Genomic DNA, 104,953 nt, shown 5'->3' with positions numbered 1-104,953 from the left:
AATTATCTCATTCACACTCAGGGGTTTGAGCTAAAATTTCTGGGTGTGGGGACAAGTGTGTTGATTGGAGCATGGCTCAGCAAAGCACTAAAGTACATAGAGCCACACAAATTACAGACAGGCTCTCCAAATCATCCAGTTATTCTCCCTGGCAGCTGCTAAGACTGTCCTCTAACAGAGTAGTGCTCCCTTCATGTTTTGACTGGTAAAACATGCAGGTGTAGGGTTTCCACCATTTTCCCCAAGGACACTATTTTGGGAGACGAAACCTCCACGTCACATAGGTTTTCCTGCTGCTTTGCCAACACTTCCCATTCCTTAACAGGGCCAGTTCTTGTTCTCTTTGGTGCTCCCCCTCTGTGCCTCTACACCAGACACAGGCATTTGGGCCCTGTCCCCTGAGCCAGGCTTCCCAGATGCCTCCTGCGACATCAGCCCTGGGAACACTGTCTGGTTTTCATCATCCTCCTGGGCTTGTACCGGCTGTGGCCTCCCCGCCCAGTGCCATGCCCGGAGCAGGCAGGTCAGTCCTGAGCACGGAACCCCATCCAGCAGGGCCTCTTCCCCCTCCTCCAGCTGCCCTGGACACGGGGGATGTCCACACCACAGAATCACAGGCTGGGTCAGGTTGGAAGGGACCACAGTGGGTCATCTGGACCCACCTCCCTGCTAGAGCAGGAACATCCCAGAGCACATGGCACAGGATTGCATCCAGACGGTTCTGGAGTGTCTCCATAAAGGGACATTCCACAACCTCTCTGGACATTCTGTCCCATTGCACAGTCAGTTGAAAAGTAAAGAAGTTCTTCCTCATATTCAGGTGAAATTTCCTGTGCATCAGTGTCTGCCTGTTGCCTCTTGTCCTATTGCTTGGCATCACCGAGAGGAGTCTGGCTCCGTCATCTTGGCACCCCGCTTTGATACTTACAGACATGGATGAGGGCCCCTCCCAATCATCTCTTCTAATGCAAAAAAAATAGATTTCAACTGTCATTTAAACAGAGCTAAGAAACAACACATCATAGTAACAGCTTCAGGTCCTGCAGGAGAAGCCTGATGGATGGAGGGCATGAGCATGACATGATCATTGTATTATAATGGGGGTTTTATTATAATTATTTGGGGATTCACAGCTGCTGATCATGAGTCTTCTTGTCCTTTCTGGCATGTTCTGTTGGGCACCTTCCCCGCAGTGAGCTGTGCTGTGCCTGGGTGGCTCTGGGCCGTTCCCACAGGTGGCCTGTCTGTCATGGAAGTGCTGGGTGCCATGGGGCTTCCCGTGACACTGATTCGGATAGGACAGGGTGACACTGCTGCCTGCTCAGGGCACACAGGAAGCCGTGAAAAGGGGAACCCCCCTCCAGCCCGGAGGCCATCGCTGGGGGCTGGAAGCTCCCTTCTTTGCCAACCCCTGCCGTTCTTTGGCCACAACAATCCCATGTAGTGCTACGGGCTGGGGACAGAGTGGTTGGAAAGCCCGTTGGCAAAGGACCTGGGAGTGTTGGCTGACCATGAGCCAGTGTGCCCAGGTGGGCAAGCAGGCCACTGGCATTCTGGCTTGTATCAGGAACGAGAGCACAGTCTTAAACTGCGCCAGCTAAAGGCTTAGCTTGCACATTAGGAAGAAGTTGTTCACAGAAAGGGTGATTAGACACAGGAATGGGCTGCCCAGGGAGCCGGTGGAGTCACCGTCCCTGGGGTGTTTAGGAAGGAGTGGACACGGCCCTGCCCTGTCTAGCTAACATGGTGGTGTCTGGTCACGGGTTGGACCTGAGGATCCCAGAGCCCTTTCCCCACCGGTTCCATGAACCCGTTCCCGGCAGGGCAGGGGATGACCCCGGCTCCGGCCCCCGCTCCACCCTCGGTGCGGCTGCGCGGCCGCGGCGCCGCCTCCCTCCCTCCCTCCCTCCCTCCCTGCGCGGGCCGGGCCGGGCCGGGTCCGCTCCGCGTCCTTCCGGCCCGGGCGCGCAGCCGCGGCGGCGCGTCCCGCATTGGCGGCGGCGGCCTCGTGCGATGGTGACGCCGTAGGGCCGGAGGAGGCGGCGGCCGGGCCGGGCGGGCGGCGGCGGCGGCAGCGGCGGCCGCGGGACGGGGGCGGCGGCAGCACCTCCGCCGGCCGTTGCCAGGTGAGCGAGCGCCGGGGAGCCGCGGCCCCGCTCCGCTCCGCGGGGGCTGCGCGGCCCGGCCGCCCCCCCGCGGGGCCGGGGGTTCCCCGCCCGGGCGTGCGGCCGCTCGTCGGGGCGGCGGGAGGGACCCCGCGGCGGCGGGGCGCGGCCCGGGCTGGCGGCGCTCCCCGCGGGGCGGAGGGGCCGGGGGAGGCGGGCGGCGGGCGCTGCCCGCGCCGGGCCGGGCTTAGGCCCTGCGGGCGGGTGTCCGGGGCGGCGGCGAGCGGAGCCTGCGGTCAGGGAGTTCGCTCTGGGGCACGGCGGAGCGCCGGGGAATTGCCGGCTGCTGCAGGAGGCTTTAGGCCGGTGGAGCGCTCTAAGTGGGTCAAGAGCACCGTAAGTGGGTCTTGTTTATAGCCGTCCGTGCACTTGTTGCTTGTCAGGGCAGGGAAATCTGCTGCTGCGCCTGAAATCTTCTTACAGAGGCAATATAAATAATAATTCCTCCGCTTGCACAATATGGGAACCTTTTTTTACACGCAGAGTGTTTTTTAAGTGCATATATCTATAAACACTGGAATTACCAGCAGCAGATAACGTAATATAAATATTTGATATTAGAGTAGCCGCATTTTGGATATTCTCAAGTGGCATCGGAAGAAACTTTTTTAAAAGTTGGTTTGATTTTTTTTTTTTTCCTGAGAGAATCAGGTATTCATCTCTTGTTTGCTTGGGATGAACAACAAAGACGTTTAAACATATGGTAATCGCCTGGAAGACAAAGAAGAGATGACAGCTGTTGTTCTTTACTGGGGTTTTCAAGCAGTGTTAGTTTGTTTCTGTGTGTGTTGTAGCCTTACAAGTCAGTTGATTTTGTGGCTTCGGTAGATGTGTGGGCATTTGTTTTGAGAAAACCATTAATATTAAATTATAACTTTTTTTTTGTCTTACGGGCTTTGTCACTCTGTGTCTGTAAACCATCATGCAGTTGTCACATAGCAGAAAAGCTTTTAGATCTTACCCCTTGTTTAAAGAAACTTTGTGTTCTTCATGCAGCATTGAAGTTCTTCAGGCAGTTGAATTGTCTTGTGTATCACAACCGTGTTGTGTATTTTTAAAAATGGATTGACTTTCACGAAACTGGCCAGGCCCAGTGGGCAAACCCTTCTCGGCATAATCTGGTTTCAAGAGCTGATGTCTTAGAGTGCAATTTAAACTCTTGTTTTCACTCCCTTGCTGTAGTCAGTGTTGCAGAGTATTGAATTTCTGGCCCCATCCTGGCTCTGGTCTCCACAGATCTGTTCTGGAAGTCGGTGAAGAGCTGTGTGCTGCACTTCACTCTCAGTATCGTTGTAAAAATCCTCAGCTTTCAGAGGCGTTTCTGTAGTATTTCAGTGTGGAGGTGCTTGTTTGCTGCAGAACCTTAGTGAGACTACTTCAAATTGGTGGTGGCTGCTGTAACAGAGAAAAATATGTTTGTGATCGACTGAAGTAGGTGTTGTGTTATGGAATTATGGGTGCAGCACAATCATAAAACATGGCCTTGTTGTCTTTGGCTATGACCTAGTCTTGTTTATAGGAGAGAAGAAGTTTGTGTTTTGAGTTTGCTTTTTTCTTTTCCTGTAGGGTTGCAAGCCAGTTGCAGTTAAGAAGATTTCATGCTATGGTTCTTGCATTATAGGGATAACTTATAAATAATGTGTAAACTTCATCTGTTCTGTGACACTTAAACCTATATGAAGACTGTAAGTGTGTGTTAGTAGGCAACTTAAAAAGAAGGTCATTGTTGTGTTGGAAGTGTAAGATTAGTTGATAAAATACAGAAATGATTCCCTTGTCTGAGCTGACAACTAAATATGGTTGTGAATAAGGTTGTTGGCAGCTTTGCTGTGAAAGCCATGGAGGATAGTTGCTAATGTGGAAAACTGAATCAGAATAAGTGATGGAGGAGCTAAAAGCTGCATCCCAACTCAGCCCAGGTTTTCAAAATGATGCTTTCTGAGTGTAAATCAGATATGAAAACATAACGTAGTGTGAAGGACAAGAGTGTATTTTTGGCTTCTTCAAGCAAAATCTTTCATGGTGAAAATTTCTTCAACAGATTCTTATATATTATATGTATATTCTCAAGTATAGATCGAAAATGCGATGGGTATAGGAGCTGAAATTGAAAGAGACAAGAGAGCCAGAGCCATGGGGCTTTCCATCACCCCATTACCCCAGTCTTTGCCCTGATGGAGTTGGATCAGTGCTGTTGAACTGGTGACGCTGCTACGAGTTTGTCCAAGTGGCTAGTGACCAGTGGTTTTGGCAATGTGGGTGAGATTCAGACTGGAAAGCTGACTCCTGGACACACAGGATTAAAAGGCTGGGCTTTGGAAAGCCTGTGCTTGCTCTAGACAAGTGTTTCTGTAGATCTGTGGTGAAGGAAAATTAATGGGAATTGGCAGGGCATGTAATGCCAGTGATTTTAATGCTTGGATCTCTGCTCTTATGTCTTCAGTTGCATGTTCAAGGAGCTGTGTCGAGCATTCATGTACGAAAGATGCTCAATATTAGGCACTAAAAATTTTGCAGGTTTTACAGGTTTTGGATTGCATAACCATATTGTCCAAGACACTGTGCAAAGCAACAAGGCTAGCTTTCGTCAGTGGAGATGCTGTTTGTGCATGAGGAAAATCTTGATAAGGAAACGTCAGGAGGTCGTCGGATTATTATGCCATCAGCAATTCAAATCCTTGAACAGAAGTAGTTCTGAAATGGAAATAGCAATTTTGAGTATTTATGATTTGGAAGTGTCTGTCTGAGTCATTCAGTGAATTTTCTGACAGACGGTGTTGGTAGATTTGAAAAGACGTTACACAAGATAATGGTGGTGATTATGAAAAAGTACTTGGGACAGTGTTTAAGGGGAGGGCTGTTATTTTAGACTGTATTGTTTTCTGATAGAACTTGTTTTAAATGCCTTGTCTTTTTACAAGACATTATATTTCAGCCAGTTGTGCTTAACATGGTGGCTGTCTGCCTCTGCTTTTTAAAGCACTCTGTTTGTCAAGACAAGTATAACAAAGAAACCGGTTTTAGAAAATTAAGAATATGGAAACAAATAAGATGCTAGTTCTGATTCTTCAGGAAACTGATTTCTGAAAACATTTTTAACTTTGATTTGTTTATTTGAATATGCTCCTACTACTGGAACATTTGACTTTTGAAGTAGGGTACTGCAGGTCAGTGTGTAAACTGATAAGAAGCAGGAGGTGAGTTGTTTTCACATAGTTCCTGTTACAGAGCTTTGAAGGGAGCAACCCCTTGCCTTTTGTATTGTGGAGTGAGAGATTCAGGCTTTTACCATCATGTAACCATAAAACTCAACTTGCCCAGTGATTACATGTGTTTTCTGGAAAGCTTGTCTCAATGGTTTTACATAAAAATACAACCATAGTCCAGTTTGAGGATGAACCTCAAGGTTTCCTTTCAGGACAGAGTGACAGACTTTCTGTTCCCAGAGGCTGTTCCCCACGCTGGGATGTGGCAGATGTGGCAGCTGGTGTGGCAATAAGCAGGCAGCCTCTCTCAGGAAAGGAGTTGCCACACAGTTGCTACTTGATTTGAGAAATAGCAAAGAACTTGAAGTTAAGGTGCTTAGAAATATGAAAAGCAAATATTATATGTCTAAATAGCATTTTGCTTTCTGATTTAACTCATTTATTCTGGAGTTGCAGGTCTCTGCTGGGCTGTTGGTGGAGGAGGGGGTCTCTTTTTCTGACCAGGAAATGCAGGGACATCTCAGGGCTGTCTTGTGGTTAAATTGACTGCAGAAAGGTGTCTTCAAACATATAGGTGGATATAAATTTCACAGCACCCGTAACTGTCAGTGTAGAAAAATGTGCTGCATGGTTCAGATGGATTTCAATAGCTGTGAAAATGCAGTGGAGTCTGCTGGGATGTGCCAGCTGCTGTAGCACTCTGTGAACAGGACTAATTAAGCCCTTGTGAGAACAGAAAATAGTCAGGCACTATTTACAGGAGGAAAGTGTTGGAACAGGCAGAGCTATAATCATTGGCTCTGAGGTACCTTTAGACAGCAGTAGGCAAGAGAGTAGACAATTTACTTGCACAATGGGCTGAAAGTCGTATCTGAATACCCAGAGTGGGTATTTCAGTGTTCTTCTAGCACATCTAAGTGCATGGCAAACTTCTTTTGAGACCTGCTATGGGAAAGGCTACTTCCTTTTTTTTGCCCTGTTTTATTCTCTTCCTTCTGCTAGTATTTTATCTCAGAATGCTGAATGTTTGTGTTTCTCACCTAATGGGGAAAACCAAACTTAACACCAGATAGAGATGTCATAATGTTACAGTGTTGCCTGCATTTGAATAGGTCCTGTAAGAGTCTAGCTGTCTGCCAGAGAGAATGGTTGTTTTTTTAAGGGTGTCTGTGATCATCTGCATATATGTAAAGATAAGGTGTCACTAGGCTGCTTTATCACAGCCACACCAAAGCCATTTCTCCTATCTGTTCATGCAGTTTTCCTCCTCCTCTTCTTAACCAAATTAAATGCTCTTTTTCCCTAACATGTTTGGTTCCATCTGCTTAGAGGATTGCAGAGACTGCCATTCCTTGTTTGAAGCCAAGGTCAATTGTGCTGCTCTGTTTAGGTCTAGAGGATGACAATTTATGTGCTGTGGAACTTTCTGGATCACTGGGTGTGTTAAGCAGTCCTACAACTTCTAGATAAGGGTCATTTTGCTGGTAGGAGCCTTTAGTGGGCTTTTCTCTGTTTTAATGACAGCATTGTGGTGAGGTTCCTGTTTTAGCTCCTTACTGATGGATGTTTTTTACTTGTCAAGTTTGATTTTTCTCAAAATGTTGTCATAAGTGTGTGTTAGTAAATTGGGTGTTCATGGATATTTGAATAACAGGGTGTTCCTGGAGGGAACAAGCCATGGGCCTTCCTGCTATATGAAATACTTTCTTCATGTAATTCATTAAAGGCACTTACTTGTGCTCCTTTGGTTTCTTGTGCAAACTACTTGGTAGGTGATACTAGATTTTGGGAGGTGTAACCATGATAAGAACTTCAAGATCAGGTATGTCTGTACATTGTTTCTGTTTTTTGTAAAATGCAGAACTTGTGATGGAAATGAGATAGTTGAATAGAAGCAGTAAAAGCTGTCTTTTGAGAGCAAATGCCAGCTCTGGCTTCTTAGATTAAATCTGAATGGTAAAATTCCTTTAGCTGGTGGTAAAACTCCAGAAGTTAATCTTTAACTCTTGCTTGTATTGGAAACATATCCATGTCTCCTGGACAGCAGTGGGAGCAGTTTGAAAAAGCCATGCAGTGCAAAGACAAGTATAGCTGAGACTGACTATATCTCAGTCCTGAGAGTCCTGGCAGGCTTTTAGCTGCAGGGAAAGGGATTTTATAGCACTTGGAGCAAGGAAGTGGCTGGCTAGTAGGACTTGGGGTGAGGAGTCACATGCGTTTCAGCATCTCTCAGCTGACAGCTTAGGTATGCTTTTGTCATGAAGATCTCTGCACTGCATTTCCTGGTGGGCTGCTCCTGAGACTGAGCAGTTGCCGTTCCCTGGTGTAAACGGTAGGATTTACCTTTCCTGTTTTCTTTCCTAATGCTTTAATTTGTGTGTTGGTCTCCATGGTTGGTGGATTTTGTGGGCATGTATTACTAAGACAGATACAAAAGCTGTGGAGGTAAGTTAGTGGTGTTGGAATCTGGTGCTTTCAGACATTGAGATGATACAGCCAATTTGCTCATGGAGAACAATGTGCTTTGCAAATTTGTTAGTTTAAGAATTATTTGTGTGTCCGTGTATTCCCTAGAATGGCATATGGCACTGCAAGGCTGGTCCTAGCAATGTTTTGCTCTTCTCAATATTAATCTTTTAGGCAAATAGATTTTGTTTTAATGGAACATGGCTGTAGAAATAAAAGTAAGAGCCTACTCATAATTTTTATTAAAGTAGATATGTGACAAAGCGCCAACTATTGGCTTTCTGCCTGCTGTACCTTCAGTGGGGAACAGAATGGATTATTTTCTGAGATGAGTGTTCTGAGAGTTGAGAAAAGCATAACAAAGTCAACAAAAGCTTTACTTAGTGGTTTTCTGACCTTTACATATTCCAAGCTAGAAGGAGGATGCTGAAAAAGGCCTCTGTCATGGTTATCTTAATGTCCATAGTTAAGTGCAACTGCTCTTTGACTTCCTGCTCTGTGGCATTTCAGTAATTGGCAACCATGTGAAATCCACAGTATTACAGAAATAGTTCAATAATAGATATCTTACAAAAATCCTTTCCTTTTTACGAGCTTCACTAATGCAGGGAAGGAGTTGCTAGGTAGCTTAGACGTGATTTGTAAGGTATTTCTCAAGGGGCAATTTTCAAATACATTTTTTGGTATAGAAGAGGAATACTAAATTTAAATATAAATACTATATTATTTAAATATATACCAGTTATTTGTTCTCTTTTTAGATCATCCCCCAGAAACAGAGTATAATTTGCTAAAGTCTCCTTTCTCTCTATTAGGATTTTTCATAGGTGTTTGTTCTGGCGTTCTTGTATCAACCAGGACTGTAAAGAAAGAAGGTCAGTAATAAAATGTTAAAACTTTCTGGGTTACAAAAGAAATCTTTGATTTAGTAAGAAGTGACTTGTTGCTAAAATAACTGAGGAGGTGTCTATTGGTTTTAGTTACTTTGTCTGTAAAACTCTTCTACTTTGGCCTTGAACCTCTGCTCTAGAGTTTAAGGGTAGGATGTATCAGAATACATCCTCTGCCTTGAAGGCAAAGTCAATTCCAAGTTAAGCTTGTCCTTGATGGACAGCAAGAGAAGCTGACCAAGTTTCAGAGCCCTGGCATAAACGTTTGTGTCGCAAACGTCCGAGCAGCGCGTGATGCTGTTGAAAATGCCAGTTGTGACAAGTGATTTGGAAGGACTCCAGGATACGGCTCAGTGTGGGGAAAGGGAGATGATGCCCAACACTGTCGGAGATGTTACTCCACAGTCTCAAATACTCAGATAAGGTCAGGGTTGATGTAGCAGCACAGCTCTGCAGACTGTGGGTAACCAGAGCAGGTGTTGGGTTGGGAGCAGCAGAGTCTTAAAATGCTGTTGGAAGGGTGGTACAAGATGCTCTCAGAAGCACGTTAGTTTTTCATTCCTTCGTGCAAGCCCTTTCCAGCGGACTTTTGCTGTATCGGTTAACTGGATCAAACAGCCCCTTGTTACACATCACAGTAAAGGCATTGTGAGAAACAAAGCATGATCACAGAACCCATGACTGTTTTCCTCTGAAAACTCATGTCTTGGCTCTGCTTCAATAGTTCATTATTATCCAAGTGCCTGAGGGCTTATCTGCCTGCAAGACTCACATGAGTGTTTTCTGTAGGCTAAGGCCATCCTTGAGAAGGCACAATTGCACATTCCTGTTCTTTAAACAGTAAGTGTGATGTGCCCAGTAGTTCTTGTACTACCACCTGAAATCGCATTACATTTTCAGAGATTATCACATGTAGACATTAAAACTTCCTTAAAGCTCAGTGCTTCCTTCTTGAAGGTCCTGTTTTGAGGTAACACTTTCTCATTTCAAGCCGAAGGGACTCATGAATTGGACAGTAATGGAAGTAATGCCTTTGTAATAAATGAACAGTTCATAAGTGTATTATTTGTTACAACAGTCAGAGTCACAGGTAACACTGGTGGTATTTGGGGTTGACCAAAGCATAGTTGTATAATTCCTATCGTAGAATGTCATTTAGTCATGCTAATGATGGAGCAATTGAGAATTACTGGCACTTAAAATTAATTACTAGGCAAACATAAAAAGGAAAGGTGGGGAATATACTCATTACTGCTGCTTGCATCCGAGACTGCTTCTTCAGGGGATGTGACAGGTACCAATATATTGTACTGCTTGTGGGGATCCAGTTGCTAAGCAAACATGCAGGATGTGTATGTTAAAACTGCTTTTCTTCAGGGATTGCCCAGCAGTCTTTATTCATCTTTGAGCTTTTGGTTTGTTTGTACTGAAATCTTGGATCATCTGGTAAGTCATCTAGAGAATTGATTATATTAGGAAGCAAGTGGTCTGCTAGTGAAAACCAGTTCTGCTTTCTACTGGAAATGTTGAGTAAGGAAGCCATGCAACTGGGGAGGTTTTAAACTGTTGGATGTAAGACTTTGTATAGAAATATTACCAGCACTTACTGTACATAATGTAGTATGTGTAATGTTGGAGCCAGATTTTCTGTCTTGTGTACTACTTGCAGTATGGATGAAGTAGGTTGTATAAATTACAAGCCTTCCCTCCTCCACTGGACTGCAATGAATGTCAGATTGAGGCTGTCATGCTGGTTCTTTACAACTCCAGCGACACAGGATCCTAAGATAAACTCAGCCTTCATTTAGGGAAATTTTTAGGCTTTAACAACATGCCATGAAGTGAAGCAGAGAAAATGGAAATGGATTACAGGAAAAGTCTTCTGTGTTCGTTGCTGTTTTCATGCTGTAATATTTATGTCATAGAGGATCTCTCCCAAGCTCTGATTTCAAACTCCCATGTGGACCAAAAGCAACATTTTATATGGCTTGACAAAGGTCCCTTTTCACTAACTTCAAGTGACCTGAGGCAGATTAACATGCAGATGAATGTATTTGACAGTAATAAATCAGCTTTAACAAGTACCAAGGCAGAGATTTGTTTGGCAGAGAGTTTGGATAAGATACGGTATCTGGAGTTAAGTTGAACGTTTTGTAGAGAATGATATAGTGGAGATGGTTGAAAATTTCCTGCTTTCCTTGGTTTTGTGCTGATGCATCTTTATGCAATTTAGCTGTAACTGTGTGGAGTTTTAAGTCAAATTTATCTGGGTGAGTGAGCCTACAAAAATGGAAGGATGTTAATTTAGATGAATGCATTCATTTTGTCATCCAGCGTGATGTAAATGTTTACAAGCTGCTGCGTAGGACACAGACTCCTTGGACTTTTTCCCCTCTCTGTATAAATTTATTATCTAGTTTTTAGTTTTCTTGGAGAAACAGCCTTCATGTTGATTAGACATCTTTCTTGTAGGAATCTTGGACTGTAACCTTTCCAAGCTTGAATACAAACATCAAGAACCGGTGAGGAATCTGAGGTGAGAGAAATTGATCTGTGCTTCCTCATTTGTAGCACAGCTGTTTGTCAGAGAGCAGTAACAAATTAGAGCTAGGAGTACTTGGTGTGTTGGGGAAAATTATTGCAGGGGTTAAGATAACTGCTGTGTGTTACTCCATGTGGAAGGTACAAGATCTGTTTGTTTCATTGTTCTGTGCTGTATTTCTCAGAAATTTGAATGTTTCTGCAACAAGGTGACAGTGCGACAAGTGGGGCTTCCAAACTGAAGTTGATTGTGTAGGTGAGTTGCAGGAGAACATAAACCAGTCAGAGACAGGACTGGAAGATGTCATTCTTTTTCTCTTCAGGAGGAATACTGTAGCAATGAATCAAGGAATTAATAGGATTGGGTTTTTTTTGAAGGGTTTGTTTTGTTTATTTTTCAGTTTTGTGAGTTGGGGGGGTTTATGCATGAGGTTGGGTATTTTTGCTTAGTTTTTTCTTTTCCATTTGCTCTTACTGTTCTGACTTTTGTTAGTGGAAATCAGTGATATCAAATTGCTGTGTGTCAGTTTAAACACTATCCCTGGAAGAAGTTAAAAGTCATAGTTAACAGATTTTATCTAATCTGTATGTAAGAACAGAAACTGGGGCACACTGAGTGCTTTGATTTCTTTAAGTCTCTGGAAAAAAGCAAGTTAATTCCATCGAAACTTGAAATTCCAGGATAGCTGTAACATAAACTAGTAAAACTTCCCCTGCATCAGGATTCTGCCTTCATTGTGGAGTTGCTGCTTAGGCTTCTGCCCCCTGAGGCTCTCTGAGCACCCTCTTGTGTGTAATCCAAGCAGGCTGTGTGATATCCACCCGTGTGCCTCCAAGCCCTGCTGTTGAAGCATCTTTGTGTTCTTGTGCTTCACTTGCTCAATTTCCTTGCGCCTGTGTGTCACCCACGCACAAAGTGACAAGACCTCCTTGAAGGAGAGAGGCCAAGAAGCTTTGGGCTGGTTGTGCTCAGCAGGTCCTGTGTGTCAGTAGAGCTGAGGTGGTGGGGAGTGTGAGAGTTGTGCCCCGGCCGTGTTCACGGCACGGTTCACTTGATGTGTCCCTGGCTGCAGGATGAAATCCTGACGTGCGTGTGCCAAATGTGCCAGCTTGCAGCACCTCTCACTGAGCCTTTGACTGTGCTTTGTCCCTGACCTTTCTAGTTATACCCTCTGAGTCTGCAGCCTGGCCAAGTTGCAGGACCACCTACCAGTCCCAGCCAAGCTGACCATTCAGGGGAGAAGGAAGAAACTTGGCAGCCACAGGGTTTTTCTGTCCCCTTGTCCTCTTACATAAGTCGCTGGCCAGATCCTCTCAGGGGTAGTGCCTACTGGCTTTGGGGAGCTACTGGTATTCTTAGGGTGCTTTGCCTGGTATCCCTAGGAAATTTTCTGTTTCAACCCTCATCCTTTCTTCTGTGGAGTTGTTTGTTTTCTGTCTCATAATAATTTTACTTCTTCCTGTTGTATTTCATTTCTGTGCATTAGGCCGTTTCCTCAGAGAGAACTCTTTTAGTGAGTTTTTAGTGAGGATGTCCATCCCCTAAGGAAGAAAATAGGTTCAAACCATGAATGTGCAAGCTACATTACATAAATGCACACTGGTATTCAGGGGTTTCTTGAGCTAAAGGTGGCTTCATGTGCTTAATACCCTTCGATGGATTTACCCTGTATGTTTGTCCATTTTCCCTGTGGATCCTTATCCTGTAGCAAGAAGTTCCAAGTTTTACCTATTGCTGTGTCAAAAATGACTTTTTTGTGTTTGAGGTCGCCTAACGTGATCTTCTAACTCTGTGTGGCCTTACCTTGGTTGATGGGCAGTGGTTGGTATCTTCACTTTCTCTTCCTGCTGTTTGGGGTGGTGTTGTTGTAGACCCGAAGATTAGGAACCCTTGTGCTGTGTTGAAATCTTAACTGCAATTTTGAGTGGTCACCTCTGGTTTTACATAAAGCTTGCTGTCCTATCACAAAGGAAATCTTCTCTCAAATAATCTAGTACATGTGTAAAATGTGATGTAAAACTTACGAACTGTTACAGATTAACTAGCACATATTAAAGGTAGATACTAGATTTTGTATTTCATAAATTCAAGGCTTGTTTCACTTCTTACTTGTTTACTTAACTACCAGCTGCTTGCTTATCTACATAAGTCAGGACTTGCCTGGTTATCTGGGCAGGTCAATGGTCCTCCAAGGTTTTCCTTCTGCTTTTTCTAATGTATTAAATTCATGGCACTGGTTATTGACTTTCCTTAGGACTTACAGCCTGTCAGTGTCTACTTTTTTTTCCAAAATCATATCTGCCACTACTGTCCTGTCAATACTGGAAGAACCTTTCATGCTTTCCATAATAGTGTACCTGGGGATACCAGTGGGGAAGGCTCTGTTCAGGTCTGACCCCCTGTCTGGAGTTCTCAGCTGGAGAACTCAGCTGAGTACATCTTTGGCATATGAATTAGTGGCTGGCTTCTATATGTAGCACTCTCAGTCTCTGCTGAGAAGCTTGGCCTGTGTCTTCTGTCTGCCTGTGCACATCAGGTGAATCTAAAGAGCTGTGTTGCATCTCGGTCACAACTGTGGATATGGTAGTTTGTCTTCACATCAAAATTATATTCGATAGCTTATTTTTCTTACAGAGAGGGAACAGACTTAGCCTAGAATGAGATCCTTTATTTGCTAACTCCATGGACAGTAGGTGTTGTGTCAGCCTAAGGTATTTTTTTCTTCTTTCCAGAGCAGTTTATCTGTCTTAGTTCTACATGTCTTAATACCCCTTATAGATGCAGGTGGGCTAGGGCAAGAGTACCTTCAGTAAGTATTTGAAAACTAGGACAAATAACTATTCAGTAGTTTGCTGACCCAGTTCTTGCCTTCTGTTCCTGTTCCTCCTGTCTGGGCCCTTGTCCAGGAAATCAACTGAAATTCCTAGCCTTCCTACTCTTAAGATTGTGAAGGCTTATTGACTCAGCCACGTTTCCTTCCTGTTCTTAGGGTTTCTTAAAGAAATGGAATGTCTTCTATGATGTCTGCAGATTCTTTCTGCAAACAGAAGGCACAGACAGTGAGTGCCTGGCTCACTGTTTTGTGTTTAGGTGCTGTTGTAGGAGAGTGTGTATGTGTATGAAAGGCCCTTAAGGTACAGAACAGCACTGACAGGTCACTCCAGCAGAGTTCCCTCTCTGGGCAGAGAATGTTACCAGTTCGGGTGGCCCATTCGGTTGCTTTTCCTGGGGCTGTTTCAGACCTTGTTGTTCTATTGTAATTTTCCTGTAACACTTTAAAGATAACCATGGATGGAGTCTTGCATTCCTTCTCCTTTGTTGTTATGTTCTTTATGGTAAAGAGGAAGTACCCCTTGTGCATGTGGCTATTTATAAAAGTAACATGCATGCAAGTAAGGCCAAGAACTTATTGTTGGTACAATGGAAATCTTAGCAGTGTGACTCAGTTTTGCTTTATGAACGTCTCCCTAATGATTCTAAGAAGAATGTGGCAGTTACATCCACGAAATGTTACCAAACACAGCTAAAATTGTAACACACGGACTTTTTGGTTTCTGTCCCGTCTCTGTGATTTGTTTTCACCCTTCCATTGCTGCTCTGGGTCTTTATGTCAGCAGCTTTGGACTGCTGGAGAGGGTAACGGAGGTTGTTAGCCCTAGGAATCATTTGCTGAGAGGGGTGTGATGTTGCTGTTCCCTGTTTTTTCTTCCTCCCTCCAGGATCCACTTGAGTTTCCTTGGTATCTTTGCTAATATGCTTTTATTCCTCTTTTCTTTCTTCATTGCTCTAAAGCTCCAGATTATGTCTGAATTTACTTTATACAGTGCCCCTTATGTATGTTAGTTACAATTTCTTTGTTACCCCTAAAGCCGGCTTTGTCCAGCTACAGGTCTGCCTTTTTTAACTGTCCTTTAATGAGTTCTTTAGCTGTGGGGTCTCCATGTGGCAAGGCTGTGTCCTGTCTCGTATCCCATGCCTGTACTCCTGTGTGCTGCATCCTGCCTCTCCACTGTTGTCATGCTAGGCCGGTATTTCTCAACATCGTTGAAAATTCCTTTTTCTGTGGAGTATAACTAGAGGTTGTATCACACCAAGGTAAGCAAAAGTCAATGGCATCTGGGCAGTTAGAAAAGCTCCTGTCACAGCTAAACTGCATAAAAGCTGAAGTTCTGACAGAGGAAACGTGATAAACCTCAGTGCTGGCCTTGTGGCTCGATATGGATGGAGCACGTGGGCTCCTGCTGGCACTGGCAGTGCTGCATGTACAGGGTTGCACGTTTGTGATTTTCCCCTCGTTCAATGTCCCCAGATCCCTGCATGTCCCTTGCAAGTCTAGGAAGGAAGGGTGTTGCAGACCCCCTTGTGACTCCAGGCTCTGGAGCAGGAGTAAATGATCCTGGATAAATCCTATCTTTTGTATCTTACCTTACCATGTGGGGATCTGTGTAGGTGTGAGGGTAGTCAGTGGTGCTTAACTGTGATACACATCCATCATTGCTTACTGTAAATGCTTCACATAATGCTGTGATTCCTTTTGTGAATTTCGTAATTAGAGTAAATGCTGTATTTTACCCATGATAAAGGCAACCTGGAGGTCTGACTTCAACTTTTTCTGTTTATGTGAAATTTAGCCTTTATTCCTGTTTTGTAATAGATTTTTGTAAGTATAAGCATTGTGTCTGTTTCCCTCAAGGAATTTGTTGCTTAATCTGCTGTTGCTGGTATTTTATGTTGTAAATTATCTTCTGTAAATAGTTTGCCAGAAAAAATAATCTTTATTTTCCTGTAATGGTGCTGATTGTCATTAATCCAGTGTTACAGCCAGTCCCCATTGTACTTAGCAAGCAGTGTAGTTCTGTTACCAAAGGGTGGATGGCAATTACATGCTCCAAAGTAGGGACACAGTATTTTTTTTGCACTGGAAGTATCTAGAAGGTAAGTGCTCCTCATTGCCCAGCTCATTTACAGCGGTTTTTTTCCTCAACTCCATTGTGTGTTTGGGGGACTTTTCTGGTTTTGAGGGGGTTTTTTGAGTTGAAAGCGATGTGGATCATATACACACGCATCCCCATCATCACCCCCCCCGCCCCGTGGTTATCTGAATGCACCAGTAAGTGGTGCCAAGTTGTGGAAAACATCTAAGGTGCATATTCACAAAATGCTTCCTGATTACCTGTAAATGAACATGAAGCATGTTTATGATCTTAAGCTGTTTCAAACTTAGAATTTACACTGGTATAGCTGTACTGGTTAGACCAAAGACTGCAGCAAAAACCTCTGTGGGGAACACAGTGGTACCAGCAAAAAGTATTTTGGTCAAACAAACCACAGCAAGATGACGTTTTGTGTGAGTGTCTTGGTCTAGGACCCGCAGATGTGTTTTGAGTTCAAGCTATATCCCCACTTCATTTTAGCAGTATATTCTCATAAGTAGACTGTGGGTGTTTTGAAATCTCTCCTTAGTCATAGGACAGTAGAAAGTAAAAGATTAGCTTAACATTTCTACTTTTAAATTGCGTCAGTGATGTCTTATGATATCAGTGTCTTTCGTCTTGGTTCAGAAGTCAAGATGATTTTGAACTATGTTACACAAAAGATATTTGTGTCTGAAGGAGTGGCACTAAATGTAGAGGAGACTAATGTTCACATCAGCTTTTCTTAACTCTCAATAATATTTGTCTTTTAAAACTGAAATTATTCTCTGGCCATTGCATTAAGGAAGTTAAAATAAGTAATTGATAATTAGCTTTACCTGGTCTTATGTGGAACTTTAGCCACTTGACTAAATCTGCTTCTAATTGGCATAAATTAGATACAGTCCTAGTTATGGTGGATCTGCTTCTTTTCCTTGAATTTTGGTGGTTAAGAAAGAATCTGAAAGATGATGCACCACTTTTTTGATCCTAGACTGATACAATTCTGTGGATTGTATTTTCAAAATGTTCTTGTAGAATTTTTGCTACAGAAAAGTAGCAGCGTTTTAGTTGTCTGACTTGTGGCAAAACAACATCATGGCTTTTGAGGAGAGGGGTATGTGCTGCTTTCAGCTGAAGAAATGCCATTGCTGAGGGCAGCTGAAGCAGTAACTTCACTTTGTTCTTACTTTTTTTCTAATACGGGAATGCAGATATTCTGTAGACCAAACCTGTCAGACACAAAACAAAACACTGATGAGCAAGCTCACAACCTCGTGTGTAAAGCTTATCAAGATTATCAGTAAAACCAGAGAGCAGGTGCTTCCAAAAACTGGGAAGAGTGTCAGCTCTTTACAACCCGGCCTCTGAATCCTGTGAGCTCTATTAAAAGTAGGGACCTTGGTAAGGTGGCTGGTTTGCTGTGCCAGGTGTGGTCTGCCCTGGTCGACAGGTCATAGTAAAGGCCACGGTGTGTGCATACAGAACGATTAAAGGTTAGGGCCAACAGCTAACTGCCAGGTTTTCATTAGGCTAGGAAAATTCTGCCTATGATATCTGTAGAGTTAAACCTTTGGGGCTGGGGTGCTGCCCTCTGTCACGTTGTCCACGCTGTTTCCCCGCTAGTGCGTTGAGCCAGTGCACTTCATGCGTTCGACGGCATTTGCGCTTTACACGGCAAATGATGATCTCATTCCCCTCCCCTGGTTAGTGGTTTTCCATGGTGTCACCTGGAAGGGCTTGTGACAAATATCAGAGTGCCTCTGGGGTGGGCAGCTGTGAGAAGTGGAGCTGTTCATTGCCCAAACAGGGGAAAGTGGAGCTGCCCCCTCTGGGCACCAGCCAGGCCTTAAATCTGTGCAGCGGTGGCATCCAAATAAAGAGATCTCCAAGCAGGCCAGTAAGGAGCACTGAAGGCAGCTGTCCTAAGGATTTGCTGGTGGAAGTTTGCAGCCTGAAACATGTGTATTCCTCTTTGGTTTTCAAAGCAGGGCTGCAGCATTTGTTTCTGTACAGTTGCTCCAGGCCTTGGAGCATTTTCTTGATCTGTAAAAGATCTTGATTCAGTTTTTAGAGATTGAAACACAGGCTTCCTAGGAGGAAGGGTAGGGGAATACTTGTCTCTGGATTGCTGCTATCTTGGTGCCCTTTACATTCCCATGCAAAGATTCTCTCTGTAGAGGGGCTAAAGGAATGTAACCTCAGTTTCGTGGTCTAGCTCTGGATTTTAGTGCCTGCTCCAAATACTTTGATTTCTTCATCTTCACCCAACAGTTTTGTGAATTGGATGTCCTTGAGGCAGTAGCTAAAAGTATGTATTCTGAATTTTCACTTAAAAGAAAAGTGATGTTTAATTTCAGTCTTTCACTTCTAGGCAATCTGTGATCCCAAGTGTTACTAGCATAAAAGAACTGCATCTTTTTGTTGTTGGCAGCCATGAAGCAAGTTGGTGTGAGTAGCATGCCACAGAAATAAAATTGTTAAAGGGCAAAAGATGGAATGTTTTTCACTTGGAGAAACAGCCATTTAATGAAAAGTGAACCAAAAGCAGGTTTTCCAGGTCTGGGCTGTGGATATTTGTGGAATGTAATGTGAAAAGAACTTGAACTTCTGTTCTTAGTTTTGTACTGCTTTTGTGACAGTTCACTTGGTTTTGGTTTATTGAAGAGTAGAACCGATTTACAGCAGTCATCCAGTCTGTAAGGACCGGACATTGTGCTCTGGAGGTGGGCCAACCTCTGACATAACTCTTAACTCAGTTAAAAAACTGGGGTCCAATTTGCAGTACAAATTGGACAAATGTAACAATGTAATGGGATCCTCTGAAAGGGAAGCATTTCGATAATGCAGGCAGGCTGCTGGCTTGTTCCCTTTCTTTGCATCCAAATGCATCAGAATGTGCTTGATTGTTTGCCTCTGCAGCCTGCTGTGAAATAGCTTAGGCTGAAGCGTCCAGTGACAGTTTACAAGTTACAAAGACAGCTTTTTGGCCACTGACCCTCTGCGGGAGTCTAATCTTTGTTTTGTAGATGCCTCTTTATCTAGGGAAATTACATCAAGAAAAGAGGTGTTGGATTACTTCCTCATGGCTCCTCATTGTTAAAGATGACCTCCAAAGAATTTTTACAGCCTGATTCTTACTTTTCCTTTAGGGTACATTGAGAAAACAAAGTCTCCTGTGAGAATTTCCTTCTCCTCCTGTTCATACATACCCTTGTTTGCTTTGTTTTTCACTGTAGCTTTAGAGAATATTTGGAATGTTAACTGTGAATGTTTAACTCCTGAATTGAAAAAGACAGCTGAATGGTTACAAAACTGTTAAATAAAAAAAAAAAAATAAAAAGAAGATAAAAATCCTGTATTTCAAGTTGGCCTTACTGTACTATTTGTGAGGGACTACTTGTGACAGAAGCTCCCTACCAGAAGATAGTACTAGAAATACAATGTGCCAAGAAAAGTGCATTTCAATCACTATACCTTATTTCACTCAAGGTAGCCAGAATCAACTGTTTCATAGGCACAAAATTCCCCATCACCCTATGTAAGCTGTGTTCTTACCCAGTCAGTCTGTCCATGGGTTGTAATGGAAGTGCTCTGCCATTTGTGCCTGTGCTGACAGTTCTGGGAATGGAATTGTGCCTATTCTATTCCCGAGGCCTTGCCTAAACCACTGGGGATTTGGTAAAGTCTCACTGTTCAATCAGCTTTGCTGTTCCACTGGCACGCTTGTAGCTGCCATGGCACGTGGACACAGGCAAGGCAAAGTTTGTAGACTGATACAGCATCTCGTACAAAAATTTTTGGGCACTCAAGCCCTTCATTAAACATTAAGCATTAATGAATATTCTGAGAAATGTGTAGCCTGAAATTTTCACGATGGTCTTTTGTTCTTTTGGTAAGTTCTGTTAGGGGGAATGAGCTAATCTTAGGAAGAATTATCCACTGTCTATACATTGTTTGTGCTGCTTTAATGGATGCTTTGGAAGAGGATTATCAAGGAAACAGCATACAGTGGATGCCATAGCCTACCTGCACAGGAAAGTCCCTGCCAGAAAGGCAGCTGAGAGGGGAGTGTAGGGAGAAGCAATTTTCATTTTCCTACAGGCAGAATTAAATACCTTCTGAGGATCATTCTTGTGCTGCTTACAGGAAAGAACATACTGACTAGAGTGGAGTACTGGAGAGATTGCTTTGCTTAGGGGTAGGGGGAGGTAGTCTGACCATCCAGGCTGTGTTTTGTCCTAAAAAGGGAGTGACAGATCTTTTAAATTTAATTACAAACACTACCGTTAATGTGTTTTCTTTGTTTTACTGCCATGTGTCATGGTTTAGCTTAGGCAGTAAATCAGTCCTTGTGCCAGGTGAATTCTGGGAGGTTAGAAGGGCTGTGGTGCTTATCCTAGGGAGTGTCATATAGAGAATAATAGCATTATCCTGTGGTGCTTAAGTTTGTGTAACTAGTCTTTCCATGTCAAGGAGTGAAGCAGCGTCCTAAATACGCCGCAGTTGTGGGTGTTGACTCCTGTGCCGTTGCACAGTGGCAGTGAATGCTGAAATAATACTGCCTGCTCGTTCTGTTTGGAAAGATGGCAGGGCTGAGCCGCGGACTGGCACTGACTGTCCTCTGTGGGGTTGGCTGGCCGCTGCTGAACCGGGCTGGAGGGAGCAGCTGAGGCTGCTCTAGGGGTGTGTGGCAAGGCAGCAGCACACAGAGCTGGCTGAAGGAGTGCCTCGTTTTGTGTTCATAGGCTGTGTTTAGAACTCTGCTTCTCTTAAACTGCTAAGTCCTTTCTAAAAGCTGACGGAGCATCTAGAAGTTTTCTGTATTAAAAAACCCAACAGACCAAACTCTGTAGATGCTTTTCTCAGCTTATTTTAAGCACAGCAGGAACTCACTGATTCATCTACATGCTGATATTATGTATGCAATCATTAAGTAGATTTTAAGTCATAATGGCAACTTCCTCTTTAAATGGAAGCTAATTTTAATGACACCTTTAATTTGCATGCAACAAAAAATGTTGAAGGACTTTATTTATGAGATTTATCATCTCAATGAAACACAAAGCAATATTTTCCAAGACCTCAGGTGTTCTATAGATTTCTTTTTTCTAGTTTGTTTTTGTGAACTGTGCAGTCTTAGTCTCTTCACAGTGTTTCAACCATCATCTTCTGGTTAGATGCTACTGCCCATACTTAGACTTCCTAATTTCTTAAGAAGAGGTCATTGTTCACTGAGCTGTGAGTCATAGAAACGTTAAGATAGAGCTTAAAGACCACCTATGCCTTTCCTGTTCATAGTCTTCACTGCTGTCTTTGACCTGTGAACAGATATTTCAGGCTATTAGCACTTCTGTGTTGGCACCTTCCTGTTGCATTCAGTCATCTATTTCTTGCTGTTGTATTACATTTTTAAAAAGAACTAAGACCCAGTAGAGATGCTTTTGGATTAGCTTTTATCTTGCTTACCTTTGCATGCTCATTTAGGGCAAGCATATTTAGCACTAAGAGGATCCTGCATGAATGACATGGAAACATCTTAGTTCACTGAACAATCCCACTGTATTTTCAAGAAACAACAACCTCTATTTCTGCAGAGCTCTGAAGATCAGCTCTACTGCTGAAGGCAAATCTGACTCGCTGGAGGTGAAATGCATCTTTTATTTTTAACCTTAGTGAATGCTTGGCAGCGAGTGCTCGTGCAGTAAATCCTCAAGGCCTGATGTAAAAGTCTCTTGGCATTCCTGTATCTTCTTGTATTAGCAGAGCCTTTCGCAAGCATCTCGGCCAAATGTGGTTCAGCCTGTTGTGTGGCTGTACTTCATCCCAGAGCATTGCTCCCACAATGTCACAGAGGTGATGTAAGGACAGGCCATTAGGCAATATAGTGGTAATGCAGCACACAGGGGCAATGCTATTGCTTAAATCTGGCAGAAAGAAGAACCAGTAAAGCTTGCTGGTTAAACGTCTCATGAAATTGCCCAATCTGTGGAAGGAACTAGGGCTGTTAGTACTGACTACCTGTTTGAAATGTGTGGAATAGCAGGTAGGGGGGTGTGCCTGTGTGTAACTGTTGTTTATAAACAGCTGCTCTGCTTACTTGCATTTTTCTGGTTTTAGCTACGGTTTCAAATTGGTTCAGTGTACTTGTTGTGGTCTAACCCCAGCGGGCAGCTAAGCCCTACACAGCTGCTTGCTCACTCTGCCCCGCTGGGATGGGGGAGAGAATCCTAAGAGTAAAAGAGAGAACCTGTGGGTTCAGATAAAGACAGTTCAATAAGTAAAGCAAAAGTTGTGGATACAAGCAAAGCAAACCGAGGAATTCATTCACCACTTCCCATGGGCAGGCAGGTGTTCAGCCATCCCCAGGAAAGCCAGGCTCCATCACATGTAATGGTTACTTGGGAAGAAAATTAGCTCTATCCCAGCCAAAACCAGCATAGTACTGTACTGAAATGAGTCTCTTACAGGTTGCCTTTTAGATTAAGGTGCCCATTAGCTTAGTTTCAAGCTGTAGTTGTTGTTGCATACTCTTTTCTTTCTTACATCAGTTTTGCCAAATGGCAGTGTGATTATGCCTTCATGTTTCTTGCATAAAAATAGAATTGTGAATTGGCTGCTTGAAATACGACAAAAACAGTCAAGATTTCAGTTCTCTGGCTTTCTAAATATTTGTTCCTGCTCTTAAAATCTACTTGCTCAACTTCTTCACTGAGCTTCCTGTGTAATGTTGCTAAACCTCATCTTAATTCTCCTGTGGCCCTTGTGTTTACCAAGTAAACAGCTGTGGCTGTTTTAGATGTTGCTTCTCAGATGGAGGTTGCTGACCCTGTAGTGAAGGTAGCAGGAAGGTGGGGATGCCATCTGCTCTACTGTCAGATTGTCACCTTACCATCTTGGGTGATTAAAGCAGTGTGCCATACTGAAATCGGACAACTTGGTATCATTTAGTTCTGCAGAGTCTGTTACCTGCTCATTAGCAGCTCTCTCCTCTGAGGATTGCCAGGCAGCTGAGGGGATATAATATTACAAACTGCTGCAGCAAAATTACCTATAGCCCATTTGTCAGAGCTGAGAATTACCTTGTAGTGATCATATGTAAATGAAATGAGTTCCTGTAAGGACAGAATACATTATTTATTGGCTTTTTGGAGGTGACATTTTATTACAAAACTGCCAATATCAATTCCCCATCTTATATTTTTAATTTTCCCTCCTACATTATGACAAATTTCAGCATCATTTATTGGCCACTAAAATTCCAATTTAATTATGCATACTGGCAAGTTAAAACTTGTTAGATGGGTTGTCTTAATGTTATGTGTTAGTACATCTGAGTACTTAGGTGCTACAGTAATAAGAATGACTCCAAGTGATTAGTACAAAATGGATAGATTGTCATTCAGAGTGATTCTGAAGCCTCAGCTGTGGCTTCATTCTCATAATACATTCTGATGCTTTGTGGCACTCAGATTGTTCTCTGGAGATTGTGCCTCCCAAGGCTACCAGTGTCAAACAGGTATCTCTTAACTGGCTGCTGAAGTGACACCACACAGTGATGTACAAAACAAATGTGACCAATAATACTCTTGGATGAGGGCTCAGATTAACAGTTGTCAACAAATTTCTGTAAATTTGATCAAATCTTTAGCATTTTGAGTTAAATTTACCCTGAATCCTTTTTGCAGTGTTGTAAATGTAAAATACAATTACTTTTCTGAGTAGAAATCATGGTTGTCATTTTCTGGGGGATTTACCTGTTTCTGATGGCTCTGATGGAATGAACAGTGTTTAAATTTGTGTGCTCTAATTCCTTGCACAAATAAAGGTACAAACCTGTTCCTGGCAGTGATTGTGACCGTGTTAATTCAAGCAAGGGAAGCATAACTGCTCTGTGTGCTACTGCCCTCCTTGCAGTCTGTTTAAAATCAGTTGCTGCTTGAGCTCTGCTTGAGCTTTGCTTGATTGCTATTACCAGTACTTAATGTCCTAGTTTTGGTGAAACCTAGACTGGATAACTGAGCTTGGGTATGAGCTTCATATCTGCAAAAAATACAATAATTGTGGAGTATAAGTAGATTATTTCTAAATAGTATTTACAGCCTGGTGCTTGCAACTTTGTAGAAATAATTCATTAAAAATTGCTGTGCTTTTGTAGATTTACTGTTTTATGAAGCTCACTTTTCTATCATCCTTCAGAGTTGTGTTTCACTTGTGTTAGGGTATGAAACTAGTAGTGGTCTCAGGATGAGAATTCATTATCCAGCAGCATGGAAATCTGTGTAAATGATCTGGTGGGAGTTCGGGCACATGTAGAAGCAGTTGTAGCTGTTTGGTAGCTCGTAAGCAAGCTCTTCTTCCAGCCAACTTTTGCACTCTTCTTTTCAACTTCAGTTGAGTTACACAAACCATTTGTGTTTCAGAGCCAAGACATAATCAGCCAAACTGAACCAAGAAGAAAGAGAATATTTGAGAAGGCTTCCAGCATCTCATGAATGAGCTAACGGAACTCGATAATGCTGGTTCTCCAGAGCCAGGTCTACGGCTCAGAAAAGGACACATGTCTGACACTGCAACAACACAGGCAACCTTGGAAGAGGACAGCTCTCAGGAGAGCCTTCTTCTAGTGGAGCCACCACTGTCTTCTGATCAGGAAAATGTAAGTCATATGATTCCATGTTAGGCTTGATAGGAAAAATGAGTTTTGACATAAGTGCTTCAGCATTTTAAATAGCTTTCAGAAATGTGGACCGTGAGCCTACAACCTTTTAATGCCTGCTAAATAACTGTAATAATACCAGGAAGATTCCAGAAGTATGCAGTTGAATGTATGGGAACTTGGGTGACAAGACTGGGCATAACTAGTTTTACCAGCTTTTCTGTTTTTATTTTGTCCTCAAAGAAATGGGACTTGTATTGGTTTGTTCTCTGCTGAGATGCTGCTCATACAAAAGTATTTTTGTTATTTAATTTTCAATTAATTATAAGTGAAAGGAGAAGTATTGACTCCGGTTGCATATAATCAGAACCTTGGCTAATTGATATCTTTCTGATGATTAGGACAGAAAGATCTGTTTGCAAGCATTCCTGCTGGAATTAGACTAAACAATGCACGATATCCTGTCTCAGACAACAGCCAGTAACAGACTCACAAGGAAGAGCAAAAGGATGGGGAAGCACCTTGTGTTGCTTGCCTCGGGCACTCTCCCAGCCTTTAGCAGCTGGTGGCTCACACATTTTCTGAACCAATGGCAGTGTTTATAAATTTTTGGTGCATGAACCTTTGGAAGTTTTAGCAGCCAGGAAGTGCAGAAAGGCATCTGCAGCTTAATCAGGTGTTCTACAAAGACAGTGTCTAAGCACTGGACAGAAGTACCTTCTGGTTAGACAGTTCCAGAAATGTAATTAATGCTTCTCCCAGGATATATTCAGGTGGATATCAGCATAGTTAAGTGGAAGAGGCATTTGTCTTAGGCTCACTATCCAGTTTATCATGGATTAATGAGTTTACTGTATCAGCTCAGTCACAGCAACTGTGTGATTTTAGCCAGCAGCAGAAACATGCTGGTGCTACTTAATGTATGTTGGGCTGTGGCTGTAATTGCACTTGCCACAAATTCTGGGTGTGTGCGTGGCCCCCTGTCATGGATCAGCTGACACAAGAGCTGGTATTTGCCTTCTCAGCTTGATGAGTTGGAGCCCTGACAGAATTTAGTTCTGTGCATTCTTGTAATGAGAAGTCAGGGTTGCTGTTCATGTCTAGTAAGCCAAGCCAAGGCGCTCGCAGCTGTACTGCTGGGACTTCTCTAAGGCATTCTCAGTCCCATGATGAGGGAAATACCCAGAGTCATCTTCTGCTTTGTAGAAGGTTGTGAAACGTGTTTAGGGTGGAAGGTCTTGGCCAAGACTGGTTAGAAAAAGAAAAGTTGAGTTGTGCTAGCAGATATTTTGAAGTTACATGTCTATCTGTTGGTGTGTTTGGGATCATCTGTTTTGAAGGCTGTTTTCATTCTTGCCTCTGACTTTCCTGGTTGAATAATGAGAGTTACCTGTTGCCTGTGGATGGAATAACCAAGGTAAAAGTCCATAATTGGTTATGTGCTTTAATTCTTTCTGTACGTTTGCTTAGCTACACAGAAATTATCTGGATGAATCAGTGTTTAATTCTAACATTTTGGAAATTAAATGATTGAAGTACTTTCATTCCCTCTTTCAGACATTCTTAGCACATGTTGTCTTTTTGGTTTTTTGCTTTCATCCATACAACAAAAGTTTGTGGGTTTTTTTGTTTTGGCTCACTGCAAATGTTTGGCTTTCTCGTGTTTGATTTCTCTTTCCTGGTCTTCTAAAGTGCTGTCACAGAAATTTGTTTTTGCCATTTGGGCCTTGCTGTTCTAGCTTAATCTGTATCACTTTCTCTGCCATAGATGGCCTCCTGCCTTTTTGAATTGTTTTTTACCTTTTTATTCCTGTCCTCTGTGATTTCTTGGGTTTGTTAGTATGATGTCTTTAAATTGTTTTTTGTCTTAAAAGGCTGAATAATTGATGCTTCTAATGGATCATCCCAAAACACTTTGCTGTTAAAAGTACCAATATTGGCTTGCCAAATGGCCTTTATTATGTGATATTTTGCAGTGTTCCAAATAATCTGGAAAAAACATTATGCTATACATCTTCCTCTGCCTTGTGTAAGCCTCAGCACAGCTGTTGCTCGAATGTCAGCTAGGATTCACTCTTCTGCTCTGCTGTGCATTCTGGCTCTGTGCAACTGTCTCAGCAGAGAGACTTATTAGTTCATTAGCATGACTTATAAGTTCAAAAGCCTGATTTTCCTCTGGTCTGGAAGAGGTTCATGTTTAGATAACAGTAATAGAAGGATATTGTTCTTGGCTAGATGGCAATAGTACTCAGGCACTCAAGCTAAACATAGCCTTATAAAAGGTCTCAAGTAGTGCTCACTGCATTAGTGTTTAGTGCTAAATGCAGCCACGATGGAGGAGCTGATGGTAACAATTCCTTGTTGGAGGAGGGAAGTGGATGAGGGCTGTGTAGTGTCTTGATGGTAGAACACCCATCATCATTTAATATGCTATTAAATGCTTCTACTTAGGAAAAGCTGTTATCATAATAAATATGTATTCTAAAATGTACTGGGCCTAAGACTTGAGGTATTAGTGTAAAAATATGTATCTTTTTATCCTGTGATAATATTGCATTGTTTATTTTCCCACTGCCTCCTATTACCCTGCTTACATCATTGCAGCTCTTTACTTATATAAAATCTTCTCCAAACTCTCCTGTACAAGATTCCTTTCCCTACTTGTATATCCACTTCCTGCTCCACTTGTAGAAGTAAGCAGTCTGAGCTCTTAAGAGGTAGTAGTTGATTTTGATGAATTATTTTAATAGTCTTTTCTAAGAAGGAAAGCATGGAAGCGTGTCATTATGTTGTTCAGAATTACTTTCCATCTTCCTCACAGCTTGCATTGTATACTGTGTACTCCTCATTTTGATGGGCCAAAATATTGGTCCTCATAACTAGTAAAGCATTTTCTTGGGAAAGAAAATTGAGATAATATTAAGAAATAAGATTTACTCCTAAAAGTTTTTTTTCTGAGGCTTTTGACCCTGGCACCAGTAACCTACCTGGGAGGTTGCATAGCTGTGAGCTAAAAATTAAAGATCTTACTTCCTGTAAATTGTGGCATTCAGATACATGTAGCAAAGAATTACTAGCCATATTGAACATGCTTATTCAAAATAATAATGACACAGCTGCATCCTTCTGCCAGTGCTGTTAATCTGCCAATTATATAGTGATTCCTATGAGAAGATACAAATCATACAACATCAATATCCTATTTATACCCAAACCTCTCAGTATGTGTTTTATTCCATAACTCTGTTCTCTCCTAGAGTGCAAATATGTCCACAGATTATCCCCTCTTCCAAGTACCAGTTCCAAGGACTAGATACACATCTTGCTATCTTTAAACATGAACTTAGTGTAGTGGCAGGTGAGTGGTGAGCCTTCTGTGGTTTGGAGAAATAGTAACCATTTGTCTGTATGGTAAGCATTTGATGATGAGAAAGGGATCAAGCAAGCTGCATATTTCTTCTCATTCCTTCAGCAGTTTAAACCTTTTTTCCTTTTTCTGGTTTACACTATGTGCTGATAAGGCATTTTTCAGCAGGTGCTTCCCTCCTGTAGCATCCTGGATTGCCTTGCCTTTGGAACAGCATCCTTTCTCCTGTCCCAGAGTTTGTGTGTCTTAACTGCCTTTGCAATTCCATCAGTGATAGTTCCTAAAGAAATCTCTCCTACTGTGACTTTGTTAAGCTGACACAATCAAATGCATGTGACTTCTTACAATGTGATGAATGGGATCTTTATGCAGCCCTGAAACCCTGTGCTTGACTCTTTCCTTTTGTACTTAAACCTGTCCGTGGCAGGAGGTAAACAAAAGAACTGTTTTCTTTCCCTTTGTTTCAGTCCTCGGGTTTTCTGTGCTTGGATGCCGATTGCTTTCATCTTCCGTGCAGTTGAGCTGCGCTGTGCAGTTGTCCTGTGTGGCACCAAAATGTGCCCTTAAAGTGGAGACCTGTTGCTTTGAAGTGTTTGGTAACCTACAGTAAGGTTCTGGGAGGAGGTTTGTGTAGCCCTCAAGTCATCTGAATGGGCAGAAGAAATTTGGGTGAATACTCCTCCGGATTGCTTCTCAAGGGAGTATGGGCTTTCAAAGGAGAACTTAATTGACCTCTGACAAATTTCATGATATATCCATGTACCTACAGGAGTCTTTCTAGAACATAAATACCAAAGTGACTTGAAAGAGGAAGGCAGAAGGATGTAACAGAATTTCAGGTACAAAAGAGAATTTCTAGAGTAATTGAGGGTGAGCAAATGACTCAAGGCTTTTAATTTGAATCCTAGGACTTACTCAAAGCCTTCTCTGTTACAGAAGTGTTTACGTGTTATCTATGGAGGCAGACCACAGACATACTTTTTGGTATTGCAGAAGGGTGCATGTAAATAAATGGAATAATCAGCTTGGCTTTCTGGTGCATGCCAGCTGAGTGAAAAAGACTGAGGTGAAGTCTTGAAGGTCAAAGGGAGACATTTGAGTCTTAGGAATAGTCTTTCTGGAGCTAATAATTGTTAATTCTGATTGTGTGAAATTTCATCCTTTGTAGGTCTACTTGCAAGTTTAAACCATTTAGCTTTCTTTTCAGTCTGGCGTTTTTCTATTGGTTCTTTGGGGTTATGATTGCAAAGTTGGCATTTGCTTCTGTATTTGCCTTCTTCCTCCATTGCATTGCAGGTTTTATTCGTAGAGTGTGAATGGAAGAGGCCTGGCAAAATCAAGTTTGAGGTCCCACCAGAGCACATTTCCTTTTGTTTTAAAGCTTATTGTGTTCAAATGTTATTGTTCTGTAGATTTATTTATTACCTCTTCCTTTCCTCCATTTTTGCAACTCTTGGGAAGAAATGTTATTTCTTTGAAAGCATGTGAGTTGACATTTTGCTTCAGATCAAAAGATCTTAACATCTGCATTTCTCCTTCACTTGCTGTTCTAAGAACTGGAAGTAATGTGAATTTTACTCAGACTCCTAGTCACTGAAGTGCTTGAGTAGAGTAGATTTTTTTTTTTTGGTACAGTAAAGCATTTTTGGTTACACAGAGCAGAATATCTCCAAGTATTCCCACTTAGACAGTATGAGGACAGTGTGACACGTTTATGGAGATGGTTTCCAGGCTCCACAGGCCTGAGTTGGTCAGATGCTGATGCCTCCCTTGCTGGCAGTTGATGTGCCTGGGTTATGAACAGACTGGGAGAGCTTGAAAGGCTGCAGAAAAGGCAAACTGGTGACCCAGTCAGGCATTCTCAGGCAGTGCCCAGAAGGCTGGTAACGTGTAGGAAATGTCCATGTCTCTGTGCCTGCTCTGTCTCCCAGAAAACTCTCACCGAATTACCAAGGAATTTGTCCTAGGTGAAGGCTGTTGAGTTGCAGCTGGATTCAACTGTGTCCCATTACTGTGGAGTGTTTCCGTGCTTTGGGAGGGAGGGGAAGTGGTGGTGCTCAGAGTTTGCTGCCTGCCAGCAGGTTTTGTAACCATTGCTTGCTGTGCTGCGTGTTGAAACTAGGAAAGGGAGGGAGTAGCTCTGTTTATAATTCACTGGCACAACAGTTTCCCTGGACAAGGGTTGGATTCCACGGGTTTTGCCTTTGTTCTCCTGGAGATCATATCTGCCTGATTTGGGCAGCAGCGGGGGGGTGCGTCGACCTTTCACAGTGATAGAAGAGAAAAAAATAGTGTTGTGCTGGTGGGTTAACTTGCATCTTCCTCCAAATGTTTCAGATTGATTGACTCTGCTGTTATGTTAAGTTCAGGAGTACACTTTCAATCTCTCTTTGTTTATTTTTGTAACAGAGCACTTCTTTTTCCATAAGCCCAGCATGCTTGTTTTCTTTTTCTCCTGTCAGGATTGACAATGGTAGAGGAGCAGAAAAAGGCACATGAGACTCTTCTGCAGTAGAAACAATTTGTACAGGCTCTCCCCCAAACTGTACTGATGAGCACATGTGGGCATTGGGGCCTTGGGCCCCCTCAAATACTGGGCATTGACAGAAAATCAGTAGCTGCTGCTGCTCAGAGGTTCAACAGACCCTTTCCATCTGAAGATACTTAAGAAGGGCGCTAGTTCTAATCAGTGTTCTAGCAAGGCTGTTGAAACCAAAATGTGACTTTGTCCTAGGACTATTTGCTAAATGCGTTTTGAATGTTGGTGCTTGTTTTTAATGGTGCCAGCAAGCAGTCACCCATGACCAGTTGTGTAAAGCTGTTTTCAAGTGCTATATTAAATGGACTGTATCTTTTATAAGAAGGTGACCTACAAAGGAAAAACATTAAACTCCAGGAACCTCCAAGTACTTGACATTTTGACCAACAGGCCTAAAGGGTTTTATGTGCTAATGAAAGACTTGTTTTGGTCCAGTGACAGCAAACGCAGCTTTGCACACCCTGCTTAGAGGATGGATGTAGTTGGCCTTTTGGAAACTGTGGTGTGGCTGTGTTTACAAGCTTGTCAGGGAAAATGTGAATTCTAAAGGACAAAGCTGTTATTTTAAAATAACTTGGTATGTGCAGAACTTAGGGGAGGTCGAGGAAAGTTTTATGGTGCTGTTCGTTTCCAGTTAATTTCTTACAACACAAAGAACATAAGTTGATGAAATTCTGAAAAATGTGCAACAGGCTTTTAGAAGAGATGGTGTGGCAGCACTTATTGCTGCTTCCCCCTTACAAAAGGCTGGTTGATAAAAGGTCAGTTGACAGAATGGGCACAGAGGAGTTGCTGCTGAAAAAAGCAATCTGGCCAGCTGAAAAGGATGTTATAGAGCTGTGATTAGAAAAATAACATTTTTATATTACAGCCTTGAACGTATCTTGGCCATTATGCTGAATGATCTCGAGTTACTGAATCTGGCACACTGCCCCAAGGAACATAAAATGACTTGAATGTCATGTTAAGCACTATTAATCATTCATCTGATGAGATCAAGATAAACAAGAGTAAGAACTCAGAGTCATGTCTAGACTTTGTGACTTCAGTTTAATATGGGGGATAACAGTGGTATTGTAAATGCAGCAGCATATGTTTGTAACTTGAGTTTTAGGAAGAAACTAGGGTATAAATACCGTGTCACATAATATGCCATGACTCAGTGTTAATCAAGACATTTGGTTTTTCTGAGCTATCTTGCCTGTGTTCCTACCAAGGCACAGAGTTCTGTCAGGGCAGAGATCAAGAAGAGAGTGGGGGAGTGTCTGTCAGCAGCTGAGGGGGAAGCAAGAATATTAGAACAGATACAGACTGCATCGTACTTTGAAAATTCCTGCGAAGGTGGGTTTAGGGCACTGGTGACATGGTGGTGGTGACTTGGCATGACAAACAGTTGACCTTTGAGACCTGGGAGTTCATTAACTGCAGAGCTTAATACTACATAGGTATGTGCATGGTCAATTAGGCTCCTGGGTAACTGAGTAATGGCTCTGTCTGAAAAGAAACCCTGATACAGAAAACTTGTGCCCTTTCTGGGGTTTAGGAGAGTTTTATTGCCATTACTAGTTGTCCTGGTTTTGACTGGGATAGCTGATTTTCTCCCTGGCAGCTGGTACAGTTCTGTGATTTGAATTTAGGATGAGAACAGCATTGATAACACACTGATGTTTTAGTTGTTGCTCAGTGGTGCTTACCCTGAGACAAGCACTTTTCAGCATCCCAGCTCTGCCAGTGAGGAGAGGCACCAGAAGCTGGGAGGGAGCGTGGCCAGGGCAGCTGACCTGAACTGGCCAAGGGGATATTCCATAGCATGCAACATCAAGCCCAGTGTATGAACTGGGGAGAGCCAGCTGGGAGCTGCTGATCCCTGCTGGGGGACGGGATGGGCATTGGTCAGATGGGGGTGAGGGAGGAGATGGCCACTTTTTACAGAGTAAAAGGTGGCTCCATTCAGATTTAACTTATGTTTTAGTTTGCACACTCAAATCAACAACATTGGTGACACTTTCTGAAGTGAACCAGAACTTGCTTGTCACCTGTGCAAGCAGCAGTCACGTGCAAACTCTGAAACTTTCTAGAAATCTTCAAACTGACATCAAGAAACTACAGACCTCAAGAGAATACACTTTGCTTGAAGTCCATTGAACATAACTTAGTGAAAAGTGGGAAAAATGTTTCTGGAATCTTTTTCTGCAATTATGAATTGACTTCGGACAGGCTTTTCCATAGTAAGGACATTATTAAACAGCGTGTCTATTAACAGATTTGAGAGTGATAGTATAGAAACTGTTAGTCTATGTGAGAAGGATAAGCTGTTGTAGTAGACAAGAGAAGTATGTTGCATTTACTAGAGCAGGTTTTACTGCACTTTTCTCTGTAACAGGATCTTTGGCTATGTGATCTGACATTTTTGGACTGCATTCAGATGAGAAATTCTTGTACTAAATGTAAACCTTTTTTTACCTTTTGTACCATTGCTATAGAAGAGTGAGATTTTACTGTTAAACTTATCTAATGATCAGCACTGTGCGATTGAACTCTAGGGTGTCTTGCTCTTCGTTTGCTCTGGTGCTCTAAGTCTTGGGTTTGGTATTAAACCTCTTTGATCCCTACCAAAACATGCTCTGAAATTCTTGTTTGGATGATGATCTGTCCCTGGAAGTGTGTTGCCTGGCTCTCTTACAAAGTGCTATAATTAAGTCTGATTTCTACCTTTTTCTTCTGCATTCTTGTCTGTCACTGTTATCACAAAAGAAACTGTAACACTTAACAAAATAAAGTGAATATGGATAAACCAGTAAAGCTGGTTCCTCTGGATATTTTCACTTGTCCTTCAGGTTTGTTTGATTCTCTGGTACCGTTACTCAACTCAGATTGTGCTTATACATCTGTTAGATAATTTCCATCTCATTAGGTACCTGTGCTGGTTTTTGGTAGCTTTAACACTTTGGGAATTTGCAAAGGCAGTAGGATTAAAGTTGGAATGATTGCTTGGCATTTCCATAGAATTAAGTGTCCAGACCTTTTAGAGTGTAAGTACCCAGAAGCCATGATTTCTCATTAATGTGAAAGACTGATTGTATGCATTGCTGCATGTGTGCAGCAGAAGAGTGACAGCTGATGATTGTCATAAGTCTGCTTGTTACAAACGAGGGGTTTTTTTTAAAGGTACTCTAAAATGCTCTGAAGACTTCACAGAATTATTTAGTCAAACCTGGGATGCTTTAAAAGAAGTTGAGTAAATTAGATGATGTAAAAGAACATCTGGAACATCCCTTTGGCCTATGGTCTAGAAACTACAAAGGCAAAAGTTATTCTTGAAGCACTTAATTCAGGATAAACCATAGCTCATTAAAAGTGGGAGTATCAGAGTTTTCTTCTGGGCTCTCACTTCCTTCATGGTCTTAGACAAGTGATATTATTTACCCAATATGTTTCTGATTTTAAAATGTGATTCTGTGGGCAGGACTTAGAAATAGTTGAAAATGGGTCCTAAAAGAATGTGCCTGCTTGTGTTGTTATGGTCTAGAAGTAGTCTTGAATTTCTGATACAATCAGCCAAAGAGGAGAAAATAGGTGAGTCCTAAGATACGAAGGAACTTGTCATAGTGGAAGTGTTGCCTTCGGAGCAGAAGAGTGGTATTTTTTCCTTTCAGTTATTGCCTTAAGAACTGAAGGTCAGTAGACTCCTTCAGATTTCCAAGTGAAAACTGGTGTTGGTGTTGCCCTCCCCTGCAGATTTCTGGCTTCCAACAGACACAGTTTACTGTTCTTCCCAGTGAGACGGTACAGGAGGGAGTCAAGGGAGCATGGATGTTCCAGAACAGGCCTCATTTTGCCTCCTTAGCAAGAAAAGGACTAAGAAGCTGAGCTTTAGTTTTTTTCCCTTGAATGCTAATTTTGCAGTTTAATGGCAGGAAGGAGATAGTAAAATCAATTCCATTTTTTGGCAGTAATCTGGACTGTGTATATGATATGAATTCCTTTTATCACCAAAAGAAGCTCAGTAATGATTTGTTTGTAGGCACGTGGCCAAAATGCAAAGATTTTGGACTAGTTCAGAAATAGCTGTGCTCTTCAAGCTTTACAGTCTGCTCAAATTTAAGCCTTCCCATCATTCTAGAAATGGGAGTGTGTGCAGAGGGGGAAATGAACATTTTTTGGCTTTGAGTCACTGGGCTGACTGCAATGAATACAGGCTTTGATTCCATAAGGGACCTTTTCCCTTCAGTCCACCCAGTTGTGTAAGTTGAGGATGACTAACTTGTTCACCCCGTTTGAGCTGGTTACTGTGTGCTGCTGGGGGAGGGAGTTCTAGAGCAGCTGAAAGGCACAGCAGTGCTTCCTCTGTCAAACGCACTGGAACCTAAGTGCCAGCCTTGCTTTTCCATAAAGCATGCTCTTGGAAACCAAAGGTTTCTGTGGTTGCTAAATTGTGCAGACTGTCATGAGCATCTTATCCAGACTCCACAGCAGGGGACTTAGACTAGTTGATCTTTAAAGCTGCCTTCTAACCCAAACCATTCTGTGTTTCTATGACCTTGAGTTAATTATTTATGATACTGAAAACTGAGAATCCCAGAGAGCTCCATTAGTAGAAAAAGCCAGTAAAATTGACAGTGTGAGAAATAATGTCAGTGAATGTTGTTGAGTCAGAATGAAACCAAATTTTTAAAAAATTCCAATGCCTAACAGAAATTGTGCCTGTTTTAGAAGGATATTAAACCTGTTTGCATCTTGCTGGTGCCTTTCTGAGTAGAACTAGTGGGATAACCTAGGCAGAGTGAGTGTATTTAATACTGTCGTATTCTGCTGGAGAATCTGCTTAGAGCTGGTCAATGTATCAATCATTGCTGTAAAACATGAGAGATTGTTCAGAGGGGTTGTTCACTGGAATGATAAATGAAGGTGAGCAGACAGTACAGGGGACATGGGTTATCCACAAAGATTTGGTTATGCAATCAAGTTTTCCTAGTGTGGACAGATGTGAGGTCATATGTAAAACTTGAAGGATGTATATATTGTGTATTACATACCAGAAATTGCATTCTGGGTAAGCAGAATTGGGTCAAGAACTGATTGATGGGACCTCTTTGAAAGATGAAGCTTCAGTGACTGCAGCAAGCCTTGGGTACAAAAGCAGGTATTAGCATGTCATTTCTCTATCAAAACCCCAAAAATATTGAAGACTCTGGATAGCTCACTGTAGGCTAGAAGAAGTCTCCTTTTTTATTCAAAAATTAAAATTTTAAGCAGCTCATTGAGTTAACTTGGCAGAAACAGTTAATAAGGCTTTACACTAAGGAGAGAGCTGTGATGTGGGACACATGCACAGCCAGCTCCCATCCCTGGCTTGAACGTTCAGGGCATTAATCTGCATTGCTGATAATAATTTGTAGATAAAGTAAGTGAGGTTATATAGTATATTCTCAGCCATTTTGGATGGTGTTATTGATACATCATCTTGATTTGAAAGCTGTTAACCTTGATACGGGAATAGGAGGGGAAGAAGTGTTCTGGGAAATGTGGAGGAGGCCAGTCTCCCTCTATGCTGACTGTGGAGCTTTCTTGGCTTGGTCACAGGGTGCGTGGCAGCTCTCTGCATTAAGTCTGAAGGGTGCAAAAGCTCCTTCTCTCTTTCCTAGCTTCCTCCCATTTGTTTTCCTTGGAAGCTGAAGTGTTGAACAGAGTCTCTGATGGGCCATGAGCATTGCAGGAAGCAAACAGGAATGTAGAACTTCCATGGCCCCCTGCATCTCTCCTGCATGGGAAGCTAGAGTGTATCATAATATGCAGATGATGTGGTAAGTCATGATGGAGCAGAAAACTACCAAATGTTGTTCCTGTGAAGTTATTAATGATGTGTACCAGCCTGATATCCCAGCTCAGGAGATCATTTTAGTTTTCCTTTTCATAATTCTCTTGGTACACCTGGAGGAGATGGATGTTTCTCTTTATTTGAACTTTGCTTAAAACTCTGATCCCTGTTGCTGCTTTTCTTTGATAATTTGCCTTTGTCTAAGTGGCAGAAGTTTCATAGTAGTTCCTGAAATACCTTGAAAAATCAAACTAATGAGTAAATTCCAGTGCTGGATTACAAGCTGAACAGAAGAGTCAGTTAAACAGAATAGGTTTTTGGATTTGGACTGAAAATTGAGGTGAAACATTTCTAACAAGGTAAATGGATTCCTCTCCTTGACTTACCTTTTATTACCCTAAAATGCCAGATACATTATAGAGGCATTAACACCAGCACAGTGACATTGAAACATAAAATAGGGAGTAATCCTTCCCTAGAGGTGGGTATGCTGCAAGCCTCAGACTGCATACCTGGGATTTAATGAAGCGTGACTTAGAGGAGCACTGCTTGCTTCCAAACCTGCTGGAAACATATGCAGAATGGATTAGACATGTGAGTTGTTCTCAGATACCTAAGAATGTAATCATTTTTTTGCTTGTTCTTTTGAATTCTTTTCTCAGTGCTGTACATGGAAAGACTTCTTTATTTGCCAGGACCTCAAATCATAGTTCTGTGTGGAAAACAACATCACTTTTCTCTGTCTTTCTATAAAGCATTTTCTCTGTTTTTTCCCTCCAGTGTTCTGAGGATAATAAACACAATGATGAGCCACCTCAAGAAGATGAAGGTTTTATGGGTATGTCACCTCTTCTACAAGCCCACCATGCTATGGAGAGAATGGAGGAGTTTGTGTGTAAGGTAAGGGCACGTGGAAACTGCTGAAGTAATTTCCTTTTTCTAGGAAGCTCCAGTGGGCAGCAGCTCCCTCCATTGGAGCCACTGCACTACTAATGTGAGGGAGAGGAGGTTCTCACTGTCCCCAGATGGGCATCTCATGTTCTAGCTAGCAACAGTACACTTCCTCAGCATCTGTCTGTCATACAGGATTAAATTGTAGAGCATGGAACAATAGGGATTTACAGCTGAGACTCCAAAGCTGATCATGCAACTCAGGTGTGTCCCTTGAGAAACACCTGTGAGTGCAAAGCAGAATAAAAGCCTTCTGGTTCGAGGCACTTTGATGTACAAGGTCATTTGTCCAGATCTTTTCAGATTTGCAAATATTTTGCTTTTCCAGCACCATTTGCATCTATTGTAGAATAAGCTTTGTCCCTGACTTCAAAACAATACTGTATTGAAACCATACGTAAGTAAATCCATTGTAGATTTTGTAATTGTTGACCTTGGCTCAATTTTTGCTACTTTTTAGAGCCACTGGGCTGTGTCAGTCTCTGGCCCTCCTCTCTTGCTGAAAGGAATGCTGCCCCTTTATACACTGGTTCCTGCTGGGTTTATGAACTATTTTTGATGTTTTACAGAGGGACCCTAGTTACTTGGTGGTCTTTTGTGTACGGGTCGTTTTGGTTTTTTTTTGTTGGTTTTTTTTTTTTTTTGTTTGTTTTTTTTTTGCTTTTGTTGGTTATTTTATTTTAACTATGCATCTTTGCCTCTTTTAAAATGTTTTGTAGGGTGGATTGTGTAAATTGAATTCCCTCCTTCTGTTTCTACCTCAATTCACATTTTTTGTTCATGAACTAAATCAGTTATTTCCTTGTTTAATGTATTTAAGAACCCAGTCTTTAACTGGGCTGGTTATTCTGAATGGTTTTGTTTTGCTTCCATGCACGAGTATGGAGAATTGATTTAAAAACTCTGGGCTCTTGTTGTTGAAACTGAAATAAGAATGTAGCTTTTTAAACTTAGTGTTTCAGGAACCTTCAGCCTTGCTCCTGTAACTCTAGCCAGCCGGCAGATCCAAGGAACCCTGCAGAAACACCCCCGGTACATAAAGCAGTTCCCTGCCACCCCTGTCCTTGGCAGTGCTGCCAGACTGAAGCCTCCATGTGTCTTGTGTTACTGAAGCAGTGCTGGGAACATCTGTGCACACTTATTTCCTGTGGAGCCAGCTGCAAGAATAGCTCTGTGCACAAACCCCTCTCTCCCTTTCAAGAAGAAGTCCCATGGAACTGAGAGTCACGAGTCTGTTGCCTTAACTGCTCTGTCACCATTTGTTTTGTGAGCCTGGGAGCATTTTTTAGCCAACCTGAATAAGAGGTTGGACTCTTCTTGCTGGGCTCTCGCCCTTTCACATTTTTCTGGTCCCTGTTAGTGCTGATGGGTAGCTGCTTTTGCTAGCCTGCCCCAAATGCTAGCAGGCAGTCAGGTTGGCTTGTGGTGGAGGAACAGGCTTACTTATGTATGGGAGAGAACTTACTCAGTTCTTGCAGGCTTCTTCAATTAAATGGAAAAGAATACCTGTAAAATAACAGAACATGGAAGTGAATTAGATGTTTTCCCTTCATTAACAGTAAAAAAGCTCAGTAGCCTTCCTGTCCTATGAAATGCTGAAGTATTTCTTTCTCTGATGATGCAGTTCATAATGACACAGTTTTGAACAGGGAACAGTGACTTTAGCATGGTATTTCCAGTGTAAAGCCTTTTCCCCAGAGACATCCCATCAGCTCTCTTTTGTTTTCTGTACTCATAGGTTAACTCCAGCACTTTTACTAATACTTTTACTAATGGTCAGGTTTTCTGACTATTTCCGTGCCCTGATGGAACTCCATTCCCTGCATTTCACTAAAATCTTTCAACCCCTAGGTGTGGGAGGGCCGATGGAGAGTCATTCCCCACGATGTTCTGCCTGACTGGCTAAAGGACAATGACTACCTGCTGCATGGACACAGACCACCCATGCCTTCCTTCCGGGCTTGTTTCAAGAGCATCTTCAGAATACACACAGAGACTGGCAACATCTGGACACATCTCCTAGGTATTCTCAGCTTGCTTTAATCGAATGCTAAATCTAACCCAGTGGTTTCATTGCTCTCAAAGAAAAGAGAGCAAGACAGAAAGGGCTGTGGTGTGGTCAGCATTATCATTCCACTAGTAACCTGTTAAATTAGCATCTTGGTATACCTCTCCTAATTTTATCCCGCCAGAGTTGGATGGGACTTCCTTAATCATGGCATACCGTACAAACAAATGCTATAAACATTTCCTAATAGTTGATAAATTACTGGTAGATCCTTCTTTTCCCAAGTGTGTAGGTGTTAATTGGGATCCCATTTCTTGCCACAGGAACACACTTAAGTTGCAGCTTCTCGGAGTGGTTTCAACTTGTGAGAGCCTTTAAGGGAAGTGGTGATGCTTTTAGACAGAAAAGCTTTCAGTATGCATGAACTTGACACCTCTCTGCCTTGCTGTTTTTCAGGATGTGTGTTCTTCCTTTGTCTGGGAATCTTCTACATGTTCCGGCCAAACATGTCCTTCGTAGCACCTGTGCAGGAGAAAGTGGTCGTTGGATTGTTCTTCTTGGGAGCCATACTCTGCCTCTCCTTCTCATGGCTCTTCCACACAGTTTATTGCCACTCAGAAGGTGTTTCCCGGCTCTTCTCCAAGTAAGTGCCTAGAGAACAGGGTAGGCCAAATAGGAAACAGGTGGGAAAACAGGGCTGGGATTTGTGCCTGGAGCCCTAGTGTGGGAGTTGTTCATTTCATGACTGCATGTACTTTGGAACAGAGTTGAGCAGAGATTTAATGCAGCTTCTTCTAATTATAGTTTGTTTCAGCATGAGTTTTTGTGCTGTCATTTGAGTCTTAAAACTCCATCATTTTCTGCTGTTTGGCAGGCTTGTGCTTGCATCTTGCTGCTCTAAGTAATATGCCTCGAGCTTAGTTGCAGGACTTTGAATTTTAGTGCCACCGTTACTTCTTGTCATTTCAGCCGTTGTGACTAACTTTGAACCTTAAACTTATGTAAGGCAGTTTCACAGTGTATCAAGATGTCTTGGTCTTTTGGTTTTACTGCACGTTCCTTTTTGGCTGGCTGCTGAATATCTCATATTTCCTAAGACTGTGCAACCCAGGATTCTGTAATCTGCAAGACCACCTCTAAGGTAGCCCAGCAGTTAAAATCCTCTGCTGAAAACTTAACTCCATCCACTTTTGCAGGAGTATCTTGTCAGGGTGTGGTAAAAAGCGGTGGCTGTGGATTTCCTTTTTTTATACTTGTGTACAAAAAACCAGCGTGGTTGAAAAATTGCAGCATTATTCCACTGTGGTCACTGAAGCTGATGCCCAACTAACTCACACATGTCACATACTGAAGTGCTTGCCTTGGCTGTGTTCTCAGAACATACTGTGTGCCCTGTCTTTAGAGGGCTCTTGCGCTGCTTTTTTCCTCTTCTGAAACTCAAATGTGAGTTTTCCTCAGAAAGCTTTGGTCTAAAGGCTGCTGAAGGTATTGCTGATGACTGCCTCAAAAATGGCCTTACTGGCTGTGTGTCAAGGTAATCCATTACTGTAGGTGGAAGAGTTGCCATCAGGACCTAAGCTGCAATAGTGAGAGTAATTTAGTTGCAGTGAGAAGTAGACAGCTGGTCCACTAAAGAAGAATGTGTGGGTGTGAGGACTTCCAAAGGTTCACATTTCTTATGACACTGATTTTTGTTTTCTTCTAGGCTGGATTATTCTGGCATTGCACTCCTCATAATGGGCAGCTTTGTACCATGGCTGTACTACTCCTTCTATTGCAACCCTCAGCCTTGCTTCATCTACTTGATTGTGATTTGTGTCCTGGGCATTGCAGCCATAATTGTCTCACAATGGGACATGTTTGCCACCCCTGAATACCGGGGTGTAAGGGCAGGTAAGACCTGAAGTTAAGTGTTTTGCTTCTTGACTTCCTTTCCTGCTTCCTACTTGTCACTTGGAAAAACCACCTTGGGAAGATTTAAGAGAGCTTAATTGTATGACACCTGATATTCTTGGATTGGGAGCTTGATGGGTTTTCTTTCAGTATTTATTGTACCCAACTGGATGCACAGATAAGGGCTGGTGCAAGTCCTGGAAGTGCATTCCTGAAATGGACAGTAACACATGCAGTAGGAAAGGTGGTGCAAAGAATTTCTAGCTGCATCTAGCAACTTTGCTCTCTCAAAAAATGACTGACTGCTTGGTGTGTGTATGTGTACTTGCAGTGCTTGTCCTTTTTTTGTAACACTAGATTCAGACACCAGCAAATCATTGAATGATTGAATTAATCTGAATGATTTGCCTGGATAAAACACAGAGCTAAGATAAAGACTGTTTTTCTCTTCACATCATCAAAAGAACAAAACCAGATTTGGTTTCACATTTCGAGGTAGGAAGAAAGAGAGCTTTAGGGGGTAGCTGTGGAATGTGCACACAGCTGGGTTGAATAGTAATATTTCTCATTTCTTAACCTGCACATGCTGTCTACAGTAAATCTAGATTTCCTGGACAAGTTATGGGTACCTTCAGAGCGTTCAGCTTTCCAAACTTAAAATCTCTCTATGGGACAGGAATATTCCCCCCATGCCCACTGTTTTTACAAGTTTTCCGTCGTTGCTGCTAAACTCTAAACAAATAAACAGTATTCTCTTATGTGGCAGATCAGATGAGCACAGATGCTGCTTTTCTGTTTCCTAGAACTGCTTGTGCAGAATATGATAAACAATCTCTTTGTTGTGTCTCCTTGTCTTGCTCTTGAGCGGTTGTGGTGAAGTGAGGCACAGTCTGTGTGGTGTCAGTTCCCTCTACAGGCCGAGAGCAGGAACTGGCCTCACGTACACTGGAGCCGGCAGGCACGTCAGTAAATGAAATACTCCAGCGATCTGCTGGAACACATAACTGAGTAGCTTCTGGTATATGAAGGAAGTTTGTGCATTCTTTAGCTTCCTTTCCAATAAATCTCTTCTGGGGACCTCCAGCTTCAAGAGCTGTCACCTCTCTGCTGCTTTGGCAAATACTGAGTTTTCCTTCCTTTTGTGTTTTCATTGTCTCCCTTTACCGCCAATGTGTTCAAACCTGACTCTCCCGCATTTTCTTTACCTCCCAGGAGTATTTCTAGGTCTGGGTCTTAGTGGGGTAATTCCCACTCTGCACTTTGTCATCTCTGAGGGGCTCCTGAAAGCAGCCACAATGGGGCAGATAGGCTGGCTGGCACTCATGGCATGCCTGTACATCACTGGTGCTGCACTATATGCTGCCCGCATCCCGGAGAGATTCTTCCCTGGCAAGTGTGACATCTGGGTGAGTCTACTGAGTGGCTGGATGAGGAGACCAGTTTGAAAGCTGGTTCCCCTTGAGCCTGAAGGATGTTGTGTCAATGTTTTCTTATTGCAAGTATCAAACTGCTGCACCAGGAGCAATAGGTCTTCAGGGGCCAAACAACTGGGCTCTCTGAGCCTGCCTTAGCTGGTGCCTCTCTTCCCAAGTTGTCACAGCCTGGCTGGTCTGAGGTAACTGCTGGTGTGCAGATTCACCTCAGCACAGTTCTGGATAGCTTTAACAGATGGGCAAGGAATTCTGCAAACATTTGTGTGTGTGTGTGTTGAGGATCCTACAAAGACACGTCTTTACCTTGCTTCTATGCAGAGCAGTGCATGGTTATTTCAGTGGTGTTCAGTGTGTTCTCTGGGATCTTCCCCCTGTCTGGCTCCTCATCTTGTATAACCAGTGAAAATGCTAGACAGAGATGGTAGGCTTTGGGGGGATCCCTGGCCCAGAAGAAGGGAAAGTGGGGTGAGCAAGTGGGTGGTGGGGGAAACTTGGTATGAGGGAAAGAATCAATGAAGGCTTGAGGAGAAATACCTGAGGAAGTGTAAGGAAAGGAGTTGGGTGGAGCAAGAGTAGAGATGAGAGGAAGTGTACCTTTGGAAGGCCACTGTACTTGCACTTAGGATCATTTAAGACCCCTAAAGAAGACTAGAAGTGAGAGTGAGGCCTGGTTGTTTGGCTTTTGCACAGCACCAGTTTGCTTGGTTTGTTTAAGTGGCCAAAGCATTGTAACTACAATGAGCTAAGCTCCAGAAGCACTGGTGTACCACCAACTCTTTTCCAAGCTTCCCATGAAGCCTGCAAATACACATTTGTAGGAATATTTCAGGAGCATTATCCACATTGGTATGGCTTCCCTCAGACAAGGCATGCTTTGTCATGTAGCTCCCTCACGGATTTCCTTCTGCTTTGCTCCAGTCAGTGACATCCTGGGCATTCATTCAGAACATCCAGTTGTTTCTAGGTTTTACTGTAATGCCACGTTTTTCTGTTCTGTTTCTTGGTGGTAGAGAAATAAAATACCAGCATGCAGAATCCACTTGGTAAAACTTATGCCTGTGACCAGAGCAGAGTTTGTACCTGTTATCTGTAGGAGAGGACCCTTTTTATCCATAAACCACCATTGTGACTTGTGGAGGAACTAATTTTAAAAGTGTCCTGCTTAAGCCTTTTGCCTAGGGTTCTGAAATGATCCTTGTCCCTTTGCAAAGATGAGTTACAACACTTCTGTTGCACAATTTTGGGTTGACCAGCTGGTTCAGATGACTCTGAAGGGAAGGGGGGGATGTGTGTGTGCGGAGAATTGGATGCTTTTGCTGAAGACAGTAGAGGGGTGGGCTTTAACACACAGCTTGGAGAGCTCTGCAGCTCGTGGTGTGAGGCACTGCTCTGTGTTACTGTGTACTTCAGCTGAATGTGGGGCTGCTGAGGGCCAGGGGGGCCCCGGGGCTGAACAGAAGCGTTTCCTTCCCGCAGTTCCACTCCCATCAGCTGTTCCACGTGTTCGTCGTGGCTGGCGCTTTCGTGCACTTCCACGGAGTCTCCAACCTGCAGGAGTTCCGCTTCACGGTCGGAGGGGGCTGCACAGAGGAGGAGGGGGTGCAGTAGGAGCAGCCTTCAGCCCAAGGTCACAACCAAAAGAGAGCCGCCGGCACGGGCCAAGCATCCAGGCTCAGCAAAAGGAATACCTAAGAAGAATCCAAGTTTCAGCTGATGAGGCATGGAGCTTCATGGGGATTCTGACTAACCAAGATAAATTCTATACCTCAAGCAATGGAATAAATCAATTTGAAGACCAGGAAATTCTGAAAACCTAATTTATTCTTGGGATCTACAGATTGAGCTACAGAGGACCCTTTCCAAATCGGCTTCTGTTCAATGCCATATTTATTTGTAGAATTGGGGAGGGATAGCTTAGCAGTTTCCTTTTTTTTTAAAAAAAAAAGAAAAAAAAAGTCAAGGTTAAATTTATATCCTCTTGGAGGGTTTGGGCGTTGATTTTAGATGCTCTTTTGGGAGAAAAACAAATTGTAAATAAGATTTCTAACTTTCTGTTTAAATAAAATTTATATAAATGTTTTAAACAATGGGTGGGGGGAAAAGGGTTTTTGTAAAGAATGCAACATGCAAGTACCACACACTGTTTCAATTTTGCACAAAACAAACGACTGCAGGAGGACCAGGTAAAATTCCCAGGAGTGAAGCACGTTGGCCCTGTAGATTTTCCTGGTGGCCAGCATGCCCTGGGCAATGTGGGGTCCTGGCCAGCACCTGGAGTAGGTTCAGGACATGTACACGAGGGTTGTGAAGGCTGGATTAATCACGGTGTCATTCAGGTCACAGTGTGGGCAAATGGATTTGCTCCAGTAGCTGGGCAGGTGCATCTGCTCCCTGCCTGAGTGTGTGGGACAGCTGCCTTCCCAGCCCGGGTGGAGTGGGCAGTTTGGGATCATGGATCCTACAGTTGGTTGGTTTGGGTCTCACCCTAGGAACTGCAGCGTGGTGGGATAACTGCACATGAATGGCAAACAGTCCAACTCCATCAGTGCCTGCCTACACCCAAAGGCCCCCAGGGAGAGGATGGTTGCCATTTGCAAGCTTTGTTTGGTCTGAGGATGATGGTAATAGACTTGTCAGAAAATAGTTGAGCATGTGAGGGGAAGCAGAGGTGGGGTTAAGATGGACTGGAAAGAGGAAGCTGTGTGCTCCAGTTAACAGGCACTGGCATCACCATCCTGTGTGTCAGGCTCCGTATGCCAAGGCAGTTTGAGGGGGTTTTTTTAGGAGGAATAGATCCCTAACCAGCCCAGTGCAGTTCCTTCTTTTTCTTTTTTTTTCCTTTTTTCTTTCTTTTTTTTTTTTTTTTTTTGTCCTTAGGTCTGCTTTCCATCTGTGCTTTTGCAATGGGACTGCTGGTATTTCTTAAGCCTAGACCTGAGAGTTCAGCTGGATTGCTGTGGAGCAGACACACCTCCTATATAAGGGGAGGCAAATACCCTTCTCCTGTGTAATTGATGTAGCTTGAGCTTTGGAGCCCAGTCAGAAGCCAGACTTGAAGGAGAATCTTTGGAGTCGTAAGGTGAAACTTGAACATTTTGTTTGTTATGGCACAGGTATTGCTTGGAGGCTTTAGCTGGAAATTCAGAGCAATTACCTCTCTCACAGATGAGTTAAACAGCTCACACCATGATGCAGTATTTCACAGGGAAGGAAGGAAAAGGGTGGTTGGTTGTTGTGCAGGGTTGGTTTTTTTGTTGTTGGGTTTTGGTTTTTTTTTTTTTAGATTCCCTCAAGTTTCAGTTTTTATCCTTCAAGATAAAGAGGTGGATTGCAAAGATCTTCCCATCCCCTGGATGTCACAGTGTGTTTTGGGGAGTTACTTTGTCTAATGGAGTCAGGTAGAAGCAGAATGGCCTCCTGAAGCTGAGTGGGTATTAAGGCTTCACCCCTTGAGTGGAGTAAAGCCTCTGAGAGCAAGGTCAGTGCAGAAGGAGGTGCTGCAGCAGTCTGCAGGTTAGAGGGATGTGTTCTCAGTAGGATCCCTCACTGGATGCCTGCAGGGCTGGAAGTAGTTGATCCCAGGTCTGTGGTATTTAAATGAAGGAAAGAGCAGTATTACCTTGGATGTAAAGGCCAGTAGCGCTGGCATCCCAGCCAAGGCTGGTGTGTGAGCGAAGCGTGGTACATATCACAACCAGAGCTGGCTGGAAGGTGCTTTGGGATACCTCTGAACAGTACCAGCAGAAGCAGCAGTCTCCATCCTGGATCATCCCACGTTCACTCCTCGAAGGGTGATTGTAACCTGGTCCTATACAGCACAGAACTATTACAAAAACACAGTACTCCACCTGCTATTCTTAACCCAGTCAGTCTCTCCGTTCAAGAAGTTTGTGTGTTCCAATAAAAACAACCTAGCTGTGCACTTTTCTGTAGCTTTTGCTGAGAACTCTTCCCAGGTTGGCACCTGAATGCCTTACTCTCAGCAGTCAGAGGCTTGCTTGCTCTGTGTGCAGGTTATTGCCATAGAATAGTTAGGACCTACAGCTTCTTTCCTTCCCCATTAAATAGTGGCCTTGTTCAGTATATTTCTTTTTAACAATTGCTTACTGTTGGAAGCAATGAAGCACATTCTGGGGTTTTGATGGCTGGGGGCTCTGGTGATGGTTCCATATAAGATGGGATCTTATTACTTGCTGTATTCTTAACTTCTGCTAATAAAAGAACCAAATGGATTATTGTCTAGTTTGGGTCTTTCTGTACTCTGTGGGCAAGAGGGGACAGGGGTGCAAAGAACAAGAGCTGGGGGGAAAAGAGGGTCATTGCTGGAGACTTTAGTGGTTGTGGGCAAAATTTTAGGTGAAGTTCAAGAAGTTCAGGAGGCCTGGGCTTGAATTCCTGGTGCAGAGGAAATGCCTCCTCCCATCCTGTATCCAGGTAAAGGATTGATCATCTCCTCATGGTGTGCAGGCTTAGGGGCTGGCATGAGTGGGGCTTGACTGGGGAGGGAGAGGGGCTGGTGGTGGCCAGAACAGCCTGTGCCCAGTGGGGCCTTCTGCTGTTCCCTGGCTGTCAGCAAACATCTGGGAAAGCCTGGGAAGGATACCCCTAATCCTGCTCTTCTGTTGGCTTACACCAGGTCTGGGTATCCACAGCTGAGCTGTGCTTTTTACCAGTTCCTCACTCAAGGTGAGTGTTCAGCAGTGACTTGTAAGAGAGACAGCTCCTGTTAATGACCTTGACAGCTTGATGGATGTCTTGGGATGGATTATTATTACTGTTGTTATTATTATTATTTTAATGAAAAGCAAATTCAAGGAACGTGGAGAATGTTGGTATCATATTTCACACAAATTGCACTAAAAGTAGCTGCCACATTTGAATATGAATTGGGTCTATTCTGTTTCCAGAAAGCAGAGTGATACTTAAAAGTTGTCTGGGCAGGATAAAAGTGTATGTCCTGCCTCCTCTGTGTGTAGCTGTGTCTGTGCTCTGCCCTCTCCCAAGAATCACTTGCTTCATTGCTGAGTATCCCGAGTATGGGTTAAAGTGCTGCAGTCAAGGTGAGTGTCTGAGGCCACTGCCTAACTTTAAGGAGCTGGAAATAAATGAAGCACATGATTAGGACAGAAGAGCTGACTGGTTTAGTTGAAGCTGTTAAAGGCTTCCCTGCAAAACTGAGCTCTTTTTCCTTTTCTCTTTTTTTTTACCCCTGCCTCCTGTGTGGCATCAAAGCATCTTGTTTGAACCAAACCCTCCTGCTGCACAGTGCTGCTGTATCTGCCTGGAATGCCCAAGCTGAAATTCTCCAGGCTGATTTCCAGGAGTGCAGAGTACTAATGTGGTTTGAATGAAGTGGCTTAAGAAGATCGATTCCTTGGAGGGGATGTGTGGTAATTCCTAGGTACATACTGCTCTTGAAGGAGAAATACTGGCCTTGAGTGCACAGCAGCATGAAGAATGCCACACTTGGTCATCTCCAGCTCTTTTAACAATGAGCAGCAAAGGAAAAATGCAGGGGGAAACTGCCCAGCGCCACCTGGGCAGCTGCTGTGAGAGCCTTGCAGTGTGAGCAGTCCCGTGTTCACCGCTGGAGGGTTGGTTCCTCGGGCGGGGTGAGAGCCCAGCGCTCCTGGGTGAGTGCGCGGAGCTGGTTTGCCAGCTTGATCTTACAGAGTCATAGAATGGTTTGGGTTGGGAGGGACCTTAAAGATCACATCGTTCCAACCCCTCTGCCAGGGACAGGGACACCTTTCCAACACTTCCACGGATGGGGCAGCCGCGGATGGGGCAGCCACAGCTTCTCTGGGCAGCCTGTGCCAGTGACTCACCACCCACATAGTGATGAAATTTTCTGGCACTTACAGAAGCTTCACCTTTGCCTTTCTCTCGTAAAATTCATGTTTAAACTACAGAGGTTTTGCTGTTCCTAAGCTGGGAGATGCTTGTGCCGGAGATTCACCATGATCTCGTTTAGTAGCAGCTTCGTCTCTGTAGTGGCACCGCTGAGCACAGAGGCTCTTACAGCACAAAAACTGAACTGGTCTAGTTGTAAATGAGATGGGAACATCACTGACCTGGCTGGGTTCCCAGAGCAATGGTGTGTTTCCCTTAGAGAGGCAAATGTCACCCCAGCCAGTTCCAGCGGCTGGCTTTGCTTTCACCTCTAACCGTGCCCAACCCGTGCCTGTGGTTTGGGGATTGTCTTGGCGCCGGCTGGAGCCGAGCTGCCCCAAACCCAAGTTTTGTGTGTGGCTGTGGCCAGGCTGCGGGGCTGGCGCTGGCGGACGGGGGCTGTGGGGTGGCATCTGCTGCTGGCACGGGCAGCCAGCCCTCCCGGGAGGGAGCAGCCGCTGCCACCACCTCCCTGCCGGCTCCTGGCCACGGCGGCCAGCCCGGGGCTCTGCCCTGGCTCTGGCCCAGCTCCCACATCCCGCTGCCTGCAGGGGCAGCCGGGCTGGGCTTGCTGCCTTTGCCAGGGAGCCTCCTGCCAGCTTTGGAAGCGATATTGTGTCCCTCGGGGCGGGCAGGAGGAGGTGGCAGCAGGCTCCAGCCCCGCTGCCAGGGGCTAAAGCAAGGCGCTGCTGGCCGAGGCAGCCAAGCAGGAGCAGCCGCGGGCTTTGTCGGTGCCGCCGGTGCGGGGCTTCCCCCGCAGCTCCCTGTCCCTCTCCCTGCTGCCTGAGAGAGGCCAAGCCTTGGTGCAACGCTGGCCTCCAGTGAGGCTAGCGGCTCCTGCCACGGTGGCCACAGCCTCTCCTCGAGGAGAGCTGCGGGAGCACCCGTGCACATCCCCGTGCCAGGCAGGCTCTGCTCCCGGTGGCACTGGGGGGAAGGACAGCGGCAGCTGCCTGGCCCCGGAGGAGCCAAAGAGGTCTAAAGACAGGGCTCAGAGCCCAGCCCTCCTCTGCTGCCAGGAGGGGCCTGCCTGGGGAAAGGCGGGGTGCCAGGGCTCCCAAAATCGGAGGCAGCAGCAGCAGCAAGCAAAGCAGGAAGGCTGATGGCATTTCCTGCGGGTATTTACAGCAGAAACGGGCTTGGTGGCGTCCGAGTGGGGCCACTCCAGAGTGCAGCAGGCGCTGCTGAGGAGCTGCACGCGTGGCTGATGTCCCGGGACAGTGACAGAGGGACAGGGACTGCCGGCCGAGGGACAGGAGGTGTAAAGGCTCCTGTCAAGGGCAGGCAGAGGTGGCGTGGGGGAACAGCCTGTGCCGAGGGGTGGGGGAGCTCCTCAGTGCCCGGGGGGACAGGAGCAGCAATCCCCCCTCAGCGAGGGCCCAGCGGGTGATGGAGTGTTTGGCACACGGTGTTTGATGCTCCTTCTCTGCTTGCTCTTGAGACTCAGCTTAGCACAAAAGAATGTGCTGCATTAGGCTGCCCTCAGCCCTCTCCCCTGCAAGCAGAGGCTTGTGAGAGCCCAGGATTTCTGTGCTCACAGTGCCACTGGGCTTTTTCAGCAGAAAAAGCATCCTGGAAAATACTCTGAGGAGCCTGAGTTTGAGGTGTGCATGAAACCAAGCAGAACTGTGGTACTGGTCCTTTGCTGTGTCAGAGATGGGTCACACACCTCACACACCTCTTAACACACTCGGAGCCTGTGGCTCCTGGCCGTGGCCACTGCTATGCCCAGCCTGGGATGTGCCAGTCTCTTGCTACGTGTAAGCCAACTCAGGCCAGCCTCCTTTTGTGGCCAATCCCAATTGCAAACAGCTGCTGTAAATCCAGGGCTGATTTTCCTACTCTTTTGTAGGATGAGGTCATCGCTGTCTGGGTACACTCGAAGGAGTAGCCACCAGCCTGCTCTGTCCTATGCCGTGAGTCAGGGGAGGGCACGTGTGTGATGCTGTGCAAGGTGTGTGTCCCTGCCCACCACAGCGTTTGGGGGAGATCCAGGGTTACCTCAGCCTGCACTGGGGTGTTTCTGACGTCTGTAAGGAGTGTCATGGAGAGAGTTCAGGCCCCTTCCCAGCTCCTGTCCCCCTGCCTGTGAGGAATTTGGCTGCAGATCTGGGGCTTGTGAAGCCCCAGATGGGATGTGGGTGGGATGTGGGTCTGCTGGACACCCCTGGCTGCAGAGCACCACTCGGGAATTTTCTCCCGTTGTATCTTCCTGTAAGAGAACAAGCCCTGATGGCTCCAGTTTGTGCTCACAGGGGCGGACGGGATTGGGCAGGAGGACAGCTGGGCTCTGTGGAGCTGTATCAGGATGGCAGTAGGATGCTGCTCAGCTGCAAGTGAGAGATGGCTCCTCTCACAGCTGCTCCACTGCTGGTTGGATCCTCTGGCCTCAGCTCACTGTTTGCTTTTGCTGACCTATTTTCATCTGCTGTGCCCAGCACATGGCTGAAGAAGTTGGAAGCTAAGGCAGCTGCTCTTCCTGGGGATTTTTCTCTTGCTGAAGGGCCATGAGTCATTATCTCTGTCAGAGCATGAAATGGAATTTGCTTAACCCCATGTTGGAGCCCAGAAACAGGTAGGTTTGCTTAGGGTCTGCTTTGCTGCAAAAAAAGAAGGAAGCTGTTCCTGGTGTGTGTTTTGAGTCAGGCAAACCTTTGCTCGTATTTCTCAGTTTAAGGAATAATCCAGTTCTCACCCCTGTCCCATTCCCTCCAGTTACCACCTGTGCACAAACTCAGTGAGCCAACTAAGCCAGGTATAACTCATGTCCTCACTCTCTCAGTGCAGGTATCTCCACAGGACCGTGTTTATTGTGGATTAATGCACCTGAAACCAAGCATGGCTCATCTGCAGCAGAGCAATGTGTATTTGTGTGTCCTGTTTCAGCTCAGTGGACATGGGGCTGTTAATCCTTTCTGACAGGGAGGTCATCCTTGAGAGTGGTGCCCCAGGAGGGCAGGCACTGTGGGCAGGCACGTGGAGCTGGGGAGCTGTGCCGGCCCAGGGGGTGCCCTGAGCCAGTGGCTCCTCCATCTGCAAGCAGCTCCTGGCTCCTCAGCCTTGACAGCAGCCCCTTTCCCCTCTGTCCTGCCTTCATCTTCCTTGGCTGCTGCTGGCTCTGATAAGGTCACTGCCTCTGAAGTCTGAAATCTTCTCCAGTTTTACTTCCAGGACTGCAGTGGTTCCTCTCCTCTTTGCTCTAACACTGCCTGTAGCACGGCAAAACCTCGCAGCAGGAGCTCTAAGGTCTTGAAAGGTCCCCACCAGGACCTGGCCGGGGCTGGTACTGTTCCCTTAGTGTCAGGTGACACGGGTGGCAAGAAGGACAGCATCCCTAGCACGCCTGGAGCACATTTGTGGGTGCTTGCTGTGCAGGGAAGGAACAGACCTGGTGTAAGCCCTTTCCCATCCAACTGCTCTTTGCAGCAGCTGCCCAGGAGTCCAGGCCCGCAGTGGTGGCTGTGGGAGTGGGTGCTGTGGTGGCCCTGGAGAGGAGCCCCCAGCTCCCTGTGGCAGGCACGTGGCAGGGCATGAATGGGCACTGCTGCTTGTCAGGCAGTGAGCGAGGAGAGCCCCTGTCCTGAAGGAGGTGACATCTGGTGACATCTCGGTGTGACGAGCCACTCTGGGGGCCTGGAGGGGTGCAGGAGGCTCCCAGGGTGACCAGGGAAAGGTTCTGCCTTGCTGCTGTACTACCCTGCTGCCTTGGGGCCACCACAGCTGTGTCTGCAGTCTCTCCACCCACACCCTGTCCCCACGGGTTTCTGGGATTTGTGTAGGGCTGTGATGACCACCAAACATGCTGAAGCTGTGGTGTCTATGTAGAATATGCCATACATTTGTTTTTAATGAGATGGTATGGAACAGTTCATACAAAAAAAAAAAAAAAAAAAGAAAGAGAGAGAAAAATGTGTGCTGCCCACCCATTGTCTGTAAAGCTCTGTGAGAAACGGCCTGTGCCCACCAGCTGGGAATGCCAGGCTCAGAGCAGGGAACAACCATGGGCAGCTGCAATAAGCAGGGCAGAGCTGTTCCCAGGGGAAAAGTGCCTGTTTCTTAGCTGCTTCTGCAATGAAGAGAGCAGGTAAGTCTCTTTCGGTGGGTCATGCAAAACCCCTTTCCAGAGGTAACTCCACATGTAGACAAGAACCAAGGTCTCCTGGGCAGAGCTGGCGTGGCTGCAGCTCTCCAGTCAGGCTGTGCTGCTTCCCACTGTCCAGCTGCAGGTTAGGCTGGTGCAGTTCAGCTTTGGTGCCATGTCCCACCCCGGGGGTCCCGGCTGAGGACCACCCCCAAGACCAGGAGATGCTGCTTCCAGAGCCGGGTGCTCAAAATCCTGGTGGCTCCGCTGGCCCTCCTGCTCTCCTAAAGCCAGCCCTGCCCCTCCGAGCCCTGTGCCGCCTGTAGCCCGAGTGGCTCCGTGGGGGTCAGGCTGGGGTGGAGCGCTGGCCGTGCCGATGGCCGCGGCTCTGGTGTCCGGGGGGAGCCGCTCGGCAGCCGCTGTGCCAGGAGCTGGCCCCGCTGCTTCCCGCATCTCCTGCTGCCACCGCGGCCGGCACCGAGCTGGGCCGGGCGGTGAAGGACGCCGCGGGCCGCCGCAGAGGGTGTCCCAGCAGGGTCGGTACCACATCTCCTGCCGTGCCACCGCTCCGCCCCGCCGGGTCCCCGCCGCCTGCGGGCAGCGTCACCGCAGCAGCAGCACCAGCGGCAGGAGCAGCAGCGTCGGACACACGGAGATCCCAGCGGTGCCGCCGCAGTCCTGGGCGTTTTCCTGGCAGATGGGAGACAAGGTGTCAGCCTGCCTACTGCCAAGCCCGCCTGTCACCTTTGGAAGAGGGAGCAGTGCCTGTGGCCGAAAGGAAGGATCACCAGGGGCGAAGGAAGGGACTGGTTTGATTCCTGTTGGCCATAGCAGCCCCCCGTGAGCCAGGAAGCCACTTGCCTCCCGGGCTCCTCGCAGGGGGTGTGTGTGCATGTGTGCTTGCTTGTGAGCCCGTGCTATCCCAGCCCAAGCCCTTCCCAGGTGGGACTCATGTGACAGTCCTGCCAGGAACCCCCTCGGGATTCACAGGCCATGTCTGGGTCCAGCCAGCAGGATGGGCACCTGAGACAGCCCACGCGAGGCTGCAAGAGGAGCCACTTGTGCATTTTGGGTACAGGCATGCCCGTGGTGCCCCCCAGCCGTGTGCTCTCCCTCCCTGTCTCCCCGCTACCCGGGGTACCTCAGGGTGGAACGCGTGGCACGAGTCCGGCCGCCGCCGCAGCTTCTGGGACCGCATCCGCTCACACTTCACTGAGGCGTTATGTGCGAGGCTGTCAAGGACACCTTAAGGACAGGGCAGGCAGGGAAAGGGGTGAATGCCACACACACCCACGGGGCCCCACGCAGGTTTGTCTGGGTGTAACTGCACGGCCCGGAGACACAGCGGGGAGGACACGGGAAGGGCAGGACACCCTGCTCGGGTTGGAGACCTCTGCGAGCTCTCACAAGCTGGGTCATGCTCTCCAGCCCCATGGCAATGGCAGCAGAAGCACATTTTCCACCCTGGCAAACACGGAGATGACAAGGCCTTTGGAGCCCTGCATCCCGGCTGTGCATGGAAGGATATATTTGACCTCTTTTGCATCCATTGGGACGGGTGGGAAGACACTGCAGTCGCAGACAGCATCCGTGACGAGGAGCAGGAGGTTGCTACTGATGATCTGCTGTGCCACAAACATCCTGCAAGGGAAGAGCAGGTGAGACAAAGCACAACTCTCCAGCTACAGTGCCAGAGCAGCAGCCCTGGCATTGCCTGAACCACAGCAAAGAATTGACAGAAAACAGAGATCATTGGAAACAGGGTGTCAGCAGGAAGCAGGAGAGACCAGTGAGCAGCTGTACACAGGGGAGAAATGCCATTGGCACTCCTTTTTGGCCTCAGAAAGCTCTGACCTGGCTCGAATCTACAGCTCCATGCTTTTAGGCACAAAAGTCAAAATCAACCTGAGAACACAACCAACCAACCAACCAAACCCAACACAAGGCCTCCCCAGACAGGGCAGCATGTCACAGCAGATGACACCTGAGAAAGCCTGGTTTCACCCAGAGGTATGTCAATGTCTATTTAATGTATATTTATGTGTGCTTGTACAATGCAAGGGTGTCTGTATTCAGAGGTCCTGTTAGGAGCAGAGTTGTGCTAAATTTCCTGTTACTCGAGAGAGAAATAGAGGATCCCAGTACTGCTGTGTGCTACACTGGTGTGATGGGACTGACCAGCTAGTGTTTGGCAGGGAGCCAGCAGGCTGTCCTGGAGCCACTGGGCACAGGGAAGGCTGGGGACATCAGGCTCAGCGTGCCTGCACTGGTGGCAGGGCTGCGAGGCTGCAGCTGGTGCATGGCTCGGTGACTCCCCGTCCTGCTAACCACAGCCCAGCCAAGGGAGAGGGCTTCTGGAATAGACACAGAGGCTTGTGGGGAAGTGCCCGCTGCACTGACTGTGCTGGAGGAGTGCCCAGGCTCCCTGGTTATTCACCACCTGGCCTTGCTGCCTTCGAGCCTTCAGGGATTTCCCATGTTCCCTTTTAAAGGTGTTGAATGCCACACACACAGCTGACCATTTCATTAGTGTTCCCTGACTAATGACTGCTTTGGGAGCTTTGACAAGCAGCCTTCAACCCATGCACAAATCCAGTCACCAGGACAGAGGTGCCCCATGCATCAATCAATCCACAAGCCAACGTTTTTGCCCAGGATGGAGCACCCAGCCTCCCCCTGCTCCACCAGGACCTTGTGGAATGTGATCAGGATGCCAGGCCCCTGGCTAATGCTCCACAGAGCCTGTGGCAGGGGGTGTGTCTCTGCCAAATATCTGGATAAAAGATGCACAAGAGATGCACCTGGGAGCCAGAGGCTGTAACTACTAAGGAGCTGAGTGGGACCAGCACTGGTGAGGTGCTGCCTCCAGCAGGGAAGGGTCAATCCCAGGCCTTGTTTGTGGCAGAGATGTGTGACCCAAACAGGTCACTCAGTTCCTCTGGATCTGCCCAGGGCTTAATACACCACCTTGTTGTCATCAAATCTGCAGTCTCTTCTGAAACAATGTTTGGCAAGGCCTGGTTTTCCTAAAGCCATGCTGACTAGTGGAGGCTGTTTTTCTAACCTTTGAGTCTTTCTTGCAGTTGATCCAACACTGCAGAATAGGTAGGATTGTTTTGAGTTTTTTTTAAGAGAAATCCCAGTCAGATCTGTTTGGCCTCCTCACATTAGGAAAAGCTGGATCAGTGGAAACTCATCTTTTTGTCACCTTTCCACATGTGATTGCTGATGGCACTGTGCAACCACTGAGAACAGCCTCTTTTCACAATGACTCTCCTGTTACTTTTGAGTGTCCATTCTCTTACAGTGAAAATAGGAAATATAAAAGTGGACCCTTATTTTCAGTTCTTTCAGTCTAACACTTCCTTTTTTTTTTTCCCGATCCCTGTTTTTTTTTTTGTTTCTGTAGAAATACAGAAAAGGGGGGAAATGAAAAAAAAAAGAAAAGGAAAGCCAAAAGCATTGCAAAAAGGAAAACTTGCTAAGAAGAAAACTTTCTCCAGAAACATGAAAAAACAGAAAAAGTTGCTTTCTGAAATCTGTGGAATGGAAAGATATATATATTTTAATGTTGTTTTCTTCGTTCTCCAGCCACCTCTGTTTATTAACAGGTGGTTTTAATTTTTTTTTTTTTTTTTTTTTTTGCCAAGGATCAGTACCCTGGACTCTTCATCTCTCTCTGCCCAGCATGGCTGTTTATCTCTGCAGGTGTCGTGGTGGCCGAGCCATGGGCACAGTGGCCGGTGACCCTTCTCAGGTTGCTGTCACCACCAGCAGCCCTGGGACAAGGCCCCCAGATGAAAGGGAAGCTGCAAGCCTTACTTTTGGCAGTCTCCACACTCGATGAGCCCGTTGGTCTCCTTGATGGCCGGCTCGTACACGAACACGGGGTACTCGGTGTCGCAGGGCTGCAGCGTGTCGTGCTTCTTGTGCTTGTGAGCTGCCGGGGGGCGAGACAAGGGCACAAGTGAGGGGCACAGGAGCACACGGGAGCTGCCTGCACTGAGGTGGAAGCGTTCCAGAGCGGCGGGACCTTGGAGGAGCAGCCCTGCGTGCCCGCTACCCCCCAGCAGTGGCCGGGAGCAGGTGCCTACCAGAGAAGAAGGGGAAGGAGATGCTGCGGAGAGCAGCCAGGCAGTGATCCCTGCTCCCACTAGGTGGTGTGGGAAAACCAGCCTATGTGAGCGATGCCTTCGATGCTGCCACTCGCCTTCCCCCAGCGAGCCCGGACCCTGCCATGCCGAAGCCCACAGCAGCCCAGGGACCCCCCCAGCCAGGCAGGCAGGGACATTTGGCACAGGTACCCCTGTGTTCAAAGGAGCGGGGGTTTCTACTGAACCAGCAGCGTTAATGAAATCCCTCCTGCCTAAGGCAGCCCTGGTTCTTCTTGTGCTTTTTAAAACACTGAAACCTGTGCCTGGGCTGGTCCCCTGTGCCCGTGCCAAGGCTCTGCCCCTGCGGGAACCCTGCGTGTCTGTGCCGGGGCTCTCCATCAGCTGCTGATGGCTCCTGAGCCCACTGACACTGCAGAGCGAGCCCACAGCAGGACATTTGAGGGGTTCAATACGTGTCATGTTAAGAAGAAACCACCACCAGCAAACAGATCTGGCCTGAGACCACAGGGAAACAGATGACAGCTCTCGAGGACCAGCAGAGACCCAGGTAATGAACAGCACTGGCTCCTGGAGGGAGCAGCTGCTCCATCACTCATCAGTCACACTCTGTGGGACTCCCAAAACTAATTTAGGGATGAGGGGGAGCTCAACTGCCTTACTAAGCCTCCCTCAAGAAGCAAGAGCATTCCTTCTAGGAGTTCAGCAAAATCTGTCTTGCCTGAAACTACTGCCTTGGGCCCTTCTGGCAATTATTTTCTGCAGTTGGAGGTAGCAAAGCCAGCTCCTGCCTCTGTAGGACACAGGGGACTGTTGCTGATGGAAATGTGAAGCTTTGTTGCTAGGGCAGAGGTGGTTGTGGCTCAGCCAGCAGCAAGTACGAGAAACGATTTCTCCATCAGCTTTGGGCCTGAGCACAAAAGCCTCACTTTGCAGCCCCCCGCCCACACAGCAGCCACAGGCAGAGCTCCTGGGGGGACCAGCAGGGAAGAGGGTCCTCCTGACGTGGAGGACACCCAGTTTATCCCTTGCAGCAGAAGCGCCGAAGATTTATAAAAAAATGCAGCAACCTGGGTTTTAATCAGCAAATGTATGGTGAGAAGGCATCGAGAGGGCATCCGTGATTGGATGGGTGATTTGCATCACTGTAAAACCCTCACTGCTGAGAGCAATGGTCTCCTCTCCCTCGGCACTGCCAGAGCAGGCAGAAAGCAGCAGGCACCTCCCCGCAGAGCTTGCCGTCCAAACAATGTGGATTACATGAGAGAGAGAAAAACTGCTTGATTTTCTCTGATTTTTCTCTCCACCATGGCAATCCAGCAACACAAGACATCCATTAAGAGCCAGGAACCGCAGCCCAATCTTCCCTCTAATGCCTTGCCCAGGTGAATATGATGGGCACTCAAACCTCTCCCTGCAGTGCAGTCTCTGGTAATTGTGCTTTGTGCTTTTCTTCAGAAGTCTCAAAAGAGCAGTGCTCAGGAGGCAGCCCCTGCTTAAATCCTCCCAGACTCTGGGACCCACCTTTCGGTGTCATGGTTAGGTTCATTTTGCACAGATTCAAAAGCACGCAGAGCCTGACTGCAGCACAGTGCCTTGTTCTGTATTCACCCTGAATTCACACTGAATTAATCAACTGAACTTGTCATTCCAGGGGCCGGCAGCACCTCTGCCACCAGCCAGGAGGTGTCTGGCTGTGCTCTGCCACCCCTCGCTGTCCCTCCCTGTTCAAACCCCACACCGCGGAAGCAGGGAAAAGCCTCTCCCATTTCTGCTGATGGAGAATGCCTCTGACTAGGACCTGCCACAGGGACTGACAGTCCTGAGGAGATCAGATGGGATGTGCAGAAGAAGACTTTGTTTCTGAGGTGAATTTCGAAGACTTCGACACTTCTGGTGGGGCACGCAGACTATCCCCATTTGTGCTGTAAGGAGAGAAGCTGCAAACACTTTCTAGCTCTGACAGCTGCAGGGCTGGTAGCTGTATTCTGGCCAGGAAAGTCCCCAAACTAAGACTAAAGGAGTGAGAGAAACAGAGCAGGAGCCCTTTCTTTCAGCCTGAATTCACTGTACTTGGGGCTGGGAAAGCAGCTCCAAATCCTGAGACAGGTGGCCTGGCTATCACAGTCTGGACCAGGGACAGCCCTTCTCAGGGACATGCTTGTGGCAAGACCACACACTGGTCCCTCAGCCACAAACCACCGGAGTCCTGTTGAGCTGCCCCTGGATTTACAGCAGTGCCACTGCAGCACAGCTCTTGGCAATGGACTGTGCAGTTCTTGCTCCGAAGAATCGCTGTGATGACCACAAGGGTGACCTCATAAAGCTGGGGCAAACTGCTTGCAAGAATTTAACATATGGCTCATGGCATGAGTGGCAAAGAGCCCTGACACACCAGGACCTCATTTTTCCCCCGTCCCTGGTAAAGAATGACATCCTTTACTAGCTCCTGTTATAGTATCATATCCTTTACTAGCTTCCTGTCATAACATCATCAAAGCAGATGGAGTTAAAGCAATATAAAATACCGTGGTGTGAAGAACGGGGCACAGGGAGGGGTGAATGAGACCATCAGCTTGGAAAATGCAGAATGGAAGTTGATCTGAGGCCTCTCAGCCTCAGCCAGTGTTGAATGAGGGCTGTCATGGTGGGCTTGGAGAACCAGGCCCCTCAAGGGGAAAGTCAATTAAAGAGACTTCATGAACCACACCCAGGACAAATGTGGCCAGCACCAAGGTGTATTTTTAAACTGGCACAAGTGCCCTGCACAGACCTTAACTCTTTTTTTGGTACAAGCTGAATGAAAAGAAGCTGCTTTAAAATCTCCCAACTCCTGCACAGAGACAAGACCTATGACAGAGATTATGCTTAAGCCTCCTGCCACTTAATTTTCTGGGAAGCAAAGCAGCTGCAGCAGTATTGAGAAGTTCAGAGAAGCCCAGTACATCATCAGCAAAAGGCTCAGGCTGAGCCTCTGCATGCACATGCTGGACATCAGAATGTTATCAGCACCCTCAGAGTCTGCTGGTCAGGGATTAGTAAACAGCCAGAGGAGCTGATAACAAATTGCAAACTTTATAGCAAAGAGTGAGTTAATTCCAGGCTGTCGTTGCTACCATCTGCACTGCCAGAAAGACTTTGTCAGACATTTGGCAACCAATCCTTCTGAGCAGCAAAGGCAGTTGCTGTGCCTCTTTATGAACCATAGAGCCCAGATTGTGAACTCTTTCCCACCAGCATAAATCATGCACCCAAGTCAGTGGATTTACTCTGGGACACGTGACAAAATCTGCCACTTAGTTACCAATATAAAACATAGAATGTAACCAATTATCTTGTAAAATATCTTCTGTGTACATTAACATGCAGTAAAAAAAGAAACTTTTATGATCTACAGAATTCTAGAAATAGTTCTTTCTAGCCTGCATGCCTTGGTTGGAGGTATTTTTGGCTTAATTAAAAGCTTTCAAACCTGCAGTGATGTCCATAAAAGCAGAAGCCCTTATAAACACAGAGAGAAATTGAGATGCTGGGAGCAGAGAAAAATCTGTGGCAGCAAACACGTCTTCTCACCACCTCTGAAAAGCAGATTTGTATGATGAGTGCAGTCTGAATACATCATGCCCATATTCCAACAGCAAGTCTCACCTTCCAGGAAAACAAGAGAACTTGGGAAGCAGGAATAGGCTCAGTGCTGCAGAGCCAGAGGTACACAGTCAGGCAAGGGAGAGCATTAGATCCCTGATCGTTAATTCCTCTGCACATAACCCGGAAAAAATGTGTGTGCTCAATTTCTCTCTCACAAAATGTCTCCTTCGCTTCATATTTTTCGCATACACCAGCCTTGGCGTGCAGTCAAGAAAATGTTAACGTCTCTGGCAAAAATCTACAGCCCCTTCTTAACAACATGTGCAATCCATTTCCTCCAGCCCCAATAGTATTCTTCCACCCTGCTACTCCCCCACACACATGGACACTCATTTTTGTCATCTGCAGACACCCTCCCTTGCTCTTCCTCTTCTCCATCCAGTAAGACACATTCCAACTGTCTCTATTTCTCCATCTCTGTCTCACACATACGTCTTGCTGGGCAGAGAGCAAATTGGCAAATACAAGCTAGATATGGAAGCAGGGAGATACAAACACAGCCACAGTCTGGACTCTGTCTTGGAGGAATTTCTAACTCGCCTGTAGGAGAGGATTTATGAGCTACAGCATATACTTATCAGTTGAACCGCTTGAAAGTCCTTCTGCATTATCCCAGAGCTGGGCTGGGATTTATCAGAAGGAGCTAAGCCATGGGGTGTGGAAAAGAAGACTTAAGTTACTTCTTAATAACTGAAGTCTACAAGACCCATATAGTTTTTCCTGCAAGAAGGCACGGGTTGGTCTTTGGTTTGGGAACAACAGCCGAAAAGAAGGGGCCAGCAGGGAACCACGGTGAAGGACATGCCATGGAACACGGGCCATAGGCCCAGCCAGGCCACAGGAATGAGTGATGACGCTGTGTGTGACTGCTGTTCCTCAGGAGGCTTGTGTGTTCCTTCTTTTATCAGCTTCTCGCTGACAGACCTTCAATCACCAGCTCAGCCAGCTAAATGAGCAACAGCATCTCTTCTTTGCAGACCAGGGAAGTAGAGCCAGGCACTGCCTTGGCCCTGTCACGCCTTTCTGCAAGTCCCCCACGGTACAGAAGGTGGAAAAAAGTCTTTCCTAGCCTAGGAATTTCTAGTTAATTCTCTTTTTTTTCACCATTAAGGGGTTCTACTTACAGTGATGGAAGACAGCCTTGGCTGGAGAAGTCCCATGACACACAGACACACAGGGACGATGGAGCCACGTGACAGTTTCACAAGATGGCAGTGACATGAAGACATGAATTGGCACACAGCAGTCATGGAGATGATGTGGGAAAGAGATGAAGGAAGCACAAAAGGAAATGGTGATGAGCAGGACAGCAGTGACAACCCCCCTCCCTTTTTGCTCACATCTCCTCAAGCAAAGACTAAATCAGACTGCAGCCACGGAACATCCACAGCAGGAACGCCACGTCGGCCTGCTCTCCAGAGTGAGCAGTCTCTCCTGCCCTGCCATGAGTACTGCACCTGCTCACCTGACTCTTCCTCCCCTATTTCTGCACTGGGACCCTCCTGTTATCCTGATGTGTGTTACTCAGCAGCCAGGGCTGCTTACGGAACAGCTGCAACTCCTACTGCCATCTCTTTGGAGGAGGAGACTGGTACCTAGACAGCACCCACAGACCTCCTTCTCTAGAGGGGAATTTTGCTTTCAAAAAATGACTGTTTCCCCATTGTGCCAGGAAAGTTCAGTGCAGAACACTCAGCCCCACAGCTGGCATGGAAGGTACCACTGCCTCCACTGAAGGCACCACTAGTGATCAATAATTAGCAAGACTAATGACAGCCCTGACACGGCTGCACAGAGCACACCTGCCCATCCCCTCTGAGCCTCCTCAGGGCCATTAACATCCCCCCTGCTCGCAGGGGCTGGGATGGGACTGCAGAGATTCCTGGGGTGCTTTCAGCAGGCAGCAGTTCAGCTGCAGGACAGGTCACTGGATTTCACACCAGAGACACCCCTCTGCTGAACGCAGCTGCTGTGCAATACCATGTGCCATGACCTTCTCTCTTCCAGAGCAGGTCCGGTGGGTAAGTGAAGACCCTGCGCAAGTTACTGAATTCTAAGGTTTCTGTCTAGCTTCCTGGGACCTCTGGAGAGCCTGCTGTTCCACCCCTGCCCTGTCCTGTCCTGTAGCAGACTGGAAGGGATACTTTCCAACAGTTCTTTGCAGCTGATGGCCTCTCTCATCCCATTGCACACAGGGTAGGGGTCCTCAGGAAGAAGTGTCCCCCCTCTCCTCAGCAAATTGCCCTCAGGGAAGCAAGCAGTGTGTGCTCCAAGCAGCACACACCTCACACTGACCACCCTGGTGCTGTGGCATTTCATTAAGGCTGAAATGGGGGTGGAAAGGGGGGCAGATGGTGGGATCTGGCAGCTGGATTCCAGTGTCCGTGGAGGAAGGGGTGTGGGGCAGATGGCAGGCTCCTTGCACAAGGCCAGGCTTCCCCGTACAGTTTCTTCTGTCACCAGTGGCTGCAACACTCACGTGCTATGGGGTGGCTGGACTCTTGTGTACTCACCATCTGCCAAGTTGTCTGAGTGCCAGAAGCTACTCATGTTAAACTCCAAAAGGAAGCTGTCAAAAGAGCAAGAACAGAGGATGCTTTTTCAGCAGCCTGGAAGGATGCAGGTGTCAGGGAGATGGCCCTGTCGCCCAGCGAGTATCAGTTCTAAAATGTTTACTACAAATTCCTGGCAGTGCAAGTCTGATCTTTTAAAATTTTATATCTTTTTTTTTTCCCCTCTCCACATGCTAGAATGTAGCTCTGTATCATGGGATCTGTACTGTGGAAGATCTGAAGTATATCCTGTGCAAGGGCTCACCAGTGAAGGAAGAAATGAGTTTGGCAGCCCCTGAGGCTGGGAGGGGATTCAGCCACAGTAGGACTCATCTGAGGAGAAGGCATGATGGCCATCAGAAGGCCACTCTCTGGCTACTTGGAGGTAGCTACACTGAATTATTCTGTACCAGTAGGCTAAAGCCCTCAGAGCTGGACCTTTACCACATCTCCCCTTTTGCACACCCAGCAAGTTGAGCAGTGGCACTTTCATCCTAATCTGGGCTTGAACTCTGATTCACCCCAGAAGTCTGAGGTGAACCCAAATGCAGAGGACAGCCTCCCCTCTCTCCCCCCTTGCCTGGCACTCACACCTGAGCTGCTTGGCTTGCTTCCTTCAGCCTCCTCCCCCCGTGAGAGGAAGATGTGCATTCGCTCATCACGGGCAAAGGAGACAGGCAAGAGGACTTGGCATCAAGGATCTGCACAGAGCCCCAGGAGACCCAAGTCCTATTTCTGACTCAGGCACTTTGTACTGAGTGACTTCAGGTAAATCCCAGACCCACTCTGGGCCTCTGCCTCTCAAAATGGCAATAGTAATAGCTTTCTGTCTCCCAGGAGCACGGTGCAGAGCTGAATGTCAGGAGAAGGCTGACAGCAGTGCCCTACGCGGGGGCTTCTGCTCGCAGCTTTCCCAGCTCTTGCCCCTCTTGGTCTGAGCCTCCCAAACACCCCCATCTTTTGGTACTCACATGAGGAAATCACTTATCAGCCACTTCACTGCAGCTAGAAAGGCATAAATTGGCTGGAGAACAAAAGAAGAAATGAGAAATACCATAAGGACCTGGTCAGAGAATTTATAATTGTTATGCAGGACCCCACATTTTAGACCAAGTCCCTCCACTGATCAGAGCTCTTGAAGACAGGCTGGAAATTCAAGGTCTGGGCATCACTGGAAAATGTTCAAAATACATCAAAAGCCAGCAGAGCTGCCTTGCTACTAATAATATCTCTTCACCCCCTCCCTATCAGGGTCAGGGAGTTTATCAGGAATGTATGAAGGACTTTGAAGATGTAATTGCTTGATGATTTCTCTCCAGCGTGGATGACCTTCAGAGCTCAGAGCAGGAGAGAAACACAGCTAAATGGGACACCACCAGTTCAGGATGCTTTTGTGTTCTGAGAGCAAGTGGTGTTTCTGGGACAGCACTACCCAGGATTTGGTATTATCTGCCATTGATTGATTATGCTTAACTGTGCTTTCATCCAGCTTTTCCTCAAGATGGCATGACTTCTATCATCCTCTTGCTTTTCAGCTCCAAACTGGAAATCCAGCATTATCCCAGGGACAATTCATCTGCAGAGGATACTGCTGCTTCTTTTCTTCATGGTAACCACATCTAATTTTCATCTCCCCCTCTCATAATCATGCCCATGTCCTTAAACCCAAAACAGATGCAGCAGTCACGGGACACAGGATAATGTTCCATTACTGCTGACTTATCTTCAGCCAAAATAAGTCAGCAAATAGTAAAATGTAGAGATGGTTGGGAATTTGACTGATTTTTATGTCTGTATATGAAAAACTGACTTTTCTTGATTTCTTCCTTTCCAAGGGTTTTGCTAAGAGGGGAAGATGAGAGATAGAGGCTAAATGCTCACCTTTTTATTCTTTTCCCAATTCACCTAATTTTTGGCAGCTCACAGTTTGTGACATTTCTTTCAGTGATCAGAACTGGAGGATATAATCAAGCAAATGTTTTCACTACAATCACCATTTATTATCTAGCCAGAGTAAGTATAGCCACTGCAAAACAGACGTTAAAAGTGTGGTATTGTTAGAAATGTTGTTAAAAGGTAGTATGTTGTTGAAAATTCTTTTACTGGAAAAAAATTACAATGTCACACTGTAAGGAGTACTTCCAGCACTCCTTCCAGTATCAAAGGATCATAACAATAATGAACACACCCCTGTTTAGGGTTGTGTCAAGTAGTTTGAAGTGGCCTAAGTGGTGAGTAGTTCCTTTCTTCTGCCTGTTTGAAGCAAGGTTAGGAAGGTGTAGTGGGATTAGATTAAGAGAGGCTGCATTTGGGTACTGGTAAAACCATTCACTCTTTGTTTGCTCCCTGGGCTACCAGCATTCTCACTCTTTCTCTTGCTCTAGGCTCAGTCTTCCTTTCCCAATGACTGCCAGTTTTTCCCACATGCTCTGCTCCCTGACAGTGCAACTGTCCTTGAGCTGCTGAGTAAACCATGCCCTGTAAAAGCATTCCTATTCACTTCAGCTGCTGGCTGATTCCTTGGCTTTTAGGAGAACCTGCCATCGTCTAGTTCCTGTCCTTTCCCTGGTCCTTCCAATTTTCAGTGAGATCCTATATGGCAATAGAGAGCCACACTGGAAACCACCATCACTGGCCACCACTGCTTCAGGAATCTGCCTGAGGTGAGTCTGGACACTCCCATCACTTGACAGCAAACATCTCCTGAAGTCTTTTGGGAAGTGTTGGAGAGGCCTAGCCCAGGGAGGGCTGCACGGTGTCAGATACGTACGCTGAGCAGGGGCCGGGCGCCGCTGTGGTGGTGGTAGGGCACCTTGCACATTGCCTGGTAATCATACATGGTCACTCTGCAAGCAAAACAAAACAAGCAAGCAGTCAAAAGCAAGCAATGCAGCCGCCCATGGGACAGACACGTCAGCTTTTTCTCAAAAAATGTCATGTATGAACTGTTTCCTGTATTCACTAAAGCAGTGACCTGCTTACACGTGTCTTTGCTGTTTGGCCAGTGCTGGATCTTGCAGAGCAAGAAATACAGGCTCTGGATTAATGTAACTGGGTCAGTACAGGAGGAAATGTGTCCCTAATTTCAGACAGTGAGTAAACCAGGCTGTGAAGCAGAGGAATTACAATTGTAACTACCTCAGGTCTCCCTAGTTCCTGTTTTCAAGCCACTGAAACTCTGAACTCTCTTTTGACATCGGCTGGGGGAGTGGAGTGACATGAAGGAAGGTATTTTTAAGAGAGAGAGAAACATGGTCAGCCAGCTGCAATGCTGCATCTGTGGGGCTCTCAGACAACCACTCCACAGAAAGGCTTTCCGAGTGGCAGGAGGAACTGAAGCACTTCTGCACCCAAAATGCCAAGAAATGCTTCCCATAACATCTTGCCCTGGAAAAGACAGAGAAGCAGCTGCTCTCTGGCCACACAGAGGTTGGAAGTTTCTGTCTCTCTGTGTTTTGCAGCAGGTGGAAGAGCAAGAGATGAGGAGAAACAGTGTGTGTGGTGACGATGGCTGAGCGAGTCAGCAGAGGGGGCAGGTAGCTAAAGGAGCTCTTGTGTCTAAGCAAGAGAGTCACATGCATCATCAGCATGTGCATTTTCCCCAGCTCAAGTGCTTCTTAGAGGGACCAATATGCTCTGACCCACACACCAGCGGAGAACAAGAAGTACAGTGTGGAGATCCCCCACTTACCGCCTGAACATGCCCATGTTTAGCAGCTGGGTCATCACTGAGCCATCCACTGCACCAAAAAATTTTCCAGTCTGCAAGCACAAAAAGGGAAAAACAGAATAAACAAAATTTTCCAAATGCCTGATGGCTCCAGCTGATCTAGTCTGTCTGGAGGCCTGCTGTACACAAACAAGGGTTTTTGCAAGGAGGCAATGCCAGGCTTTGTCCTTTGGCTGGCTGGAAAGCTTGAGGGAGGACTTCCCCCATCACCAGCTGGGCATCCTGCACCATTCCTACCACGCGTGGAAATGATTTAGCCCACGTAAGTCCCTGCAGCTTGTGACAGAAAAAGGCAGACTCTCAAGCTGCAGAGACCCAGGCATGTTGAATCATTGGAAGCCTGGACTCTCTTGTGGGTTGTTGGAAATCCATGTTGTCTGGATCTGAATGCCTGAGTCTTCCATTTGAGCCTCTCTGCTACCCGTGGCCACAGTGGATTTGGAAACCTCTGCTCTCCTGCTGCCCTAGGTGAACTGGCCCACCATGCATGACTGTGATACGGATTTATTTAGGTAGCAAATACAATTTTACAACTCGCTGCTGTGCGAGTTCTGAGCAGGCAGTAACCCAAACAACACAACACGAACCCTCCCACCCCTGTAGCTTTCATACTATGCACTGGCATAGCTAGAACTAAGTTGCATTTGGGGGGGAAAAACAACCCCCCAGTCCCCTTGCATGCCTCAACTAAAGGTGGAGCTTGTGGCCTCTGGTCCCTCAGAGTGAATAACCTCAAATATGGACCTGATCTCAAATCTGGTAACTGCTGCTTTAAGCATTTCCTCAAACAAACAATTCTGGCCTTCCTGATTACTAAACCATGACAAATGTATTGCAAAAACACTTCAAACCTGTCAAGTCCACCGCTTTGTTCACAGGCAAGTAAATGAAATGTTTGTAAATAATAAAAGTGCAGATATGAGCTGTCCTCCCTCTGTTTCCTGGCTCATGGGTCCTGACAGAGTAAATAGCTCTCATGTGTTGTGGAAGCATTCCCATAGTCTGGGATGTTTTGCTTATCCACTGATGGGCTAGCAGTCATTTAGCATGTACTAGCACATGACAGATGACTTCATTTATTTGAGTGGGACATTTTCACAAGCAAAGCCCGAACCTTAGGCAGATTTACCTAAGATCGCATGGTAATCATCTAACAGGAGTGTTACATGGTTATGAGCCTCTTCCCAAAAGGCTTTAGAAGTCATTTCACTGTATTTTACATACATTGTTGTGTATCAATCACCCAAATTGATACTCAACTCCCCTTTGAGCATTTAGGCTGTAATTGTTTCAGACAATCCAATGTGCCTGAGCAAGCACTAACTTTTTTCACCTCCCTCGCTCTTTCAATCTGATTAGGGTGGTGAAGAGGCCAGCTGCTTCCATTTAATACCAGTCTGCAAACCCAGCAGGAGCCAGAGCAGTGGGATTTAACACAGTGAAAGCTGCAGACAGTGGGGCAAGGAGAGGGGGTTTGTAAATGAGGCCCATCCTGTCAAGAGATGCTGATGCCTGACCAAATTTCTCCATGTAGGACATCATTTGTATAGGTGTAAGAATGAGCAGCTATTAGTGTGAGTATGGCTGAGGGAGTGTGTTCAGAAAGGCATCAGCAAACTGGCCTCTAACACCAAACCAGACATTCAGAGCTTGCTGCTGGTTCAGGTGCCCTGTGCAGGCAGTAACACAGAAAAGCATCACCCGGCAGAAACCAACGCGGTCCTGTCCTGGAGCAATGTTTTGTAAAGCAGCTCTCACTACACCCCGCTTCCTCCAGTGACTGCTGCTCTCCCAGGCAGCCCTCTGCTGTGTTTCTGCTGACTCCCATCTCTGGGCGAGTTTCCCCAGGCCCTTGCCATTGCAGAGGCTCGCGGCACGCAGCTCTGCGCTGACATCCCCGCGGCACACGCTGTGCCACAGCCCCTGCAGCTGGGCACACAAGCACATGTGCCGGCTGTGCACGGGAGGAGACGCCACCCAGGGCACACCTATGACTCAAAAGCTACATCACTGCTCACATGCATCCATGCTTTGCTGGCTTATTGAGCAATTTGCACTTTTTGTACACTCAGAAGCTGTGGACAAGCAGGATCTGCCAAAGTGCCCAGCTTTGTGGGCAGGCCGGCAGCCTCCTTGTTGGTGGCTCAAACAGAGCCAGCCCTTGCTTCTCCACAAGCTCTGAGCTCTGGTGGCATCTTGACCTTTTAGCTGCCTCCCTGCAGCCTGCCCCGGAGTCCCACCTGGGCAGAGCTTGCAGACATACTCTGCAAAATGCCTCAGGCAGAAGGCATCAATCCTAGAAAAAGAGGTTTAGTGAGCGAGGGAACATCTGGATGCAGCAGGCGGAGGGAGCTCAAGGCCTGTGATCCACAGCTGTGCCTATGACTGGCAGCGAGAGGCAGCTAAAAACTCAGGGTGGTTGTGGGGCCACAACAAACGTGGCAGAAAACGCAGAGCAGCCCTCGCAGCAGCACAGCCTGACTCTGCCTCTTATTTTCCCTTCCTCCCCAGCCCAAGAACATCTAGTTCTCACTCACTCCCTGCTCCTGCATTTTAACTCTTTGCTCCCTCTGGGATGAGACTGGATGGGGAGATTAGCTTGAATTAAGAGATTACCCGTTCTTTCCCAAGTAATCCTGCAGGGAGCTTCCAACTTGTCACTCATTAAAATCCTGAGTTCCTTTTCCATGGTGGTTTCCAACTGTCAGTAAGCTTCCTGCTGCCTTCATACAGAGGTTATTAGAGCCAATCCCCCATCCTGATCCCCCATCCCAAGGGCAGAGGAGAGCAGAGCTGGAGCCACGCTGTCCTCACCCTGTTCCTGCAGGAAGCTGCTCTGATTTCCAGCATGGTCACCCAGGCAGCTCTAGCAGGCAGAAAAGCCAAAATACCCACAAAAATCCAGGTATGGGATTTTTTTTTTTGGCATTATGTTAAAGGATGCCTTGAGGGAAGAGGATGGGGCAGGGAAGGCCACATAGCAGCAAGTGATCCCATGCAGCAACACTGTGAAACCCAGGATATTGATTTAATGCTGCTGTCCTGAATTCCCTGTAGGGTTTAACGGTGTGGACACTCATGGTGCCATCAGGAAATAAAAACAGTAACTGGAATAGGATAAAGAAATCAGAAAGAAAAGAGTGGTGAACTCTCTGAGATCAGGGAAGGTAAAAGCTGGAGGAGGACAGCTCTGGTGCTTGCCAAAATGCCTGATCTTGGAGGCATGTGGATAATGTTTATAATTTACCCAAATCCACTATAATGCCATGTTTCTGTTAGTCAGATCTTTCAGACATGAGCTTTGGAAAAACCTATTTTCCATAAGATGCAGGAAAAAATACAGAGGCAGAACCCAGGAGGGCAGTGCTGAGGACACACAGGAGACAGAGTAGCTAAAGGGTGTAGTTGTCTCCACTGATGGGCAAATGTCATAGGACTCAGTAAGGCATCTTTGAAAATGCCATGGGGGTCAGAGGAGAAAACAGCAATTCCTAAGACCACCAGCCCACCCCAAACACGCAGTAGGACCTGGCCTCCCAGAGGAGGGAGCCAATACAACTTTTACAGCCTTTCTCCTCCTTATTTTTCAAGTTGTATTTGCTTTTTGTTTTTTGGCACACCACGTCACTGAAGGGACGCTTCTACCAGACCATTCAGTGTGCTGGGTGGGGCACTTTTCACTTTTCCACACAAAAGAGGGTGGTTATTGCTTGCAATAAGCCCCCCTTGGCATCTGTATCCCCCCTGGTGCCTCTGTTTTGCCAATTGGTTTTGCTCTGTGACTCTCAAGAGTTCTCATCTCGGCCTCTCTGAACTCACTGTGCAGTGCCTGCAGAATGCACAGTCTCACCTTTTTCTTTTGCCAGCCCATTCTGAATATGCTAACCAACCCAAGTCCAGGTGGGAAACCATGGGACTCATACAGCTGATGTTTTCCATCTAAATAACCATCTAAAAATTCTTCTTTCTTTTCTGTCCCAGCTACTTTGAGATGAATGTCACTACTTCATGCTTCACTGTTCCACCAGCTTCTTGTAAGGGACTCTGTTCAAGGCTGAGGAGAACTGAAATTCAGTAGGTTATCTAGCCTCCCTTATCTCCTGATTTTGTCACACTTTCAAAGAACTATAGCTGGTGTTCTTCCTTCTGGAAGCTGTGCTGCTTGTGTCAATCACATCCACCAGGAGTTCTGTTACCTTAAGTTCCATTTCAATCTGTTTGTCACATCTTGAAGAAAGTAATTTCTGGGATTGGATCTACTGCCTTTTGGAAATACCCAAACTGCATTGGTTAACTCCAGTACAATGGCAATTTTAATGAAACTCCACAATTCTGTCAGTAACAAAACCCCTTTGTTTCCCATTTCTTGTCTAAGCCCACTCTTACTATTGACTTACTGCTTTGTAGTTTATGAGACTGTTCCCATACATCACTTTCTGACACCCAGAACTGTGGGGTTTAATTATTTTGAAACAAGTAGCTCTGTGGTGAATTTATCAGAGAACAGAAAAGTGTAGCTCAACTGTGCAGTGGCTGCTAGGTGTTGACTCTACCCAGCTGCACAGGATGTCACATCAAACTTGCACCCCTTCAGCTCCCTAGAAATGGCTGTGGAACCACACACCTTGTTTTTATTTCTGTTCTGAGCCTTTTCCCTTGCTCCTTTCACCTCTGCAAGTCCAGTAAATCCTCCAGTTCTTTAGGCATGTTCTTGTTTTCAATTTGCTTAAATTCTTTTGTCTTTTTCACCTTTAGCCTTTTTGCTCTTACGATCCCCTCAGTTTCCTTTCCTGGAGAACACCTGCTTTGGCTTCAGAAACACTCAAAAGTGCTGCTCCCTTCCCTTCCCTTCCCTTCCCTTCCCTTCCCTTCCCTTCCCTTCCCTTCCCTTCCCTTCCCTTCCCTTCCCTTCCCTTCCCATGCCTGCCTTCTGGGACTGTCTCAGATCATCTTTCAATAGCATCTGTGCCAAGGGAAAGGAGTCTAGTTTCTTTTCTTCTGATCAAAAGATATTTTGACTAGTTCCTTCCTTATCACTGCAAACTCCTTCCTCACCTAGGATGTGCTGTCACTCTGCTGGGAGCCTTCCCCCTCACTGCACAGTTGAATTTAATTACACCACAGCCACCCTCATTACACAATTGAACTTCATTTGTTTTAAGCAGCTCTGGTGGGTTATTCAGGAACAAGCAGACCCCGCTCTCCTCCTTCTCTTAGGCTCTCTTACCTCTTCAGGTATTTTGGAAACAAGTATAAAGCCGTTGTTGTCAATGAGGAAGCAGTTCAGAATCTGCAGAGATGAAAGAGAAGCAATATTAAAGATGGCTTTTTCCCTGTTTGTGTTCAGGATGCAGCAGTGTGGGTTTGTGATGATGGCAACAGCCTCAGCATTTCCATGCCAAGCCCCACAGCTCGGCTACCACGAGTTTTACACAATTCTTTTCCCTCTCTGCCTCCACTTTGAGGCATTGAGTTCCTGAGCTGTGACAGAGATCGTCTCTTGCCAGGGCTCTGTGCAGGCCCAGCAGGCTGTGAGCCACACTTCAGGCAAGGCATCCTTCAGGAAGAGAAAGGATATCTGGAGTGCTCTTCTCTTTAATAATATGGTATCTAATGCTTTCCATCTTCAGATTTCAGAGTTTTATAGCCACTCATGAAATAACCTCTCCCCACCACTGAGTATCAGCGCTGATCTTATTTTTATTTTGCAAAGCAGGAAATGGAGGCACAGAGTTTAGATGAAAACCCTCAGGTCTTGCAGAGAAAAACTAGGAGGCAGAGAAAATCCTACATGAACACACAACAAAAAATCTCCGGTGATCTCACTTTTCAGGGCAGAGAAGCTCCTGTCCCAAATATTCTTGAGAACAAGGCTGAAGCAGTGGCATAAACACAAAGAGTGCATGCATGTCATGCTGACAGCCACTTTTTTGGGGAAGAGCTGGGATGCCAGGGAGACAGACTTAAAGGAGATGGACTTTCCTCAGAGTCACTGGCTGGAATCCCAATGTTTCTGCCTTGGCCCAGCTGGGGGGAAGACCTAAACTGCAGATTTGTCTCATTAGCATGAGGTCCTGCCCCAGCTGTGCAACCTCTTGTGAGGAGACAACAGGCAATACCTTTTTGGGGAGACTGAGATCTCCACAGAGGAGGTGGTCAATCACACCCATCACAGGTACAGACAAGAAACCGAGGCAACTTACGTCATCCTGACAGCTGAGTGGACAGGCACCGTCCAAGGCACTGCACTGGGAAGGAAAAGCAGAGAATTAACCGTGGCATTGAGGAAACTTCCCAGTCTGACCACGCAGGAGCCGCTCTGGCAGTCCCACTCCCACCACCAGAGGCTTTCACTGCTGGGACTGAGGCAGCAGCAGCTCCAGTGACCCCACAGGTCCCCTCCTGACTCCCCATACACCCCACGCTCACACCCAGACAAGTTTTCCTTACTGGTTCAACTCCAGGTTTCCCACAGCAGAGTCTCAGAGATCCAGAACCTTACAGCAATTTATTCGTGGTGCAGCAACACAGGAAGAGCTCAAGCTGGTGCCTCTGAGGAGGGGCCCCGAACAAAGGAAATGGGGCTTTTATACCCTCACACTCTATGCGTGTGATCATCTGGGGTTGTCCTGGTGAGACATCTGCTCCTGCTGTGCCTCCAGGTGGCTGGACACCTGGCTGTCCCACATGTCCCTGTGGTGCCCTTCGTTGTGCAAAGGGTCAGTGCCAGTTCAGAGCCTCTTGCCTGGGGCTCCCAGAGCTCAACCTGCAGCTGCACCCTGAGCTACCTGCACGGAGTGTATCCCTCAACACACGGCATGAGCTCATCTTACTGGCTCGCCCTTGGGACTGCTGGGCTAAAGGCTTCCATACCAGTATCCCAGACAGCTCTGCAATTCAGCTGGCATTTCCACCAGGACAAGCTCGACAGCATGCACAGGTACCCAAGCCAGCCACTCGAACTCCTGCCTCTATGAGCAACATCCCCTTTCCTGAGGGCTCAGATCCTGCACCTGCCTCCCCGACATGCTCCCAGCAGGACCTGTGCACTCCAAGCAGAGGTGGCACTTGTAAAGAAAGGGTGAAAGCAAAGGTTACTGTGCACCAGGGAGAAACCAGCATGCATTTCAGCATCTGTCAGTATCCAGACTCAGAACATAGCATGGTATTTTAGATCAGGGTTCTTCTCAGGCAGGGATTTTTTTGTTGTTGTTGCTGTTGGTTTCTTTATTCTCCAGACAGCTAATGATAAAATAGGATGTGAATGGTGCACATGTAGCCCAAGGCACCATCCATTTCTTTCATTTAGAATTTCTGCATACTGGACTTGACATGTGTTTCACAACACTGAATGGGGTGGGGACACGAGGGGTTAAGTGGTGAGTAACAAAACCCTTCAGGTGCTTATTGATTTCATAATTGTTCAGAGTTTGCTGCATGTGTCTGTCTCTTTGTGTTATTTTTTAATTCTATTTTCTCCAGCAGCAGGGGAAGAAAGCTGACACGGTGATGCCATTTCTGTGCATGGAGTCCCCTTCCTGCCAGAGGTTTTCTGGGGTCAGGAAGGACACTGGCAGAGCACACACAGCCTGTCTGCTCTCAGCCAGCTACCCACTATTTTCTCAAAACCCTTAGACATAAACCCCAACCCCCTTTCTGGGTGATTCTCAGTAACAAGAGGTAAATTGGCCATTCCAGACCACAACAAGATCGCAACTTTCAGTTAGAATTTGTTTCTGCTCTTGAGTTTTGCAGAACAAAACCAGTTTTCTGTCCCTCTGTTTAACTTCAGAGGAGGTTTAGAGATGCCTGAGTTTGTTTCAAGTCCCACAGCTTTGCAATATCACATGTTCACACTCTGAATCCAGCTGGCTTTTTGAGACTCTAGGGATGATAGCTTAAAAACATTCCTTTATCCACAGTTGCAAGCATCATCTCACCCCTGCCTCACCACAAAACAGCACGTGGTTGTTTTGTTTCCCTGGATATATTCCTAGAGGTGGCCTTGCACTTCACCCTGGCAGGTTCCTTCCTTTGGTCAGCAGGGGAATATGGTCACAACAAACCACATTTATGGCCTTGGGGGATAACAAATACAGAGCCCAGGGTTCAGATATCAGAACAGAAACCCAGGTGAACCACAGTGGTTCTCCACAAGAAGGGCTGGTGTCTCACACATCTTCCCCAGCAGTGTGAGGGCTGAGTCTCACTGCCACTGCACTTCCAGACCTGGAGAAGTTCCAACAGTGCCTGGTGCTGGACTGGCCATACAGCAGCAGCCCCACAGCAAGGACCCTGGTTTGAGAGCACGGGCAGCCTGCAGGGAGCCCCTGAGATGGGGCAGAACTGAGCTGTGCTCCCTGGTTGCTCTGAGACCACATCTGCTGCTCCGTGGGCACAGCTCCCTCCTCAGAGACCAGCCTACCTCACAGCATCCTCCTGCTGTTGGTCAGGTCTCTGTGACCCAGAGCACTTTGAGCTTTGCCAAAGACACTTAATTACTGTGAAGACAAACACAGCCTATGACAGGTTTGGACCCTCTCCAGTGACTACAGACAAGGGACAGTGCCTATAATATGCTGGCACACAAATGACACAATTAGGAAGCCAAGCTGCAGCGAGGCATGCCAGGATGCCTCCCTGTCCCCAGCTTTTGTCTACTTACATCACTGTCATTGGGCTGGGAGGCACAGCGTGGACATCCAGAGCAGCACAGCATCAGTGAAGCAGGAGAGAGAGAGAGAGAAAACAAAATCTGTTAGTCATTCCTCTGGCAAACGGCGGTCACATCCTGGGACACCACATGGAGACTTTTTTCACACCAGCACCTACCAGGGCCACGGCTCGCAGCCACTTGGCACACAGGCCTCCTTCACCTGCTTTAATAAGGCTTCCCAGCTTCACTTAACACCCATGAGGGCTTGTTTGTGTGAGAACTTTCTGGGTATGGCCCTCAGCAGGTTTTTAAAAAACAATCTCTCTGCTGCTGTTTCAGGATGAGCTCATGTGCTTTGCAGAAATCCTTTTAGCTCAGGTTATGTTTATGTGATCTCCCACCCGTGAGCATGCTCCTGCCTCCACAGAGCAGCTTCCTGCCCTCCCATCTTCTCTGTCACCCCCGTCTGATGAGTTCCCTCTCCTGACAGCAGAGAGCCCCTTCTGCTGTGGGCTGCTACAGTCCTGTCACTCTCACCCTTCCACAAGACCTCCCTGAATGCAAAGCCTGGGGAGAAAGCCCCTGGGTGGTAAGGGAAAAGTGTTTCATTTTTCTTGCTCCTCAGACTGGGGGAGTTGTTTTAATTATTCCACTTCTCTCAGTCCAGAAGAGTATCTAATATTAGGACAACACCAAATGCTTATCCCTGGGGCAAATAATTTTTATTTTGGCAAGCTGGTAGCGCTTTGTTATCATTATCAAGATGATAAGAGAAGGCAGTAGATTTTTTTGCTGTGTGCCCAAAATCACAGATTTCCATGAGGTTTCTGAAAGGCTGAATGAGCACAAGCATATTTCCACAATTAAATGTGTCATATGCAGCAGAGCTAATGCCAGGCCAGGATGCTGACACTGTCACCACGGCATTTGCAGAACAGACTCATGGCTCACATGGCATTAGTGCCATCAAAGGATTACAGAAATGTGTGACTTCAAACTAATCTACTTCATAAATCTTTTAATATGAATTTCACAAGAGCCCTCATTAAAATGCCTTCATATATGATGTAACATAGTGTCGACCTTGCTGATGAAGAGCATTAAATTGTCTCTCTACATGCTTGCTGACGCTCCTACCTGTTGCATGGCCATCCAAAACTTGCGTTGGAGCAAATCCAGCTTGATTTGCACACCCACCGCTGCAGGGAACAAAAAGAGGGGAGGATCAAAAGAGGAGCATGGAAGACAAATACAGGTCAGGAAAATAGGAGTAAATATTTGCCCAAGGTGATGGGATGGAAATCACAATTGCAACCTGCTTCCAAATGTGAATGGTAAGCGCGGAGTCAGACTGCCAAGTGAGAGTCAGAGAGTTAACAAGGGAGAGGAAAAGGGGACACTGACTGCACTGAGGTACTGAGATTTCCCTCACACTAAACACTATGAAGCTACAAACAAATTAACAAACAAACAAACAAACAAACAAAAAAGTCCCCCAAAAGCCCCCCAATGTGGCATGGGCTTTTGCCTTTGTCTTTTTCAGATTTTGCCTGGCCAGAATGGATGTTTGTGATCGCCCCAGCCTCAACTCCTATACCACGCAGCATCAGTCAGAAATAAAGTAGGCCAGTGAGGAAGGGATTAATTTGAAAACCCACCTGTCTCAAGGGGGAACCACAGAGATTTAGATTTTTCCTAAGCCACTACAAAAGCACAGAATTATGAATGCCACTTGACAGAAAGTGTCGATTACGAATAGTGATTTGTTACCTGGTCCCAGCCTAGTGCATGGTGGGCTAAGCAGCACTCTGTGTGTGTGTGTTTCTTAATGAAGTGTGGCCTAATTTCCTGGCTTAATTTCTCTTCTATTCCCAGCATCATGCTCCTGAAGTAAGGCATAGCTCCAGAGGAGAAGGAACAGTGCAGGGTCTCCCTGACAGGACAACCTGGGTGTCCCTGGGCAGGCTGCCTATGAGCACGCACAATAACCAGTGCAGTCGTGCATAGCCTGGCACGGTGATGGGGAACAACTGGGCTGTGTGTCAACTAGTTGAATCCAAGAGCTCTGGAGGAATTACACCCTCAAGCAGGACCTTGAAATAGAACATAAAGAGCAAGGGGAGGGAGAAAAAGAAATACAGGGAGGGAGATCTGTAGCCTTTTTTCACAACCACCAATATCAGGCGGATGAAATGTTGCTGTTTCTACAGATTTCCCCTGAATTAGAAGGAGCATCAAAGGGGGAACAGATCCTTTAAATCTGAATCATGCCGTGTGGGTGCTTTGAAGCTAACGGTATATGATATGATGCTCTAAATCAGATGGGTATGAATTAAAGCTGGAGTATGCAATGGTGTATTTTCTTGCCGCATGTACAGAGACCCTGGCACCTGGCATCGGCTCTGCCTTTTACACCAGTGTCCTTGTCACATTCCTGCTGCTGGTACATCTTACAAATCCCATGTATCAGAGGCACATTTCTTATCCAGCTCTCCCTGCTGTAAACTGAATCTGACTGCCTGTCTGAGGGGGAAAGGAATGATCCTGTGGAGCTGCATTGCCCTAAGCCTCGCAGAGCACAAACCAGACAAGACAAAGAATGCAAACAAAGGAGGAAGGACAGGGCTGAGTCTGGCCTGGGCGAGATTCCTATGCTTCAGCAGGGCTGTGGCAGGCATGGTTTGGCTTGGTGCCCCTGCTGACAAACCGGCACTCCATGACAGAAGGCAAGCGGTGCTGTTGCTGCTGAGTCCCATGAGGCCCACGCACCCAATTTGGTACAGAGCTTTAAATAAATTCATCCTTCCAAACCATCTCAAGAAAGAGTCATTCCCTTTATCACAGCAGATCACATCAATGGGACTGAGCATTACCCAGGACATAGAGTTTTCATGAGACTTGAAGAGGAGTCAATACCTACATAACTAACCTTGCAATGTACTGACTCAGTGGCTCATTTTTTTGCCAGTGGGAACACTTGGCCTCAAATTGTTCTTCAGAGAGATCTTAGCCCCTGGTTGTAAATCCTTGCTTCTGCCCAGGAGGCTTAAGTAGCACATACCCAGCCTGGACAGAGCTGCCTGCAACATGACGAAGAAGAAAACCTGGGGGGCTGCACTGGTGGCCAGCGGCAGGGACAGAAGGTGGAAGCTACTGGCAAGAACTGTAAGAAACTTTCAGACATTCAGGTGAACTGAGTAAGACATGGGAGGTGAGGAGAAGCAGGCCACAATCAACCCCCCCAGTGCTAGTAACAGTCATCTGGGCATCTTCACACTGCTGGTGAGGTCAAGGAGAAAGGAGGAAAGCAGTGATTCAGTCTGAGATAAGGATGATGCTATAGCTCAAGTGAGAGGCGAAAAACTGGAATAAACTCCTCTGTGCTTGTTCCAAAGAATAACAGATTGTTAATGAGCCTTTTTGCTCTGGTGGCAAAGGGTATGCTGCATCAGCAGGAAGATCTGAGGTCCATGAAATGATGAGGGGCCGCTGCAGAGCCCCCAGAGAGTCCATGGCTAATAGTTCTATTCCTACTCACATGCAAGAGACCTGTGCCACTGCAGCACCCCGGCAGTGCAGCAGAACAGGAGGACAGGCGGTGCTGAACACCTTGCACAGGTAGGCGTTGTTTCACTGTGTTGATATGGTACCCCAAGCTGTGCACGACTTCCCACCTTGCCTGCAAAGCCATGGCTGCAGTGGGCCTTCTCTGGAGCTGTGCACTGCCATTCATCATGGAGATCAGAGCCTTCCCCTCCACCTGTTCATCCCTCTGTTGAGCACGCCTGCTTCATTAGCTCATCCTCTGCTTGCCTCTCTTTCTGCCTGCAGTCTCTGGCTTCTCTCTTTGATTATCCATATGTTGTTCTCATAAGGAGCTTTCCCCAAGATTTAATTCTTGGGCCTGCTGCACAACAAAAAGGCATAACAACGAGTCTCAAGATTGCATCCTGCAGGGTGCTTATCAAGATTTACCTTGCCATTCACAACCTGGTTTTGTGGCAGCTGGTCCAGCAGTTAAATAAAACCTCTGATTCAAGTGGAAGGTACCAGAACAGCAGAGCAGCCATGCCCATACTATCCATTTGCATTCTCCACTCCCTATTTCTGAAATATTTGTATTTTCCCTCTTGAGTCAGTAACTTGAAATTTTACTTTGAGTCCTCTAAAAATTTTACTTAAAAAGATAACTTCCAGACAAATCAAAATGAACAAAAAGCCCAAATTGGCCTCTTTATTACACTGGACCTGACAGAAGGGGCAGTTTAAGTAGATCAGCAAAAGAGTAATTCTTGCAAATGTGAGCTACTGAGGTCCTCATCAAGATGGAGAAAGGCAAGATAGGGGTCTGATTTTGGGAGGGAAGGCTACAGGAGCCCACGGGAGAGCACAGAGGGAATCCTAACAGAGGCAGTGGGCTGGATTTGGCTGCTTACTGCACCCCTGTACTAGCAGGCTATGTCAGGGAGGGCAGGGAGTGCCTGTCACTGATGGATGTCACCACACCTGACACGTGCACCGGACCTATGGCTGAGCACACTCTCTGCTGCACAAAAAGTTCAGGGGAACAAACTGCGGATCTTTCACCCATTCCCCTCGTCCCAGCCACCTCCTAACAGCACCCCTCAAGTTTTCCCTGAATTCCTAAGGAAACAGACACAGGATTGTGCTGCCTGCCGTGGGCACCTCTCAGTTAAGTCTCCCTGTTGGATGTGCTGCCTCCCCACCGCCGTCTCTGGAGCACCAGTGGGAAGGGGGTGCCTTTCTCCCAAGCCCCCCGGATTCTCCCCCGCTGTCTCCCCATCGCTGCAGCCGCTCGCCTCGCTCCTATACAAAAGCCAGGGCTTGTCCCTTCTCGTCCTGACGCCTTTCTCCCTGAGTTTATTGTCATCAGCCGTAGCAGGCGAGAGATGAAGGGAGGGGAGGAACTGTTTAGCTCGGTGCCTTCTCTTGTAACCTGTGCCTGACCAATCTACCTCCTGAGGGGCTGTGGGGAGCTCCTCCCGCCTGGCATCTCCTCACCCCTCCTCGAGCCCCTCGGCTCCTGGCACACGGAGAGGGATGGCAGCAAGGGCGGGATGAGGGAGAGAGACGGACTGACAGCAACTGCCCTTTCTCCAGGATGCGTTGAACGGAATGAAAACCTCCCGAGCTCCTTCCTCTGGGTGTCTGGGAGCAGATCCTGCCTGCCTGGCGGGGTGACTCCTCTGCACTGTCTGTGCGCGTTCCTGTGCGTGTGCTGCTGCCATCGCAGATGTACCCCCAGCTGTCACTTCACCGCGCACAGTCGCTCCCTCTCCCGCCTCTCTCTCTCTTTCTCTCTCCCCCTATTTATTATTTACGGAGGATTACAGTCCCTTTCCCACGCTGTCATCTCGCTGTGCGGCTCCTCTGCCCTCCACGCGAGGCAAGCGGCTGGCTAGGGAGGGCTCCTGCCAGCTAGGGTCCAGCTGCGAACAGAGGCACTTTCTGCTGGATTTGCTTTGGGATTGTACCGGGTCAAGAGAGCTGGAAGAGCTGCCGTTCTCACAGGAGGGTCCCTTCCAGCCTGACAGAGGTAAGTAAAGACGTCTCCCTTTGGCGTTTTTCCCCATCCCCAGCTAAGCGAGGTGAGCGGAGCTGCCCCCAGGAAGCGGCTTCCCCGGGGAGGAGAGTGTCAGGCAGGGGCAGCGCTGTCTGCCAGACAGCTCAGTGCAGGAGGCTCCCTTGTGCGAGACTGTCGGGCAGCGACTTCCCCCGTAAAGCAGAACGGCAAACCTGCTGCAGAGGTTGCTGGTTCCAGTCCCGTTTCAGTGCAGGCAGACGGGAGCAACTTCTCCCAGCTGAGAATGGCACCAGCACCTTTCCTTGCGCCACGGGCGGCTCCAGGTGCGGCTCTGAGGCTGAGAGCTCGGTGCTGGGGTCACCCCGGACCGGGCAGCTCCTGCTGAGCCCTGCCTTTTGTCCCCTCCTCGGGGCTCTGAGAGGGGTCAGCATGAGAGGTGCCACTCGCCTGACCTATGATGGCTTTGCTGGCTATCATTTTGGACTCGGCTGTCTTAGTAAGAACAACCTAAAATGGAGAAGTACGGACCAAAATTGAACAGGTTCAGCACTCAGTACACAGCTTTAGGATCGGGGGGGGGGGGGGGGTGTATGTGTGTAAGTGTGTGGGTGTGTGTGCTCACAGACAGGACCACAGGACACGAAGTGAAGGATGCCAAATCACAAGCAGAGCCAAAAATAAGTCCCAAGTTGCTTTCAGCATCTCCGCAGGCTGAGCCTGTGATTTCTGAACTTTTGGGTGGAAGGCACAGCACTGAGGGGGGTGGGTGAAACACAGCACAGAGAAGCTTCACAGCCTTTTCCAGCCCTGACTGGGAGGAAGGGGTGAGAATGAGCCCCAAATGAGCCGAGGTGAAGCGCACTATGGATAGGGGTGTATCTGTAAGCGTTAGCCTCTGTGTGTGTGTGCATACATACGCATGCACAGACGTGCACACATACATCCCACACAGGGCATTCTGCCCCCTCCTCCTCCCTCTGCCTGACCAGTTTATTACCGTCCCTGCATCTCCTGCTAATTATGAAAGACTCGTTAAACTGGAGCTCTCCTGATCTGGGGAGAGAGGATATTTGAAGCTGTTGCTCCAACCAGGTCATGACCAAGCTGGGCCCCAGGCCCACCACGTGGACTGTCAGGTAACCTGAATGTGCCACATCCAGCACAGCCCTGATGGGAATGGCAGCGAGCAGGATACAGCACTGCTCTGCTGCTGGTGTCTGACCTGCCACTCGAGGATGGAGAGAGAAATTAAGATCTCATTTGGGGAAGGACTGGAGTAGTTCCTATTGCAGGGTTTAGAGAAAGAAACCCTTAAAAGACAGGGGAACCCTTAAAGGCACTCAGCGACTTGTCCCAAAGCAGGGGACCTTTCTAGCAGTGAGGAGAAGGGAGCCTTTCCAGAATTGCAAACAATTTTTCTTCCGAGCTTTCTCACTCAGGTCTGTTGGGGGAGCAGGGGGGTTGGATCTTCCTCTAACTGCTGTGGGCAAACAACATTTGCAAGGGAATTATTCCACATGAGCGAAAGGCTTGCGGGAGTTGTCTCCCTGTCAGACATCAGTGCTCCCTGTGTTAGTGCATCCTGTCCACTTGGAGGAATTATGGTAAATCCTGAGCAAAGGAGCTGTTTACAAAGAGAAAGGGGGGAAGCCTTCTTACGTAATTTTTATACCAGATCATAGCTTTACCCTTTCCTCCAGCCAACTGAATGTCACATGCTAGCAAGGTGCACTCTCAGCTCAGATACCTTTAAGAGTTACTCCAGCTTCCTGCCCTTCCTCTGGTTTTTTTTTAAGCCTGATGCAGAAATGATGTTCTAGGCTCTTCTGCACCACAGAAGCCTGATGAAGGCAGACCTGTGTCTCAGTAGGGCTGGGAGGGTCAGCAGCAGCACGGGGCCATAAGGATACCTCGACAGGAGCATTCAGGGAGCAACAGAGGCTGGAACAGGATGGGGAGAGGCTCAAGCCTGTGGGAGGGCATTTCTGGCTAGTTCTTCGGTGACTCTTCAGCACTTGCCTGCTGCTGACTCAAAAGACAGAGCAGGCAGTTTCCTTCACTTGCCATGTTTGGTTACAAGCAGCTGCTTACACTGCTTGACAACTATCCCAGTCCTGGGTGGCTCAAACCATAACTCAAACGACCATACTGGGATGCTGCTGCCAGCTGGCTAATGCTTCAGCGTGCTACACCACGACACACGCTCAGCTCTCAGTGGAAAGAAGCAGGAGTGGGAGTTCTGGGATGTTCCTCCTGCTGCAGGGAAATACCTTGTCACACAGACCTTATTCCTGCTGCGGCTTTACTAAAATGCTGGTTCACAAGAAAGCTTTCTGTGACTGAGGGTATGATAACAGCAAGAAAATGTACATTTATTTTTCGAAACCAGCTCAATTCCAGACTCGAGAGATGGAAGGAAAAGTTGCTTCACCTGTGAGGAGTCGGATTATGTGAAATATATTATTCATATTGCAAAAACAAGCAGTTGAAAGTTAGGAAATGTCGCTACTGGAGGCAGCCTGCCACTTGCATGAGGTTGCAGTCCTGACTGGTGGGATCACGTGCTGTATTTCCATGAGCTGCTTCATTCAGAGTACTGGCTACATGGTGTTCAAGGAGTGAAGCAGGGGGCTGTTATTTTTTTTTTTTTGGGTACTGCAAAATGCGTGCCTGTTTTATTTGTTTACTGCCTGCCAAGCAAGCCCTGCAGGCAATACATCACTATTCATTGTCTTGTGGTGGTCTGAAGATGTTAGCTGCTACAGTTGCCTTGTAGCTGATGATAGAGGATTTATGCTCCTGATGAGGCAAGAGACAGAGTGGTTGTTTTCCTGGCTTTTGAAGGGAAAAGAGACTTCCCCTTTTAGCCACACGGGGAAGGAGCAGCAGGTGCAGGGCCAGAGCCTGGGACCACTTGGCTCTCAGTGCTATTGAGTCCTCAAGGCTGTACCAGTTTGCTGGCTAAGCTGCCAGCATTTTGGAAAACAGCTGTGAGTGTTCAGCAGTTCTGCAAAATGGCCCCCAGGGTCTCGTGTTGGGCACCCGCAAAATTAGGAATGTACAGACTGTGGCCTCCTGCCAAAACTGTGGTTTAATATTTAATTCTGACCATACAAAAATAGCCTTATTTATTACAGCATCCTCATTGTTAGCTCGAGTATCGTGTGTCCTTTGCACTGAGTATGGGATGGGGTCCTGTGAAAAAAAGAAGCAGTACTTGGTCGGGTAAGCAAAGGCAGTGCTGTGCTGCATCCACACAAGTGGCTGAATGAAGGCTGGGCAAGTATAAGCTCACATTAAAGTCCTTGGCTTTGCAAGCCTATTTTATCATATGGCAAATTTTTTCTTCTTTTCGTGAAAATGACACTTCCTTGGTTATTTTTTTATGAATGGGAAAACAAGAGCCTGTCTGTTATTTATGCCCTGCAATGCCCCACGCCCATCACAGGAAGGACTAAGACTTAAATTTACAGCAAAGCCATGCAAGTCAGAACTTCTCGACTGACTGCAAGCAAAGGCTGTTACTTGGAAGACATGCTCTGCTACCATGCTCCTCCTCCCTTCAGGAAGGCTGGGAAGATTTCTTCCCCATGAACCATGCTCTCACACAAGGGATAGAAAAGGAAGACCTCACCCTGAGTCTGGAGATGAGCTGTTAGAGGCAACTTGCCCTGGCACTCATCTCTTGGGCTCCCTTTCCTCTCCTGCTGAGACTCTCTAGAGCCAGTGCTGCCCAGAGCAGGGTGTGGTGCTGCTGTGACTGTGCTGTGAGAGACCTGTGCAGGGGCAGAGGGGTGAAGGTGTGCCCTGCTCTCCCACATCACTCCCATCTAGTGATTTCGATGGGATGTGAACTTTGCCACAAAGGTGTCTCTTCTGTGCCTGCAAACCCTGTAGAGAACTGAAGTCACATCAAATTTGTGGACCTTCCTCAGCTTCGGCAAGCTCTGCAGCATGAGGCTGTGGGCTGTGTGCTAACCCACATGCATCCCAAGATCCTGGCTGGAGCTCTGGGTTGTGAGAGCTGTCACCACATCTTGTTGAGCTATGAGCAATGTTCCCAGCTTGTAAAAAGCGTAACTGTGTCCCAGAGACCCACAGGCACCCCTGGAGCTGAAGGCAGCAGCCCAGATGCAGTTTGAGTGGACTTTGCAGGGTCGTTCTGGGAAGGTGATGGGGGCCAGTGGGGCAGCAGAACAGCTCCAGGCTCTTACAGACAGCACCAACACCCTTGTGCCATAGTGGGAACCAAGTGAGACAGATCCCTGCAACTCACTAAGGCAGAAAAAGGTCTCCTTCAGAGTCCAGTACAAATGCATGGTGTGGGAATGATGAGAACCAGCCTTTCCTTGGGAGGCTTGCCAGGAGCTGTGTGCATGCTGGGATGCCAATCCCCTTATGATAAGAGCTGAGAGGATTTTTACTGCCAGCATCTTGTGCTCTGCCCCACCACTGTGCAGGCATGGATAGTCCCTGCCCCTCTGGACATGCCCAGGGCACAGCCTCGTGAGACCTTAGTGAAGTTCTTCCCTTGTTCCAGTGTTTCTCTCTCCTCCTGCTCCAGCTGCCAGAGTGACAAGCCACTACCCTGGCAGCCAGTGGTCTCATTTTGGGAGACTGGCACCCAGGGAAGCACAGCCAACGTGGGGAGTGAGCAAAAGGAGGAGGGATTCGAGGGATTCTCTTGCTCAGCAGCCTGGGCGGCAGCAGTTCATCACCATGCTCTCTTCTTCACCGTAAGAAGGAAAGAGCAACAAGAGTCGAGCACAAGGAAGGCCAGTGAGCTCAAGGGCCCAGTGTATTTCAAAACGCAGGCTTTGAAAAAAGCAAAGCCAGTTTTGGGCTGATGCAGACATGAATGATGGGAAACAAGCAGCTGTGGGGCATTTTGTGTGCAAGGGATCACTCAGGCTTGCAAAAGCTTGCCTCATTTTTGGAATGAGAAACCACAAGGAGAAAGGCTTATGGCTGAAGTGCCTTGACCCCCATAAGATGTGAAAGGGGCCTCTTGGTATTGATCTGGAAGCCCCTTGATTTGGCAGTCTGGTCATGCTGCTCAGCACACATCTGGCCTAGTGCTCCAGGGACAGAGCTTATATTGATTACAAACTTACATTTTCCTATCTTGCAGCTAAATTGATGCACCTCCATCTACTATTCTGTGCATGTAAATGTATCTCTTATCTCAAGACAGGCTGGCACCTTCCCTCTTAAAGATCTGCTGCATCCTTTGACTCTAAATAAGAGACCCAGGGAAGGTATTGGGCCATGTCCAAATTCCTGAGCCCTCAGAGAATCCTTCACAAATGTGGGCCCATACATACCTTCCTTCTTGAACACCACCTGAACAAAAACAAGAAAGAGAATCTTTTGGGATTCAGAGCACCGTCCAACGAAGAAGTGCAGGAAATACCTGTGTGCACAGCAGTGATGGGAATGAGGACCAGAGAACCAGGATTCTCCCACCAAGCTGTCTTCTCTCCCTGCAACCTTTTCCTGGTTGTACCACCCACCCACCCACACCCCCGGGGTAGGCTTGCCAGGAAGGGGAGAGCAGCATTTTAAATGCCAGTGAGCTGGAGGATGCTCGTGCGGTGTAGAGGAGGAACTGGGAGCAGAAGGTGCCTCCCTCAGACCTGCCAGGTCAGGAGCAGCTGCAGTCCTTCTGCCAAGGGACTGAGGGAAAGGATTAAGGGCCTGAGCTACCACTGACCATGGGATTAACCCCTGCAGGAAATTAAAGTTGTAGAGAAGGCTCTTCACTCCACAGCTGAGAGAAAGAGAAAAACTGGGATCTGGAATAGAACTGGCAGGGCTGGTGACAAGCCACCACCCACAGCCAACTGTTCCCGGCTGGATCAGAAAATGTTATCTCAACCTCCATGTAGAACCCCCCTCCACATCTCACTTGGTTACCAATTTTTGCCAACAGTGTGAGAACAACAAAAACATCACCCTGTGGCAAGAGAAAGAGGAGGAAACTGGGTAGTCGGCTCACGTGTCCCTCCTCTGAGCCCCTCTCCCACTCCCTCACCCGCTTCCCTTCTCAGCTGCCTCCGTTTTGCAGGGAGGAAACATGCACGTGGTCTGTCGCGTTCAGTAAGAGTTGGAGAAGATGCTGGCACACACATGGCTGGATTTCTTCCTGTCAGCTGCCCCCTCAGCTCTCCTCCTGCTGCTGCTCTGGGCCTCCTCCATATGCCGCACTCTCACTGTGCTGGGACTTTCCTGTCACTCCTGGTTGGATATCCCGGTCTCTCCACCTGCTTCCACAGCTTCCCAAGGAATTCCACATCTCCACAGCAATCTGGGTCTTTCCCAGCAGTGCTACCCTCCCTCCCTCCCCTTCCGATGCTCTGTATTTCTCAGAGGATTTGTTGAGGCTTTATGCCCTTGGTGTTTCCAGCTCCTCCAAAATTTCCCAGTCTCATTATTGTGCATTGGTCAGGGAGGCTTGGGAAGCAAATAGTGTCTTCTGCTTAAGGTATGGAATGAGGAATCAAGAAAACTGGCCTCTCTCCTGTTTTTGCCACAAGCCTTCAGGAAAACCTGGCTAAAAATCCTTTATTCTGTGAAACCTTGAAAAGGCCTACAAATACTCTTTGCAGGACAGGAGAGCATTTACAAGCCCAAGCGCAAACGCTGCACTTGATAGCTTTGAAAATCCTGAGTGAGTGAGGAACTGATGTGGACTAATGATGAACTATCAAAAGCAAGGCAGCTGAAATTTCAGCCAGCCAAAATCAGCAGCCAGTTTTACCTCCATCATAGTTTACTCCTCCATAAAATGGAGATAAAGTTGATCTTTCTTGGAGGGTCCTGGGGAGGTAACATTTTTTACCATCAACATATTTGCACTTCAGAGGTGCCCACATTGCCAATCCAAAAATCAGAAGCTTTTTGACCTTTTCACATCACAGAGAAAAGGGTGAGGGTTTTATTCACACCAGGCCAGGAATGTGGCAGAGTCCCTTACAAGACCAAGTGGGTTTTACACTTTTCCTACTCACTTTACAGCTTTCTGTATGAGGTGTTTTGCTTAGCTGTGATTGATCACTGCAAGTCAGAGGGCACTACTTCTTCTGCAGCTGTGTTTCTCGTATGAATTTAAAATGTGCTTTCCATTGATTGTGACAGCACAACACTAATGAATCTCGAACACGTGTTAATAAATCAGCAAGTGCTGCAAATGAAGCCCCCAGCTCTAGCTTGGAAGCTCACTGGGGCAGTGACACGCACTGGATCTTTCCACTTACCTTCCCGGTACTGCTGAGCTTCTCTGCCACCTCTGAGTGCTTTTGCATTCCAAAGAGACGACAAATGAGGGGCTGCCACTGAAACAATGTGACCTCTTTCGATCGATAGTTTGCACAACTAACAGGTCTGTTGGGGGACCAACAATGGGTGAGGTCTCCATGCCATCTAGAGCCATTCGTGCTGTAGTAGTCAGGCCACACAGATTATGAGTCTCTGCTGTCAATTGTCCCCCCAAGGGCAGATGAAGGAGCATGCATAGAACAACATGCTTTAGTCACTAAATGCTGGGGTACCACTGTCCCTCTCCATTATGGGGTGATAGCAATAAAACATGAATCCTAAAAGCAACAAGGAAAGGGGAAGGAAAAAGAAGATAATCGTCTTAAAGTGTCCTCCATGCCCTCCCTCATGCTGCTGCTTTTCTGATAAAGGCTAAAGCAATTCAGCACCGGAAAGGGGAAAGGGACTTTGCCATCAAGGAGAGTGTGGGGGAGGGATGAGAAGTCTGTGCACACTTTCTGATAATTTATTGCTGGCATCTGTTGCATTCTCTGCTACCTACCCTTCTGTAATATAGGTCACCCACATGCCCTGCCAATGCTCATAAGCCAGGCTGTTAACGGAGTCTGATCCCTCAGCCATGATCCAAGGGTTAGTGCAAGGGACTTGGAGAGATAATCACAGACAGAGGTTGCTGGGCTCTGTTTGTGACAGTGTCTCATCCTAGTGACACAGTCACCCGTGTCTCCAGCCTCAGTGGTGGTGTCTGGAGAACGGGATAGATTTATCCACCTACCTAGAGCAGAGGCACTACCAGCTCTTACCTCAGCCTTACTTCTGGGGGCCATTAAACACAAAATAACACCACCTACAGCTACGGTAAGAGCCATTCATAGAGCACATGGCAAGCTTTGGATAGAAGGTGACACGGAATTGGAAAGAGTTACCAAGCCAGTGTGTGGATGCAGTAAAATGAAACCCTCCCTGCCCTCCTAGCATGATCCTTGGGACCTTCCCCACAAAAGCTACGGCTTTGGAGTGATACTGCAAACATTACTGGTGTCTGGGCACAGAGAAGCAAGCACGAGGCAGGAATAGTGCCTGCTGTAGATTTTAGGCCCTGGCAAGGGCTGCAGAGTCATTACAATCCCCTTTTTTTCCCTCCCCCTGCCCCCAGCAGTAAGGTTTGCTGTTCAATCTAATTAGGGGAATCCTCATTAGAGAGTCCTCTAGAGTCTGACAGCAGGCCAAATGTCCAAGTGGCACTTCAGCTCGGTGTATTTTTGGCCACTGGAGCCCATGGGCCAGAAACGGATGATTTCATTTTGTTGCCTTGAGCTGAAACTAAAAAAGTTGTCTTTTACTGTCCTATTTGAAACAGTAATAAGAAAAGGCCATCACCAGCCCCACAGGCTACCCTGTTTTCTCCAGAATCTGGAAAGACATTCAACTCCAAGCACATGGAAGAAAGCTCTGGACACTGTGCCCCATGGATCATAGGACATTCAGTTGACATGTTGCTCTAGGGAGAAGGAACCATCTAGAAAGCCCATGAGAAAGACTAATGCCTGGTTTGTGGAGCCCTTGGGTGACTTCAGAGCATTCAGAGCTCCAGCAATGCTGACCAGCCTTGAGCCCCCAAACCCAAGCAATGCCAGGCAAGTTCAGAAGAGATGGCATGGTGCCTCTCTTGTTGAGCTGGGGGCACACAGGGAGCACTCCTAGGTCTGGCAGAGTGCTTGCTGCTGGAAAAATCCCTGGCTGTCAGGCTGAAAGCAGCCAGACAGATCTGGTGCTGCTCTGCAGAGGCTTGAGGTGTGGGCAGGTGCTACTTGCCCCAAGATGACACATTCCCAGTGCGGCACTGGCAGTGAGCGCAGTTGGCCTGGTGCTCTGCAGAGCAGAAGGCATCTCTTGGGCCACAAGAAAACTGCTAATTAAGTCAGAATTCAAGACAAGCCAGAGCAAACCTTTAAAAAAGAAACTCTTAAAAATCCTCTCTGCCTCCTTGCTCTCTCCTGACTGTGGAATATTAATCACTAAGGGTATAATGTTCTTATGGGCAGTAGATGCATAGGAGAAACTGGTTTTTTCCTGGATCCTTGGAATTTAAATTTCTCCATGAACATACTTCTTCAAGGTATAAATGCAGAAGCCCATTGACCCTCACCCTTCAGCAGCCAAGAACCTCTACATATTCCAAACCTACTGCTCTGCCACCTGGGCATATGTTATGCTTGGAGAAGCAGGCAGCTTTTGTGGAAGACATGGAGGTTAATAAATATGGGTTACAGAAGAGTCCCCGGCACATGTGCAAGCCCAACTCTGTGCACACACTTGTAAATGTAAGCTAGATTGGTGACTCTGTGCATTTGTACATGAAGGTGGCTGCTTTTAAGTCTTGGAAACACGTGTATGAGTGCACACAGGGTGGCTGCTATCTATGGAGTATGGCATATATGTGACATGCTCTAAAATAATCTCGGGTTTATCAAGGCCCCTCCATCTTTGTGCATGTTGCAGCGCAGGAGACAGCATTAAAGCCTGAACAGGTGTTAATCACTATGCACTGTAATAAATTCTAAACATAGGGAAAAGGCTTATTTATACATGGCTGCTCCTCCCACCCTGCACTCTCTGCTTGAGCCTTGGTGCTGCTTGAGGGAAAGAGGCGCCCGTGAGGTACCAGAAATGAGTGCAAGAGCTGGACCTGCCAGAGCAGAAGGAGCTGGGGGTAGAAACCCTGACCCTGTCCCCATCCTTGTGTCTGGGTGTTCCAGCCTTGCCCTCAGCCCCCCACTGTCGCCTGGGGATGGCGTGGATGAATTGCACAGAGCACGGTGGGAGAGACACCAGTGCATGGCCTGAGCGGGGGCCCGGGCTGAGGGGACACTGCAGAGGGAATCCGTGTCACAAAGCACCCAAGGAAGCTGGTTTTGGTTTTGGTTTGGGGTTTTTTTTTTTTTGTTGTTTTTTGGTTTTTTTTTTTAATTGCTTAGCCCCCCTAATTGGAACCAAGCCAGCTGATACAGATGGGGTGTTACAAAACAGAGCCAAAAGGCAAGAGCACAAGGAACAGAGCTATCTATAACCCTGACAAAGTTAGACGGAGTGAAGGTGGGGAAAGAGGGAAAGGCAGAGCATGGCAGGCGGCTGCCCCTGATGCTGAGAGCAAGGACGTGATCATTTGGCAACAGGATTTGGAGCTGATCGACTGGCGCTATCCAGCAGGCAGATAAGGCTCTGTGGCTGTCAGCTTAACTCTGCCGTTTATTCCAGTGCTGTAGGGAGTTAAATAGAGCACACGGAAAGCCTGCTGCTGGGGAGTGAAAGTCAAGGAGGGAGAGGGAAGGAAGAGGCTGTAATTGGGCAGTGTCCGGGGAGTCGGGTGGAAGTGGCTGCAGGCAGAACCCCTCCAGGTAAGTGCTTGTGGCTTTTCATCCTCCTTTTCGATATGGACAGGTGGGGACAGGAGACTTCAGGGGTGGCATTTAGGATGGAGACGTTTCTATGGGGGAGGCTGAAAGTCTCCTCAGTCAGGTCGAGCGCAAGCACCAAATGGGGACAGCTATTTGTTGCAGCTTCTCCTTCAGGGGGACTGCAGGGAAAGGGCTCCAGCTCAGTTTGGGGAGTGGGGGGCTGCAGCGGATGAAGGCTGAATTGGTTTCTGTACCATGAGAGGTATTTGGTGCATTGGCATTTAGGTAAATGATCTAAACAGCCTTGCAAATGTGCTAGTCTAGGTACTGAACCTGCTCATAATTTTCATCAAGATGCTAATTTTAATATCTCCTGGTGGTTTACATTCCCATATAAAATAAATCCGTCCTGGGAGCCTGGGGGAGGGTAGGCACCTGGCACGTGTGTGGGGAGAGAGTCCTGGTGGCAGTGCAGCACCCAGCTAAAACAGCCGCTATGGATGTTGTCAGAGCCCCTCAGAGGGGATGGAGAATGGCTTATTTCTGTACTCTGGTTGAAATGTGTCCATCTGACTGCTGCTGCGACTGTGGGTGGCACGTCAGAGAGTACGCAGGGGGACAGAAGGGTTCGTGGTGTTTTCATTTTTCCTGCCTCCTTGTATCCAAAAGGGAAGCGGGAGGGAAGTTGAAACCTGTTGTCAGTCACTTATTGTCAGGGGAGAGTTTATGGTCTTTGGGTTTCTAATTAAACTGAGGATTTTTCCTTCTACTAATTAAGATGCAATTCCTCTCTTTTCAACACTCCCACTCAGTCTCCCCCGCCTCAGGTCCTTCCTTCTCCTTCTCCTCCGAGGCTCGCTCGCTCTTCAGCTCCTGCAGTTGCTGCAGTGGGAAATCCCCAAGCTGAAGCTGTGCTGCTCTAGCCACCACATCCATTTTACCTTAAACCAGACAGGAAGTGCTGGTAGGGAATACGGCATGGGGGGGTGTGGTGGAGTGGGGGGAGGAGGAGGGGGGAGAGAAGCAGCTTGGCAGCCGCTGGTGCCCAGCTCTCAGTGAGCCTGAGCCGTGCGTCAGGCAGAGGATGCACAGGTGGCACCAGCCTGCGTGGAGGCGACAGGAATGAGCCAGAGTCTGCTGCCCTGGCAGGGTCACCTTAGCAATTCATCAGGTTAACCTTGAGCATGAGGCTAATGTAGCTACCATGGCAGGCTATTCAAGCACAAACTTCTCTCTGGCACTTAGGTGAATCAGGTTTTATTTCTGCACCGTGAGGTTCAAAATGAATTAATGTTGCGCCTTCGGCGTGCTGCGCCTCCTGGAATATCCCCCGTTTCTCCTCCAAAACAGAACTGATGCCTCAAAGGCAAAACACTAACTGGGGAGGGGAAAGGACAGCACTGATCTCAGCCCCGTGTGCTGCACCCAGGGAAGTGAATCTCATCCACTCTGCTCTGCTTTCCTACTCCAGGACCTGGCAGGCAGGCTACAAGGTCATTCCTTCTCCCTTTGGGGCCGTGTGCCAGGCTGGCTGTTGGATGTGAAGGCACACTGGAGAAGACAACGATGCTGCCTACAAGTGCTGGCCACCGGTGGAGGAGCAGGTTCCTCATGAGCTGGCAGGAGGCTTGTCGTAAGTAATGCCTGCTCAGGTACCAAGTACAGTATTCCTGTTTGTCAAGGGAGTGGGAAGAAAATAGGTCACATCAGGGTTAAGAACAGGGGACAGGGACAGCTAAGAATGGAGATGTTTGAACTAATTCCTGATTCCTTTAGAGGCCAGGCTAGCTGGGAGGGAGAGTGATATTCTAAAGCTGAAGATGGGCTTAAAGTGGGACAGCGAGTGATGATTGCTTCTGAATTCCAGTGGGCCTGGCAGGTGAGAAACAGCATGACAGACACCATTGCACAAACAACCACCCCGAACAGTTCTCAAACCAGTATCCTGTAAGCTGCAGACTCCTCTCTGTGGTTGGGGTTTATACACAGGCTGCTGAGCAAAGCTCCCAGCTCTTCACAGCAAAAGTCATAACAGATTTTAGAAGGACATGCAGGATGTGAAGGCAGAATTCTCCTACTGGGCACTGCCACATGTAGTGAAAATCAAAGAGTAAATAAAGAAGCTCTCTTTCAAATTAAATTGTAAATGTTCAGCCTGTGCATATTCCCAGTGGACTGGGGCAGCTGCTACAGTACCCCTGAGCGCAGAGCAGGCACTGCTGGGGTGATGTGGGGCTTCTGGGAATGTATCTGCATCTCAGAGAAGCATCTGGGGAAGCATCTGGGAAGCATCAGAGTAAAGGGGATACTTGGAGCGTGTCCCTCACTACTGCATGCCCAGGCACCAAGTAGGTCTGTGGTTTCCCTTGTTCCAGTCCTCCTGATCCCATTTGGAGCTGCAGCTGTAAGAAGCTGGGGGAATTATTTCCTTCCCCAGAAAGCAGGCATCTTTGTAATCCATCCTCACAGACTAGACTGTATAAATAATTTGTAATGAAAGCTACTGAGTCTTGACTTAATCTGATATACCTGGATCAGCTTTCTGCCACCTACTAGAGTCACCAAACACCCCACAAAGTAACTTCATCTTCCCCAAACACAAAACCACTTATTACTCATCCTTCTGTAGGGCTGGAAGTTGGCTTCAAGTTCTGTCTATTGCTTCCCTGGCTCTCTTTCCTGTAGAGCTGCATCCTAACCAACGCAATGAATTCCCTGGCCTTAGCTCACATCCTCGTGGATGCACTTCTTGCAGGGAAATGAAAACAAAATCAGACTTTCTCTTCTCTGTGTGATTTTAGTAAAATATTTCCAAAAGCATACAGCAATATATGGGTAACAACAAGACATTTTTGGCATATCCTACATGGCTGCAGAAGCTTGGCATAAATCCATTTCCTGAACATAACCACAGCCAGCTGCCTGAGACTTTGTTCCTGCCAGCCACTGCCAGCATACACACTGGTGGAACCCCACAGCCACCCAGTCGGCGCCGGAGGCGGCCAGGCATTCTGAGAGATAAGCCCTGAACAGAATGCCACCTGTATAGCATTACACACGGGCTGCTCTTGCCTTTCTTGGTGTACAAAGCAGCTAAGTGTTATCTCATCATCACAGCTGCCAATCTATTATTAATACTGGGCTTTTGTTAAGCATCCAGGAAAAGACGGGGTCACTTGAGTGACTCATGGCTCTTTCCCTTCCCCACTCCAGCTCCCATTCTTTTAATTCTCTCCCTACAACAAGAGCGTGACGTAGTCGGAACAGAATTAAATGTCAGCCAGCCAGTCAGTACCTGTACTGCAGTAGTCCATAGGCCATGATCTACTTTCATGGCACTTTCTGCTGTGGGCCCCAGCCTTTGCATGACAAGAAAGCACAGAGGTGCTCAGGGTAAAGCTCTGTCTTGCATTTCACCACAAGGATCCATAATTCTCCTTAAAAGAGCACATTTATTGGCATGGCCTGGGCTGATGTACACCTGAGATCTCAACTGTAGGACAGTAAAAAATTATTGAAGAATTGCAAAAGACGGATGAAATAACAGAGGACTGACATATTATCTCTGAACATTCATCTCTTGGTCTTTGATAAAGTCATATAGCTTAGGATTCAAACTGGATAGTTCTCTTTAGACCACCAGTCCATGAATCTGCCAATTTGCACAAGGATTGCTGGGAACACAAAACCTGCCCTATGCAGGATGACAGGGTTGGAGTATGAAGGCACAACACTGACAGAAGTAAAGTCACTATAAAAAAATGTGCTGTGGGTCAGATTAAACTCTAGAGAGTGGCACAAGGGAAGAGAAGAAGAGCACAGCTGACTGCAAAGCAGCTCCAGGCAGACCTTCTCCAGAGCATGGGTCTCCTTTGGCTCCCTCTCTTGTGGCAGTCCTTTCTCAATGCCTTTAGGATTGAGAAGCCAAACACCTGCTTGTTGGTTCCTTGAAGAAAAGCAGGACAGAAGAACCTGATTTCCAGTTCAGGAAGGAATGGTGAGACAATAAATGCATCCACTTTAGCTACCGTTCACCTCTAAAAAGACTCTACCAACCCAAGTGACTGCCTTCTCTGAAGAAAAGTGAGAAAGGGAGAGGACAGGCATGATGTACAGACAAACCTGCTTCAGTTTTAGTCAAATGCTCAAACTTGTCACCTTAAAAACCGCGAGGGAGCTGAATTTGCTTCCCACACTGAAGAATAGTGGAATTCATTGTGCAATCTCAATTCCACAAAAGGCATTAAGATGAAGGATGCAAATGTTTTACATAGTCTGCTTAAACATAACTCCCACTCCTCTAATGACAGGAGGCACAAAGCTTGCTTTCTTGTTGATAATACTTCTTTGTCACAAAAATGAGAGTTTGAAAAGCCACTGGCTCCCAGGGAAGGTTGGTAACCAGTGCCACTGGCAGGATCTGGCCCCATGTCTGGAATCCAGAGCAGCTCTAAAGAAATGCTGATTTGTGGATTGTCCGACCTTAACTTTGAGATAGTGCAGGAGAAAGGGGGAGGGGGGGTGTGTTAACCCTTTCCCTGAAACTCCTTTTGCCAATTACCAACTTACACTTCTTTTCCTCGTTCCATTGTTGTGGGCAATTTTGGTCAGAGGAGGTATTTTGGGGCTACTGCTATGGGATTCAGGAACTGTTTTGAGAGCAATGGCAAGAACCAGATGGCCAGTGATTTAGGGACTCCTTGTTACTTTTTAGCAGTTTTCTTGGTCATCCCTTTGTAATGTAATGTAATTCATTAAGAAGTGGACACAAGGCCCATACGACACACTGTGAATATGCTAAGCAAACGATACTGTGATTTAGAGTCTTAGATCTGAGTCTTATCTATCACAAATATTAAGATTCAAACTGCAGGAGCATATCTGAAATGTAGGTTGCTTTATTTTCATTTTTCTTAAAAGCTTTTTAATAACATATCTATTCCTGAAAAATTGGAACTTCTTAAATATACCTGGTCCCTCGTCTCTCTACCCTGACTGTTTAGAAAGAGTTGTCCTTTATCAGAGGTGACACCTCCCACCTCCCTCTGCTCCATTCTCCTCTGACAGGTACCAGTGCTCCAGTGTCTCTCGGCAGAGCCCTCTGGGATGCACTGTTCTGACTCCATTGTGAAACTGGAAGGATATTTACTTGCTTGTTCATTAAAAAAAAAGGCTAAGAGGAAAGTCATGCTGTCAGGATGCAGGCCAGCAGTAAAGGGATGCAGCTGTGAGGAAAGTCATTACACTGCAGGGCACTGCAGTGAAGAGCCCTGCTGTGAGGGTTGTGCTGTAGTCGGTGGTGGGTGAGGATGGGAAAGCACTCGTCTAATCCATGCCCTCTTTCTTCCCTGCTTTTCACCTACCAGTGCTTGGCTGCTGGCTCTCACTATGTGCTGCTGAGTCCTTCTTTGCTTGTCCTTCCTCCTGCAAGTGTAACAGTGGCAACCTGGAAGTGGACTGTAGTGGCTTGGGCCTCTCTTCCATTCCCTCAGACATCCCCACAAACACCAGGACCTTCCTCTTTCTCAACAACAAACTCAGCATCCTGCCAGGAGCAGTGTTTTCCAACCTCTCTGCTCTACAGAGGCTGGATCTATCCAACAACTTCTTGGACCAGCTCCCTCAGAACATCTTCAGTGACCTGGGGAACCTCACAGAGCTCCAGCTGAGGAACAACAGCATCCGGGCCTTGGACAAGGACCTGCTACAACACACGGCCCTGCTGCGCCAGCTGGACCTCTCCATCAACGGCCTGGCCCAGATTCCTTCGGGCATCTTTGACGACCTGCCTGCTCTCCGCTCCCTCTCTCTCAGGTCCAATCGCCTGCAGAGCCTAGACAGGGTGACCTTCGAGCCTCTAACCAGCCTGCAGCAGCTCCAGGTTGGGGATAACCCCTGGGAATGCGACTGCAACCTCCGAGACTTCAAGCACTGGATGGAGTGGTTCTCCTACCGAGGTAGGTGCTGGCGCTGCGGGAGGCAGGTGGAGGAGTGCTGCTGTGCCATGGAAAGGCAAACAAAGGCAGGCAGGGGAGAAACAGGAGCAGATACAACTGGCAGGTCAGGCTGACCTGAGTGACAGGTCTCAGCCAAAGAGCATGAGGACCCTGCTACAATTTAGTGCCACTGCACCTTCATATAGCAACACTGCCCGTCTATGAAGTCCTCAGCAGCCCTAGATCTCCTATTTCCTTGTTTTGTTTCTAATCTGAACTATTACCTGGTTTTTTTAATCTTGAGAGAAGGAAGAACTTTCCTCAAGTAACATTAAAATTTTAGGATTATGAATTCACCTTACTCTTTCTGCCTAAAGAGAAGAAATGCTTTTCACACTTGGAAATAACCATCCCATTCTCTTTCTTAAGATGAGAGAATTATAAGTCAGATTTGGCTGTAAAGCATCAGGTTTGCTGCCAACAAAAGAACCCTAAGAAACAGTGACACTTAGGAAAAACACTGCAACTAATATTGGAGAACCCAACCTACAGCTCAAATTAGCAAGCCAGGCCCCAAGTCAGGCTGGCTATAAAATCATCATTTCAAACTAAGCAGTCTTTGACAAGTTTGTATTTCCAGATTTTCCTTGAAACACAGAAGACTAGAAAGGTACATGTCACTTATCAGGAATGCTGATGGGATGACATGCTTTCAGGAGCTGCAACTCAAAGAAAGATGGCACATTTTACAGGAATGACGATTGAGGGCTTGACCTTCTGTTTCTGGAACCAATGAGTAGGAAAGGGTCTCAAATCACGCGGATAGCAACAGTCAGCTGTCACATCCCTGCTGATCACAGCCATGCTGCAAGGAGATTATCTCTGCCTATGGCTACACTGCAGTCTGAAATATGCATTTGTGTGAGTAGAATCAAACAAGCATATGAGTGCCACTTTCCACTTTTTAAAATTTTTTTTTCTTGACTGCCATATCACAAAGTCAGTGCAAAGCACACAGACATAATTTTGCTCTTTTTCTCCCCTTCCAAAGAAATTGCCCAAACTCATTCAAGCATTTGTTTCAACATCTGTCATTATTTTCACAGAGATGGATTAGCTGTCAGAAGATGAGATGTGTATCTGTTGTTTTTTTGAGAAGATACAGCCTGGTCCTATCTTTTTGCTTTAATTTCTTCTTTTTTAAAGTGGTTCTACTGACACTTACATAACTCACTAAACAGTATGAGGCTGACTTAAATGGTTTCAGAGGGCTTTCATGCCTTGGCCTGAAAGATGCCTATGCAGATATCATGTGCCAGGAGCTCTAGTGTCAAACCCAACCTAGGCAGAGGCACACTGGCCAGCTGACATGGTTGAAGCTTCTGCAGGGAAAATACTTTAGCAGGTGTGAATGGAGGCCCATGAACTCACCCTGCCTGAGGATCTCACCCTGCTGCCTCTGTAAGGGGATGAAGCTGTGGTTCACTCCTGTTATCTCTATTGGAACAGGTGGGAAAATCGACCAGCTGGCCTGCACCTTGCCCAAGGAGCTGAAAGGAAAGGACATGCGGATGGTGCCCATGGAGATGTTTAACTACTGCTCCCAGCTGGATGACGAGAACAGCTCTACAGTGCTGGACAATACTGGCCCACCTTGCACTAAAGGAAGCCCAACTCCTTCCAAATCTAAATCGGGCCCAGAAACAGAAGTGGAGCCCAGTGTGGGATGCCCTCAGAAACAGCGGTACAGGCCTGTGAGCGTGCGCCGGGCTATTGGCACTGTGATCATTGCAGGGGTGGTTTGTGGCATCGTTTGCATCATGATGGTGGTGGCAGCTGCCTATGGTTGCATCTATGCCTCCCTCATGGCCAAGTACCACCGGGAGCTGAAGAAGAGGCAGCCACTCATGGGTGACACAGAGGGTGAACATGAAGAACAAAAACAAATCTCTTCCGTGGCGTGAAACTGTTCTAGGAAGGAAGGGACAGCGATGAAAAAAGGTACCTGAGAGCAGTCAAGCATGGGGTCCTCCCAAAATACATCTTCCCAGACAGACTGTGCTATTGCTCCACTCACCCAAGTAGTACAACATGCTTCTGGGGGGTCAGGGCACCTGGCTCAATTTCTTTTCCTCTGCCCCAGGCCCATTTTGTGCCCTTTCACCCTTGGGCCCTCCCAGACAAATAAAGTAGAGTCAGACCTCGAGTGCTTGCTGTGCCTCATGCCCTTGCACAGAGCTTCCCTCACATGCCTGCTGCAAAGGCAGCTGGCACCTTCTGGGAACCTGTGTCATCCTCTCAGCTTTGGTCCTGAGTCGTCCTGTACCCTGTCAAGAGTTCTCTGCAAACAGAGAGCAGCTGTGTGAAACCTTATGTGGGGAGCAGGGCACCAGAAGTGTCCGTGCCTCGCTGTCAGGTCACTGCTGTTGTGTGACACTAAGTTGCTGCCTACCCTACAAACCAGTGCTGCCAAGATTACATCAGAAGGGAGGCAAGGTCCCTAGGGTAGGGCAACAGTCAGTGGGAGATTTCCCTTCTCACTTTTAGAGGAGGAAAGATACCTGTATCACTCCAACACACTGCCAGGGAGCACAGTGTCCCTCTCTTTGCTCCTGGCCAAGTCCAAACCTTTGAGCTGACACGCACGTCACCTGCTGTAGGTGCACAGGCCCAGAGTCATCCTCCTGTACACACACACACTGACTCATTCTGATCCCAGCACGCACACACGGCCAGTCCCGGTTCCAGGCATCCAGGCACCCCACCTGCCCATGCAGAGCTATCACACATGCCCATGCTGACCTGCCCTCTGCATGCAGCCATGGATACACTCAGCCACTTTACCTTACCCTGATCATAGTAGTGCGTATCGCCTTCTGCTCCAGACAAAAACCATACACACCACTGAGGAGTAACAAAAACATCTCAGCCATAGTGCAGAGCCAGTGGAAACTGGCAGGAGAGGGTGGGGAGAGGCAAATTTATTGAGATTACAGCACCAGTCTGTGGAAATAAGTACACAGCATGAAAAAAAAAGAAAGTGTGTTCTTATCTATTTTATGTCTTCTCTGATAAATGGAGAGGGTAAGGATATGAAGCCTCCATTTAGAAATGTTTGACTGGCAGATCAGAAGTGGGTCATCAGGAAAGACTAGAGGAGGAGGTGGCTTACCAGTCGTGTAAGCCGTGCTGAGTAGTGTGAGCCTAGGGGAAGGTGTCAGGGGAAGAAGTTGCACAACCCAGGAGCTGCCATGGCTGGCACAGGGGCCAGCACGGTGTGTGGAACAAGGTGATGCAGCCGGGGTGACCAAAAAAGAGTGGCAGAATTCTGGAGGGTGTTGAGGTGAAGGCTGGAACCTGGAACACAGCGTGGCACTTGTGGGAGAGCCCAGGAAGGGTCTGGCACGGAAGGCAGCAGAGCCCACAGGCACTCCCTTGACCATCACTGGGGTGTTCAGTGCCACCCACAGCTGCACCCAAGTGTGCCCACACACAGCCATGCACACTGCCACTGTCACGTTGGGTGACCTCCCCCAACCAGATTTTAAAGCCCTCAGACTGCAGTGCCTCCTATTAGTCTTAGCTCATTCTGACCTGACAGGGAAAAAAAAAGTGAGAGGGGGAAAAAAAATGAAAGGAACTCAACATAAGGACTCATTTTGTATCACTGGAAGTGGGATAAAATGCTGTCTCCAGGGGAGAGCGCACATTGCCATGGTAACCTGCTCTAACCCGTCACAGTGGGTATTCCTGGGCGCAGAAGATGACACCGGAGGTCGTGCATCCACAGTGCCTGTGGATGGTGTGATCCCTGCCATCAGGAAACAAGCTGGCAGCCAGCCCAGCTTTGCAGGGTGTTTCACTAGCAACCTGTGTTCAGAGCCCTGCATGCTCTGCGGGTGGACCCTGCCAGGGCACATCACCTCTTCCACCTGCTCCATCTGAATCCCAGTGCCGTCTGACATCTCACAGCCCGCCTGCTCGCTGGGACTGGACCCCTGTGGAAGCAATGCACGCTGGCTCCTCACTCCTTCTGGTCCCAGGCAGGTGTTTGTACCGACTCATGGGCACACAACATCATTAATCAAAGCCTGGAATGGCAAAATCCCTCCTGGTCTACCAAGGGTCACCAGAGCCAAGGAGACAGGATGCTCTGGACTGTTTTAGCATGACTTCCCTTCAACACAGGGATGCACGGGACAGGGGAGGATGTTCTTCAGGGAAGCAGAAGACCAGGCTGCCACGGAGGAAGAACTGGGAGAAGCAGTCAGTCCACCCACCAGTGTGCGCACACACTTCCCCCCCCGCTTCCAGCACACTGTTTGTGGGGAAGAGGAAGAGAAGGAGGGGGGCTGGTGAGACATGAGGAGGAAGGACTCTTCCTCCATGCACTGTACAGCCACTCCAACCATCCCATCTGCTCCAAGTGTAGCCCGCTCTGAAGGGCAGAACTGGTGCACTGCAGACTCTGTATGCGTGTTACTGCTGCTCCACATTCCCAGCAAGCCAGGACTAGACTCTGCCTGCTGGATCCAAACCTCTCCCCAACCTCCCTCTCAGGGGAACTTCTCCCTTTACCATACTGGACTCCGCAATCATACTTGAAATGGGACTTGAGTCAGAGCGGTATATTTATAGATCTATATTTTACTTGCATCAAATAATGGTGACATATTGCACAAAACAAATGGGATCTATATATGTGTGTGTGTGTATGTGTGTGTGTGTGTGTGAGATAAGAGAGAGACTGTTTTTAAGGGAATAGACTAGAGGAGAAATGAATGGGAAGAAGGTAAGGGACAATGCAGGGGTTGAGGGTATGAAATCCTCCTTTCCCTGCACCTTCCCTGTGACTTCCTCCTGCCCTGACCAATTTTTCTTTGTTGCTAATAATATTTTCTATATCCTGTGTTGTGGGGCTGGTGATGACCTTGCCCATCCTTTCCTTTTTTTGTTTTAATTTATACGGCAGAAAGTCTGGATTTATCTCAACCCTAGACAAGGGACTGCTATGTTTAGAAACCCACCCAGGAAAGCAGAAGACAGGAAAGGGGAGAACTGAATGTTGCTGGGAAACACGAAGGCAGGCTATGAGGAGTCCACTGGAAAGCAAATACTCTGTTCAGCAGGATGAGGACCTGTCCTTTCACATGCAGAGCAGAGTAACAGGGTTCACTGGGAAGGGCCCTCTTCATGGCACTGTTTGCAAACCAGCTCTTTCTCCGTTCCCCAGCGCCCCTGGAAATCAGGCTGCCCTGGTGTGACTGCGCTGCCCACGGGCCCTGTAGGGAACTGGGCATCCCGAGCGGGCAGAAAGGAGCCTCTCCTACGGGATGCTGGCTACAGAATGAGACCCAGTGCTCCTTGTGTGCCCAGCCGACAGGTTCCTCTAGTGTGTGGGGACAGCAGCTCCTGTTGTCCCTGCAGGCACAGCTGGGCATGGGGGAAATCCCCCTGGATGCACCCTTTGCTGAGGCAGGTGCTCCAATGCCACATGCAGGTGCCTGCCCTCAGGAAAGGGTCTTCTGGGGCCGGCAGGTCCAACGCATGCCAGGGCGATGGAGGGCTGGCAGGGCCACCAGGAACACCCCTCCTGCTCCCCCCGCTCCCCTTCCCCACACATCCACCTGTGGGACAGGCAGGCACATTCCTTGCAGGAAACAGATAGCACTTGTAATTCCTTTTTCTTTTTTGTTACTGTTTGAGGGAGAGCGACAAGATTTTCTAAAATGATTGAATGGAGGTTTCTTTGGCATGAGACAGACAATTTTTAAAGGTATATTATATTTCTGGCTTGTTGTTACAGAATAATAATAAAGAATGTATTTTCCTATGCTCCTTCTTGTTTAAATGAGATCTCTGATGGTAACATTCACTCTTTCCCTACCCACTGCAAAAGCAAACACCACAGGGATACAGCCAGCCAAAGGAGAAAGCCCCTCAATTCCCACAGATGGATCCTTGTCTGTACACAGTCTGAAGCTGGAGTGACCGTGTACACACACACACACACACACACACACACAGTATCAGTGTAAGTCAGGGTGAGACTCCAGGACTCAACACACAGTCAGTCAAGGTGAGATCCTAGATCTAGAAACACACACACAGAATGCTCCAGGGACACAGCCAGACAAGGGTGATTGTGTAACAAGGATAAGATACTGTGGCAATCAGCTCATTACATAAAAGTAGAAAGGGCCAAATTAATCCCTAGTGTAAGAACGCAGGAGCCAATGGAGTTATATTCAGGTCAAATTTGATTCCAAAAGCTTTTTTTTTTTTTTTTTTTTTTAAATTAGAACATAATGTAACAAATAGGGAGCTATGGGTTCCTACATCTCCAGATTCCTGACCCTCTTGAGCAAGGTTATTTTGAAATGGATGGAAAATGCTGTCTAATCCTATTGCACCCCCAAGTACACAAGCTGTCACCCCTAGAGCTAAAAGAGTCTCTCCACCAGCTGTTCCCTGGCTAGGTCTATCACACACAGCTAAGAAGTTTAAATTCCCCACTTTGCCACTTTCAGTGCTAAGCATACACAACTCATCACATTCCCTTGCTGTAAGAATAAGCTCATCCTGACGCATGTGGAAACGCTGAAGATGTTAAACCCCACCACAAGCAAACCCTTGTGCCACCCTACTCACACTGTTATACTCGGCCACCCTGCTATGCTCAGTCTGATCTTCAGAGAGAAACCGGGAGCAGAACCCAGCTACTCTTAATCCGCTCACAGCTGAGACATCTGTTCTGCTAAAAAGGTATGTGCTGCAGGAGAATCACCATTATTGCTTAATAGCATGGTGTCTATGACACATAGTTTAATCTAATTTTGCCAGGTAGGTAGAGGAGTGCACACAGATACTACTCAGCAGTTCATATAATACCAGAAACACAGAGCAGAAAAGAAGCAAAGCCAACACACTCATCTGATGACTCTAGGCTTTTCCAGTTCATGAACCATCTGGGAGCAGGCTGCCATTTTCTGCAATTTGATTTATTATTTATTATTTTTATTACTATTTGATATTGACAAACATGTTTGTCCTGCTGACATACCTACTCATGCACACATATAACACCCTATATAACCATGTAATTCTGTATATATAACATGTAAAATACACAAAATAGGATTCCTCCTCAGTATCTCATCCATCAGAAGCCCACCGTGCTGGCTTGAAGAGTGTTTGCTAGCACTGATTGGAAGCACAGGTCAGAGGGTCAGCTTCTATCCTCTGGCCAGATAAATGCAAGTCCTAGCACGGGAT

At 47.0% G+C, this 104,953-nt stretch overlaps 3 protein-coding genes, 1 long non-coding RNA gene and 1 pseudogene across 7 annotated transcripts; 4 read left to right on the top strand and 1 right to left on the bottom strand.

Annotated features, from left to right (window-relative positions):
* Nucleotides 1-2,023: 2,023 nt before the first annotated feature.
* ADIPOR2 (adiponectin receptor 2) lies at nucleotides 2,024-47,082 on the top strand. 4 transcript variants are annotated; one of them, XM_069003662.1, is made up of 8 exons: nucleotides 2,024-2,126; nucleotides 24,606-24,841; nucleotides 37,346-37,465; nucleotides 39,368-39,539; nucleotides 39,981-40,167; nucleotides 41,230-41,417; nucleotides 42,630-42,823; nucleotides 44,327-47,082. In XM_069003662.1, the coding sequence occupies exons 2-8, from the start codon at nucleotides 24,674-24,676 to the stop codon at nucleotides 44,456-44,458; spliced, it is 1,161 nt and encodes a 386-aa protein (XP_068859763.1). In that variant the 5' UTR covers nucleotides 2,024-2,126; nucleotides 24,606-24,673; the 3' UTR covers nucleotides 44,459-47,082. The 4 variants fall into 4 exon arrangements, with proteins under 4 accessions (XP_068859763.1, XP_068859764.1, XP_068859766.1 ...); XM_069003663.1 differs by lacking the exon at nucleotides 2,024-2,126 and adding an exon at nucleotides 2,389-2,501; XM_069003665.1 differs by lacking the exon at nucleotides 2,024-2,126 and adding an exon at nucleotides 8,677-8,712.
* A 3,547-nt stretch (nucleotides 47,083-50,629) lies between these two features.
* LOC138104792 (uncharacterized) lies at nucleotides 50,630-52,629 on the top strand. Its single transcript, XR_011148293.1, has 3 exons — nucleotides 50,630-50,696; nucleotides 51,181-51,317; nucleotides 51,525-52,629. It is a non-coding gene; the product is annotated as an uncharacterized lncRNA (long non-coding RNA).
* Nucleotides 52,630-54,238: 1,609 nt separating this feature from the next.
* Nucleotides 54,239-70,909, bottom strand: LOC138104491 (voltage-dependent calcium channel subunit alpha-2/delta-4-like). Its single transcript, XM_069003787.1, has 8 exons — nucleotides 70,716-70,909; nucleotides 66,827-66,897; nucleotides 65,906-65,981; nucleotides 64,107-64,159; nucleotides 63,097-63,152; nucleotides 61,708-61,728; nucleotides 56,646-56,763; nucleotides 54,239-54,464 (listed from the first exon to the last, which is right to left on the bottom strand). Exons 1-8 carry the CDS (start codon nucleotides 70,734-70,736, stop codon nucleotides 54,239-54,241), a joined length of 642 nt encoding a protein of 213 aa, XP_068859888.1. The 5' UTR covers nucleotides 70,737-70,909.
* On the top strand, nucleotides 60,225-61,720 carry LOC138104412 (uncharacterized; annotated as a pseudogene).
* Nucleotides 70,910-97,074: 26,165 nt separating the features above from the next.
* LRTM2 (leucine rich repeats and transmembrane domains 2) lies at nucleotides 97,075-99,773 on the top strand. Its single transcript, XM_069003661.1, has 2 exons — nucleotides 97,075-97,699; nucleotides 99,188-99,773. The coding sequence occupies exons 1-2, from the start codon at nucleotides 97,075-97,077 to the stop codon at nucleotides 99,640-99,642; spliced, it is 1,080 nt and encodes a 359-aa protein (XP_068859762.1). The 3' UTR covers nucleotides 99,643-99,773.
* The last annotated feature ends 5,180 nt before the right edge of the window (nucleotides 99,774-104,953 follow it).

Source organism: Aphelocoma coerulescens, chromosome 1A (assembly GCF_041296385.1).
Source record: "Aphelocoma coerulescens isolate FSJ_1873_10779 chromosome 1A, UR_Acoe_1.0, whole genome shotgun sequence".
NCBI lineage: Eukaryota > Metazoa > Chordata > Aves > Passeriformes > Corvidae > Aphelocoma > Aphelocoma coerulescens.
Note: the sequence above shows the minus strand (reverse complement) of the source record. Positions and strands in the feature narration are given on the sequence as shown.

Bases quoted from the DNA above. Each gene is read 5' to 3' on its own strand.
- ADIPOR2 (XM_069003662.1), top strand. From the start codon at position 24,674: ATGAATGAGCTAACGGAACTCGATAATGCTGGTTCTCCAGAGCCAGGT. The intron at 37,466-39,367 runs GTAAGGGCACGT...TTCAACCCCTAG, and splicing joins TGGAGGAGTTTGTGTGTAAG to GTGTGGGAGGGCCGATGGAG. The intron at 41,418-42,629 runs GTAAGACCTGAA...TTTACCTCCCAG, and splicing joins ATACCGGGGTGTAAGGGCAG to GAGTATTTCTAGGTCTGGGT.
- LOC138104491 (XM_069003787.1), bottom strand. From the start codon at position 70,736: ATGGGCTGGCAAAAGAAAAAG. The intron at 64,160-65,905 runs GTACGTATCTGA...TTTGTTCTCCAG, and splicing joins GCGCCCGGCCCCTGCTCAGC to CCAATTTATGCCTTTCTAGC. The intron at 63,153-64,106 runs GTGAGTACCAAA...CTCTTTTGACAG, and splicing joins CTGATAAGTGATTTCCTCAT to CTTCCTTTTGGAGTTTAACA.
- LRTM2 (XM_069003661.1), top strand. From the start codon at position 97,075: ATGCCCTCTTTCTTCCCTGCTTTTCACCTACCAGTGCTTGGCTGCTGG. The intron at 97,700-99,187 runs GTAGGTGCTGGC...CTATTGGAACAG, and splicing joins GGAGTGGTTCTCCTACCGAG to GTGGGAAAATCGACCAGCTG.